General features: G+C 36.3%; 10 protein-coding genes and 2 long non-coding RNA genes across 15 annotated transcripts; 4 read left to right on the top strand and 8 right to left on the bottom strand.

Annotated features, from left to right (window-relative positions):
- The first annotated feature begins 4,734 nt into the window (after positions 1 to 4,734).
- Positions 4,735 to 7,238, top strand: LOC130990129 (salviol synthase-like). Its single transcript, XM_057914332.1, has 2 exons — positions 4,735 to 5,762; positions 6,504 to 7,238. The coding sequence occupies exons 1-2, from the start codon at positions 4,887 to 4,889 to the stop codon at positions 7,122 to 7,124; spliced, it is 1,497 nt and encodes a 498-aa protein (XP_057770315.1). The 5' UTR covers positions 4,735 to 4,886; the 3' UTR covers positions 7,125 to 7,238.
- An 867-nt stretch (positions 7,239 to 8,105) lies between these two features.
- On the bottom strand, positions 8,106 to 9,479 carry LOC131009444 (putative late blight resistance protein homolog R1A-3). The gene has a single exon (XM_057936768.1). The coding sequence runs from the start codon at positions 9,477 to 9,479 to the stop codon at positions 8,106 to 8,108; it is 1,374 nt and encodes a 457-aa protein (XP_057792751.1).
- A 5,167-nt stretch (positions 9,480 to 14,646) lies between these two features.
- On the top strand, positions 14,647 to 16,056 carry LOC131009433 (putative late blight resistance protein homolog R1B-16). The gene has a single exon (XM_057936756.1). The coding sequence runs from the start codon at positions 14,647 to 14,649 to the stop codon at positions 16,054 to 16,056; it is 1,410 nt and encodes a 469-aa protein (XP_057792739.1).
- Positions 16,057 to 17,189: 1,133 nt separating this feature from the next.
- Positions 17,190 to 54,933, bottom strand: LOC130990095 (late blight resistance protein R1-A-like). Its single transcript, XM_057914304.1, has 2 exons — positions 54,108 to 54,933; positions 17,190 to 19,923 (listed from the first exon to the last, which is right to left on the bottom strand). The coding sequence occupies exons 1-2, from the start codon at positions 54,192 to 54,194 to the stop codon at positions 17,434 to 17,436; spliced, it is 2,577 nt and encodes an 858-aa protein (XP_057770287.1). The 5' UTR covers positions 54,195 to 54,933; the 3' UTR covers positions 17,190 to 17,433.
- LOC130990116 (uncharacterized) lies at positions 26,352 to 29,510 on the bottom strand. Its single transcript, XR_009090835.1, has 3 exons — positions 29,275 to 29,510; positions 27,086 to 27,148; positions 26,352 to 26,568 (listed from the first exon to the last, which is right to left on the bottom strand). It is a non-coding gene; the product is annotated as an uncharacterized LOC130990116 (long non-coding RNA).
- LOC130990122 (uncharacterized) lies at positions 37,100 to 40,327 on the bottom strand. Its single transcript, XR_009090837.1, has 3 exons — positions 40,023 to 40,327; positions 37,834 to 37,896; positions 37,100 to 37,316 (listed from the first exon to the last, which is right to left on the bottom strand). It is a non-coding gene; the product is annotated as an uncharacterized LOC130990122 (long non-coding RNA).
- On the bottom strand, positions 45,119 to 46,654 carry LOC130990104 (uncharacterized). The gene is made up of 2 exons (XM_057914313.1): positions 45,253 to 46,654; positions 45,119 to 45,211 (listed from the first exon to the last, which is right to left on the bottom strand). The coding sequence occupies exon 1, from the start codon at positions 46,288 to 46,290 to the stop codon at positions 45,328 to 45,330; it is 963 nt and encodes a 320-aa protein (XP_057770296.1). The 5' UTR covers positions 46,291 to 46,654; the 3' UTR covers positions 45,119 to 45,211; positions 45,253 to 45,327.
- Positions 54,934 to 55,919: 986 nt separating the features above from the next.
- On the bottom strand, positions 55,920 to 61,279 carry LOC130990085 (protein STRUBBELIG-RECEPTOR FAMILY 6-like). The gene is made up of 17 exons (XM_057914294.1): positions 61,142 to 61,279; positions 60,811 to 60,952; positions 59,738 to 59,870; positions 59,570 to 59,641; positions 59,416 to 59,481; positions 59,259 to 59,330; positions 59,100 to 59,171; positions 58,915 to 58,986; positions 58,775 to 58,840; positions 58,596 to 58,658; positions 58,115 to 58,422; positions 57,743 to 58,029; positions 57,383 to 57,648; positions 57,147 to 57,279; positions 56,718 to 56,836; positions 56,481 to 56,637; positions 55,920 to 56,257 (listed from the first exon to the last, which is right to left on the bottom strand). Exons 2-17 carry the CDS (start codon positions 60,899 to 60,901, stop codon positions 56,111 to 56,113), a joined length of 2,124 nt encoding a protein of 707 aa, XP_057770277.1. The 5' UTR covers positions 60,902 to 60,952; positions 61,142 to 61,279; the 3' UTR covers positions 55,920 to 56,110.
- A 15,050-nt stretch (positions 61,280 to 76,329) lies between these two features.
- Positions 76,330 to 77,577, top strand: LOC131009424 (uncharacterized). Its single transcript, XM_057936744.1, has 2 exons — positions 76,330 to 76,455; positions 76,601 to 77,577. Exon 2 carries the CDS (start codon positions 76,606 to 76,608, stop codon positions 77,575 to 77,577), a length of 972 nt encoding a protein of 323 aa, XP_057792727.1. The 5' UTR covers positions 76,330 to 76,455; positions 76,601 to 76,605.
- Positions 77,578 to 84,413: 6,836 nt separating this feature from the next.
- LOC130990081 (15-cis-phytoene desaturase, chloroplastic/chromoplastic-like) lies at positions 84,414 to 85,077 on the top strand. The gene is made up of 3 exons (XM_057914287.1): positions 84,414 to 84,524; positions 84,606 to 84,750; positions 84,870 to 85,077. The coding sequence occupies exons 1-3, from the start codon at positions 84,433 to 84,435 to the stop codon at positions 84,927 to 84,929; spliced, it is 297 nt and encodes a 98-aa protein (XP_057770270.1). The 5' UTR covers positions 84,414 to 84,432; the 3' UTR covers positions 84,930 to 85,077.
- A 7,329-nt stretch (positions 85,078 to 92,406) lies between these two features.
- LOC130990077 (tyrosine-sulfated glycopeptide receptor 1-like) lies at positions 92,407 to 96,394 on the bottom strand. Its single transcript, XM_057914276.1, has one exon. It carries the CDS (start codon positions 95,884 to 95,886, stop codon positions 92,662 to 92,664), a length of 3,225 nt encoding a protein of 1,074 aa, XP_057770259.1. The 5' UTR covers positions 95,887 to 96,394; the 3' UTR covers positions 92,407 to 92,661.
- An 8,513-nt stretch (positions 96,395 to 104,907) lies between these two features.
- On the bottom strand, positions 104,908 to 110,194 carry LOC130990055 (vacuolar cation/proton exchanger 3-like). 4 transcript variants are annotated; one of them, XM_057914272.1, is made up of 12 exons: positions 109,851 to 110,194; positions 109,026 to 109,331; positions 108,863 to 108,930; positions 108,733 to 108,761; positions 107,841 to 108,037; positions 107,526 to 107,738; positions 107,258 to 107,386; positions 107,070 to 107,186; positions 106,940 to 106,993; positions 106,662 to 106,778; positions 106,303 to 106,396; positions 104,908 to 105,317 (listed from the first exon to the last, which is right to left on the bottom strand). In XM_057914272.1, exons 2-12 carry the CDS (start codon positions 109,296 to 109,298, stop codon positions 105,307 to 105,309), a joined length of 1,302 nt encoding a protein of 433 aa, XP_057770255.1. In that variant the 5' UTR covers positions 109,299 to 109,331; positions 109,851 to 110,194; the 3' UTR covers positions 104,908 to 105,306. The 4 variants fall into 4 exon arrangements, with proteins under 4 accessions (XP_057770255.1, XP_057770245.1, XP_057770250.1 ...); XM_057914262.1 differs by having other exon boundaries at positions 109,744 to 110,157; XM_057914267.1 differs by having other exon boundaries at positions 109,026 to 109,322; positions 109,744 to 110,157.
- Positions 110,195 to 110,742: the final 548 nt, after the last annotated feature.

Here is a 110,742-nt window from a genome sequence, read left to right as displayed (position 1 = left end):
ACTTCAGGGACTTCGTAGAGCGCCCTTGTTTATAAAATGAAAATTTGAATTTATTTTAGGGTCTTAATAATTTATTTTAGTCAAGAATTTGAAAGAAAAAGTGAAGTTTGTTTTGGGCCAAATTACGAAATAAATTGTTGGGTTGTTTATTGTGTAATTATCCAATTATTGGGCTTTTGGAAATGGAAGTGGGCTGAGAGATTTATTTGTCGAGTCCAAGTTTTGGTTCTGACATATAACGAAAGGGTGATTCTATTCGTAGCCCCCGTTTTACTCAGTATAGCCCCCCACTTAAAATAATAATAATAAATAATAATGAATTTACTATTTTACCCATAAGTTATAGCCCCAAAATTAAATACTCTAAATAATTAGATAACCCCCAAACAATATAAATTTTATTTTTTCATACGCAATCCTTCTTCCAGGAGCCCTAGAGTGAGCAACTCGAAGTTGCACTATTATCTGCACTTTGATGTATATTGGAGGTGCCTGTAATCTGGAGAGGGCGCTTGGGAGGCATTGCTGGTCAGAGAAGATATCTGAGCTTTGCATTTTTTAATGGTATACTTAGTCATTTATGTTGTTTTTATGAAAATTTTGCGAGCGAAGAATGTCAGTTTCTAACCTTTTGGTAAGAATTTTATTTTACTTTTTAATTTTTGGTGTCAAGTAGTCAAGGTATCATCTTTGAGAATGGAGGGTAAGTCCATCATGCTGGGGGTGAAGATCTAAGAACTATTTTTCACTGTGGGAAGCTATGCAAATCAAATTTGAGTTTGTTTTCTGGTCTGATGCTTTGAGAATTTCAAACTTGTACAATTTTTCCAAGATATGGTTATAGTGAAGTGATTGAGAAACACCCACTAATAGATTTCTTGTCAATATTTTTTATAATTATTGGTGCAGTATCATTTGAAGATATGGAATTGAATACAATAAAATACACATAGAATGGGAAGAACAAAAAGAGGAAGAATTACGTACTGAAGAAAATAAAAATTATTAGTATTTAATTTGGGGCTATGAGCTATAGTGTATTTAATTAGGGGCTACAGGCTATAAGATGAAACAGTAAATTTATTATTTTATTATTAATATTATTTTAAGCGGGGGCTATACAGAGTAAAACGAGGGCTACAAATAGAATTACCCATAACGAAGAAGGGTGAGTAATTTCTCTACTGAGTAAAATGGGCCGTGAATAGAATTACCCACCTTCTGCTCAACCCCTCCATTCGCAGTTGCATCAGCCTCTTTATCGAAACAAAAAACCTGTTGCATTACTCTACCGCCGCCGCCACCGCCACTACTACTAATAATTAATAAATATTCAGAAAGTGAAAATTTACATGAATTGCTTCTGCTATATCATCACTTAAAATAATAATAATAATAATAATAATAATAATAATAATAATAATAATAATAATAATAATAATAATAATAATAATAAGGGTTAATAGTGTTTTATGTCCCGAACTTTCAGTGTTTTCCACAAAATGTCCCGAACTTTCAGTTTTTTCCATAAATGTCTTGTTATACAAAATTCGGTGATAAAAAATGAATTATCTCGTCGAAAGAAATATTTTGGAGACTGTCATTGTTAAAAAACTATATTAGGAACCACCATTATTGGAAAACGCTGAAAATTCAGAATTTTTTTATCATATTTTTATAATCGAATTTTGTATAGTGTGATATTTTATAGAAAAAAGAAAAAATTTGGGATTTCTAGGAAAAAATGAAAGCTCGGGACATTTTATGGAAAACGTTGAAAGTTTGGGACATAAAACACTATTAACCCTAATAATAATAATAATAATAATAATAATAATAATAATAATAATAATATGTGCTATTACCTTTAAATTAATTAATTAAATATATAATAGAGATAGATAGTATCGATTGACTAATCCAAAATGAGATCTCAAGTACTAAGACGATATCTCAGGTAAAAGTCAACTAATTAAAATTAAAAAAACTTAAATCTAGAAATAATATGGACATAGCATTAAATAAATTGCAGTTGGTACATTATTATAATATTATACCTATTCCCAATGATTCCTTAATTAAAAATCAATCAACTAGTGCGTCACTACCATCCAAATGAGAAACGCTATTTCCTCTTTTAACAAAATACTAAACGACTTCAATTCCTATAAAATGAAAAGAAGTCAAAATAAGGGTGCTGAATTCCAACCAATTGACCAACATATAATATGTTGAGAAAATCCAATCACTACCCTTGATGCAAGTGAAGTTTATTTTGAGTACTGATAGAGATTACATTAATAACACTCCCTCCGTGCTATTTATATATGCTAGTTTTTTTTTTTTTTCAAAAATTTAAACATATAGACTTGATTCTATAAAAAACTACTAATATTTTTTTTACTCATATTAGTATTATATTTCTATTTAATTCTTTCATTTACTCTAAACATAATTCATCATTAAATAATAAATATAGATATATTAAGAAATTTACTTGTATATTTTCATTTTCAATAATTTTTTTTAATCCTTGTGTAAATTTCGATCAGCCTATATATATGGGACGAAGAAAGTATATAAAAATGAGAATTTGAAGGATCACACAAAAAAATAAAAATAAAAACAAGTTCAATATTATTTAATATATTAAATATGTTGTAAATTGGCCTATATTATTTTAATTTAAGTTATCACTGTAAGTAAATAATTAATCCACATACACTATGATGGGCTCGGGTAAAAATCATCCCAATTTTAGGATCTCAGATACCAATCTGGTCGGCCCATATCTAAGTCTTAACTAAATGGATAGTGATAATTAATTTTCACACGAAATAATGCTTATATTTATGATAATTGTAGATCATATATAAATCAATGATACAAATTGATTTTCAGTTACTATAGCTAGAATAAGAAATTAAAAGGTTTCTATTCGGACTCTTAATTCTGTATATGTGTATGTAGTTGCATGTTTATTTGATAGAGTTGTGCTTAATTTAAGATGTCTCCATAGGTATAAATAATCCGATTTTTAATTCAAGCTGAACATGTTTAATTATTTTAAATCCATTATTTATATACTTTTGATGTGTGAGAAATGGGATAAAGGAATTGAAGATATGTCACCGGAGGATAGAAAATAGTTGGAGTCCTAACTTTTTTAACTTTAACATGCATTATCTTATTCGACAATTTTAACATAGTATTTAGTTAAAGGATTTTATTTTCACCTCAATCGTTTCACAGGCAATAAAACGAATTAAAACCAAAGTCTTAGTGCGTTATGTGCCCAGCCAGCCAAAAGTCGTAAGAACTTATATAAAAAAAAAAATTCTAAACTAAATTTCATGCATTTTGTATATTTAATTAGGACTAAGATATATATTATCTTTTTTAGTTGGTCAAAACATGCTAGGTAATTTAGCATTTTTTTTTAGAATTTGCTAGGACTTAGCATTAATTAATCATTATTCTAAGTTTTTGTCCAAGTTCAAAAAGTCAACAGTCCAGGATTTTGCTGGCGAAAATGTTCACCAAGTCATACGGAATGAGATCCAGTGTCCCACAATCTTATGTGTCCCATTGTATCTCATACTTATATCTATTATTTTAAAAATATTTTTTATAAAAATAAAATTTATTATAATACTACGAATTATATTGAAATTTTATTTCAAAAAATTAATTTTAAAAAAATATATATACCATGACTTTGAATTTATCAACCTATTATTAGCTAATAAAAGTGAAATTAAATGATAAAAAATAATTATATACCCTAGATTGATGGAATAAACCCTAGTTAATAATCACAAAATTAAACTAAAGCATATAAAGTTGAAATTGAAGAAAATATACATAAGAAATTAAACAAAATTGAAAGTGGTACACAAAGTGGAACATAAAGTGTGGTATACTGAATCTCATTCAAAGTCATGCTATGTTATGATATGTATATAGAAAGAGAAAGGATTTAGCGAGAATAATCAAATATGGGGAGAAATGAGAATAAATTTGGAAAGTTAGATATTTAAATTTGAGGTTATTGTCGAAAAATACACAAAGTTTGTCAATTTTCTTGTTTATATCATGACCTTTATTTTTTGTAAAAAAAAATACATGAATTAATTAAGATTAATTTTGAATCATCCCATGGCAAACAATTTCGCCCAAATTCAATTTGAATAATCCACTGATTAGGGGGTTTAAGCAAAACTATAGACCAATAATAGAGTGGAATAGGGCAATTTTGCCCAAATCCAATCTGAATAGTCCCACGACTTGCTATCTCTTACTACAATATCAGATTGGATTTGAGAGAAATTGTCCGCCTTGAGACGATTCAGAATCAATTTTAAACTCATGTATTTTGTGACAAAAAATAAAAGTCATGATATAAATTAGAAAATTGATAAGCTTTAGGTATTTTTCGGCTATAACCCCTTTAAATTTTATGGTTGATATTTATTCAAATTTATCGTTTGAAATAAAAATAACGAATAGAAACTTAATTTTGAGATGGTCTTTAATTAAGTTTTCATTTGGCAACTTATATTATATAGTAGGGGCATGTGCAAATAAGAATTATTTAAATGATAAATTATATATATATTTCTTTTCAAAATGATTAAATATAATATCTTCAATGGAAAATTAATTGTAGTGGTTGAGTTCTACTATTTTAATTCCTACAAATTTGAAACTTAAATTGACCGGCATTTGCAAGTAACATGGACATGGTTTGTATTTTAAATTCACTCTACAAGAGAAAAACGCTGACAAAGGAAACGACAAATGGAGCTCATCGTCTTACTATAACTATTTATAGATTAATAAGAAGCAAACAAACTCCAACACAAGCCTAAGAGAAATCTCACATCATGGAGCTAAACACTTCATCAACACTCATAGCTCTACTTTCCTTCCTCTTTCTCTTCATCTTTCTCAAATATGTAACAATCACAAAATCCGCAAACCGCTACTCACACATCCCAACTCCCAAAACCCTCCCTCTCATCGGAAACCTTCACCTCATGCTCGGCACCGACGCCCCCCACCGCCTCTTCCGGGAGCTCGCCGCCAAGCACGGCCCCCTCATGCACCTCCAGCTCGGCGAGATCCACTTCATCATCGTCTCGTCCGTGGATCTCGCCAAGCAGGTGCTCAAAATCCACGACATCAACTTCGCCAACCGGCCCCCGGGGGTGGCGCAGGACGTCCTCGCCTACAACATGACCGACGTCGTGGCCGCCCCCTACGGCGACTACTGGCGCTTGCTGCGGAAGATCTGCACGCTCGAGCTTCTGAGCACGCGGCGCGTGCAGTCCTTCCGCTCCATAAGAGAAGAGGAGAATCTGAATCTTTGCAGATACCTCGCTTCCTGCGGGGGATCGCCGGCGAATCTGTCGGAGAAGATCCATCTGTCGTCGTACGACGTGATCACGAGGGCGGCGGTGGGGACGAGAACGACGGGGCGCGTGATGGAGAGTTCGGTGATTTCAGAGATTTCGGAGGTGGGGTCGGGATTCATGACCGCCGATTTCTATCCTTCCGTCAGATCACTGCGGTGGATCACCATAGCGCCGTACAAGATCCAACACATTCGCCGCAAATTGGACAAGCTGTTCGACAGCATCATCGAGGAGCATAAATCAAACAGAGATAAGGATGCCAAGTATGAAGATTTTGTGGATGTTCTCCTTCAGATTCAAAAAGACGGGAGTATAACTACTGACAACATCAAAGCAGTGCTCGTGGTAGGTGCTTCTTTCGTAAACTATGATTTTCGCATCACGTCATTATTTTATAATTTCAGAGTAAAATAGTCTATTCACACAAAATATCTACAATTTTTATATTTTTTAACTTTGACTACTATTTATACCTTGACTAAGCGGAATGACTATTTTTCACCATACTCATCCACCCACTCGGAATCCTCTATCCCACCGTTCACTGCTCTATATACATAGTTTTTTTAGTTTTCAATTTCTAAAAATAGTCATTTTCAGGAATAGTTAATAAGTATATAAAAAAATATTCATTTTCATAACTTAATTATAAAAATAGTCATAAAGATATATAAAAAAAAAAAGATAGCCATTTTTTGGCTTAAAATACTGTTTGGCCTTAATTGATGAATTCAAGACAAAATTTACGATCAAATTTATTTTTTATCGTGAATTAAGGGATAAAATAATACAAAATTATTATTTTTTATTTTTTGATATTACTCGCAAGTTTTTATCTTAACTATCTCTAAAAATATATTTTATTAGTCCATTTATTTTTCGTTTTAATTTTTTGTACTTGTGGGAAGCTAGGGGAGCAGTAAGGATTGAGCATGTGACCTAAAGTCTACATCAATTGTATGTTTAGACCATTTTATTAGGAATATTATAATTAGGGTTGACCATATTATATTTTATTTTTATTTTTATAATAAAAATATGGGGCATCTAGAGAATCTTATGGTACTATTAATTTTTGTATTTCAGGATGTGTTCAGTGCTGGAACTGGCACGTCAGCCACAGCCACAGAGTGGGCAATGACAGAGTTGATGAAAAACCCTAGCACACTCACCAAGGCTCAAGAGGAAGTAAGAAGGGTTTTCGACGACAAGGGATACGTGGACGAAGACAAGTTCGAGGAGCTCAAATACCTCAAACTGATCATCAAAGAGACACTGAGATTCCACCCGCCAACGCCGCTTTTAATCCCCAGAATCAACACAGAGAGATGCGAAATCAATGGATACGAGATCCCAGCAGGGACCAGTTTGATCGTGAATGCGTGGGCACTGGGAAGAGACCCCGAGTATTGGAACGATCCGGAGAAGTTTATACCGGAAAGATTTGAGGAAAGCGCCGTTGATTTCAAAGGGAACGATCTGCAATACTTGCCCTTTGGTTCGGGAAGGAGAATGTGCCCCGGCATAATCTACGGCCTCGCGAACGTCGAGTTCATTCTTGCGACGCTTCTCTATCATTTCGATTGGAAGTTGCCGAAAGGGATGAAAATTGATGAATTGGATGTGGTGGAGGCATTTGGCTCGAGTCTAAAAAGGAAAAATCCTTTGCTTTTGATTCCCGTTTTGAAGCGGCCTTTGCGTGCGTGATGTGTCAATGGCTGGCTTCTCTATTCTCGTATGTGTGATTAGTGTAACTGTAATAAGTCATCGGTTATGGCGAGTCGGATCCTCTATTCAAGCAATAAATTCATTCCCGTGTCATTAGTTACCCCATCCACAAATTATGGAATTTTAAGACATTATAATGCGTGATAAAAGCAACTAAAATCATTGGCAGGGTCGGAAACTTTTGTCGAACATTTGGCGTGCGTCCAAGAACACATGCTGAGATTGGAGCGGTTCTTCACTTATTCCCCACTGTTTCTCCAATAATTGAGATTGTATCGCACCTATTTTCAAGCATCTCTTGCTTCACTTCCTAATGGGGGTTCTTCACTTTTTGATTCCATACTATGGGAAGTTACTCTTGTTCCACATAATTTATGCCTGTAGTGGAAACTCCATGTGCTTGCAACATTAGTTGAATCAATAATATATTCACTTTTAAATTAAAGTCATAAATGGACAATTAACACTGAGATGGGAGATCTACGTGCCAATTCACACAACTTTGTCCTTTACAACTTCATATAGTATTGAAGGAAGCATGACTAATTTGCATTTAATAAATAAATTCTATCTAGTCTTTTGTTAGACGACATCAGCACGTCCATAAAGTCATAACAAATTAACGTCCACCAACTGCTCGACGAAAAAGTAGTGTATGACTATTAAAGAACTGAGCTAGAAATTATTGCAGAGATACTGTTTGAGGAAACGCCTAGAAGAGAAAAAAGACTGAGAACATGAGAGAAGCTGCGCGGTAGAGAAAATATATAAATTTTCCAATGTATGATAAGAGAGAAAAGAGAGAGTGAGAAAATATGAAGAAAATATAAGAATATAAAAATTTACTTTCTTCAATTTACATTTCAATCATTAACAGATTGAGAACATGAGAGAAACTGCGGCATGGAGAAAACCCTCTCCATAAGGGAGTGTGAAATTATCAAATATAGAAAGAAGTCACTAAAGATCCGCAAATTCAACTAGAAAGTTGCGACTTGCGAGGTTCGGCAATGCTTGGTTGTGGTTGTTTTTGAGGAGCACAACACGAACTTGTAATTCCTCTTGTTCCTCTGCTATCGCCTTTGCGGACTCCACCACTGATTCACTACAATATTCCAAGTCAAATGATTGCAGCGTTGGTATCTCACAAATTTCCGGAGGGATCTCCTCCAACTCTTTTGATCCATAAAGATGAAGCCGCTCAAGGTGCGGAAAGTGGGAGCTCTCTGTTATCCAAGATTCCAGAATACACCATTTCAGTTCCAAGAATTTGAACTGATCTTCACTTGTTTTCCACTGCTTCAATTTGAATTGAGCTCGTTCCAATTTAAGCTTCTCAAGAAGAGGTAATGCACCTATCTTTGCTAGCAGCCTTTCCTTCACTTCCCAATAATAGGTGTTTGATCCCAAACTCAACTTCTTGAGAGAGTGTTGGAAGATGTTATCATTCACATCTTGCGCGCCCCAATAACAACACGACTCGAGTTTATTCAGACAGTCGAGATCGGGGAGTCCTCCACGTGTCACTCCCAATTTCTTTATATTGGGGATTTTTAGAGACAAAGTTGTCTTATCAATCATCGAGAAACACACTCCTTTGAGCGTTTGTAGATTCTTCATAGCAACAATCTTTCTTTTTTGAGGAATCGGGAGATACAAATCTTCTTTGTGAAACTCAACATGCTTAAGTTGAGGCATCTGATCCCAAACTTGATATGGTGCACACACACATGTGGAACACAAGATAATAATCGTTTGAACATTCCAAAGAAGATTGAATGAAGAAGTGAATTGGAACTCCTTATCAACTCCAACAGCAAGATACCGCGGGTTAACAAACCGGATCAAATCATCCAACAAATAATCATGGCTTCCATAGGCATCTCTATCATATGATTTCAATGTCCTCAGCAGTCTCGACTTAGGCAGCGGTTGGATTTCCTTATTATGACATACAACAGAACGAGCAAGTGGCAAACGTTGCAAGGCATCATCAGCCTCCTTCTTTGAAGTGCTTCTTGTTATAACAACACGGCGTTTCCCTTTCAAGCCTTGGAACTTAAATTGCCCCATCACATTGTAAAAGCCCTCTTTCTCGGCTTCTCTCCACAAAACATCTCTTAGAAGATTATGAATTTTGCACAACTTTATGTTTCCGGTAGACCCTAATTCGTGAACTAGAATGAGGTTTCTTTCAACTAGGTCGTGTAAGTAGTACTCTTTTGCAGTTGTTTCCAAGCTTTTGCCACTTACTGGTCTTAGAAATCCTTCAGAAACCCATAATTTGATGAGTGCTGAGACGCGAACTACGCAGTCTTCCTCAAAAACTCCCATGTATAGAAAACATGGCTTTAGATATGCTGGCAAATGATTGTAGCTCATTTTCAGTATTTTCAAGCAAAAATCTTCATTCGCCGAATTCACTGCTGAACTTGAGTTCTTCCTTACAGATTCCCAACATTCTGTAGTGTGTTCCATTTTTTTCAAAAGATCTCCCACCACAACAATTGATAAAGGAAGTCCTTTGCAATTTTCTACAATTTTCTTTCCACATTCCTCCAATTCAAGTGGACAAATTTCCTCCCCAAACACAAATTTGGAGAACATATACTAACCTCGTCTAGAAAATTCATCCGAAGGCAATAAATCATGTTCAGTTGAGTACTCAACTTTGATAGCCTAGTCGTCACCACTATCCGACTACCATTGTTATTGTCAGGAAAGAAGCATTGTATCTTCTCTCATGCCTCAATACTCCACATTTTTAGTTAATTGTTAATTTTCAATGTTGAATTTGAGTTACTCTTCCAGTTAAAGTAAAATTATGAAATATTAATAATGAAAATTAGTTTAATTTTTTAGAAGATGAAACAATTTAAAAAAAAAAAAAACACATAGAGGTAGGTTGAATTAATGCAACCAATAAGTATTTATTATAGTAAATGATTAAGTTTTAATCTTAAGCCCATTAAGATTCTACTTAGACATAAAAATAAATTGTACGGAATGTTTAAAAAATTTGGCTCAGATCTGTACAAATACTTTTCAGACGCCATACATCAACAAATTCAGCCTCCCTAAAGATGATTCCTGGATCTGCCCCTGGGCGGAGTGAGTATTAATTTGTGAGAAATTACCTGTCTGGTATTTATTTTAAAATAGATTTCCCGGCTAAGAATTTCATCTAAACAACCATGCATTTTATTTGTGGCTTTTGAAATTTTAATGTGATAATTTGTATTCCATAATTGTACGTAGGGTAAAAAAAAATGTTATAATGATTGTAAGTTGTTGAGTAAAATTTAATTATCTTTATTTCATATATAGTTATGACATAAGTTATTATTAAGGATTAAATGACCTATATATGAAAGAAATTAATTTTTTGTGTATTTAGCTTTTTTTCTTTTTTTTTTGGTAAAAGTGTTGATACAGTCGCACAGCGTACTAATCGATATGTTTACTTTTATAATAACTAGCGTCTGACCCGTCGAAATTCGACGGAAATTATTTTATGTCATCATTTATAATTATTTTTATTATTATAACATATAAAATAGTTTATATATAAATTATTTCTTTAATTAATTTGATATGATCAAATTAAATTAGTAATACAATATTTGAAAAAATATTAATCTTAATCACTTTCGCCAATTAAATGTAGGTTGTGATAATAGAAATACATTTTTATATAAATATTCATTTGATGAAGTTTATAAAAAGTTGATGTGGGATTGAATATTTTAGAAGAAAAAAAATATGTAAATTTGAAGTATGATATGATGTACGATTGATGTGTCGCATTTACTGTTAATTGTATATCTATAATATTTACTCTCTCCGTCCCTCGAACATTTTCCTTTTCTTCTATTTTGGTTCGTCCCCAAAACATCTTTCTAACCTATTTTTTAAAACAATTTCACTAATTATTATTCTTACAATTTCACTTTTTGTGGGACTTGTTCTCCACTTTCACTAACTATCACTCTTACAATTTCACTTTTTGAGGGACTCATTCTTCACTTATCAAATGCATAACTAACTTTTATTAAAACCCGTGTCATCCTCTCTTAGGAAGATGTTTGGGGGGACGGAGGGAGTATTAAGTTTGTTCAAATTCTTTAAATTTGACGGATAAGAAATAATTTAATTAAACATATGTCATCTGAATATCATTTTATATGGACCTAATAAGACCAGATAATAATATGAAGCTCTAAAGACCACATACGACATTTGAACGTCAAAATTTTGAAAATCATATTCTTTGGAGTTTGAAATACCACATCTGAATTTTGAGCATCTTCTTGTATGGAGCTTGAAGATTATAACTTACTTGTAAGTATCATTTTGTCTAGAATTTGTGAAACTATAATTAAGTTATGAGAATAATATATCTCGTCTCAAACTTTAAACAACATCAGCAAATTTGAAATCATATTCAATCATATATATATATATATATATATATATATATATATATATATAGGCCAAGGTTCAATGAAGAAGACCTAAATGTAAGAAAGAAGAGAGAAGTAATCTCATCCGTTGATCTTATCTAATCTAACGGACATGATTTATTTAATAGTATAGAATTTATCTATAAATTTATATGATTATTTAATAGTTTTTAAATGTAAAAATTGATTAGAAATGCATAAATAAATAAGAATGAATGAAAATTGGGGGAAATTAGAATGAAGTGATTATACGATGCCACGTAGGATATGATTTATTTTGCTATAATGTAAAAATTGATTAGAAATATATAAATAAATAAGAATGAATTAGAATTGAGAATAATTAGAATGAAGTGATTATACGATGCCACGTAGGATAAGATTTATTTTGCTATAATATATATAAATAAATTTATAGATAAATAAGAATGAATGAGAATTGAGGAAAATTAGAATGAAGTGATTATACGATGCTACGTAAGATATGATTTATTTTGCTATAATGTAAAAATTGATTAGAAATATATAAACAAATAAGAATGAATGAGAATTGAAGAAAATTAGAATGGAGTGATAATAATTAAAATCAAGAGAAAGAGATAAAGATGATAGGTTGAAGTAAATAAAATAAGAGCTCAAACGTGGTTGCATGAGGCCGAAATTAGATATATATGATTGGGATATAATTAATACATAAGAAATTAGATATAGAAATTTGGTGATGATAGGTTCGAAATTAGATATATAGAAATTTGTTGATTAAAAATATAAAAAAGATAAGAATGAATGAGAATTAAGGAAAATTAGAATAGAGTGATTCTATTACGCCACGTAGGATAGAGCTTATTTTAATTTTATATATATAGATTGTATCACTGGAAATACAGAAAAAGATAACGTTAATTAGTTGTTTAAATCGTCACTTCAGCGATAACGTAGATAATATGGTAGGTCAAACATCTTTATCCATTATAAAAATATAACTTCCACATCATCAATTAATTTAAGCCTTATCTTGATCTGCTAAGTGACAAGAGTCAACATTGGCTACTCCTCCATAGTCAATATCTGCTGCAATAATTTGTTCAAGTTATCTATAAAAAAAAATTATTGTTAGATGACTTTAATTAGTAAAGAAATCAAATATAGCAGAAGAAATTATATTTTATCTTTTTCAGTGCTGCATTTGTCAGTCGTACGTAGTAGAAGTTGAAGCCACGGCCATATTACTCAAACACAAAAATTAGAAGAAGAATTTTTATTATTCTATTCAACATTAGCTTTATTTTAGTTAGTCAAGGTTACTTTGTCACGTTCTGCCGCAACACAATAAATCAAAGACCAAAACTGAGCTTACGTTTACTTACAAGTTACAATTAACTCAGTGAATAACTTGTAACACAATTTATGCCTAAGGGTGGAGTAGGGATGGCAACGGGCCGGATCTAGACCGGGTCTGGCCAATACCAGATTCAGATCCGTTTTCATATACCAGATCCAGATCCGTGGATCTGAAAATTTTGGATCCAGATCCAGATCCGCGGGTCCACGGGTCCAGATCCATGGATCTACTATTTTTAAATTAAATTAAAAAAATTTCACAAAATCAACAATATCTAATTTCCATCATGAAAAATATAACACAAAATACTTTTATCTAATTACTTTTAGTTTTTATTCTTATGAATATAATTTATTTATTATTTTTAATTTAATTAATATTATTAGTAAACTAAATATAAAATATAAAATATATATATATATAAAATAAAACGGATCCACAGGTCGGATCTGGGCCGGATCCGGATCTAAAATTTCAAGATCCAAATCCAGATCCGTTTTCAAAATTGAGATCCAGATCCAGATTCAGATCCGTCGGGTCCAAAAAATTGAGATCCAGATCCATAAAAACGGATCTGGATCCACGGATCTGGACCGGGTCCAAGATCCACTGCCATCCCTAGGGTGGAGTGTATTCGGTTCACGGTGCTCCCATCCTAATACTACTAAAATAGAGGGTGTTTGATTGAGTTTATAAATTTTTAAAATAATTTATAAATTATTTATAAATTTATAAGTTCATTCAAAGTGTTTGATAAAATAAACTTCTAAATAGTTTATAAAATTTCAAAATAAGCTTCAAGAACTGTACAAGCTCCTTAAAAAATAAGTTCATACATTTCAATTTATTTTCCAAAGTCTTATATGTAATAATTATTATATAAATATTATTCAAGTATAATTTTTTATTTTCATCATATACAATCTCAAATTCATCTCTCTTTGATTTTCTCTCCGTAATTTTTTTCTCTCTAACTAAAATGCTCTCTCTGATGAGAGCCCTATTATTATTGTTATTAATATTAGTATTATTGTTATTTTGAATATTCTGTGCAACATTGACTGTCATAATGACAGGGCTAATAGTGCACATGGAAGTCAATCATTCGTGAGTTGATCTGACAGGGCTGACTTCACCAATAAAGACATAGAAGAGGTAGACCGTTCGTGAAATAAGTTTCACGTGACATTGGGAATTCAAGTCTCCTTTCACGAGAAGATGATACAACCCTGAAGTTCCAGAGCTAATGACATTTCATAGAAAACATATACTCCCTCCGTCCGCCAAGATTATGTCAAATTGCTTAATTGGGCACGTGATTTAATAAAATTGGTGATGATTTTGATGTAGTGGAGAAAGGGTCCCACCACTTTATAAGATGTATGGTTGAGATTGAATTTTGGGTGGTTTTTTTTGTAAATAAAGAGTGTTAGTAAGGATAAAATATTAAAGAGGATGATGGGACCATTGCCTTAAAAGGAAAGTGACATAGTCCGAACTTACACTGGACTTCCTCTGTCGATTGCTGTGATTGGGGGGTCTTTTCGCAAAGTCCGAACTTACACTGGAATATTGGGAGCACATAGAGAATAACTTGAGCCCAATAGTGAATTCGGAGAATGATGAGTATTGCTTGAGAGTATTGAAAATGAGCTATAACCATTTGTCTGCCTATCTAAAGCCTTGTTTTCTATATATGGGAGTGTTTGAGGAAGATCGCTCAATTAGAGTCTCGAAACTGAACAAGCTATGGGTTTCTGAGGGTTTTCTTAAACCAAAAGATAACAAAAGCTTGGAAACAGTAGGTGAAGAGTACTTGAAGGAGCTAGTTGACAGAAATCTCATTCTTGTTCATAAATTGGGCTCACTTGGGAATATAAAACAATGCAAAATTCATGACTTATTGAGAGATTTGTCATTGAAAGAAGCTCAAAAGCAGAGGTTTTATTATGTCCCGAGGCAAAATAGTCTTGAAGGCATCGATGCACAACGTCGTGTTGTTATTCCCAAAAGTACTTCGAAGGAGAAGGTCCTCGATGCCTTGAAATCTATGTCGCATGCTCGTTCCTACATAAGTGAATATCGAATAGTTTGCGAATTGCCAGATTCTAGATTGTTGAGGATGCTGAATACATTTGATAAAAATGTAAACTCACGCACATTTTCTCATAACACACAAGATGTGTTTCAATTGGTGAACTCGCGATTCCTTGCTCTAGAATCTTTTGGAGACAAGCATGTTTCTTCGTCACTCTCTCTGCTTTGGAATCTGCATACACTAATCGTTTCATCAGGTGATGTTATTGCGCCGATTGAGATTTGGAAGATGCATCAACTTAGGCACGTCGACTTTGGTTATACGGATTCGTTGTATCTGCCTGATCCTCCGAGTAGCGAGAGCGATGTTATCATCATGGAGAATCTACTCACGCTTAAAGGAGTGAAGAATTTGTATTTGAATGAAGAAGTGGTGAAGAGAATTCCCAATATCAAGAAATTGGATATAAGCTACGTGGGAGATCTGATTGAGAGAGCAGATTGTCTCAGCTATCTTCATTGTTTGAGTAAACTGGAAATCTTCAGCTGCTCCACACAGTGTGATGAGTATTTGCGAAAGATTCGCTTCCCGGATTCACTCAAGAAGTTGACTCTCGATGCCTCGTATGATTTTGATCTTGAGTTGGAAGACATGTTGGTAAAGATTGGCTCGTTGCCCCTTCTTGAGAAGCTTGTATTAAAATGGGGTATCTTCAAAACATGCAGGTGGGAAACAATTGAAGGCCATTTTCCCAAGCTCAAGTCAGTAGCTTTGTGGTGGTGTAAAGATCTGGAAAACTGGAGCTTAGAGAGCTCCCACTTTCCACATCTTGAGAAGCTTGTTATGTTTAGATTAAACGAACTCAAGGAGATTCGTTCAGAAATCGGAGAAATACCAACGCTCAAATCAATTGTGTTGACAGAATGCAGTGAATCAGCAGCGGTGTCAGTTAAGAAGATAGTAGAGGAACAAGAGGATTTGTACGGAGACGAAGTAGACCTTCGTGTTCGAGTTATATGCCGAGGAGGCACAGAAAAAAGCACGAGCACTGCAACATTTAGCAAGTAGCAACTTTCATGTTGATACTACTACTCTCGGCCTCTCCCCGGATTCTAATATCATATTCGTCTCATTCCGTTTACTGTACTAGATATTAACCCAACGTTTTGTTGGTTTTTCTTATTTTGTTTTTCGTCCGTTGTAATAGACGAATACGCTTTTTACTGCTTTAATATTTTTTTAAAGGAGTTTTTGTCATAGGAAGTTTTAACGAGGTTTGGCCTTCCAGAATTTGACTTGTTATCCACTGGGATTGGTTTAGGTTTCCTGTCTTTCTTTAGCCTTTAATAAAAATTCTAAATTTTTAGCACCAAAAATATCATTATTAACATGAACTCATATTTGTGCAAAAATGAAGCAATTATGAACATTGTGACAATATAAAATTGGTCAAACATATATTGTGACAATATATGATATTTACCTGTAATATTTTACTAAAGTTGAGCCAGATTCGTGCTAATTGATTATGGAGTAATATTTTATCAAAGAGACACCAGCCTATCATGGCCAGTTTTTTATGCATTTCATATATAAACAATCATAACAGCAATATTTATCAAAGTTAAGAAAAAAAGCCAATCAATGAGGTTTGACTAGTCATTTATTTCGATTTTAATTGATCTTGCGAAGATCAAATTGTACTATAAATATTCCAGATTTTAAGTCTAAGTTTCTCTCCAGCTTGTAATGCTAATTGTTCACACTCTTCTAACCACAAATTAATTGCAACAATTAATATTACTCCATATCAAAATAGCTAGTTAGGCCAAAGGATCATGCACTTCTAAAGTTGTCTCATTTTCATTCAAATTAACTCCTTCATATTCACTATTTTCTGCACCTTAATTCTGTCCTCTTTTTCTCTCTAAAAAAGCTTCAAGTCACGATTATAGAGCTTCTTTCATCTTTGATACATTTATCTCATTTCAATTCACTCAGTGTTTTTTCATTATCAAAGAAGTAATTAAGATGGCGGCTTATGCAGCTCTAGTTTCTCTTATGCATATCATAAATCAGATCGAGCGTCATCCTTCCCCTCCGATTTCTCTCAACAAACTACAAGTTGAATTTCTCACTGTAAATATTACCTTCTAGCAACCATTTTCATCGCGTGAACTCATGAGAAAGAGAAGAGGCTCTTTCATAACAGTTGCAGATATACTGCTGTATTTATTATGACGTTCCATAATGATTATTCACAGGTATGTGCAAGTGCAACTTATAACTAATGAGTAGCGAGATAGTGACTGACTTTACACACATAACTAATGGCAACCATTCTTATCAAGAGACCTTATAACTACCAATTACATCGAAATTTAGAAATAAAAAAGTACGTACCATAAATAGCAATGTAACACCTCATTACCTCAAGGTTTCATACTAGAAATCGTCGATCTCAACTAGAAAGTTGGGGCTTGCAAGGCTCCGTAGTGGTAGGTTCTGGTTGGTTTTGAGGAGCACAACTCGAAATTGTAATTCCTCCTGCTCCTCTGCTATTGCCTTTGCGGACTCCACCACTGATTCGCTACAGTACTCCAAGTGAATTGATTGCAGCGTTGATATTTCACCAATTTCACAAGGGATCTCTTCCAACTGTCTTAATCCATAAAGATGAAGTTTCTCAAGGAGTGGAAAGTGGGAGCTCTCTGTCATCCAGGATTTCAAAAGGCACCATTTCAGCTCCAAGAATTTGAGGCTGGGGAACTCTTCTTCTCTTGTTTGCCACATTCCTTCTTGGAATTCAGCTCTTTCCAATTTAAGCTTCTGAAGAAGAGGTAATGCACCTATCTTTTCTAGCATCTCTTCATTCACTTCCCAATGGGAGGTGTCTGATCCCAAACTCAACTTCTTGAGAGAGTAAGGGAAGGTAAATACTAACATAGCATAATAACCCCAATAACGGTAGGACTCTAGTTTTTTCATAGAGGAAAGATTTGGAAGGTATCCACCTGTTACTTCCAATTTCTTTATATTGGGGATTAACGAAGTCAAGGTATCCCTACTACACACTGAAAGATTTACACGTTTGAGTGTTTGTAGTTTGATCATGATGACAGTGTTTCCATTAGTGGGATCATGTAGATACAAATCTCCTTTATGGAACTCAAGATGCCTAAGTTGAGGCATTCCCCAAACATATGGTGCATCAACCCATGTAGAATGGAAAATAATAAGTGTATGTAGATTCCAGAGAAAGTTTACTGAATAAGGGATTTTAGACACTCCATGAACTCCAACAGCAAGATACCGCGAGTTCACAAACTCAAACAAGTCATCTAACAAATAATGGTGGCTTCCAGATCTATCTCTATCATATGCTTTCAATGTCCTCAGCAGTTCGGAATCGGGCAACGGAACAACTTCCTCACTATGAAATACAAAAGAACGAGCAAGCGGCATAGATCGCAAGGCATCATGAACCTCCTCTTTTGAAATGCCTCCAGGAATAACAACACAACGTTGCCTATTTAGGCCCTGAAACTTATGTTGCCCTATCACATTATAAAACCCCTGTTTCCCAGCTTCTCTGCAACAAAGGTCTCTCAATAGATCATGAAGTTTGCAGAACTTTATGTTTCCAGTAGACCCTAACTCATGAACTAGAATGAGATTTCTGTCAACTAACTCGTTTAAGTACTCTTTTGCAGTTGTTTCCAAGCTTTTGTCAGTTATTGGTTTTAGAAATCCTTCAGAAACCAATAACTTGACGAGTGTTGAGACACGAACTGCACGGCCTTCCTCGAACACTCCCATGTATAGAAAACACGGCTTCAGATATACTGGCAAATGATTGTAGCTTATTTTCAGAATTTTCAAGCAGAATTCTTCATCCGCCGAATTCACTACTGAACTTGAATTTTTTCTTATTGATTCCCAACACCCTTTAGTCTGTTCCATTTTTTTCAAAAGGCCTCCCACCACAACAATTGCTAAAGGGAGCCCTCTGCAATTCTCTACAATTTTCTTTCCAGTTTCCTCCAATTCAAGTGGACAAGTTTCCTCCCCAAACACAGATTTGGAGAACAAATCCCAACAACTAACCTCATCTAGAAATTTCATTGGAAGGCAATAATTGTTGTTCAATTGAGAACTCAATTTTGATTGCCTAGTCGTCACCACTACACGACTTCCATTTCCATTATTAGGAAAGAAACGTTGTATCTCATCCCATGCATCAACACTCCACATATCATCCATCACAATTAGGAACCTTCTCCTGAATAGATATTTGTGGAGTGCTAATCCTAGTTCAGCTTCACTCATATTACTCAATTCTTCCTTGCTTCTTTTGTTGGCTTGAGAAAGCAATTCACAAAGAATTTCTCTTGTGTCAAAATTTTGAGAAATTGTAGCGTGTGCACAAATATCAAAATGCTGCTGAATAAGTGGTTGTGCATAAACATGTTTAGCAAGAGTGGTCTTACCAATCCCGCCCATCCCTACAATAGGGATGACTTGGAGATTGCGTTGTCCGTTGGTGAGCTTGTCCATGATTTCAAGCGAGACATCATCAAAGCCCACCACGATGGAAGATCTTGATGAGAAACCAGCAGACGCTGAGACGCTTCTCTGCAGCTGAGCTTCCACTACAACTCCAGTGATCTTCATAGCCTCTTTCTTGACCAAAGCCATGTTTTTTATCACTTTTTGCAGACCTTGATGAGGTTTGTTGGAGCCAACAGAAGTACTGGCTTTTCCTCCTGAGTAGATTTTTGTCATACGATAAATAGAAGTGGATTGATGCAGCTTAATCATGTCCACAATATGGGACTCAATAACATCTTCAGCAGCATAAGTTGCATCTGCTATGCGCATCTCCAGTGGATCTGCTTCATCGGCAACAGGGGAACGGTAGGTTTCAAGAAATTCCTGCAACGAGGTAACAATTTTAGTGAGAGATTCAACTTGTTGTTTGTCGATGGAAATGGGAGGGGAAGGATGGTGCTGGATCTGATCTATGGTATGCATAAGTGAAGTCAGAGCTGCATAAGCCGCCATCAATCTCTAACAGGTATTATTTCTTTGAAGTTTGAGAAAGAAAAAATTGCAGCAAACATAGAATAGGGAGGAGTTAGAATGCAAATGATCCGTGTTTGTGAAATATGTTCTACAGTTTGACCTTTCCTATATATTATATCAATTCAACCATTAGCTGATTAGCATGGCATTTTGATATAATATTGTAACTTGATGCTAGAAACGCGTAAACAGCTAACATGAGAGGCTGCTTGATTCAGCTTAGATAAACTATAGCCACTTTGGTTTAATCGTTGAACAATTTGTTTTCAATTAAATATGCTACAATTGTCGGATATTGAAAAGCGTTACAATTTAAATTAGGGTTGACTGTATATAAATTTTTGAAATTTCAAATAATTCTTATTTTGCACAACAACTTAAAAATCTATACTAATATAAAAAGACCATTGGCGCAATTTATGAATTACCTATTTTACCCCTACTAGTATTCCACCCGTGCGTATGCACGGAATAAAATTGTTTTAGTTTTTTTTTTACAATATTAATGTTATATAAAAAAATGTATAATTTTTAATTAATCAAATAATTTTATTTATTTTATTGTACTATTACAAATAGTGGTGGTCTGATGAAATAATAATAATAATAATAATAATAATAATAATAATAATAATAATAATAATAATAATAATAATAATAATAATAATAAGTAGACCTTCATGTTCGAGTTATATGCCGAGGAGGCACAGAAAAAGCACGAGCACTGCAACATTTAGCAAGTAGCAACTTTCACGTTGACACTACTACTCTCGGTCTCTCTCTCCCCGGATTCTGATATCATGTTCGTCTCATTCCATTCCCTGCATTGATGTTGTTGTTACTCGGGATTTTATGAGTTTAATTTCTTAGTATACTAGATATTAACCGAATGTTTTGTTAGTTTTTATTTTATTTTATTTTATTTTTGTCTGTTGTAGTAGACGAGTACTCTCTTTACTCATTTGATAATTTTCTCAATGAATTTTTGTCATAAGATATTTTAGTGAGGCTTGGCACTTGAGAATTTGACTTGTTATCTGCTGGGGTTTGTTTAGGTTTCTAGTCTTTCTTTAGCCTTTAATAAAATTTCTAAGTTTTTAGCACCAAAAATATCAAGGGGCAAAATGAAATATACTCTTTTTGAAAGACAACATAAAAAATATCCATTATTTATAAAACAACAAATTAATTATACCCGTTTATGACATTTTTACTCTTGTGAAATCTCGTGTAATTAATTGAATATTAAATTAATTTTAAAATTATAAATTATAATTAGATGCACATGCACAAACTTTTTCAAATTCTCATCAATTAATTCTTCAAACTGTATATTGAAAAATGTATGTAAATGTACTTTCTCGGTAAAATATTTACTAATATACTCCCTCCGTCCGCCAAGATTATGTAAAATTGTTTGGACACAAGATTTAATAAAATTGGTGATGATTTTGATGTAGTGGAAAAAGGATCCCACCACTTTATGAGATGTGTGGTTGAGATTGAATTTGAGGTGAGTTTTTTTGTAAATAAAAAGTGTTAGTAAGGATAAAATATTAAAGAGGATGGTGGGATCATTTCCTTAAAAGGAAAGTGACATAATCTTGGCGCACGCCCGATATAGTAATTTTTACATAATCTTGACAGACGGAGGGAGTATGCTCTTTCAAAAATATAGATGTTATTTTAATTTGGGCTAATTGCCGCTAAATCCTATAACTATTTGTGTTTTCGCGTTTTGCATCGATTTCAGAAATTCTGCCTCAGTATACCACAACTAATCCTCTAGTCGCGATTTGCATCATGCGAAGTTTTCCGACAAAATTGAAGCTGACTTGGCAGTCGGACTAATCTACGTGGCATAGAATTCCGATAGGCAACGCGACGTCGTTTTGCCTCACGTTTCTTTGAAATTATTAGTCACAAAACGACGTCGTTTTGTTGAATTAGGGTTCTAGGGTTGGAATGGGGAACAAAGAGAGATAGATGAGATCTGCTGAATTAGAGTTCTAGCTGGCGAGCAACGACTTCGCCAGCGGAGCTTGGGAGAGAGGTGGGCGAAGTTTGAGAGAGAGGTGGCGGCGGCACACGGTGAAGTGGGGTTAGATTGGGGAATGGTGAGACAGATATGTCCGCGGATGGGGGTTTTGAGAGCAGAGGGAGGAAGCGGCATCTCCGTCGTCGCCGGGGAAGGAGACGGTGTTGCGTGGGGCGGCGTCAACCCAGATCGGAGGGAGGAGAACAGATAGATAGATTAGATCTGCTGAATTAGGGTTCCAGCCGATGAGTAGCGACTTCACCAGCGGAGCTTGAGAGAGAGGTGGCGGCGGCGCACGGTGAAGTGGGGTTAGATTGGGGAATAGTGAGACGGATATGTCCGCGGATGGGGGTTTTGAGAGCAGAGGGAGGAAGCGGCGTCTCTGCGGATGAAGGTCTATGAGAGGGAAACGAGGGCGGCGGCCTTCCGAACGGCGGGCAGCAACTTCGCCGGCGGAGCTTGAGAGAGAGGTGGGCGGAGCTTGAAAACGACGTCGTTTCACTACACGTCATTTAAAAAAAATTAACATGTAATTGCCATGTAGATGATAATCACCCTTGTCAGCAAATAAAATGCCACGTAGATTAAGTTATGTTGCCGGAAAACTTCGCCGGATGCAAATCGTGACTGGAGGATTAGTTGTAATATACTAAGGCAGAATTTCTGAAATCGATGCAAAACTCAAAAACGCAAATAGTTATAGGATTTAGCGGCAATTAGCCCTTTTAATTTTAGTTGTTATATCTTTCTTTTTATATCAAGTGCAGATGTTATTTTTAATATGGTTAAGTATCAAATACGCCCCTAACATAGAGGCCATTATCACGTCTATAACCCTATAGTCGAGGTCGGTTCAACTAAACCCCCGAAGTCCTTACTTTCGTGCAATTAGCCCCTCCGACTTAACGGACATTTAACACCGTTAACTATTTTAAATTTTTTTTCGTTGGTGGTGGGACCCACGTCTTCTTCTTCACAAAGCTCGCCGAAAACACGCCGGAAAAATAGCAACAACGGCATCTTGGCATACCCTTCTCTGCCTAAACTTAGTTGACGGAGGAGGAAGCCCCCCCTCCCTGTATTCGAAAGGGAGGGAACGACCCCGGTGACCAAGCGACACGACGACTCTAGCCGAATTACAATACAACAGCGACGATGGTTTATGATAGAGTAGAATAAACGAGAGGCGACGCCGATTCACAACGGCACGAAGGGCAGGACTAGTGCGCGGTGGCGATTTCGTAGAGAAATGTTAGGGTTTTTGTTTGGGAGAGAACAGAGAGATGGGAGGACGCTGACTTCGTACTCCAGACTTCGTGTGTAGAGAGATGACATGACGTTGATTCGCCGATCTTCCACATGCGGCGATGGCGACTGAAGTGATAAATAACCCGTTCCCTATGACACGAATTGATGGACAGAGGGAGTATCTATATAGTACTCCCTCTCCGTCCATGAAACAAAGTCCCATTTCATGCTCGGCATGAAAATTATGAAAGTTGATAAAGATGAGAGTGAAATAAAAGGGTAGTTGACAAAAGTGATAAATGTATTGTGGGGTGGGTTCATTAGTGGCAAAGGATAGTAAATATAGAATATAAAAGTAATAAATATGTTGTGAAGTGTGTCCATTATTGGCAAATGATAGTAAATATAGGAAAACAAGAAGAGTAAAAAATGCAAAAAATACAATAGTGTTATAAACTAGAGAGAATAGAGAAGAGAATACGTATTGAGCGTCGCCAATATGAGGGCCAAAAGCCTCTATTTATACAAGTAAGAAGCTAGGGTTTTAGGGAGATTTCTTGGTCAACACACATAAGATATATCTAGAAGATATATTTACAACACTTCCCCTTGATTGACCAATCCCTAAAACAAAAATGTTGCCTCATTAAAACCTTGCTAGGAAAACCCAATGGGACAAAACCTAGTCGAAGGAAAAAGAGTACAACTGCTTCCCCTAAATTTGTGGTCATTGAATATCTTTGAGTCGACGCATGCCGATCTCGTGTACCAACTTTCTGAATATCGATGTTGGCAATGCCTTGGTGAATAAGTCCGTCAGATTATCACTTGAGCAAATTTGTTGAACGTCGATATCATCATCCATTTGAAGGTCGTGTGTGTAGAAGAACTTGGGAGAAATATGCTTCGTCCTATCGCCTTTGATGTATCCTTCTTGAGTTGCGCGATGCAAGCAGCATTGTCTTCATATAAAACAGTTGGTTTGGCATTCGATGATGCTAACCCGCATGACTCTTGGATATGACTCGTCACATTTCTCAACCATACACATTCTCGACTTGTTTCGTGGATTGCAATGATTTCAGAATGATTTGAGGATGTTGCAGTCAAGGTTTGCTTCACAGAGTTCCATGATATAGCAGTTCCACCACATGTGAAATTGTATCCAGTTTGTGACTTAGCTTTATGTGGATCGGATAAAAATCTTGCATCCCCACTAGAGTATTATCAGAATTTTCTTGATAATATAATCCAAGGTCAATGGTAACCTTTAGATAGCATAGAATGTGCTTAACACCATTCCAATGTCTCAAAGTGGGTGCAACGCTAAATCTTGCTAGAAGATTGACAGAAAAAACTATATCTGGTCTAGTATCATTAGTCAGATAAGTCAACGCTCCAATTGCACTTAGATATGGTACTTCAGGACCAAGTATCGTTTCACCCTCTTCAATTGGTTGAAATGGCTCTTTCTTAGTATCATGAGATCTAACGACCATTGGTGATACTAATGGATGTGCATTATCTATGTAAAAGCGTTTTAACATTTTTTCTGTGTATGTGGATTGATGGATAAATGTTCCTCCACATATACGTTCCATTTGCAAACCAAGACAAAACTTTGTCTTTCCAAATCTTTTATCTCAAATTCTTTTTTCAAATATTCAGTAGTTTTATTGAGCTCTTCAGGAGTCCCAATTAAATTTAAATCATCAACATAAACTGCTATGATCGCAAATCCACTTTCGTTTTTCTTAATGAAAACACAATGACAAATATCTTTATTCTTGTATCCTTTTGTTAAAAGATACTCGCTCAGTCTATTGTACCACATGCGACTAGACTGTTTCAACCCATACAACGATTTTTGCAGTTTAATTGAATACATACTTTTGGGTTTTGACTGCAATCCTTCAGGCATTTTAAATCCTTCGGGAATTTTCATATATATGTCATTATCTAATGACTCATATAGATAAGCAGTTACTACATCCATAAGGCGCATATCAAGCCTTTGTGACACAGCCAGACTAATCAAAAATCTGAAAGTAATAGCGTCTATTACTGAAGAGTATGTTTCCTCATAATCAATTCCTGGTTTTTGTGAGAAAACCAGGAATTCTTTGTTTGAAGTTTGAGAAAGATAAAACTGTAGCAAACATAGAATAGGAAGGAGTTAGAATGCAAATGATTAGTGTTTGTAAAATAGTATGTACTACAGTTTGACCTTTCCTATAGACTATATCAATTCAACCATTAGGTGATTAGCATGACACTTTGATATAATATGGGAAAATTGCATGTAAATATATAGACTTTGCTAAAAATTCATATTTGACGCGAATTAGGATTTTACAATTAAATACACTAACTTTGTAAGTTGTTCAATTTTAACACAGATTTCATTTTTCCCAAATTTTAAAATGACATGGCTCCTACGTGGCTTGCAGGCACACGCCTTTCAGTTCGCTGGACAAATAACAAAACGATGTCGTTTTGACAATCATTTTAATAAATTAGATGAACCCTAATTTTACATTCCATCTCATTCCCTCCTTCACCGCCAACCGCTCCACCGTCGCTCTCTAGCTCCACCCGCACGTCCTCCCCTACCACCCCCGCACTCACAACTCCCTGGCGGTTGGAGGTGAAGGGGGGATGAGATGGAATGTAAAATTAGGGTTCATCCGATTTATTAAAATGATTGTCAAAACGACACCGTTTAATTTAAAAGAAAACGATATCGTTTTGTTATTTGTTCGGTGAACTAAAAGGCGTGTGCCGGTAGCCACATAGGAGCCACGTCATTTTAAAATTTGGGGAAAATAAAATCAGTGTTAAAATTGAACAACTTATAAAATGTCACGACCGGTCCTAATTAAGGATAATTAAGCCGGGAAATCGTGGCTAATGGAGGGAGATTAGAAGCGGGGTAGAAAGGGGAATAATCAAACAAGAAAGGATCGTATTTCATCATTGTTAACAACATAGATATCTATAATATAACAGAGTTTTTTTGTCGTATAGACTCAAATAACTAACAGGTTCGGATAACTCCGACTTATCCAAAATAACATAAAACTTCTGAGTACGCAGCGGAATAAGGTTCTGATTACATGTATGAAGACATGTAACCCTAGAGTTCATTAATACATAATAAGACAAAAGAGTCCCGCTCGTCACTTCATCACCATCGGCAGCTGCTCAACCTGCACATTTAGAAATATATGCAGGGCTGAGTACAAAAGTACTCAGTGGGCACATATGCCTACTATGAAATATAACATGCTTCGTAAAGTTGTAAATTGTCATGCCATCATAAACAGTACATCAAGGGAGTTTTTCTCTAAAAAGGCCCAAGCTTACTAAATTCATTTGTGATTCTTAAAGTTCGTCTGCAGACTAAGTTCTCTTGTAATCTATCATATCTGGAACTGTGTGCCGGAGAGGTGGCCACCTCTCACGGACACTTGACCGGCCAACCCGCTAGATGACTCACGGTCACTGGTGTACACTAGCCCTGGCAGGATAGCTATCAACTGCTCAGGACCCGAATTCGATTGCATAATAACTGGCAAAGCCACATCAGATAGATATCATACCAAACATTGAAACATTTATGGCAAGACATCATTTGAAATAATTTTCAGTTCAAAGATTTTGCAATGAAATAACTGTTCAAACATAACATTAAACTCATTTGATATATATGAAAGTAATGCCCACCTGATAGCAAAGCTTTGCTACAGATTAGTGACTCCTTGACGAGCTCTTATTCTTGCGCTCGACCTTTAATCCGAGAAAATAACGTAAGACTTTAAATCGAGGGAAAATTCTCAATTAAATGAGAATGCGTAATTAAACTATGCATGAATCTCGTATGCATGAACTATTATTCTGAGATAATAATCAGGGAATTTCTATTGTTAATCCAGGCTATCGGATTTAAACAAAAGCTAAGTCTCGTCTCATGAAGCCGGATAATTAACAAAAATTAATCCGTTCTCTTCGGGGTGTTCTAATCCGTCAATTAAATAAACCCCGCTCCTCGTAGTCAATAGAAAATAAATACTTCAACTTATTCGCTTTATAATCTCATAATTAATCGGGCTTAATAAATAAGAACAAGTAATGTTATAAAATTAAAAAAAAATAAAATAAAATAAAAAGGCTCAACATAAGGCACATAAGAATCACAATCAAACATCATCAAAACATGCTCTGCTTTTACACTGACTCAACTTCAAAATTTAATCTGTTCTGACTCCGACATCTCCTGGACTCGAGACTCATACCGAAAGAAAGATCTTCGAGTCTAGTTTCATATAAAAAAAATAGAGTCGAAAACTCCAAGTGGTTTGAGAGATATGACGTTTTTACCACGATCTACCATGTTCGGCAGTTTTGAACAATCGAAAACTTGTATTTTTGAAAAATAGTAAACGTTGTCAAACTGGGTTCAACTTTGGTGGATATCTAAATAACACAATAAGGTTAATACCATAAAAATTTGGAAAGCTAGATCACCCAGGAAGCTACTGAAATAAATGACTCTTTTCTCTGTTCTCTGAAATTCTCAGTAGTAATGTGCAGTTTAGGTTTTACATTTTAAAGAAGTATCATACGAAGTTGAAATGGCTTGACATTTTACCAGGGTACTCAAGACTCATGTAGGGACTTGCTATAAAATTTTCAAAGCTGTTAGACATCTACAAACCGTCGATCACAGTAGGTCAGTAGGCCTACGAAATTCATATTTATAAGTCCTTAAAAATAATTTATATAAATCAAGAAATAATAGTTTAATCCCAAACATATTCATTAAAAGTCCATCCTAATTTAAATAAAGAACGGACCTCATTAAAATAAATAGTCCCAAACTTGTTACGCACATATACTAAATCTTTCACGAAACATCCTTTAAAATAAACTTTGATACATAGAAAATAATTCAACAACTTGAGCTCTTAAGGGGTTGTTTTACAACAGACACCAAATCTACCTCGGATCTCCAAATGAGGCTCCAAAAGACATTCTGGAAACTAGACATTTCAAGGATCATTCTCCAATTTGAATCGAATGAAAAACAATTCAAACGAGCAAGATATGCCCTCTCAAAGATGGGTATTTAACAAGCAAAAATCTGTAAATTTCATATTTCCAGATTACAACCAAGTCAGTGGGCTTTCTTTAAAAATTCATATCTCCCTTTACAAAACTCCACTGGGAACCCCAAAGGTCAATCTGGAAACTAGGGAGAGATCATAACACTCTCCAGTTGGATTTACTCTAAGAACCTTCATGGTTTAGAAGATATGACTATCTAAAGTTCAGTGCACAAAAAGAGTTCAAGTTTGGCAGATTCAGAACATAAATCGGAAAAACCACTTTAAGCTTCACCAAAAATTCTAAAACTGAACAAGTAAGTTCCCAACATGTCAGTGAATATTCAGTAGAAAGATAGGCTTGAGAATCAAATATTTAAGTCGGCCTTTTCCACCTCAAAGTCGTAGGTTTGTAAAATCTACTGGATGGTACATGGAATAAGAACTAGATTTCAAGAATTTATACCGGTTGTTTCCCTTACTCAAAAATGGTGAGGCCGATGTCAAAAGAAAGATACGGGAGTCTAGAGTGACATATTCAAGTTTCAAAGGTTTTCACCAAGTGAAACTTTACTTATGATCTCCCAAAGATTGTTTACCAAAAATGTATTCCAGATGGGCAGTGATGTTTACAAATTCATAAATAAATCATGCGAGCTCTAAATATTCTGAAATTTTACCAACATATAGAAACTGTATGAGAGATGATACACAATTAATTTGGGAATTTTTGGGAACCGTTTGGATGGCTGGAATCGCCTTGCAAAACACTGCCGGAGCAGTGTGCTTATGGCAGATTCGCTGCCTTACCTCATGCACGGTTTTTCACCCAATAAACTCTAGCTTCGAGTGTTGGGGTACTACTGGACTGGAGCAGCTTGAAATCTTGGCAAAGTAGTTAAGCCAAGTCTTCCTTCTCTTTGTGATTGCTGGTGCGAAATGGAAGGAATGGGTGAAGTGTTGGAGTTGATGGGGAGCAAAGGTAGTGGTGATGGTGGGGAGCATAGGGTAGTGGAGTTGATGGAGTGGGGAACAAAATTAATGGAAAGAAAAAGAGAAGAAAAAGAAAGGAAAAAAAAATGTAGAGGAGAATTATTGATGTATTTTCTCTGTCTCGGTGATTCTGTAACTGTAAGATAGATCGTGTGCTCGTATATGCTTGATACTGTTTATTTAAATAAATCTCGTATTTCGACATGCGATTTCTCACTAAAACCGATAAATTATAAAATGAATCTAAATTAAATCCGTAGATTTAATTCGTTCGTTGTTCTGATATCTAAATTAAATCCGCAGATTTAATTAACTTCTTGAGTCGGAAATAATTCACGACCTGAGTAAAAATAAAATCAAATTTCATCTCGCTTAAATAAATAACGTGACTTTGCTAAGTCAGTTATAACTCTGAAATAATATCATTGACTGCTTTAACAATATAAATTCAGGATCATAAGCTGAATTCATATCAGGATAATAACCGTTTTCATTCACTGATGAACAAAAATAAACACTCATTACTGGATTTAAAATATATAAAAGAGCGGGTCACTACATACTACCCCTCTTAACAAAAATTTCGTCCCGAAATTTGCATATTTCTTCTAAAACAGTTCGGGGTATTTCTCCTTCATTTTGTCTTCAAGCTCCCACGTGGCTTCCTCTTGTCCGTGGTGTCTCCATAAGACTTTCACTGATGTGATTGCCTTATTCCTGAGTTGTTGTACTTTTCGATCTAGAATGGCCTCTGGTCTTTCTTCATAGCTCAAATCTGGGCTAAGAATCATCTATTCTTGGTGGATTACGTGCTTTGGATCGAAAATGTATTTTCTGAGTTGTGACACATGGAAGACATTGTGAACGTTTCCAAGGCTTGGCGGTAACGCCAACCTGTAGGCTACTGGATCTATCCTCTCGAGGATTTCATATGGTCCTAAAAATCGGGGCCTAAGCTTTCCCTTGACACCAAACCTAGTTATCCCCTTAGAGGGGATACTTTTAGGAAGACCTTGTCTCATATTTCAAATTGTAACTCGGTTCGGCGTAAGATTTCTGTCTATCTTGCGCTTTCTTTATTCAGCCTCTAATCTGGCGGACTATCTCAATCATCTCACTGACCGCGTCTGGTCCTAAAATTTTCCTTTCACCCACTTCATCCCAATAAAGCGGTGATCTACATTTTTTTTTTCATACAATGCCTCATAGGATGCCATATTGATGGTTGTCTGGTAACTGTTGTTATATGCAACTTCGATCAATGGCAACACTGCTTCCCAACTTCCACCCCTGTCTAACACCACTGTTCTTAACATATCTTCGAAGGTCAGAATTGTCCTTTCAGACTGCCCGTCTGTCTGTGGGTAGAAGGCGGTGCTGAAAATTTAACCTCGTGCCTAACTCTTTCTGTAAGCTTGTCCAAAATCTAGATGTGAATTTTGAGTCTCGGTCTGAAGTGATTGACACGGGTACACCGTGTAAGCGTACAATCTCTCGAACATACAACTTAGCTAACTTGTCTGACCCATGTGTGATCGGTATTGGTATAAAATGAGCACATTTTGTAAGTCGATCCACTATTACCCAAATGGCAGTGTTTTCTTTCTTTGTTTTGGGCAAACTGGTCACAAAATCCATTGCTATGTGCTCCCACTTCCATTCTGGGATTTCCAACGGTTGTAGTTTTCCATATGGCCTTTGGTGTAAGGCCTTCACCTGTTGGCATGCCAGGCATTTCTCCACAAATGACGCTATGTCTCTCTTTATGCCTTCCCACCAAAAGTGTTTCTTTAGGTCCTGATACATCTTAGTACTCCCTGGGTGGGCAGTATAAGGGGTATCGTGAGCCTCACTCATGATTTGATCCTTAAGCTCATCATCGTGGGGAATGCATATTCTTCCCTCAAAGAGGATAGCATTATCTGCTGCTTCTTGATAATTCTTGACTCCTCCTTTCCTTACTGCTTCCCGTAGTTTCTCCATTTTCTCATCTTTTCTTTGTGCTTCTACAATCATCTTTCTCAAGCTAGGTATTGTTGCAACAACGCCTGCTATCGTCCTTGGTGGTTTAACCACTTCTATGCTCATTTTTCCAAATTCTTTGATGAGCTCATTCTTTTGGGTGACGAGACATCCCAACCTAGATTGAGTTTTACGGCTCAATGCATCAGCTACTACATTGGCCTTACCCGGGTGGTAGTTAATACCGCAGTCATAATCCTTCACTAGTTCGAGCCATCTCCTTTGTCTCATATTAAGGTCCTTTTGCTCGAAAAAAAATATTTCAGGCTTTTATGATCTGTGAATATTTCACACCTAACTCCATATAGGTGGTGCCTCCAAATCTTCAGCACATGCACCACTGCAGCTAACTCCAGATCATGAGTCGGGTAATTCAGTTCATGTGGCCTAAGCTGTCGTGACGCATATGCTATCACTCTTCCTTCTTGCATCAGCACGCAACCAAGTCCATTTTTGGACGCGTCTGTGTAGATCATGTATTCCTTATCAGCTGTTGGGACGGCTAACACTGGTGCCGTAGTCAACTTTTCCTTGAGTTCTTGGAAGCTCTTCTCGCACTCCTCTGTCCAAGAAAATTTTATTCCCTTCCTGAGTAGTTGCGTCATTGGCCTTGCAATTTTGGAAAATCCTTCCATAAACCTCCGATAGTAACCTGCCAATCCTAAGAAACTTCTTATCTCATTAGGGTTAGTAGGCGATTTCCATTCACGCACCGCTTGCACTTTTTCAGGGTCCACTTTAATCCCTTCTGATGACACAATATGTCCTAAAAACGTGACTTCGCTGAGCCAAAACTCGCACTTGCTGAATTTGGCATAAAGGCGCTCCGTCCTCAACGTTTCTAGAACAATTCTCAGATGTTCCTCATGGTCTTTCTCGTTCTTCGAGTAGATCAGGATGTCATCTATAAACACCAAGACAAATTTATCTAAGTACGGATGAAACACTCGATTCATGAGGTCCATGAATACGGCTGGCGCATTAGTTAGCCCGAATGGCACAACTACAAATTCATAGTGGCCATACCTAGTTCGAAATGTCGTCTTAGGTACGTCTTCTGGTCGAATCTTCAGCTGGTGATAACCAGACCGCAAATCAATCTTCGAGAACACGCTTGCTCCCTTGAGCTGGTCGAAGAGGTCATCTATCCTTGGTAAAGGATATTTGTTCTTCAGTGTCACTTTGTTCAGTTTCCTATAGTCTATGCACATTCGCAATGTGCCATCCTTTTTCTTCACGAAAAGTACGGGTGCACCCCAAGGTGATACACTTGGTCTAATAAATCCAAGTTCCAAAAGTTCTTGCAGTTGTTTCTTGAGTTCTTCCAACTCTTTAGGAGCCATCCGGTATGGTGCCTTCGAAATGGGTCCTGCCCCGGGCTCCAAATCAATGGTAAACTCAATTGGTCTGTCCGGTGGTGGCCCTGGCAGAATCTCTGGAAATACATCTGAAAAATCCCGTACAATTGCTACATCTTCTATGCTCCTTTCAGTTCCCGGTTCTCCGTGCAAGTATACGAGGTAAGCTGGGTATCCCTTATTCATCATTTTCGTTGCTTGGAGGGCGGAGATGATCATCTTTCTTCTTCCCATACTAATTCCGTGGAAATATGACGGCTCCCTTCCTGGGGATCGGAATGATATCCATCTTTCGTTACAAAGGATGGTGGCATAGTTCTCGGCTAGCCAGTCCATTCCTAGGATTATGTCCACATCTCCCATCGGTATAACATACGAGCTGTTCACTACAATCTTGAGTGACCCTATGTTCAGTTCTAGGTTCAGGCACACATGGTCTACTGTCGTCATCCCTCCTATAGGTGATGATATACTCAACTCCTGATCAGCTCTTTCCATTTTAAGTTTTAAGGTGTCGACACATGTACTTGAAATGAAAGTATGCAATGCGCCCGTATCAAATAGAAGTACAACAGGAGTATTGAGTAGCATGCCCATACCTACCAGGTTTCCCTGGTTGTTCTCGGGTTGTTTCTGCCTCATAGCATAGGCTCTAGCATGACGAGGTTTTTCATGTTGTTTCTGTTGTCGCTGCTGTTGTTGGCGGACCTGTTGCTGATACGGTTGTTGAGGTTGTGGTTGGTACTGTAGTTGTTGGTGCTGCTGTGGCTGCTGATACTGTGGTTGCTGCCTTGGGTATGGTTGGGGCAAAGCTTGGATTGCTCGCAGATGCGGAGCCTGGATAGGTGGGTTCGGCCTTGAACTCGTTCCATTTTGCTTATTCGGGCACCGGTTTGCATAGTGCCCCTTCTGGTTGCAGATATAGCAACTATCACTACCGGCCTTACAGATTCCCACATGACTTTTGTTACATTTGGGGCAAGATGGGGCCCTCTGTTGGTTAGTTTCCATCTGTTTCGGTGCGCCCTGGCTTCCATAGCCCTGTGACTGGAAGACCCGTCCTTGCCATGGCCTCTTCTCGCCTTGGTTCGGTTTACTGTTGTCCCATCTCCTTTTTCCTTTAAAATTCTGATTATGATTTTGATCCTGTGGAGGTGCTGGCGCAGGTACAATTGCAAGTCTTTCTCCAGGCATGGCTGCCTCAATGTCTAACGCTCGGCTGAGCGACTCAGTGTAAGACAATCCTCCGTGGCTTGCCAAAGCCATCCTAATCTCGTGTCTCAGACCGGCACAAAACTCTTCAGCCATCTTCTCATCTGTGTCAACTTGTTCCGGCGCATATCTAGACATATCGCAGAACATCCTGTCGTATTGAGTTACCGACATCTTTCCTTGTTTCAGATTGTAAAATTCAGCCTCATTTTTCTTGCGGTAGCTCTTGGGTATATACTTGTCATATATACCGGCTTTGAATTGTTCTCAAGTTAGGTTTTCTAACTGCTCTGCTGACATCGTTTTCATCCTTGCTTCCCACCAGAAATCAGCTGACCCAGTCAGCTAAAAAGGGCACGCAAGTTAGGCGCTCTTGGTCATTGCAGCGAAAAAGCTGAAAATGCGCTCCATCTTTCGTACACATGTCTCAGCTTGTCCGGATCTCTTGTCCCACTGAAGACAAGTGGACTTTGTCATAGGAATAGTTCTTCTATTCTATGTTCTAGTTGTATGGGTGGTGAGGCTATGTTTTGTTTTAGCCCTGGTACTGGGCCTTTTCCACCATCTCAGGGAATTTATTTCCCCTTCTCTCGGACGCATTTGCTTTGTTGGCATTCCGATGAGTCGACATATAGTCACCAATGTAATACACAGATGCATATCATCAATTCTGTAAATTGCTTTCTTAATTCCCGAATTTCGCTCGTACTTTTTCTCATAAAGGTATATAAATAACATAGCGGAAGTGACTTGCCACAAAAGGCTGATAAGGTCACTACATAGACATGGGAAATTAGTATCAATGAGGACTATTTCATCAACATTTGAATATAGATATGGTGATCTATCCAAGCATTATACATGATGAACTGACTATCTTGCAAATTCATCATGAAAGAGCTCAGTTCCAAAATGCCTTATTAACCAGCGTTTCCGTACTAATACTAGTCAAAATAACTAAGCCAACATAGGGGCATACAAAAGCATCGAAATGATAATCGTTTTCGAAATACACAAATAAGGTCCTACTAATTGCACAAAAGATTGTCTGTATGCATTACATGCTTGACCCTTGGGTTGAAGCATACGTGTTTGATTGATTTAATCTGATGAGTATCTGTTTGTCCTTGGGTCACAGAAAATCTACCAACAGCTAGTAGATCGCAATGATTCAAATCACAAATGGCAATTAGGCAAAGTGTTTCAATAATTTGCCAAATAATTGAAAATGAATAACCATAGGGTAGAAATGAATTGACTGAAAGGTCGAAACGAAATGACCTAATAGTCTGAACCCGTTTGGCTTTTCAGATGAAGGTTTAAAATATATAGGTTTAAAGACCCATATATGACGACTACTGAGATTTTGGTCATGTGGACTGGCCAGGTCCGACACAACTACTTCTCAGTCATTCAGAAATACTTTTCCGAACTTGGAAATTCTTGTTCCTTGGCTGCAAAAGGTATATTTGGTCTAAAATCACCACTTTCTTCTTAATATCTTGAACATGTCCTTGAGAATATTCTAGAGCTTCTCAAACTTGGAGTCTGCCTCCTAGTTTAATGCAATCCTTAAACATTTTCTATAGGCGAAATAAGGTAGGCTCGACCTTACTCAATAATGTTCCTCTATATGATCTTAATGTAGTACTTCTAGTACTTAGTGTTCCTTCACATAGCGCTTGAAATGCAACCATATAATTTGAAGCACTCTTCCGTGTTATTGCAAAAGACCTTCTGAATCATCACGCATTCAATAAGGAAATAGCTTTTGCTCATCTGAGCACCTTTATAGGGTATGTGTCCCCATGTGTAATTCTAAGTCATGGAATGACCTTAGTCAATGCTTGCATTGCGGCTACCAGACTAAATGCATAATCCAAGACGTTCTAACTGAGGCGATGTCCTCGATAGGTTAAGGTATATATATACTTATCTTGAGTATATCCTTAGGGTCTCATTAGAATCTTAATTCATTTGTTTCAGCATTGATCCACTGTCGGCGCTTCTAGCTATTATTAAACTATAAACCATCTTCGAGAACTTCTCTCGTCTTACACACTTGCGTAAACTTTTATGATCAGTCATAATGGTTGGTAACTGCTAGTACCCATATCACATCTCGTCTTTCCGATTCATAGTAGGTGATCGTAATCAATAGAGATTCTCAGTCATGTCCTTATCCATTGCGATAGGTACTGTAAGTAGAATGGTTCCGAATATCTGAAACTATAAGCTGATAGTTTTAATCGCAATGCTATAACATCATACACAAAGTGTTATAACTGCATGTGAGTCTGACTCTGAAGTTCGAACATAAATCATGAAGGTTCTCTTCATGCCATAACTGGTGATAATCGAGAGTTAGTAATGAGTCTTAGCTCATTATGTGATAGCTAACTGATTACATAAGTCACACTCGTCGCTACGAGCAATGACTCACGTGATCTATCATCAAATAAGGCAATAGTCGATTCGGTGTTCTGTCACGCGTGAACAACCTGAATGAAGAACTATGCCTGCTTCAGTGATTCGTGCGTGGCACTCTGCTTGCACTGCTTTCATTGGATTCTCTTCCTCTTTCTTAGCTCTTCACCATGGCTATAGTGAAATATAACTGAGTTTCTAGCTTCTATTATTCTTCTCGTAACAGTGATCATGCATTCTTAACGCATCTAAGTTCATTGAGATATCTAATCAATCAATAAAGCATAAAACTTGAATGTAAACATCAGTACATTCATATAAAACGTGAACTTCTCAATGTTTTAAAATCATTACCACCTTCTTTCTTGCTGAGCATGACGATGTGATGAAGTGATGAGCTTTGGCTGACTGACTCATATATACTAGTGATCATACTAGAAAAATGGGCTAACTCTAGGGTTCAGAGCAAATGAACTGCTCTGATACCACTCTGTCACGACCGGTCCTAATTAAGGATAATTAAGCCGGGAAATCGTGGCTAATGGAGGGAGATTAGAAGCGGGGTAGAAAGGGGAATAATCAAACAAGAAAGGATCGTATTTCATCATTGTTAACAACATAGATATCTATAATATAACAGAGTTTTTTTGTCGTATAGACTCAAATAACTAACAGGTTCGGATAACTCCGACTTATCCAAAATAACATAAAACTTCTGAGTACGCAGCGGAATAAGGTTCTGATTACATGTATGAAGACATGTAACCCTAGAGTTCATTAATACATAATAAGACAAAAGAGTCCCGCTCGTCACTTCATCACCATCGGCAGCTGCTCAACCTGCACATTTAGAAATATATGCAGGGCTGAGTACAAAAGTACTCAGTGGGCACATATGCCTACTATGAAATATAACATGCTTCGTAAAGTTGTAAATTGTCATGCCATCATAAACAGTACATCAAGGGAGTTTTTCTCTAAAAAGGCCCAAGCTTACTAAATTCATTTGTGATTCTTAAAGTTCGTCTGCAGACTAAGTTCTCTTGTAATCTATCATATCTGGAACTGTGTGCCGGAGAGGTGGCCACCTCTCACGGACACTTGACCGGCCAACCCGCTAGATGACTCACGGTCACTGGTGTACACTAGCCCTGGCAGGATAGCTATCAACTGCTCAGGACCCGAATTCGATTGCATAATAACTGGCAAAGCCACATCAGATAGATATCATACCAAACATTGAAACATTTATGGCAAGACATCATTTGAAATAATTTTCAGTTCAAAGATTTTGCAATGAAATAACTGTTCAAACATAACATTAAACTCATTTGATATATATGAAAGTAATGCCCACCTGATAGCAAAGCTTTGCTACAGATTAGTGACTCCTTGACGAGCTCTTATTCTTGCGCTCGACCTTTAATCCGAGAAAATAACGTAAGACTTTAAATCGAGGGAAAATTCTCAATTAAATGAGAATGCGTAATTAAACTATGCATGAATCTCGTATGCATGAACTATTATTCTGAGATAATAATCAGGGAATTTCTATTGTTAATCCAGGCTATCGGATTTAAACAAAAGCTAAGTCTCGTCTCATGAAGCCGGATAATTAACAAAAATTAATCCGTTCTCTTCGGGGTGTTCTAATCCGTCAATTAAATAAACCCCGCTCCTCGTAGTCAATAGAAAATAAATACTTCAACTTATTCGCTTTATAATCTCATAATTAATCGGGCTTAATAAATAAGAACAAGTAATGTTATAAAATTAAAAAAAAATAAAATAAAATAAAAAGGCTCAACATAAGGCACATAAGAATCACAATCAAACATCATCAAAACATGCTCTGCTTTTACACTGACTCAACTTCAAAATTTAATCTGTTCTGACTCCGACATCTCCTGGACTCGAGACTCATACCGAAAGAAAGATCTTCGAGTCTAGTTTCATATAAAAAAAATAGAGTCGAAAACTCCAAGTGGTTTGAGAGATATGACGTTTTTACCACGATCTACCATGTTCGGCAGTTTTGAACAATCGAAAACTTGTATTTTTGAAAAATAGTAAACGTTGTCAAACTGGGTTCAACTTTGGTGGATATCTAAATAACACAATAAGGTTAATACCATAAAAATTTGGAAAGCTAGATCACCCAGGAAGCTACTGAAATAAATGACTCTTTTCTCTGTTCTCTGAAATTCTCAGTAGTAATGTGCAGTTTAGGTTTTACATTTTAAAGAAGTATCATACGAAGTTGAAATGGCTTGACATTTTACCAGGGTACTCAAGACTCATGTAGGGACTTGCTATAAAATTTTCAAAGCTGTTAGACATCTACAAACCGTCGATCACAGTAGGTCAGTAGGCCTACGAAATTCATATTTATAAGTCCTTAAAAATAATTTATATAAATCAAGAAATAATAGTTTAATCCCAAACATATTCATTAAAAGTCCATCCTAATTTAAATAAAGAACGGACCTCATTAAAATAAATAGTCCCAAACTTGTTACGCACATATACTAAATCTTTCACGAAACATCCTTTAAAATAAACTTTGATACATAGAAAATAATTCAACAACTTGAGCTCTTAAGGGGTTGTTTTACAACAGACACCAAATCTACCTCGGATCTCCAAATGAGGCTCCAAAAGACATTCTGGAAACTAGACATTTCAAGGATCATTCTCCAATTTGAATCGAATGAAAAACAATTCAAACGAGCAAGATATGCCCTCTCAAAGATGGGTATTTAACAAGCAAAAATCTGTAAATTTCATATTTCCAGATTACAACCAAGTCAGTGGGCTTTCTTTAAAAATTCATATCTCCCTTTACAAAACTCCACTGGGAACCCCAAAGGTCAATCTGGAAACTAGGGAGAGATCATAACACTCTCCAGTTGGATTTACTCTAAGAACCTTCATGGTTTAGAAGATATGACTATCTAAAGTTCAGTGCACAAAAAGAGTTCAAGTTTGGCAGATTCAGAACATAAATCGGAAAAACCACTTTAAGCTTCACCAAAAATTCTAAAACTGAACAAGTAAGTTCCCAACATGTCAGTGAATATTCAGTAGAAAGATAGGCTTGAGAATCAAATATTTAAGTCGGCCTTTTCCACCTCAAAGTCGTAGGTTTGTAAAATCTACTGGATGGTACATGGAATAAGAACTAGATTTCAAGAATTTATACCGGTTGTTTCCCTTACTCAAAAATGGTGAGGCCGATGTCAAAAGAAAGATACGGGAGTCTAGAGTGACATATTCAAGTTTCAAAGGTTTTCACCAAGTGAAACTTTACTTATGATCTCCCAAAGATTGTTTACCAAAAATGTATTCCAGATGGGCAGTGATGTTTACAAATTCATAAATAAATCATGCGAGCTCTAAATATTCTGAAATTTTACCAACATATAGAAACTGTATGAGAGATGATACACAATTAATTTGGGAATTTTTGGGAACCGTTTGGATGGCTGGAATCGCCTTGCAAAACACTGCCGGAGCAGTGTGCTTATGGCAGATTCGCTGCCTTACCTCATGCACGGTTTTTCACCCAATAAACTCTAGCTTCGAGTGTTGGGGTACTACTGGACTGGAGCAGCTTGAAATCTTGGCAAAGTAGTTAAGCCAAGTCTTCCTTCTCTTTGTGATTGCTGGTGCGAAATGGAAGGAATGGGTGAAGTGTTGGAGTTGATGGGGAGCAAAGGTAGTGGTGATGGTGGGGAGCATAGGGTAGTGGAGTTGATGGAGTGGGGAACAAAATTAATGGAAAGAAAAAGAGAAGAAAAAGAAAGGAAAAAAAATGTAGAGGAGAATTATTGATGTATTTTCTCTGTCTCGGTGATTCTGTAACTGTAAGATAGATCGTGTGCTCGTATATGCTTGATACTGTTTATTTAAATAAATCTCGTATTTCGACATGCGATTTCTCACTAAAACCGATAAATTATAAAATGAATCTAAATTAAATCCGTAGATTTAATTCGTTCGTTGTTCTGATATCTAAATTAAATCCGCAGATTTAATTAACTTCTTGAGTCGGAAATAATTCACGACCTGAGTAAAAATAAAATCAAATTTCATCTCGCTTAAATAAATAACGTGACTTTGCTAAGTCAGTTATAACTCTGAAATAATATCATTGACTGCTTTAACAATATAAATTCAGGATCATAAGCTGAATTCATATCAGGATAATAACCGTTTTCATTCACTGATGAACAAAAATAAACACTCATTACTGGATTTAAAATATATAAAAGAGCGGGTCACTACATAAAATTTGTGCATTTAATTGTAAAATCCTAACTTCGCGTTAAAAATGAATTTTTAACAAAGTTTGTGTATTTACATGCAATTTTCTCATATAATATTATAACTTGATGCTAGCTAGAAACGTGTAAACAGCTAACATTACACGCTGATTAATTCAACTTTGATAAAATATAACCACTTTGGTTTTATGGTTTAACAATTCGTAGTTGAAAACTGAAATCAATTAAATATTCTACAATTGTCGGATACTGAAAATCCTTAACATTTAAATTAGAGTTAATGGAATTTCAAAAAAAAAAAAAAGGTTAATGGCATATAAATAACTGAAATTTCAAATAATTTTTATTTTGCACAATAACTTTCAAATTTGTATTAAAATTATTCAGCTGTTAATTTTTTTCATTTTGATATCTTATCCATTATCCGGCCAAACTTAGTGTTGGAGTGGCCGTCTAAAATGATATTATCTCATTAATTCATTTTGTTATATTTGTGAACCGACGTCGTTTTAGTAATCAACGGATTATGACACATAGCATTTCAGACGGACACTTTAGCATTAAGTTTGATCAAAAAATGTATGAGATAACCAAATGAAAAAAAAAACAAAAAAATTGATTAAAGTTGTTGTACAAAATAAAAAGTGTTTTGAAAGATCGATTATGCAATTAATCCTTTAAATTATATCAGTATGATTTAAATTATTTTGGTTGGTACAAGACTTGGACTTGGTGATGGAAAATATAAGTAGCCAATGTGTGTTGATAGGGCTTAAATTATTTCATTCATCATCTCGAAATTAAATTTTATAAATGGACTAAGATGTTTACCTAATTAACATATTCTTTGTATTATCCGTCAAGTGAATTTAATATGTATAGCAGGCCGGCCAGTGCCACAATAATTAGACTTAGTTTGACTTTGTAATTGTTAATTGGAGTTTAGTATATGCTGTTAGGGTATATAATTCTTTTAGAATTTAATTATTATTATTTAGGTCAATAATTGAGTATTAGGATTAATTCATTCATAATTAGAGCATATTACTTTTCCAAGTTTCAAATTTTAGTAATAAATTTTCATTGTTGCCATAAAGTGAATTATTTTTTTAAAATGTATATGATGTAAAGTACACCGAATAATAAGGGATAATTATGAACTTTCAACAAATTTTATAGCATCGATATTGATTTATTCTTTTGTATAGCCTAAACTTTGGAAATTTGTTTAATTATAGCTATAATCTATATCTATACTAATACTATACTAAGAGCATCTCCAATGGGAGCTTAAGGGGGTTCTTATAAGATGGTCCCCACCTTAGCACATCTCATCTCCAATGCAAAGATGTTTAAGGGTACTTCATTTCTTTTTTAGATCTACTTTTATCATCAATTTTTTAATGTGTGTGTTGGTTAAGCGGTAAGGAGTTAATGTCTAAGGCCAAAGGTCTAGGGTTCGAGTCCCTGTGACGCGATCTTTAAATTTCTTTATTTAATTTTGTTAATTTATCAAAAAAAAGGGTTCTTAAATCCTCATTTCCATTTAATCTAATTTCTACACTTTTATTTTAAAATTAGAAATTTCATTAAAAATAAAATTCAACATTACAATAATTAAAATAAAATATAAAATTTTAAATTTAAAAATATTACAATAATTAAAAATTAGGTAAAAAAAACTAAAAGAATTAAAAAAAATTAGAATTTTAAAAAAATAAAAAATAAAAATAAAAAAATCAAACCAAAGCCCAAACCCGGCCCAACCCCCCACTTTCCCTTCTTTTTTTGAGGCAAAATGAGATATACCCTTTTTAAAAGATGAAACATAAAATATACCCACTTTTTTTAAAACAATAAAATCTACCCACTTAGGACATTTTTACCCCTATGTGTAATTCGCGCATTGCTCGACACTGAAGCGTCGAGCATTGAACTGTCGAGCATCGAGCATGTCGAGCAATAGTTCAAATTGAACTATTGCTCGACACCTCGAGCATCGAGCGTCAAGCAATTAAGAACTGTCGAGCATGTCGAGCAATAGTTAAATGTCGAGCAAGACGAGCAATAGTTCAAATCGACATTCAGTGTCGAGCAATGTGAACCGTCGAGCACTGAACATTTTTGGCACAAATTCAAAAATCAAACTTCAGATCTTAGCACAATTTCAAAAATCAAACTTCAAATCTTGGCACAATTTCAAAAATCAAACTTCAGATCGGAAATCGTGCGACTTCAGATCGGAAATCGTGCAGGTGGGGGAATCGGTAGAGAGAAGAAGAAGAAGAAGAAGAAGAAGAAGAAGGTTGCGCCTGCGATTTGGGGAAGAATCGCTATGAGGCAGAGGCGGAGGAGAGGCGGGAGGCTGCGGCGGAGGCATGCGTGGAGGCGCCGGAGGCGCGCCGGAAGCGCGCTGGAGAGAAAAACAATGGCGCGCGACGGAGGCAGATCCGGGCGGCCACGGCGACGGGATCTGTGGCTGCGGCGACGGCGCCAGGGCGACGGAGGCGGAGGCGCGCTGGAGGGCGGCGGAGGCGCGCTGAGAGAGAGAGAGAGATGGGGAGAGGCTGCAATTTTTTAGGGAGGAAGAGGCTGCGATTTTTTATTTTTTTTGGGGAGGGAATTTGTTTGGTATTTACTTTTTGTTTTAAGGGTATCTTAGTCCTTTCAACCTCAAAATGGGTACATTTTATATGTTTAATTTTGGGTGGGTACATTTTATGTTTCCTTTTTCAAATTGGGTAAAAAAACACCATTAACCCTTTTTTTTTCCTTCCCCACGATCCCTCCGCCTCCCTTTTCGCCACATGGGATCCTCTGTCCCACTATCTTGTGTGTACTACTGTATATCACTCTTAATTTATTATAATTTTTAATTATATTTTTTTCAATTTTAATTTATTATGCTTTAATATTATAAAAAGATAATTAACAAAGGTTCATTCATCCAATTAGGGTTTATAATTATTTTTTTATATTTATTTAAATTAATAATTGATTATTTGGGTTCATTAATTCAAAGTTAGGGTATATAATTTTTTAAATTTTCAATTTTTAGTTATAAATATTAATTAGTGTTCATAATATAATAATATTTTTTATTTTTATAAAAAACAATTATAAAATAGATAAATTAAGAGTGGTACACAGTGGTACACACAAAATAGTGGGATAGATGATCTTATCTGCCTTTTCCCCCCACCCCCTCCCTTCTGCAACTTTTTCATTATTTTTTTAATAGCGCGTGAAAGTCACGCCATTCGCCAAACCTCCGTGGTGGACGTCGTATCCCACCAAATAATTCCTGCAATAGCTAAGAATTAATATAGTTAGTAGTAAGCAGGGTCGAATCACAGGGAACGGGTAATTGCAATCAATTTCCTAAAGATCTAAAAATTGGTGTAGCCACCACGCCTTAAATTGAGAGAAATATTAATTAACTAAGAAAGCGAATTAAATCAAATAAAATAACACTAGAAAATAATCAAAGAAAAGTAACTCGGCTCGAATAAATCCATATTAATTTAATGACTCTGATCATCGACGCAATGATTAATTAATCCCTATCAACCAACCAGTTATAGGATACCGTGAAACGCAACGGACGTACCCCAATTCCTACTTACTTTATCAATAAACAGCTGGAGACGCCAGACCTGCTTATTTCTCTTATTAAAATATAACCTAGCTAGAGACGCCAGACCTAGATTTAATATTCTAATAGCATTAAGATGAAGGAACCCAATTTAGATAAATTATCCTAGATACGCTAGTAATAATTCATCCACCAATTTATTCCTACTACGAACATGGTAGCTTTATCACTAATCAGCCATATTCCAACAATTACGGATTGGGAGAACCAATTGACTGTAATCCAATTTAACCTAAGTTGATCAGGATTAAATTAAATCAGAACTATCTTTAAACACAAGGAACAAATCAAAATCAACAGGAATCAATTATATGAACAATTAGGTCTCACAGGTTATTAAATCAATACTTCATTATTCTCGCCGAATTAAAAAATTAGCTACTCATAATTAAACTAAGAACAATCAAATAAATTAAAGCAAACATAAAATAAATAAATTTGAAAATAATGGAAATAAACAAATTGATCACCAATTGTGGAACTATTAAAATTCGAATTCTGCAACTTGAAATCAGAAGTCAACTCCAATTCTTCAAAACCCAATTCTCGAAATCTGCACTTCCAACTCTAACTAAAGACTAAAAACTAAGAGCATCCGCATTGGGACCTCCTTGATAGCCTCCTTGATAGCCTACTTGATAGTGTTTGTGTTATTGAGTAGGTAGTGCTGCATTGGGGTTCCTTAATAGCCTCCTTGATAATATTAGTTTTGATTTTATGTTTTTCATTTAAATTTTATTGCATAATTTAAATTGCATATTTAAATACTGGATTAAACATAAAATTTAAAAAACCTATTTAAAACATAAAAAAAATACATAAAAATTTAAAAAACCTATTTAAAACATAAAAAAAAATACATAAAAATTTAAAAAACCTAAAACATCATTAAAATCACATAATTAAAAGCCTAGGATAGACCACGACGCCTGAGCACGTCGGCGACCATGGACGCGTGCAATGCACGTTGTGCGTCCGTCATGTTCGTCGTATCCGTGTTCAGGAGCTGCATATCGAGCTCCCTCTCCCGGAGATCGTTCCTCCGCTGGTACTGGGCGGTGAATGCCCTCATCTGCGCGTCGTTCCTATCCAACCTCTCCACAATTTCTGGTGGAGGATCCGAGCTCGTATGCGACGCTGCTGCCTTCCCTTTCCCTTTCTCCGCCGCCTTCGCCGCCTTGTTGCCAATGGGCCGAGCAGAAGAGATCTCCTCGCCCGACGCCGAGGTGGTGAAGCCGCCCTCTTCCGTAGTCTTTGTCCTCTTGGAGGCATGCACGTCTCCAAGGAGGTACATCGACTTGAACTTGGGATTGTTCCGGAGAACTCTCCACGCGTTCCAGAAATTGAAGGAGGCATTGGTTGGGCTTCTAGCCTTGAAGATGGTTTGGGCCTTTTCACGAATCATATCATCCGAATGACCGGACGGCCAATTGTTGCGCGTCTCCACCCAAACAGCTTCCCAGAGACGCACATCCGCGCTCACCCGGGACCAGTGGCCTTGAAGTTGCTTGATGCCGAGGTCGACGCCGAGGATGGGGTTCACACGTTCGCGGATCCGGCCCCAATATGCCTCTCCCTTCTGATCCGTCCCACGGATCGAGTCGTTGGTCTCATCCGCCCAAATTTGGACGATGAGATCCGTATGCTGTGGAAGGTAAGTATGACGGTAAACTCTTGGTTTGTCGTGCTTCATTTTGGTGGCCTTTTCCTTCCTCCGGCCGCCTTTTTTTGGTGGGGAGACACTCTGCTGAGCACTCACCGGTTCCTCCTCGGGCGGGCTCTCCTCCAAGTTGATTCCTCCCATATCGGGATGATAATCGGAGGAGAGATCAGGGCACCAATTTGGATCGTAGAAAGGGTTGTGTGGATCCATGACGGAGAAAATTGTAGGAGAAGAACAGGTTTGAAGAGAAGAAGGAAGAAGGATGAATGAAGAAGGAGAAGAGGTGTGGAGAAGAGAAGAAGAAGATGTGTTGTTTTAAAGAAGAGAAGAAGGAAAAAAAAAAAAAAATCAAACGGTCGGTCAAAGTGCGGAGACCGAGGAGAAGAAGTCAAAAAATGTATATAAATTCGAATTTTCGAATTTTTCATAATATTTTTTTTTTTAAAATTGGGCGCGTGCATTGCACGCGCCATCACCATTTCCTATCGAGGATACTCGATAACTCGAGGAGGCCTCGAGGAGCTCCTCGCCGCATCGCCCTCCTCGAGTGGGATGGTCTCCTCGAGGACCTCCTCGAGTACCCGCGATGCGGGTGCTCTAATAACTTAAAATATCAAACTAAATCTAATGTGTGTAAAAAAGTGCGGCTCCCATCTCTTAAGCAATATATATATGGGATTAAAATCCCTAAATTGCCGTCTCCTAGCCCACGAAATGGGCTTAATCGGCCAACACCACAAAGGCCCAAAATAAATAAATAAAATTAAGAGTTTAAGGCTTAACTAAATATAAAATAAATAACTCCAAGCCCTAGCTCTAATTTCTCTTCCAAAATCATACGATCTTCATCAAATAACTCGACTTTCACCGGCTTCTTCCATCCACGAGCATCCATCTTCAATTCATCTAATTCCTACGCCAAATGCCAATAACTTGGGTAATATCAAAGAATAATCACACGATAAAAATCATAATCTAGACAACTAAATCACACACATCACTCCGCCAAGACCCGGTGTTAAGCGAAGCACTGGGGATGTGCCGCCGCGACTCTTCAGCGCGCCCGGCACGTCCAGAAGCTAGGTCGATCCGGTGCTAAGAGGAAGCGCTGGAGTATAGGAAAGGAGCATTAAGCACAACTTGTGGATTCACCCCTATAACATATTTTATATTATTATATATTTATAAATATATATATATATATATATATATATATATATATATATAGGAATTGGTTCAATTGAGATTTATATATATTTTGAGATTTTGAGATAAATGAACATATAAGTATATTTTGATGAACTTGTCAATTAATTTTTATGAACGCGCGTTGGTCTAGGGTTCAATCCCTACAAGTGGCGTGTTTTTTAAATAAATTAAATAGATTCATATGTTCATCAGTTATATTGGTTATGTTCAAAGAATTTATTGATATGTTCATTTATCTCAAAATCTCAAAATATTTAAAATCTCAATATAAGCTAACCCTATATATATATATATATATATATATATATATATATATATAGATCTAGGGTGGTGCTATTCAATGAACTTCCCTTAGTCTATAATATAAGACTAATTTATAACCATAGATTGTACATGATCTACGGCTGGATTTTAATTTAAATGTGTTGTATAGTGCATTTACTTAATTAAATTGTGCATACGGATATGTGACTAAGGGTGCAATTGCCCATATCAATTTGACTCCCTAAATATTCTATATGGTAGTTCCGATTCTGAAGCAACAATTAAAAAAGAAAATTAAAATTTCCAATCATTACTTCTTGGTATTATCAATAGAGTGAAGATTCATTGGTCCGTATAAATTTATACATGAATTTTTCTACTTTATACATTAATCCGTTTGCTTTATACAAATTTAATAAAAATGAAAATATTCATGCGTAGTTGGGAAAACATTCACGAGTATACATTTAAATATGATAAAAATTGTGCAAACATAAATTGCATCGAAAATTAATATTCATGCATAAGTAGGGAAAAATTCATGAGTATACAGTATAAAAATTCGTGCAGTAAAAATTTATTGGAGCCGTAAAACGTCTGAAACATACGTTCCTTTGCAGCTGCAATTCGTGTCAGCCCATCTCTTAATGTATTTGGGTATGAACACTTCACCATTTTACATGAATTATTTCGTATACACTCGTGCACTTAAAAACAACCAATTAAAATAACAAAACATAAAAGAAAATTGATATAAATAATTGTGCAGTAAATGTTACTAATTCAAAAAGAATACAATCAAGATTTATACGAAGTTAAAAAATAACAAATAATCAAGAACTGATTATCGGTGAAGCATGAGTTCAAACTATACAACATTAACAAACAAAAACAATAAAAAAAATCCGAATGATGAAAATATAAAATTGGTATTAACAACCCTATATTTGGGTATGAACACTTCACCATTTTGCATGCATTATTTCGTATACACTCGTGCACTTATAATCAACCAATAAAAATAATAAAAAATAGCATAAAATTGAACTAAAGAATTGTGCAGAATATGTTACTAATTCAAAAAAAAAAAAAAAAGAATGAAATCTTGATTACCGGTAAAGCATAAAGATATGGGAAACGTGATCCCATGATTCGTGGGATCCATATTAATTAAAGGAACGCAATTACATTATTAGCCTCCTAACAATTCGGCTAACCCATTTAAAAAAAATCTGGCCGTTAATTCAATTAAGATCAAGAGTTGAGATTGAGTCTTATTTTATAGTATAATATTCAGTCTTATTTTAGCGCAACCCTAGAGATCTATTTGATATATGTTGTATTCAGTTGCGAGATATTTAATTAATTTTATTATCTTTTGTTAACTAAGAATGTATGTTTGAATTGAATTAGGAATCCATGAGAAAGCAACCAGGTTGTTAAAGAGGAATAGACGGCAATTTTGGCCAGGTTATATATAGTAGTGATTGAATTAATTGTTTTGTTTTGTTTTGTTCTTTTTTTAGAGCATCCACAGTGGTGCACCCACATCGGTGCACAATTGTGGTCCCTACTTCTATTGCACTCACTCTTCACAATGGTGCACTAAGGTGGGTGCACAATTATAGTCTTTGTTTTTAATTATATTTAACATTAAATTGAAAAATTAAAATTTCATTAACTTTAAAAATTAATTCTACATTGATTGAAAATTAAAATTGCAATACAATTAAATAAAATCCTAAACAAGAACCACCTAAAATATATGGGAGATTGTTGCGTTGCTTGATTTCCGCCACCTTGACCAATTTGAGAGATGTCCTTACTCATCAACATGCTATCGGCAAGATCGCGTTGAGTTTGAGAGAATACTCACATTACCTTCACCATCTCCGCCATGTACCCGAGAGCTCGGGCATTTTCCTCTGACGTCTCCTCCGCCTTCTTCTTGCCTTTTTCTTTGTCTCTCTTGGTCGCCTTTTGCCCTTGGGGCCGTGTGGAGATACTTTGGTCGCTAGAAGTCGTTGTGCCCTGACCGTCGGAGCCCTTCGAGCGTTTATTCAAGTGGACATCCTCGCCGATGCTTGCGAATTTCTTGGATTCATGCAATACCTTCCACGCATACGGATACCTGAACTTAGCTTGAAACTCGGCGATTCATATTTTTTCTGTTTGCTCGATGATTTGATCATCGTTCATGCCGGGTGCCCAATTATCACGGCACTTTTTGTACAAGGCCTCCCACCTCTTGCAGTCTTTTGTCACGCGTTGAAAGTGTGACTTGATTTGTTGGATGTCGTGTGGAATAGCACCTTGGGGCCTTTGAGCATTGTAGGCTGCGCAGATGGCGCCCCAATACTCCTTTGATTTTTGATCGATCCCCACCACAGAGTCGTGGGTGTGCTCGAGATACAAAAGACATATGAGTATCGTTTCCGGCGGACGGTAGTTACCACGTTTGGTGGTCACCGGCATAGAAGCAATCTCTTCCACGTTGGGCTCGTGGTCGGCCGCCGCGGAAAATCGAGCGTTCAAATTGGTGGCCGATTGAAAGGCATTTAATTCTTGCGTGAACGGCGAGAATCCTTGGCCGGATGCATTTGATTCGCCGGGAGATGGATTTTGGGGGTGTTCACGCCAATAATTTTTCCAATTTCCTTCTATGATTTTTTGTGAGAGAAAATAGAGTATAGAAGATGAATTATAGTAGTAGTAGGAGATGAAGTAGGGAATGAACATATTTATAGAAGGAAAATAAGAAGAAAAAAAAAACATAAAAAAAGGAGGGGGGGCAACGGCCGAAAAAAAACGGCCACAATCCAACGTCTGTCTGTCTTTGATTTTTGAATTTTTTATTTTTTTTTTAATGTAAAAGCTGGAAAAAAAAAAGGGAAGTGGGCACACGCGCCAAGCATTGCACCGGGGGCGCTGGGGCGCTCCACCTCATTGCACCAACGGTGCGGCATTGGTAGCGGAGGCAATAGGAGGGGGTGCGCACCGGTTATTGCACCCCCATTGTGGGTGCTCTTAGGGTGCTTTTACTTTGATGGATAAATTTATTCATGAAAAATGATGAATAATAAAAATTTATGCCTTTAAATGTCTCATTTCTTTTCTCACATGTTACCCAAAACAAAAGTTCACGATAATATTATCCATCATTTAAGTGAAAAGAAAAAAGAAAAAATGATGCGCAAGCATCTACATCTACGTTGCACGTCACCTTCCTCACCGACCCCCCTCGCCGTGTTCTGAAATCCGTATGCTCTCGTTAAGATTTGGAAAATGCATCAACATGGAAAATCTGTTCACGCTCCAAGGAGTGGGGAATTTCAATTTGAATGAAGAGGTGGTGAAAAGAATCCCGGCCAATATCAAGAAATTGTGCATAACCTACCAAGGAGAAGTAATTGAGAGAGTGGAGTGTCTCAGCTATCTTCATTGTTTGAGTAAACTGGAAATCTTGAGCTGCTCCACACAAGGTGGAAGTGATGAGTATCTGAAAAGGATTACCTTCCCACATTCTCACAAGAAGTTGACTCTCAATGCCTCGTTTGAATTTGATCTTGAGTTAGAAGACATATTGCAAAAGACTGGTTCGTTACCCCTTCTTGAGAAGCTCGTATTGCAATGTGGTTTCTTCAGAACACGCACGTGGGAAACAATCGAAGGTCATTTCCCTAGGCTCAAGTCACTCGATGTGGTGGTGTCGCGATCTAGAATACTGGAGCATGTTAGAGAGCTCCCACTTTCCACATCTTGAGAAGCTTTTTCTTGTTAGATTATCAGTACTCAAGGAGATTCCTTCAGAAATAGGAGAGTTAGCAACACTCAAATCAATTGAGTTGAGAGAATGCCCTGAATCAGTATTGGTGTCAGCTAAAAAGATAGCAGAGGAACAAGAGGATTTATATGGAGACCAAGTAGAACTTCGTGTTCGAGCTGTCGTTGGGAAGAAAGATGAAGCACTGCCGAGGTTGGCGAGTGCCAACTTTGAAGTTGAAGTGAGAGATTATTAGAAATTCTTCCACAAGTCTTTGTATTGTTCATTTTGTTTTACTAAAATAACTGCTTTAATTTCTCTTCCTTTTGGAACATTTATTTATGTGCTTAAACTTTCTTACGTTAGATCATCAGTTGCTGTTCATTTCTGCCATCTGAATTCATAACTGGAATTAATAACCCTTATCGAAACACACACACCAACACACTATTAGCAACCATTTTCATCGCGTGAACTCATGAGAAAGAGAAGAGGCTCTTTCATAACAGTTGCAGATATACTGCTGTATTTATTATGACGTTCCATAATGATTATTCACAGGTATGTGCAAGTGCAACTTATAACTAATGAGTAGCGAGATAGTGACTGACTTTACACACATAACTAATGGCAACCATTCTTATCAAGAGACCTTATAACTACCAATCACATCGAAATTTAGAAATAAAAAAGTATGTACCATAAATAGCAATGTATACACCTCATTACCTCAAGGTTTCACACTAGAAATCGTCGATCTCAACTAGAAAGTTGGGGCTTGCAAGGCTCCGTAGTGGTAGGTTCTGGTTGGTTTTGAGGAGCACAACTCGAAATTGTAATTCCTCCTGCTCCTCTGCTATTGCCTTTGCGGACTCCACCACTGATTCGCTACAGTACTCCAAGTGAATTGATTGCAGCGTTGATATTTCACCAATTTCACGAGGGATCTCCTCCAACTCTCTTAATCCATAAAGATGAAGTTTCTCAAGGAGTGGAAAGTGGGAGCTCTCTGTCATCCAGGATTTCAAAAAACACCATTTCAGCTCCAAGAATTTGAGGCTAGGGAACAGTTCTTCTCTTGTTTGCCACATGCCTTCTTGCTCTAGGAATTCAGCTCTTTCCAATTTAAGCTTCTGAAGAAGAGGTAATGCACCTATCTTTTCAAGCGCCTCTCCATACACTTCCCAATGGGAGTGTGCTCCCAAGCTCAACTTCTTAAGAGAGTACGGGAAGGTATATACTAACATAGACTTACCCCAATAACGGTAGGACTCTAGTTTTTTCATAGAGGAAAGACCTGAAAGGTATCCACCTGTTACTTCCAATTTCTTTATATTGGGGATTAACGAAGTCAACCTCCCCGGTCTGCACTCTGAAAGATTTACTCTTTTGAGTGTTTGTAGTTTGTTCATGACGATGTCATTGTTTCCATCAGTAGGAGCATGTAGATACAAATCTCCTTTATGGAACTCAAGATGCCTAAGTTGAGTCATCTCCCGAAGATATATTGCATCAACCCTTGTAGAATGGAAAATGATAAGTGTATGTAGATTCCAGAGAAATTCTACTGAATAAGGGATTTTAGACACTCCATGAACTCCAACAGCAAGATACCGCGAGTTCACAAACTCAAACAAGTCATCTAACAAATAATGGTGGCTTCCAGATCTATCTCTATCATATGCTTTCAATGTCCTCAGCAGTCTGGAATCGGGCAACGGAACAACTTCCTCACTATGACAGACAAAAGAACGAGCAAGCGGCATAGATCGCAAGGCATCATGAACCTCCTCTTTTGAAATGCCTCCAGGAATAACAACACAACGTTGCCTATTTAGGCCCTGAAACTTATGTTGCCCTATCACATTATAAAACCCTTGTTTCCCAGCTTCTCTGCAACAAAGGTCTCTCAATAGATCATGAATTTTGCACAACTTTATGTTTCCAGTAGACCCTAACTCATGAACTAGAATGAGATTTCTGTCAACTAACTCGTTTAAGTACTCTTTTGCAGTTGTTTCCAAGCTTTTGTCAGTTATTGGTTTTAGAAATCCTTCAGAAACCAATAACTTGACGAGTGTTGAGACACGAACTGCACAGTCTTCCTCAAACACTCCCATGTATAGAAAACATGGCTTTAGATATACTGGCAAATGATTGTAGCTCATTTTCAGTATTTTCAAGCAAACATCTTCATTTGCTGAATTCACTACTGAACTTGAATTTTGCCTTATAGATTCCCAACATTCTATAGTGTGTTCCATATTTTTTAAAAGGCCTCCCACCACTACAATTGCTAAAGGGAGACCTCTGCAATTCTCTACAATTTTCTTTCCAATTTCCTCCAATTCAAGTGGACAAGTTTCCTCCCCAAACACAGATTTGGAGAACAAATCCCAACTACAAACCTCATCTAGAAATTTCATTGGAAGGCAATAATTGTTGTTCAATTGAGAACTCAATTGTGATTGCCTAGTCGTCACCACAACGCGACTTCCATTTCCATTATTAGGAACGAAATGCTGTATCTTATCCCATGCATCAACACTCCACATATCATCCATCACAATTAGGAACCTTCTACTGAATAAATATTTGTGGAGTGCTAATCCTAGTTCAGCTTCACTCATATTACTCAATTCGTCCTTGCTTCTTTTGCTGGCTTGAGAAAGCAATTCACAAAGAATTTCTCTTGAGTCAAAATTTTGAGAAATTGTAGTCCATGCGCAAATATCAAAATGCTGCTTAATAAGTGGTTGTGCATAAACATGTTTAGCAAGAGTGGTCTTACCAATCCCGCCCATCCCCACAATAGGGATGACTTGGAGATTGCGTTGTCCGTTGGTGAGCTTGTCCATGATTTCAAGCGAGACATCATCAAAGCCCACCATGATGGAAGATCTTGAGACGTTTCTCTGCAGCTGAGCTTTGACTCCAGTCTTCTCTGCAGTGATCTCCATCGTATCTTTCTTGATCAAATCCATTTCTTTAATCACTTTCTGCAGACCTCGATGCAGATTATCAACGATGTTGACTTTTCTACCATGATTGATCGGTTTCATTAGACATCCAAAGTAATTGGACCACATCATCGGCTGCCTTTGATTGTTGGAGCCAGAAGAAGTGCTGGTTTCTCCTTCAGAGTAGATTTGTATTTGTTGATGATAAGCTTTGCTGGATCTCCGCAGCTTAATCATGTCCACAATATGGGACTCGATAGCATCTTCGGCCGCATAAGCTGCATCTGCTATGCGCATCTCCAACGGATCCGCTTCGTTGCTGTAGGCAAAAGGGGAATTATAGCGCTCAAGAAATTCTTGGAAGAAGTTAAGATTTTGAGTGAGAGATTGAACTTGATGTTTGTGGATAGAAATTGGAGGGGAAGGATGATTCTCGATGCGATCTATGATATGCATAAGAGAAAGCAGAGCTCCATAAGCTGCCATGATCGATCTGTAACTCAAGTATAGTTGAGGTTACTAAGAAGAATGTCACTAAAACAAGTTTGTTTGTGTGGAGCTCTTCTCCTTGTGTGGCTGGTTTTCTCCCTTATCGATTAGAGGTGAGCAAAACTGAATAATCGAATCGAAGCGATTAATTTTGGTCAGTTTGGTTCGTTTTTACTTGATTCAGTTCGATTTTAATTTTTCAGACGTTGGTTCAATTTGATTTATGAATAAAAGAGATTTGATGCTGAACTTTTCATTTTAATATATAATAAATATTCTTCTTTTATTTTCTTAATTGTAAACCTTGCAAAAATCTTAAAGTTTGATATATTTAATATAATTATTTATTTTATTGATGTGGAATTTATTTTGATTTTATTCTGATTTTTTGGCTATTTTGGGTGATAATTTTGATTATAAAAATAAAAAATTGGATTAATCGAAAATCGAACCGAAATTAAAATTTACATTTCAGTTTGATTCGATTTGATTTGAGGAAAAATATAGGACTTCAATTAGGTTTTCAATTTACTAGTCGTTAAGTGCAAGTGCAAAAAATTTTAGCCAAAAAGAAATTCATAAACAATTGTACGATGGTCAATTTCAAATATAGATGTTTTGCCCTTGTGAGACTGTTCGAGTGCTGATAAAGATTTCGATGAAATATTCTTAATTTAGTGAAATACTAATATTGTATTATATTAATACTCTTAAATCAAGTATACAAGAAAATAGAGTAGCTCAAATGAATCCAATTATATGTTAATTCATGCGCTGAATGAATGATCCAAAATCCAAATCCCATAACTGGAACAAATTCCATTTGTTTGAATTTATTGTTTTTCACAATAAATTCATAACATTCACAGCAAATTTATTATGTACTTATTTTATACTCCTATATACGATAAACCGATTTATTATAATAATCACACTACCTACAAAAATAAATATTAGACAAAATCAATTATGCAACAAAGAAATTCTCTAGTAGTAGATTTACTCAGGATTAGCGGGCAACATAACGATCCAGCAGCTGCTAGCTCACATTTATACGAAATAACTCAAATCGAGGTTGAAGAACCCTATTCAATTACACTTCTATACATCAATAGTTTATCATATGGAAGCAGAGAAAGGAAAAACAGCAACGATAACAAAAGAAAAACAGTCAGTCAATCCATAAACTCCAAGAATGAACAAATTTTGGTCACCTATTCTTCTTCACTATGATACAGATTTAACTAGAAATATCACAGAACATTGGCAAGCAGTTTTCTGGGAAGCATAAATAGTCATCACAGATTGATCCATAATCTTCAATTTCTAGTGTTTGGGGGTAAACTTATGGTGTATAGTCATCAGCATCTCCAGATCCAGTCCTTGCCGCGCCGTCATTTCCGAAAGTTCGCTTGCTCATGTTCGCTCGTTGCACCAACCGTACCAACGCTTGAACCACTTCCGACATCGGTGGCCTGAACTCCGGCTCCGACTGATCATCAACAAAAAAATACGCACATTCAGAAAGAGCGAGAGAGGTTTTGTTATCTTCAAAAAAGCGGGATCAAAAATGGTTCCCTATTTCCCTTCTGTGGCGACTCAAACCCCAACCTAATGGCTGGAGGGGAAACGTCTTACCAATTGAGTTGCGCTTTGTTGTCGAGAGAGAGAGAGAGAGAGAGAGAGAGAGAGAGAGAGAGAGGTTTTAAGTGTACCTGGACGCAGAGAGCAATGACATCTGCGAATCGTGAGAGAGATTTGACGGGATAGAGGCTTTTAAGAGCTGGATCGACCATCTTTGATAAGGCGTCGATGTCGTGGAGCTGGGGCGTCGCCCATCGGACTAGAGATTGCTCGGACCTAGGCCTTGAGCTGCGTTAGGAAACAACTCATTAGAGAAAAGGTGTGGTGGGGTGGCATTCCGTTCATTTCTTGGAAGGATTCGGAGTTACCTATCAAATGGCGTGCGTCCGGTGAGAAGTTCCAACATCACGACACCAAAGCTGTAGACGTCACTCTTGATGGTATATTGACCTGACATAGCAACCTCAGGCGCGCTGTATCCGGATGCCTACAAATGTTCCGTATAAACATTACGAAATCAACAAGGGAGCCACCATAGCTACTAAGGCGAAATGCAATTTATTTCCCAACTCGAAATGCGGATGCACGGTGCATCTGCCCTAATTTAATAAACCCTAGATGAGGATTGATGAACCCTAATTGGGGTGGATACACAAGATGTATACAAGTTTTTGTCTAAATCTTTGATGGATTTAACAATTTCGACCTTGTTTGATCGTCAAATTCTTCAAACACTCGTCATATTAACTGTCGATTTAATCTATCACCCCAAAACAAAGAAACACGTAAGATTGTACCTGATCTGGTTCACGGACAAGGCTCGCTAACGCACAATCTGAAAGATGAGGGTTGAGCTCGCCGTCGAGCAAAATGTTTGCTGATTTGAAGTTTTTATGAATCACCGAGGGCGAACATACTTCATGAAGGTACCTGCAGCGCATAAGCAGATGAGTAACGAGCTAGCAGCTTTGATGACAGACATCCGAGGATATTTGAAACTATGAACTCATAAGAAACGGCCCTCGAGACGTACTCTAGTGCTCTTGCAGTTCCCAGTGCAATCTTGACACGGCTGTTCCACGTCAGAGGCTTGGTGAATTCATCGGAGAGATACAGGAATTCGTGCAGAGATCCATTTTTAAGGAACTCATAAACGAGCAGGTGTTGTCCATGCTCACAACAATACCCTATAAGCTCAACTATGTTTGGATGGTGCAACCGCGAAATTTCTGACACGATCCCAAGAAAATCGTCTGAGTTGGATAGAACGGATGCGTTTATTTTCTTTACAGCAACAACCTGTCAGCGAAAGTGTAAAGCAATTCGTTTAGCAGTTGAAATCGGTTGAGCAGTGAGTTGATTTTTCGCAGATGCAAACATCAGTAGAGCATACCTTTCCGTCATCCAATTGAGCTCGGAAAACCCGCCCGATGGACCCTTCACCAATGAGATTCTCAACGTTGAAACTATCAGTTGCTATTTGCAAGTCTGCAACCGAGAATGATTTAGCGTCTATCGGAGCTATGTTCACTTTCTTGGGAGGAACAATGGGCATCGCGGTGACATCATCTTCATCGAACGACTTGAGACGATCGATCGGAGGCGGTCTCAGATTTATCACGGCGGGAGCTTCGAAAGCTTTCGTGTTGGCTGCCGCGGAAATTTGAGCAGGCTTCGTCTCTGCAGTCAAATAATAATGCGTTGTGTCGCGTTATTTCCTATACTCAGCAAATACGCGTACAAAGGTGAGGTCTCGAAAAATCACCTTCCACTTCGTGTGGAGCTTGAGGAGCAAAAGGCTGATTGCTGAGCTTCTCGAGATCTGCCGACGGCTTTCGGCGGGATCGTCTTTTTATGATAAAGAATGCTGCTATTGCTCCAACTACCAGAACTGCAATAACAATTCCAGCTATAGCACCGGCACCTATACCCGAACTTCCTCCACTTCCGCTTCCTCCATTACTAGATGAACCGCCGCCGCCAGATCCGCGATTCCGGTTGGGGCTCGTGGCCGGAGGAGTGCCAGGCGGAGGTGGAGGTGCGGGCCCCGAGCTGAGCTGATTACCGCTCGTTCTATAAAACAACGGGAAAATTACTAAAACTGGACAATCTCCGTGATAGACTAGATTGACAATGAGTACTCGAAGGATTACGTGATCAAATAAGCTCAAAATTATTCAAAAGCCACAATAAACAGGCCTAAAAGGCGAGATGGTGCATAGATATATACGGATCAAGATACTTACTTCGGGTTTATGTTTTTCAACTGCTCGGGTACCCATCCAGTAAAACGGTTGTTCTCAACATTCCTACAAAATACGACATACATCAGTCCGTTTTTTCTCACTTCTCAAGGAAACATACAACTAGCACATGTCATAGTATGTGTTTATGTGTAAAGACGGAAATTTTAACGGGGACTCACAGATTCTGAAGTGGAAGTGTTGCAAGGACATCAAGGGTTCCCGTAAACTGATTGTTTTGCAAGTACCTGAATAAGTAAGAAGGTTACGAAGCATCCAACGAGAACATAAGACGCTAAGGGAAAAAATATAGACCGCTTACATGTCCTTTATACTTGTCAACGACTGGAAACTCTGTGGAAGATTATCAGACATGGTATTATACGAAAAATCCCTGAAGCATAATCACGTAGTGTGGAAAAAAAATTACTCGTATCATTTTGCAACCTCATAAACTCGCTAGAATCAAAACGAATAGGAACTGCAAGACGAGGTGATTGGCCTTACAATGTAGTGAGAGACGTAAGGGAGTTGAACTGGAGAGTCACTTGGCCCTGGAACTGATTGTGACTTACGTTGCTGCCAAATGCAAAATGTCATATTTTTGTTCACAATAAAAAGTCTTCGTAAATTGGGGAAAGGAGATTTTCAAGGCATATAACTAACAGGTATTTCAGAGAACTCATCAGCGAGATGGAATACGGAAGTTGACCATTGAAGCCGCAGTTGGCAAGGTTTCTGCATCAATTAGATAAAAAAAATTAGGCAGGTCGGGAATGAGGAAACTCAAATATCCACGAATCACAAGATCGAGGAAGCTTACAGTCTCTGCAAGTTCGGAGGTAGTTGATACGGAAGCTGGTTTCCGAGATTATTGCTACTTATATCACTACAAATACCCATCGGAATATATCATCAAGATTCAACCTTTTTTTCAAAAAAGGGAGTTGTGGGAGTAATAATAGCACGTGGCTTACAATACAGTTAGCGACGTGAATTTATCTAGCTGGTATCCCATGTTCCCGGAGAGCCCTAGTCCCGGTATCTTTCTACACAGAAAAAAAAAGGAGCATCAGAATCTAGCTAACTATTGCATATAGAGAATGAAAAACGGGCAAAATCAAAGAGGGCTGTCGTTGATTCACATTTCTGTAACTTTCGAGCCCGAGCAAGTGATTCCCTTCCAGTTCTCTCCACAGGGATCGCCACCACTCGACTTCCAATTGGTAAGTTGCTGCGCTGAATTCAAGCTGGTGAACAAGAGATTGAGATTGGATGCTGCATATCCACGTACGTAGAGTTAAAGTATAGATTAAGTTAATCAGAATAATAGAGAAAAGTAATCAAGAATGAAGAATGTCAATGCTATACATGTCGAAAACAACACAAATATTCTCATAGATTCAAAATGCCATCGTCTTAGAGAGCATGTATGGTATAATTCTGCTAGCCAATTATGAATAACGAGTCATTGTTGCAAGTCATTGTCATGCTCTCGAAATAAACATGGACTCGAATAGGCCACGATTTGGCTGATCAATAAAATGGAAATTTCTCGAAGATTGCAGTTTTCCTTTACAATGCTTTTCTCTTAGAGGATTTCAAAGATAACAAATCGAATTATTAACCTAAATCCTAAAATATTTTACTGAACCAGTTAAAAGTCATGTTTTAACAATGAAATCTTGAAATGTAAATTTAAACATAGAACAACAAATCATCAGAAACTACAGTGAAATACCAGTTCAAAATCAAAATCTCTCTCTCCAACTTCTGAGATCACAACTCTCTCCAACTCTCTCTGTAATGTGCAGAAGAAAACCTCTAATTTTCAAGACCCAACTTTTCAGAAATCAAATAGTAACATCCCCACAAAAGCAGAGAAATATCTTTAATTTGAAAATCAATGGCATCAATCAAATAAGTGAGAACACAAAAGCACAACAGCAAGCAGAAAAATAGCCTTACAAAACTAAACTACGTATTCTAATCCAGTTTTCAATTTCTGGATTTTCATCTTATCATCACTATTAGAGATATATATGCTCATTTTCTTAATTTTCCAACACAAAATTTAGGAAATATAAATCCACCCCAACTGGTATACATCATTACATCAATCAAAGAAACTATCAAGCCCTCAACCTTCAACCATCATTACCTTCTCTCTCTCTCTCTCAAAATGAAGATTAAGAGCAAGAGTAGTGAAGAAACTGACCATCATTTGGATCTGTGGCTGCATTGGTGGAGCTCAGAATGCCAATGAGCAGCGCCGCCACCACCACCGCCATCTCCTCCGCCTTCCTCATCTCTCTCTCTCTCTCTGTCTATCTCAACCAGCCTCTACACTCAATCCAGCTCTTCAAAAATAGAAGAAAAAAAAGGCTCAGAACATAAAAACTCTTTCTTTATTGAAGCTCGCGAACAGACAGCACTTTTCTCAAACTCTTTATATTAATTCTTTTTCTTTTTTATACTACAGAAATTCTCAGTCAAATAATGGGAAACAAGAATTTCAAGAATTATATATTTTGCACAGCCATTCTCACATAAAGCTGGCAGGCACGATCTGCTAGAAGAATCCAAAGCCACAGAATTCTACACCCTCTCTCTCTCTCTCTCTAACTCCTACATGTCTTATATGCACACAAAACTAGCATTCCCATTTATTTAATATTTTTTGCACACACAGTAACAGTGATAAACTGCATACTGTAAATATATTTTCTTGGAAGAAAAAAAAAACCCCTGAATTTAAAACCTAAATTATCAAGAACGCGTTTTTATGTCAATTTTATTTATTGCAAATTATTGAAATTACTGAAATTGTGCTCAAGGTAGTATTATGCCCATAGATTCGAGTAAATGTGGTGTAGCTTTCAACATTGTATAATTGCCACATGCTAAAATTGCTATTTTTTGTTGGTATTTTTCAAAAGATAATTTGATTTTTGTTTCTTTTCCAAAATAAATTTTCCCGTTATAGAGGAGCGAGTCACGGGATTCATATAAAGGGCAAGCCTTTTTGACTTGGAGAAAGTTTCACTTTTTATGCCCTCTTTAAATTTTTTTAGTTACATAAGAATTTTTTAATTCCCATTTTTTTAATATATCGAATAATGATGTCATCGGTATGGTACATGATGTTAATCGAATTCATAAAATTATTGATAAAAAATCTCTGTGTACGATTTTTAAAAAAATGCAATTATATAGCGTATGTTTAAAAATGCATTAATTATGAATAAAAGAATAAATAGCAACTTCATAAAAAAAAAGATCATTAATTTAGATATTACCGATATTCTTCTATATCAAATTATGCAGAGCATATATGTATTTATATATACTCTATATAATGAGAGAATAAGATAGTTCATATAATTTGGAATTATAAGCAAGAGGCATCTAAATATTTAAATGAAAATTGTTTCTGTTATTTATATACAAAAAAAAAGCTATTAAAGTGGGGTAACATCCAAAACCAGTTGTATTTCCTTTTCTATCCTTTTAATGCACTTCATTTTCCTAATTAATTTCTTTGTGACTACTCATCATGCCTTATGTTTTTATTTTCCTCTGATAAAATATATAGTGTATATAAAGCGAATTAATGGTTTTCCACCTTGTGAAAAACATTTTTTCTAGAAATTGTAGGAATTCTTTATGTAAACATAAAAGGAGAAATATTAATTATTCTCATTTTCATGATTTTAGTTTTCTTTATACATGATCTACCGAGCATATTTTATTGGCAATGATTATTTTCTGGGTAGTCTGCATTCGTAGAGTCAAAGTTGCAGCTGTCTATTAGTAAACAATTATATTAATTCATAAACCAATCTCATCAGTTTAATCATTGATATTTCTTCTCCGTGCTTAATGTATATTCATAAAAAAAAATGGTCCATAAGAAACATATTATAAGAAAATAAATGGTGCAAAATATGGTATACATATATTAGTTACATATATGGAGAGAAACATAAAAATAAATATGAGCCATAATAATCTACCAATCTCTTCTTAAGTTTAAATTGGTCACAAATTTTGTCGTGTGTGCTTTTGCTTCTCCTGCGTATTTTACAGGCTATTGACATAGTATATCAGAATTATGATTACAATTAAAAGTATATAAAGTAAGTAATTTAACATTATAATAATTTGGAAGTATTAATCAGCATTAAAAGATAGGTACTAATGAGTAATTATGCACCTTTAGGTATTGCCACAGTGTCACTGGGACCATATCATATTGTCTTTATGCAAAAAGAGATGAGCTCCAAATTACTGAGTTTAATTAATGTAAAATCAAATCATAACGTTCTACTTATTTAAATTTATTGACTACTTTCTCAGGGTCCTATCAAAATCATCGAACCAAAATGACTACTGCCTCGGTCTCACCTCCATAGTCCACTTCACTTTTTCACACATATTAAAAAAATGCAATAAATAGTACTTGGAAAATTTAAATAATACTTAAAAAATACAAAATATATATAATTATTTAATTTTACCCTTATTTATTCTATGTTTGGCTATATTTAAATAAGGTTACTTTGATAAAAAAAATTAATACTAATTTAATTTTAAAAATGAACTATATTATGGAACATCTAAAAAGGGAATAAGGAATTATGAAGGTGGGGCGGAGGGAGTATATTAATTTATCGTAATTACAGTCGCCTACGTATTTATATAATTTTAACATTGAAAATACCGTACCAAACAATTTTCAGCCATAGTTACGTCTAACTATAATTTTCTTTCAATAACTATTTATGATCTTCGTATTTTTATTCTCTTTGTTTGTAAGGAAGGGGAGGTTCACATTTTAAAAAGGATAACACTAGTGCACGTATATTGACTAAAGTGTTTAATATATAATGTGTACCTATAGTATCATAATATGATATACTTGAGATATTAATATTCGTTCAATTTGTTTATTATTATTCATATGTCATACATTTTTTTATATAAATAAAATTTAGGGGTATTGGCCTATAAATACCCGAACTTTGTGCATTTTCTGATTTTGCACCTTGTTAGAGTATTTCTATACTCTATGTTTAGTTGTCATTGTGTAGACTAAAGTGGGTCTCTTCAGGAATTTCTCGGACTGTGTCTACCAGAGTTGCTTCTGCAGTCTCAAGTTTCTGGAGACATACAATAAGCAAACCTTGCGGGTTTTTTGAGATCTTTTGGAGATTTACCTGAGCTTAATTTCGGATATATATATATATATATATATATATATATATATATATATATATGTTAGTTCTCCAGATTGTTTTGGAGTCCTTCTACCTAGGGTTTCCGTGAACCCTAATTTGTGCTGCAAGTTTTTACCCAAGAGTTCTATTTCAACTAATATTCCTTGTGGGTTTACATATATATAGTAGACTACGTAGACTTCGGTGGCTGCTGCTTTCTTTGTTATTCTTATTATTTTGAGAGAGTATTTTCGTGCAGTAGGAGAGCATACAGTTCATGTGTGAGTGTGCTATTGATTCACGCTAGTTCTCTTTGTAAACGTGAGTTAGTTTATGTTCTTGTTTACTCCAGCCTGTTGGAGTGTTTCATGGTGTTGGTTTGAACGTGGATTGAGGTGCAGTTACGTTCTATGAGTAAGTTCTATTTTGCTCTTACTTTGTTCACGTAGGTAAAGGTTTGGGAAGAAATAGAGGCTAGGAAGATCGAGTCTTCGCGTGTAAGTCCTTTGTATTTCTTATCATCACTAGTGAACTGTTTGAACTGGGCGTAGCACCCCAGACATAGGTGTGTTATCACCGAACTGGGTAACCATTGTTGGCGTTCTTTACTTTCTGCACTATTTATTACAAGTATCTCTACTCAATTTATACTTTTGTGTGGCCAAGACGTATGTTTACTGGATAGGTACAATTTCACACCTCAACTTTAAAATCTGTCTATAAATACTCGAACTTTGTATTCTTTCTGATTTTGCACCCAGCGAATTTTTACCCCTAAATCGTTGCTAACATGGCAGCCGGATTGACATCCAAAATCTACAATTATATGTTTTAAATCTCACATTGACAACAAACTTATATTCTCTGTTATGAACTTCAAACTACCCTCTTAATTTGGCTGACATCTCATTAACGATTTGGGGGGTAAAAATTCGTCGGGTGCAAAATAAGAAAGAATACAAAGTTCGAGTATTTATAGGCATATTTTAAAGTTGAGGTGTAAAACCAGAAAATACTCAAAGTTCGGGTATTTACAGGCCAATACCCCTAAAATTTAATATCGATCCATCCCAACTACAGCAGACATAAGAGAAATTATAACTTATAAATTGTTTAGGAGCCTATAATCTCTTTCAAAGTGTTTTTGGAAAAATAAACTTTTAAAGAGCTTATAAACTCCCAAAAAAATAAGTTTCTCTCCCCTCAACTTATTTTTCTATTACTCCATTCGTCCCATTAGATTTGTCTCATTTTTTTGGCACGATTATTAAGGAAATTATAATTAGTGTAGTAAAAGTGTGTAAAAGTGTGGAGCCATATTGTTTGTAGTGTAAAATCATTATCAAATATAGAAACATAACAAGATCAATGGGACAACCAAAAAAAAAAAGGACAAGATCAATGGGACGAGGAGAGTATCTAGCAACACTCATTTTTTTAAAAATAGTTTAATTATGATTTTTTATTTTCATCATATATAATTCTAATTTGATCTTTTTTCGATTTTCTCTCTCCAATTAAAAATTCTTTATCTAGCTTGTAAGCTCAATTATCCAAACAAGTTACAACTTATAAAATTTTAAGAAACTACATCTTATGCCAATGAGGCATTGTTCTAATGGCAAAGTTGAGGCACTCAAATACTCTCCTTTGTGAGATGTCTTGGGTTAAATCTCACATGTGTGCGGTGATGTTTTCCTACTTTTAGGTGGTGTTGTATTCCCGCCTGCGTGCGGTGTAGCTTTCCCACATTTGTGTGGTGTTGAGGTCCCGTCTGCATGTGGTGTAGCTTTCCCACATTTGGGTGGTGTTGAAATCCTGCTTGCGTGCGAATTGCATAATTGATTATATTCATATACCTCTTGTAATTCTAAAAAAAAAAATACATCTTATAAGTTCTTGAAACATTTATAAACTCTTTAAAATAAGCTTTATTCAAACATCCTCCCAACCATGATAAAATAGATCCAAAATCACTAGTAGGTATAGCTTATTAATCCCGCGATTTACTACTATACTTAGAGAACGTTTACTTTGAAGGATTAGCCTTGATAGATAAAAATAATAAAATTAATCTCTTGTTTATTTTGATAGATTGAAACTTTGAGATATCACAAGGTCCTTAATTAATTTTATCGTTTAAGCTATTTTTATTTGATTCGTATCCCATTAAAAAAATATGATAGGAGAAATCTCACCTTTTTAAAGATAAAAGTACTCAATCATACAAATTAAACCTCTCCTTATTAGATTGGGATCGAGTTGAGTCTAATTTATTATGGTTGAGTTGGATCGGATGATTCGCATTATATTCAGTTTTAGACAGAAGAAAAAGAAAAGTAATACCACCGCGCAAATAATGAACGAAAAAAAAATGAGTTGGGAACTCAAATAAATGAATTTTACTAATAAATGGTTAGAGCTTTAATTTGTGGTCAAGCACAATTATATGTAGACCGAGTTTGGTATCAACATTAGATGTCTATCTAGACCCCATGCCCACACATTAAATGATGACAACATAATGAAAATTAGTCAAAATTAGATAAACCACTTGTTAAAGGGGAAAACAGGTTGCAATTTCATCCTAAAATCCATGAATATATTCCAAAATGTTCTTCATAATTCAGCATATTTGGTTGTTGCAAATGGCATGGAACCAAACAAGTTTCGCCACTAAAAAAATAGTCATCCAATAAGATTTTATTATATTCAAGTTGATAATTCTGAAAAAAGAAAATGAAAATGAGCCCACCTATCACCTATTCATCATCATAAATAAATTAGTTAAGAGATGGGGCATAGATAGTAGGTATATGTGGTTTCTTAAAGATATAGTTTCTTCATTTTCTTTAAAAACAAGACAAAATAAGTAATAAAAATATGAAAACATTTGGTTCGCTGAATCTTGGTTATCACAATATTCTTTTTCCTTGAAAACAGTATACCTTCGCTTAGATAAATGAAAACATTACTCCCTCCATCTTTAAATAAATTTCATATGCCACAAAATTACATATACCAAGGAGAAGTATAATTTTACATGCAAACCTTTAATTATATTTTCTAACTTTAAAATTTCATTTAATTATAATACTATTAAAACATAGATACAAATTGAATGTTTAGCTGAATTTTACTCTGAAATTCCACAATATGACACTTAAAAGAGGACGAAAAAAAAAAACTCACTATTATGACACTTATTTGAAGATAGAGTGAGTATATCTTTGTAGCTTTTGAGGGCTATGATGATTTTTTTTTTACTAATTAACATGATTACATGCATTTAACATGATCTCATTGTAATGAATTCAATTAATTAATGATGTTAATTGCATAATGTGAACTATATAAGCGTAGATAAGTCAAACTATTAAATTAAGAGTTTGAGTCACTATATATAGATCTACAAGAAGGATATATAGGAATTATTATTATTATTACTATATACTCCCTTCGTCTCATTACAAATGTTCCATTTTTATAATAGGATGTTCTATTACAAATGTCTCATTTCATTTTTGACAATATATTCTCTCTTTATATCTAATATTTAAATAATTTTCATCAACCTACTTTATCTACTTTCTACACACTTCTTAATTTACGTGCCCAAAAGTAATGAGACATTTGTAATGGGACAGAGGGAGTATATTTTTTAAAAAACTATGTAGATAAAGTGAAACATATGATATAATTCGAAAATATGACTACTAAAGAATTTTGTTTGTTATAATTTTTACACAAAAACTTAGGAACAACCGATTGTATCGTACAACCAGGTTGCATTCTGACCCGCGCCCTGATCAAATTCGTGTAAATGGCACTATTTGATTATACAAATGACATTATAATATTTTAAATGTCATAGTGTCATTTGTATAATCAAATAGTGTCAATTATAGACAGTATCATTTGTATAATCAAATAGTGTCATTTACACGGTTACTGTCATTTGTATAACCGAATATTGTCAATTATACATGAAAGACCTACATGTCCAGATACACATAAAATTCTTGCAAATACCAGTGTTAGTATTGAGTGTGATACTGTAACAAAACAAGTAACAAGACCAGTAATTGAAGACGAACACCAGAAGTGGTAACCCAGTTCGGTGATAGAACACCTACGTCTGGGGGCCTCGCCCAGGGAAAACGTTCCACTATGAGAAGATAAGTTACAATATGACTTACAAAAATACTCGACCTTTCTACGCCTCTATAACTTCTCAAACCTTCAACAACAGTGAAATATTGAAAGCTAGATAACATTAACCTTCTAGATGTGAACCCCGATGAACACACCTAATCCCTTATAACACAATACTTCAAAGAACCAATAAAAACACCAACCAACGTACCTTGCTCAAGCCAACATGAAAAAGCAAAGTACCAAACGCACGTTCAGTAACAATGCAGTAAGAAGACGTCACGAAACCAAATCAACAAATCACATGCATAACGAAAATATGATCTCAACGAAGTACAAAACCAATGTAGTAGCAAAAGAGGATAAAAACTGCCAGCTTCAACTTTTGGAAACACTTGACATATATAAAGGATAAATCAAGGACTCCTTCTTCGATTAGAACTCGTCCTTGTTAAACTTTAAGTCGATCCATTAGGTATGAGAAGTCCATCACGAATATATCTCTGAGAAGGGAACGAAATCTTCAAAAAACTTTGTGCATATCCGCAAAGGTATCTTCTGAGAATATTCTGGTGCAGTAGGTATCACATTAGGTATCTCTGATGGTATCAACTAATAACCAGCAAGTGTCTATAGAAATGACAATATCTAAATAGAATTAACACAACTCTAACAATGCATAGTATCACTTACAATGTTATAGTGTCATTTATACGCAGTGTTATTTATAAACCGATCGAATAATGTCAATTGCAGAAAGTGTCATTTGTATAACCAAATAGTGTTATTTATACGATTTGAAATCGAGTTATGGATTCAAGTCAAGGTACGAATCAGGATGCAAGTCAGGGTTCAATCCAATTGTACGGTATAATCGATTGTACCCGAGACCCGCTCTAATTTTTTAATTCAAAATTTACTTAGACTCTAATTGGTTGGCATGGCTTTAAATGCTAGCTTACTTCGTAATGAGGGAAAGTACGTTTCTAACATTGCTATTAGATTCGGTGCTTATTTTTTTTCCATCATTTATGATTTAATAGGTCGAAAAATGAAAGTATATATGATATCGATATGCCCTTCATCAGCACATTTCATGAGTAAGCCTCATCATTTTTTTCGATATTATTTTGTTATATTCTATCGAATAATCAAATTTGATTATTAAAAATTATATAAATTGAATTTTAATGTTTATATAAATCGTAATTTTAATTATCTCGATAATAATTTATGAATTACTCCCTCCGTCTCATATGCTTAGGCTTGTTTTCATTTTTTGAATGTCCCATTTATATAGGCTTGTTTCCATAAAAAGTAGTAATGTTTTTTACTCATTTACTATTATATCCCTATTTAATTCTTTAATTTACTCTCACTTTAATACATCATTAAATAATAAATATGGGCATACTAAGAAATTTATTTATATATTTTTATTTCCAATATTTTTTTTAATTTTTGTGAAAATCTCAATCAGTCTATCCATATGGAACGGAGGGAGTATTAAAAATTGAATGAATACTACTTAAAAGGCCAAGACATATAATTTACCAATAATTAATGAAAATGATAATGCAATATATAATCGCCATATATCATCAGCAAAACGTTGAAAGACGTTTTCTAAGTTGAGAAGCATTGCATTTGTCGTTTTCTTCCATATTAAGATTTTGATTGAAAAACATAAATGAATTGGAACGACTGATTGGCATAAATAAAATGGCAAAATGAATGAATTTGATTGGGATGGTTATTGGTGAGTTCGAAAGCGACAATAAAGCTATAAAATAAAATAAAGAATAGATTATTAGTATTATGCAATTGTGATGTCAATCACAACCAAATACAAAGACAGCTTATTATTTTTAATAGTAGACGATGTATAATATATTTAAAATCAATTTAACTTGAAGTGACAATATGAAGACTAAAGTGGGAGGTGGATCTTGTTGATTGGGAACCACTATTGCTTGTGGTTATTCTTTTATGTTTTTTAAAGAATATTTATTTATCTTTGCTACCCTAAATTGGTCATTAAGAAAGTATTGTGCTTTTTGGTACTCCAACATATTATATGTTCATGTCATGCCCACTACATATGTTTGAACTATATATTATTGTCGCCTTTTTGGATATTATTCTAGAAATTTGATAATTCATTTCAAAATTTAAAAACTAATTAATTCTTTCAAGCTATTTAGTTGTGGACTGGATTCACTTGCAGTGAAAGGTCGAAAATTTGAAATCAATCAGTGTTTGTAATCGGCGAAGGAAGTCCAACAATACATTCTACATTGATCTGTATAAAATAGGTATATAATATGTATTCCATTCGTCCACGAAAAAACGACCTAATTTATCATTTTGATTCGTTCATAAAAAATATCATAATTTATTTTAATAATAATTGATGGGTCATTTTCACAACTCACTAACTTACGGATCCATTTCTTCACTCACTAATTTAATTATTTTTTTCGACTTTTTTCCACTCACTAAATAAGTAACACAACTTTTCTTAAAACTCATGTCACCCTCCCTTAGATCATCTTTTCGTGGACGGATATATGATATGATTAATTAATTCAGTTATTCATTTACTCAATTACCGTCATAAATAGATTTATTTCCTTTTTGTCTTCAATTTAACTTGATAAATAAACCATTTTATAAATTAAATATACCAGGCAAGACAATGGTTAAGAACAAGTCAGCTTTAGCTTTATAAATTTAGATTTTTGAACATTTCACTTCAATTATAATTAATTGACATGCATTTTCCAAATTTGTGGAGGCTACCTAAGCACATTCTATGTTTACGTATCTATGGCTAGGCACACTTATGAATGTGTGGAGATATATACATATATAAGTATATAACTATTTTTTAATAACACAAAGTCCATGTACAGCTGGATAGAAAGTGAATATTATTTATTTACCCTTCAATTAGATAAAATATTTAATGGAGACCACTCCCTTAGATAAAGAATAAAGGTCAAATCTTGTGCGTCGATCTTGTTTAATCTAAGAGTGATAATTTAACATTTAATTATAATTTTATTTCATTTATTTTATATAATAAAGGTTAGTTTTGTCATTTTGTATTTTCTTCTCCAAACTCATTCTCTCTCTCTCTCCCAACTGACGCTCTCTCTCTCTCTCTCTCTCTCTCCCACCCAACTGACGCTATCTCTCTCTCTCCCACACTGTTCTTCTCGGGTGAAGCCACCGGTAGCAACCGACGCCTCTCATCTCTCGGACTCTTCTACTAGAAATCACTTTCCTCTTGATCTGCCTCTCTTCGACAGCAGTCCAACAGCCACCGTCGCCGCCGCTCTTTCTTTTTTTAGATCTGCCACCTCCTCCTCCTCCTCCTCCTGCTGTTCCTCGCCTCCATCTCCTCCTCCGTCTCATCCGCCGTCCCCTCCGAGACCGCCGTCGTCCCCTCGCCTCCCTCCCCAATCTGTCGACGTCGGCGTCGCCAAGGAGCGGTCGACGAAGATGGCAATGGTGAAGAAGGAATTCACGTTCACCAGGCCGTCCAGGGCGGTCACGTGGACGCTCGTGGTGGCGACCGTCGCGCTGCCACCGGATCTGCAGATCTGTATATCGACAATGTAGTGTTCGTAGAAAATACTAATGAACATACTAATGTTCGTCGATATATTCGTTGAGGAAAACAAATGAACATTCTAATGATCACCTATTATGTTCATTGACGGACCAGGTCCCAGAATGGGAAGAGAGAAATTTTCGGGATTTGTTCAACTGCTGAAATAGAAATTTTATTAAAAAGAAAAGAAAAAAGAGAGACCAGAGACAGAAGGAAACAAGCAAAAGCACCCGCAAGAAACTCCGGGTAACCAAAAAAGAAACCAAGACTAAGAGAACATTTTAAGAGGGTCGTCCTCGTTTAAAACATCGTTATCTTCATCGTCCAACATATCGCCCCATTTTTTCTTCTTTTTTGAAGAGGCCACAACCGACATAGCATGGGCTGCATCGGTAGAGTTAGAGGAGTTGATCACAAAGTTTTGCAGAGTCTGTCCTCCAGACTGAGCATACTTCACTTTATTCAGGAACTCCACAGGCGAAGAAGTGTCAAGACCAGGGCCCTGCATATCATCACGGCCTGCTGAGTTTTGGAAATCCGAAGACATGCCATTGATTATGATACGACGGAGCCGGTGCTTGATAGAAGAATCAGAAACTCTCCCCTTCTTGGTGATAGCCCCTTTCGGACGCCCTCGGCTACGAGAAATGGGTCCTGTCGTCCCAGTCAAAGTTAGCACAGCGTTGTTGTCAGTCTTAACAGCAAGCGGCTGAACAACCAGAGGTGCAGAAGTCCTCTCGTGTTCCTGCTCAACTACCACAATTTGGCTCTTTTCGTCATCTGACCCAGGCTGTTCCATATCCTCTCTACCCTGACTGTCCTGAGATATGCAAGCATCTGAAGCTCGGCCTCCATCAGAAGGCGGCTTGTCCATGTTATCATCACCAACAAGTCTTTGTTCATCTTGCAACTCTAGAGAAACCAACACAGCAAAGGGATTGGATGAGGTAGGAGAGTCTGAAGAAGAGTTCAGTTTCTGTCCAACCTCAGCTGAAGTTGCTTCCTGTCCAGCCCTTGCTGGAGATTCCTGATTTCCGGTGTAGGGACGAGGATCAACCCTGTGGTCATCTACCTTGGACTGACCACGTTCCCCGCCCTGATGTTCCGTAAAGCCCTCCTCCGTCGTGGTCGTTTTACTCCTTCCGCATTCGTTAGAAATATGTCCCACAACATTGCAAACGGAGCAGTAATAAGGCAAATTCTCATATCCAAACTTGACAGTAAAATCAATGCCGCCACACTTAATATCTAAAGCCTCAGGAATATCAGCCGAAACATCTAACTCAACAAGAATTCTAGCAAAGTGACCCACATGAGCCTGTGCAGACTGACCATCAATCAAGATAGGCGTACCCACTTCTCGTGCGACCCCGGAAAGAACCTCTGGGTGCCAATATTCATGCGGCAAGTTAAAGATTCTAATCCATACCTGAACAAGGGTAGAATGCGCTTTGTAGGGATCAAAATTCGACACCCAAGCCTGGAGATGGAGTATACCTGAGCGTAGACGCCAAGTCGTTTTGGCGAAATCCGCTGCCCTATCCTCGTCGGTGGTGAAATTAAAAGTGAAGTAACCTTTTCCGAGAGGATGAATCGACCAACCAGCAGACGGTTTCCAAAGCTACTGAAGTTCCTCCCAAAGATCCGCTGCAAACCGAGGTGACTCACCTTTGCAGAGGATCAGCCGGCCGTGAACCGCATGGGCGAAACGCCGGACTTGTCGTTGGTGGAAAGAAGGCTCTAAAACAAGGCAACGCTTGAGATCCATCAACTCCGGCCGGAGGATTGTATAGTCATGAGCAGGGACGTCCCTAGGCTTGGAAACTTGCTCGGTCGGACTGCCCTCCCTAGCTTTCAGTTTATCTGCAAAAGAGGCATTCGGCTGAGGAGACACCTTCGGAGCAGACGGCTGACTGACCACTTTCGGATTGAACACGCCAACCCTAGAAATAGGGTTAGCATATGAAGGCGGCGGTTGGGCAGTCCCGATCGAGCGAGGCGGGGTCAGGCCCTTAGGACCATCGGCCTGAGTAGAGACGCCGACAGTATGGGTAGTCATCACCGCAGCGATTTCCGGGAACGAAACATCAGCAGTAACCCTAGCAGCCTCCGCCGAACTATCTGTGACAGTGATGCTCGGAGGCATCGTGATCCCAGACTCGGGGAAGAGAAGCGCCGTCATTACTGTGGCAGAGTTCATTGTCATCTGATCAGCAGTGGTGAAAACCCTAGTAGAACTGTGGAGTGGCGATGAAGATCGACTGACAGGAGCAAAGTTATTAGACACTATGGGGTAATTTGGGAGGGGAGGCTGGAGCGATGCCATTGAGAAGCGCCGGCCAGCCGAGAGGCCCTCAGCCTAAACCCTAGTAAGGGCGGCCGAGAGGCATAGCGAGAGAGAAAAACATGTGCCTAAAAGCAATGAAATATTTGTAATGGGATCTCGGGATTTGTTCAACATGATCCCAAATTTCAGTGGATTTGAGTGGACATTGATTGGGCGTATTTATACGCATTTATTTGGGGGATTTTTCTATGTTTTCCGTGTTTAATTTGTATTAAATATCATCTTTAGGATATGATTATGATCTTATATGTATTTTGATGGTATTTGATAGGTTTTGGAGAAAAAGATTTGATTTTGAGAAGAATTTTGAAGCTTGAGGCTGTGGAGAATAGAACCTGAATTGCTGTTTGAATTGCAACTATTGAAGACAAATTTTGTCTAGAAGAGGGGCAGATGAATTTTGAATTATGGGCTGCCATGTTTGACTAAAATGAATCAATGAAGGCTGCCATATTTTGATGACTTTAATTAGAGAAATTCTCGCCAGTCCTTTGGGAGACGATTTTGCTTACTGCTGTCTGCGCAGTGTGGGCATACCGGCTGACTGCCGGATATTTTTGGTGTAAAACGACGCACCAGACATATTTGCCCTTTTCGGATTAAATAAATGTAATTAACCAATATTTAATTACATAATCAAATTAGGAAATTATATGAACCGTTGATTGGAGTGAGATGAGTGACATTGATTTGATCTTTATTATTTATTTAAGGGAGTGACCTCCATTGAATACGACCATATATATATATATATATATATATATATATATATATATGTATATATATTTAAAATATGGGTAATTGCCCCTAAATACATTATCTTTCCTCATTTTCTGAAATTGCACATCACCTTTAAAATCAGTCTCATATTACATGACATTTCTTTTTCTTCTGAAATTGCACATGGTCAGCCAACCACCAACCGAAAAAATGACGTGGATGCCGAAAATGCCACATATACACGCCGAAAAGAATAATTGATGTGGCAGTCATGTAGGTTTTTTTTTTGTTATTAAATTCGAATTTCCAGAATATATAATTAAGACATTAATTTCTCAAATCTCCAATTTTCCCTTAAATTCCCTAGTTTTACAATTTCCCACTTTTTACAATTGCCTGCCCTAGGGTCCAGACTTGAATTTCGATCTGCTCCACAATTGTCCTAGCGTCCAGCGATCTGCTCCACATTGCCCTAGCTCCAGCGATTACACCAACACCAAGAAAGGCTCCAGCTCCGGCGCTTACACTTGCTCTAGCGATTACACCAACACGAACCAGCGGCGAAGGCTCTGGCGCACGCGACGAACCGGCGACCAAGGCTCTGGCGCACGGGACGGACTAGGCAGGGAGACGAACGTGTCGTCGTTGATTTAACTTAGATTGCGATCTTTCCCCTAACATCAACTGCTAATTTGCATAGATTCCACAAACTCAATTAAAGCGAACAAGCTGGCCATTTGAATTGTTCATTATGCATTTGGCGTGGGTTGCTTTCTTTATCCAGGGCCTATTGTGCTGAAAACTTAGTTGATATAATCATTTTTTGGCTGGTTTAAATGCATTTATTGTTATCGTGTTTTTGATTATGGTAGAAATGCAGGGGTGATGAGAAATTGTTGTTTTCGTGAGATCTAGTAAGGGAGGGTTGCGATCAGCGATGTCAGGAGGCCAACCATCGGGTTCGGCGCAAGCCGATAAAGATCCATCTGTTCGACAATTTGTTGCGAATGGGAAAATTGTAAAACTAGGGGATTTAGGGAAAAATTGGGGATTTGGGAAATTAATGCCTTAATTCTATATTCTGGAAATTCGAATAAAAAAAATAAATCCTACATGGCTGTCACATCAATTTTTTTTTCGACGTGTATATGTGGGGTTTCCGGCATCCACTTCATTTTTCCGGTTGGTGGTTGGCTGACCATGTGCAATTCCAGAAGAAAAAGAAAGGTTATGTATTATGAGGCGGATTTTAAAGGTGATGTGTAATTCCAAAAAATGAGAAAAGATAATGTATTTAGGGACAATTACCCCCTTTAAAATACATACAAAGACAAAAAGGTTCAAATCGAATTAAATTCGTCTGCACATAAGTCCACCTCTCTATATATAATATTCTACTTCTTCCGTCTTATTGAAATGATATAATTTTTTGGGCATATAATTTTTTTTTTGGGTTAAGGTACAGATCCACCCCTAAACTAGACACCCCTAGAGCATATCCCCCCCCATTCTCGAACTTGGTCCAAATAAACCCCCAGAGTCCAAAAAAAGTGTACATTTAAACCCAGCCACTAAACGTCTGTTCCACGCCGTTTATTTAATTTTTTATTATTATTTTCGGGAGGGGCCCACCTCACCTACAATTTACGCGGGTTAGTAACAAACCAATAGAATATGAAGAGTTTTCTTCCATTTTGAAAACTACAATCGACAGACGAAATCAAAGGAGAAGAAGGTTGTCCGGCGATTTCTTCAGGTGTTTCGAGTGCTCCGACGACGATATAAACCAAGTTCCCAAAATAGGTAAGTGTTGCATAAACTTGGCACTTGGAGGTCGTTTTTTCAGAGCATGCAAACCAATATGGAAACCCTTCGGTTTTTGTTTTTTTTTAGATGAAGGGGAAACTTAAATTGTTTTCTTGTCGGTTGTTTTTTTGTTGTTGTGCAGAATTAATGTCAGATGCAAAGTTCACTTTTATTTTCAATTTTTGGGGTTTTTGGAAGAAAGATGAAGAAACTGGTAGATTGAAATATGATGGTTGGAACTCTATGGAAATAGAAGACACATTAGGAAATATGAGTCTTGATATAATGATGTCTGAATTCGAGTCTTTGATAATGAATAAACCTAGGGCAGTTTATGCGCTTGATGAGGATCACATTTTAGAAGAATGCCTAATACTCCTTAGGGATCAAAGGCATTGTGCAAAAGTGTTAGATTACCTTGAATTACTAGGACAAAATGAGTTTATGTTATTTGCTGACCATGAAAGTGACCCTATGCCTAGTTTTACACCTCTTCCATTATTTCCAGAAGAAGATACTGATACTGAAATTGGGAATGATGGTAATGATGGGGTAGGGGCAGATCGCGTTGAGGTTGAGAAAGAGATAGTAGAAGCTGGGAATGGGGATGGAGATGATGATGATGTGGGGGCAGAGGGTATTGAGGTTGAGAATAAGATACTAGAAGCTGGGAATGGGGATGGAGATAATGATGATATAGGAGCAGAGGGTTTTGAGGGTCTTGATAGTATAGAACAGAAGTTAGAGGCAGAGAGCAGTGAGGGAGAAGGGAATGGTGATGAAGTAAGGGCAGAGGGAGAGGCTGAAAGTGATGATGACTCTAGTGTTTATAGTGATGATTTGGGTGAGAGTGATGATGATGATGAAGTGAAGCAGGGGCAGTTTATGGGTAGTGTTCAGGAGGGAGAAGAAGGCAAATTTGAGTTGGGGATGACCTTTGCAGGGGCAAAGGAGACTAGGGAAGCCATAAATGCATATGGTGTTATGTTTGGATACAAATTAAAGTTTGTAAAAAATGAGCCTAATAGAATTAGAGTTGTTTGTATGAATGAGAAGCAGTGTATAGGAATACCAAATTCACATCCAAAGACATGCAAGGTCATGTCAAAGACCATTTAAAGCTACATGTCAGTTTGAGCAAATGCAAGGTGCAACACTGTAGTCTTTGTGGTAGTATAGCCCACAAGAAAGACAAATGCCCTCAAAGGCCTTCACAAGTATTTTTTTTACAGCTTTTAGCTATTCAATTAAACAAGATTTTTGAATAGCAACTGACTTTGCCTATAAATATGTGTAGTTAAGCAAAGAGTCACATGCTTCTACATCATCCAAGTCTAGAAGAGGCTCACATGCTGGATTAGGGCTGTATGTGAATATTGAGACTGGAAAACAGGTCCTCAATGTAAGTTTCAACATATATGCTTTTATAACACTTAATTTATCATCTTATAGTCTACTAACATAGTGGTTTTTGTATGCTTACACAGCCCGGAGGATCCCAATCCATTGTCATAAATGAAGGCACACAAAGGGAGAGTGATCCAAATACTAGATTCTCAATACCAAATGAAGCTCAATTAATGAAGGAAAAGAGGAAAAGAGAGCCCTCAAAGAAGCAAGCAACAGAGCCATTCAAGGCTCCACGAAAGAAGAAAGAAGATGACAAGCAACAACACATCCTCAGAAGATCACATAGAGGAAAGAATGTCATTTCAACTGTTGGATCTACAACAACTAGTTGAAATGGCATTTGGCATTGTGTTTTGCTAGGATAAGACTAAATTTCAGTGTTTTTTTTATCAAAACTAACCGTGGAAGTTATCCTTTATTTTGTGTTTTCAAACATGTATAAACCATACACAGTTTATGGAATGGATTTCGTGTTTGTCATCTATGAAATTTCAGATTCGAAGGTTCAATTAAAGTATGTCAATCAAGTTTAATTCATTCATTGATTGCAACAAATACAAAATACAAAATGAATGAAAGACTAAGAGACAAAACACAATTTTCTTCATGCTAGAACAACATATACTAGCATCAACCAAGATACAATCAAAACCATAACAACAAAGGTATTTTTCCTTCTAACCCTCCTGCATTCTTCCTTCAACTCTTCCATTACATTCCAAAGACTTACCAATTTCATTTTTCACATCCATGGAGGGGCCCGAACTGTGATGCATCTTTAGAAGCTTCATATTTTCATTTTTCAACTCGTTTATGACTTCTCTAGCTCTCTCACACATTGGCTCGTCATACCATTCGAAGAAACCGCAGTTTTTCGTCTACAAAGCAAATATCAAAGTGTTAATTTCAACACTTTCACCACAACCAAGTGAGTAAAAGAAGAAGTGGCATACCTTCCAATTTCTACAACCATAGAACCTTCTCCCCGGGTTATCTTCTGTCCACGAGGTAATTCTTGGAGCTTTAAGCCGCTTGCCTTCAAATTCGCAAATACAACACACGTAATTACTCTCATGCTCAGTGTGCATCTGCCTTCTAGCACGCGACGAAGTAGACCCAAATCCTGAATTCAAACTCATGTTCTTTGATCGAATTTATAAATCCCAAAGAAATCCTAAGCTAATTCGACAAAATTCCTTCCAATTCTCTCAAAGAATCGCACCTGCAATCGTGAATTAGGGTTTGCAGTATTTGAACCCTAACTTCTAATTAAAAAGCCGTTGGTAGATGTTGGAGGTGGGCCCCTCCCAAAAATAATAATAAAAAATTAAATAAACGGCGTTAAACGGACGTTTAGTGGCTGGGTTTAAATGTACACTTTTTTTGGACTCTGGGGGTTTATTTGGACCAAGTTCGAGAATGGGGGGGGGATATGCTCTAGGGGTGTCTAGTTTAGGGGTGGATCTGTACCTTAACCATTTTTTTAAAAAAAAGGACGTTTAGAGTATAAGATAATACTGAATAGGTGCACATTCTATTTTTAGAATATGTCATTATTAATGAGATTAAAAAAATGTACTATTAATTGGATGAAGAGAGTATTAGCTCTTGGGGAGCAAGTGTGCTATCTATTCCTGGTTACTTTTAGCAATAAAAAGGGGATTCGATTAACTATACACATGATCATTTTAGGATTTATTTTAACAATAGTAAACTTAGAATTATATCTTAAGTTTGGTTGACTCAATCTAGAGTAGCTGGATTATTACTTCAATAAAAAGTAGGTTAGCAATATGAAAAAAATAGTACTCCATCCGTTCCAAATGAAATGTCTTATTTTTCTTTTTGGGTTGTCCCACTTGAAATGTCTTGTTTCTTTTTATGGAAAAAATTATCCTATAATATTTGGGACTCACGTCACATTTTCAACTCTACACCATACCATTTAATAATATAATTAACATTTTTCTAAATAATCGTACCGAAAAGAAATACTCCATCCGTCCCAATAAAAGTGGCCACTTTTATTTGGGCACGGAGATTAAGAAACTTATTGTTATGAGTTAATTAAGTGTGGTCCATCAAATTTAATGAGATAATTACTTTCCTCTATTGACTTCTTCTCCACAAACCACCACAAACCAACTCTCCGTCACCGGCGACCACCGATCGGCGAACCTCCCCCAAATTCTCCCCCTCTCTTTGAATTGAATCAACATTCCTCTTATACTTCCCTAAACCAGAACAAAAAAACGAAAAGAAAAAGGAATCTGTAATAATCAAAAATATGATCCAAATGATCAAATTCACGAGCACCACCACCACCCTTAGATTCAGGAGCACCGGCCACCGTCGCCTTCCCCTACTCTCGTCGCCGCCAATCGAAAAGAGTCACCGGCACAGTGGAGGGGAAAGGGTCGCCGACGCAGTGAAGGGAAATGAGTCGACGCAGTGAAGGGAAATGATTTCCGGCCACCATGGATCTGACATAAAATATGTACAGAGAGGGAGAGAAAGGGAGAGAGAGAATTTGTGGAATTAGGGTCGCCGCCGCTCCTTCACCTTCACAGGCGAGCGTCGGCAAAGAGCGAACCCGCGCCGCCCTCGCGGCCCTCCGATTCGAGCCCTAGATCCTCCATGAATCGGCGCCACCGTGAATCGACGCCGCCGCTGCTGTTTGGATCTCTGAATCGTCGCCTTGCGGCCCTCCGATTCGAGCCCTAGATCCTCCATGAATCGGCGCCACCGTGAATCGACGCCGCCGCTGCTGTTTGGATCTCTGAATCGACGCTTCGCGGCCCTCCGATTCGAGCCCTAGATCTTCCATGAATCGGCGCCACCGTGAATCGGAGAGAGCAGAGACGAGTGAGAGGGAGGTCGGGGACGGGGCGGCGGCCGGCGCTGCTGTCATTCGCCGGAGAAGAAATGAGACAGAGATGAAGAAAGCGGGAGGAAGGAGGTGGAGGGGGAGGGACGAGTGTGCGTGTGTTTGTGTGTGTGTATTTGAGTAGTGTTTAGGTTTAGTTAGAAGCTTTAATTAACTTAATTAATATGACTTAATTAAAGTAAATATTTCCATTTTAGGAAAATGACCAATTTTAATGGGACAAACCAAAATGGAAAGGTGGCCATTTTTATTGGGACGGAGAGAGTAAGACATTTCATTTGGGACTGAGAGAGTAATATATCCAACATTGCATTTATAGCTTCAATATTTTCGAAATCTCATTAAAGTTATATTGTACCTTGAATAAAAGTATGATTATTTTATCATACTCTGAAAAGATTAGTATTTGGAATTAGATGGGTGATATAGTAATTAAGATAAAATAGAGTGGTGGTTTTGTGCAGAAGTTGGTGGATGTCTTTCGTTGTTATTGCTGACTAACGAACGAGTCGGTTGTTCCTGTCGGTGGAACTCTCTCTCTTTAATTTCTCATCAAATCTCTCTCTTTCTCTCTCATGTAGACTCTCTCTCGCTCATGTAGACACGCTAACGACAGTTGAGGCCTTAATTATTCATATTTTGGAAAGGAAAAGAAAAGAAAAGCAAAAAAGATAGGAAAAGCCAACTTTTTATTGGAAACTTTCTAATGAGAATTCATTTTGCTTTTAAAAAAAAACAAATAATTAACATATAACGTGACGATGGATTCGAATACATTATATTTAATTTTAATCATTAGTTATTTTATTATTAGGCCGAACATGTATACCAAATAGGCAAATATATTCCAATTTTAATTTTTAATTAATATTACTTTTTTGTCAATAATATATAAATTTTGAACTTTTCATAATTCAACTCAAATTAAAATTCGACTAGATTTTATTTTTACGTGGACACTGAAAATTTATTACGTGGACATCAAAATATTATCTTATTTTCTTTTTCGTCATAGCCAACTCATATAAAAAAATATCAAGTAATATAATTTCAGTATCTACGTAGGATTAAATATATCTAAAATTTTAATCTATACCGAATTTCAAAAGATTCAAATATATTATTTGACCAAAAAACAATATTAGTGAAAAACTAAAATTTGAGTATAACGGATGTATTCATTGGGAATTAACCCAAAATAAATTCTAAGAGGCGATCGATGGTGTAACTAAGCTAGTAGACATATTACCAGATAAAATTGGGCCTTTCCATAAAGCCCATTAAAAATGCTTGATTTTGGCTCAACAGTATTATTTAGGTAAAATTATATATGCGGGCCGAAAATCCGGGCTCAATCTTGGGCTATGTGAAGAAGACGTATGTGTATAAGCCCGTTTTTGAAGTATAGTTTTGACTTGAATTTTATATCGAGCACGAATTATTTAAATATTGGGAAAATTGCACCTAAATACACAAACATTGCCGAAAATCCATATTTGACGCGAAGTTAGGAATTTACATTTTAATACACCAATTTAAGAAGTTGTTCAATTTTGACACATTTTTCAATTCCGGCGACCGACATTCTGACGTGAACGCCGGAATGCCACATCATCACCACGTCACACACACACACACACACTCCACTCTCTCTCTCTCACACCCCACTCTCTCTCTCTCTCTATACACGTCACCTTCCCCCCCGTCCCCCCGTCGGACCCTCCCCCTCCCCAGAACCGCATCGCACCGCCGCCGCCGCCGAGCCCAGCTTCCCGCCGTCAGCCACTTCCCCCTCCCCAGAACCGCGTCGCACTGCCGCCGTCGAGCCCCACAAGGCCTCAGCCGCAAACCCTCCCTCTCCCCAGAACCGCGTCGCACCCGCCGCCACTTCCCCCACCACCCGCAGCCCAAAATCGACTCCGCTCTCTCTGACCTCCGACATCAACAGTAGATCCTCGCTGCCTCCGTGCCTGTACTCCCTCGATCCTGAGTCACGCCGCCGCCGCCGCTCACGGCCAAGCACAGACCCTAGATCTGCAAATCTGTGCAAACAAAAAAAAACGATGGTGGTGGAGATTTGGTGACGGTGGATATGGCGTTTTTGGTGGTTATGGTGGAGGTGAGGGAAAACGGTGGTGGTGGGAAATCCGGTTGGTTTGGTTGGTGGAGGTGGCGGGTGCGCCGCGGTTCTGGGGAGGGGGAAGTGGCTGACGGCGGGAGGGAGGGCTCGGCGGCGGTGGTGCGACGCGGTTCTGGGGAGGGGGAGGGTCCGACGGGGGGGAGGGGGGAGGTGACGTGTAGAGAGTGAGAGAGAGTGGGTGTGTGACGTGGCTGCGACATTGGGATTCCGGCGTCCACGTCAGAATGCCGGTCGCCGGAATTGAAAAATGTGTCAAAATTGAACAACTTCTTAAATTGGTGTATTAAAATGTAAATTCCTAACTTCACGTCAAATATGGATTTTCGACAAAGTTTGTGTATTTAGGTGCAATTTTCCCTTAAATATTCGATATAGTATTATCACTTTTATAAGTATATATGTAAGAGGTGGTCTCCATTGCACCCGGATGCAAAATGATACTAACACTTATTTTTTTTTACTAAATGACACTAAAATTAACACTATATTAAAATGACACTAACATTATTTTGTTTTACAAATGACACTATCATGTTATATAAATAACACTGTCGCAAAATGATACTAACACTATATTAAAATGACACTAACATTAAATGACACTTTACATCCGAGTGCACCGTGCACCCGGGTGCACAGGAGAATTTGTGTATATGTAATGTAACATATATAAAATTATATGCATGTTTAATTTGTATAGAATAAAATAGCTCACATGCATGTGTTCGTCTTGATTTAGTGATAAATTGATAACGTCCGAAGCCAATATCAAAAGTCTCAAAGCTTCGACTCCACCGTCACGTAATTTTTAAAATTTATTTATATAAGAAAAAGAGTTTATCAACTGCATAACTATATTTATTTTCTTATAAATATATTTTGAACTCTTACTGTTCACTAGTAGGCTCTTAATAGGTAACTAAATTTCTTTTAGTATACTCTTCATGTGGCTCAAAAAACTTGGTTCCACGTATTGAAGAGAATGTGCAAATTAATTAAAAATAATAAATTTCATACTCTCTTTCCGTCTATAATATTATTTTTATTTTGTGGACGATACGAGTTTTAATAAAGTTGTGAACGGTATTATTGTGAATGAAATTTGAGCCCTGTTATTGCTGTGAGTGGAGTTTGGGGACCCTATTACTATAAATGAAAATATAAATGATATTGTGTACGTACTAAAATAGTAAAAGTAAAAATGATATCGTGAATATAAAAAAAAGATTTTAAAAATTATTTTTTTGTGATTTGTGGTCTAAGTCATTTTTACCGAAAAGAAAAATACATTTATTGAGACACAAGAAGTAGGGATGTAAAAAAAATCGACGGATCGACCCGAATAGACCGATAAAAAGGAGGGTCAAAGCTGAAATTTTTTAGTATGAATGGTCCGAACCAAAAATAGCCCGTGTCCGATAAGATTGGCCTGAAAATCGAGTGGGTTGGCCCGATTAATCGAACATTTTTTTAATAATTGATTTTTCAACTTTAATACTTTACTTTTTAATTCGACGAGGAAATCATTAAGGCTACAATGAAGGAGCTCGCAAAGCTTTTCCCCGACGAGATCTCTGCTGATCAGAGCAAAGCAAAGATCTTGAAGTATCGCGTTGTCAAGACTCCACGGTAAGAAAAAAATGAATCTCGACAAATAGTAGTTGTTTGATCGCATATGAAAAAAATCCCAACCCGAGTTCTCTTTCTTAGGTCCGTATATAACACCGTACCTGGCACGGAGCCTTGCCGCCCCCTGCAAAAAATCTCCGATCGAGGGATTCTATTTAGCCGGCGACTACACGAAGCAGAAATACTTGGCTTCGATGGAAGGCTTTGTGCTCAGTCAATTGTGCAGGTGATTTCTCTAGTTGCAGTTCATGTTTTTGATCAAACAATTCTGACATTTTTGAGCTAAGATTTTCAACATGTTGATTTCGTGCATCATTCTTTTTTTTATTTGCTCCCTTTTTTCAGGATTATGAATTGCTGTCTGCGAGAGGGCAGAGAATGGTGACAGAGGCAAGCTTAGTCTAGCTAGTTTCTTGAAAAAAAGAAAAAGAAAAAATTGATTATTTGTAAGAAACATACAAAAAAGTGTATACATAGATAAGGGGATAATATATTGCTCCTTTAAAAACTGGTTTTTGATGATTGATTAAGGTCAGCAACTTATAACTGCCTATTTTAGCTTGACATCTAGAGAAATTTGAAATTTTCATTTAAATGATGTCTTTAAGGAAAATAAAGAAAATATGCCAGTGATGTCTAGAGCTGTCAAACATGGCTCGGCCAAGCATTGATATATGCTGCAAAATTCCGAGCCGTGTTGAACCAGTCCGTATCCATGAGACCAAAACATAGAATCGGGTTTGGTCGAACATTTGTAATTTTAATTTAAATTATATTTTCACTCTTAAAACAGTCAAACGCTGCTCGGCCAGATCCGATTCTATGTCTTGACACGGTGGGCTCAGACCGGCTCAATACTGCTCGGAATTTTATAGCATATGTTTGTGGGTGGCCTAGGAAAGCCCACTTTTCGAGTGGGTCGAATCTCCAAAAGAATAACCCAAACACTTTTGGGCCCGGTTCAGATTTTATTAGTGGTCCGATGGACTCGGGTCATACCGACGCAATCAAAATCGGTCTGTTTCGTCCATTTTACACCTCTAGCTATTTTAGATACATTTTTATTTTTTAATTAAAAAAAATGCAAGTATGCATTGTAAAGTCAATGGGGAAAAAAGAGAAGTATGTTAAATATTTATTTTAAGAAAAAAGATCTAGGTGGTTGCTTTGTTCCAACACAAACTACTCAACTCTCAAGATTAAGGGTGCATTGCATCACAAGCAAATAAATGTAAAAAAAATATCTTCAAAGCATTTTGCAGTACAAGGAATGTTCCTACAAATTAGTGAGTGTACGATTTCAGGCCTCCATGTTCTTGAGGCCAAAACCAATATTATATTTATTGATTGGAGATTGCGCAAATTATTTCACGTATCGATTGATGTAGTAATGTCACATGAATTGTGACGTTTACGATATTTATATGTAAATGGAAAATAGAGTCCAAATCGCTTGATAATTCGTGCGACACTGTTACATAGTGATAATATGAATATTAGAGATTGTGAATGAAGGTGCTGGGGTATCGTCGAAAATTTCCGATTCAAATTATTTTCTTGAGCCCTAGTGTGTAATTTGTTCAACAAATGTAGATTGATTGTGTAACTAATACTTCAATTGCCACCAAATTATAGTAGTATCATTTAAGCAACGGCTAGATACATCTCACCTACTTTCCTCCTCGGATTATGTAGCTTTGAGTTATTTCATGCTCAACTTTTTATAGATTTTAAAATTCAAGAGCTCGAATCATCAAATACTCGAATAAATTTGATCAATTTATAGCATTTCTTGTTCATTTCATACCTTAGAACATACTTGTTAGTTCATCCGTTTTACAATAATTGGTAATTTAGTTGAAAAAAAAAAGTTGTAAAAGTTTATACTTTTGTAATCTAAGAGAAACTCATAGTATAATTTAATCTTCCAATATTGGAGGGTTTTGATTAAGCCACTATTAACACGTAGCTAGTTTGTGGGCCCCTCACAATCTCAAGGAGCACACACACAACAATCTTAAGTTATGGGTTTAAAACTAACAAAACTTGTTAATTAGTATGTAATTAAAAAAATATGATCATGATTAGCATAACTACAGCTGTACTATCTTAAGATTCTGGTCTCAGTCACATACATAAAACATAGACACACAAAGAATTAAATAAACAGCAGATTCTTACAGTTTGAAGGAGATATTGATCAAGAACAAGTGAATCTATAGAGATTTAGGTTGTCTAAAGATAAAAATCAGTTGAGAATAATTGGTCAAAAAATATATCAAGAATAGCAAACACTGTAAAATCTTACAGCCCACACATCCACATGCAAAAATATCAGTTCAAGAGATTGCATAAATCAGAGTTAAAATATTTTCTTAGTTACATTCAGATTTTGCATCTGTATCTGAACACTCAAAATTAAATTTCTTTAATATTTTTTGCTATGATTTGGATTCTTGAAATTGAGTTGAGGTTGTTGAAGATCTTATGGTTATATGCTTACATGTTCTACACATGTTTATGACTCCAACTCCTTTAATTTTTTATTTTTGTTTTTTCGGACGATTTTGTACTGAAATTTAAATCGTGGGCTGCAATTTTCACAAATATATATTTTAAAATGTTAAAAAGAATAAATTAAAATGTGGTGTTGTAATTGTAACTCTTTAAAAGTAATGTAAAAATACATACTATAAACCTTTTTAATTTTCCGATAATAAAGTGTAGCTCAATTGTTAAGACGCTTCTCCTCCAATCAATAGATTGGAGGTTCGAGTCACAAGGCATGAAATTGGAGAATCATTATTGATCCTCTTTAATAAAGTAAAAAAAAAAAAACCTTGTTTTATTTCCCACAATTATATTTTATGAGTATATTCTCCAAATCATTTTTTAATATTATCTCGTCCAAAACAAGAAAAAAAAAGGTTCGTTGAGATTCAAATGACATTTTCAGTGAATAATTATTGCTGTTTAATTATTTTCGGATATAATGATTTAATGAAAAGAGAAACATTTATGTAAACGAACGGCATTTGGAATAAAAAGAGCAGAAAGAGATATAGAAATTCAATGTGATTCTTTTTTTTGTGGAAAATGTCAACTAATTTATAAACCAATTATACACATGTTTATTCATTTCTGTGTACCCAAATAGTGAAAATTAAATGTTTATATGTGTGGAATATATAAGAGAATATCAAATATTATCCAACCAGCTAATTTGTACATATGCCTGTCAGATAACATAAATACAATTGCTCCGTAATTAAGGAGATTTATTCATATTAAATTCCAACAGGTATATAATTATATATTTATTGATTTAATTTAGTAATTGAAGCACATTAATAATAGTACTATATTCTTGTAATTTACTATTGATTATCTACTTGGTCGAGATCTTCGGAGTTTGTCACAAAATATTTAGACCAAATGTTCGTTGAAAACTCTGGCTTTGTAGGAAACAAATTGAAAAAATAATTAGGTGTATACAGCACAAAAACTTGGCATTAAAAATTTAGAATCTCTTCGTCTTTATATATCTTGAAAATATCTCTTCAAATATTTAGCAAATGATTTTATATAATAGGAGTTGGAATACTATAAGGATGTGCATTGTCTTTAATCTCTCTACATAGAGAGATAATATAATGAAGTATAAATTTATCATTTAAAGTGAGGACCATGTTTTTTATATTTTTTTTGTTTATCACTGAACACTGATCATAAGGTGATATAAAATTATACATTTTCCAAGAAAAAAAAGGTATTGTTCAAAAATTTACATCATATACAAACAAGGTATATATATATATAAATGAAATTTATCCCTTCTTCACATTTCAAAATAAACACGTCCTACTAAAATAAAGAATTTCATTTAAATATTTGAGTTTGAAAGGAATAATTTTGGAACGTCAAATATGAGGAGTGAGGACAATTGAATTCTATATTTTATAGCAAACTAGCAATTCTATTTAATTTATTGATGCTTATATAAATTATGATATGAATAAATGCATACAAAAACCATAAAATCAAGTTGAAAATCTTGAAATATTCAAAATAAAACCTATCAAAATCTGTGCCACCATAAGCCATTTTAACTTGTCTGCTGCCCCATACACTATTCCCATAATCACGCCTTCTTGCCTTGTCTTCTTTTAAACAACTCTCCATTTTTAAAGCACACTTTACCACTTTTCTAACCCAACACACCTCATTATTCCAACCATCTCTTCAATCCCAATTCAACCCCAATTATTTACTACATACTACTATTATATTTTCATATGTTTTAAATATATATATTAATGATAAAATGAAAACCTATATATGAAATTAAAAATTCAGACTCCATATATAATACAATTACACAAATGACATGATTACTGAACACCCCTTGACTTCCTCATTCCATATCATCATCAGTGTATTCAAGATTCAAATTTGACAATGACGATCATGAATAAAGAATCTTAATTTAAGAGAGGAATATTATCTTAACATACGCAATATGCATATCACCGTATCATTAATTAAATTGCCTGAAAAATTAAATTTTAAACGAAACTTTAGAAAATATAGCCACAACAAAAATTCAACCAAACCTTAGGAAAAATAAAAATAAAATAAATCAAATTTAATAATTTAAATATATCCCAATTTCCCATGCAGATCCATCAAATTTCGAACTTGTCCACGTACATCCCTACTCTCCAACAACAAGTCAACTCCATGCTCATATAAATATCACAACCTTTTGCCATCTTTCCTCAAGGGTCCAGCTACACAACTTATTGTGAGCTTTTTTTCCCCAAAAATCTTGCAACTTTTTCAGGTTAATTCCTAAATCTAAATCTCTCTCTCTCAAAAAAGAAAAAGAAAAAAACACTCAAAAGATTGAAGAAATGGCTGAATTGCAATTCAAGAGAATTTCTTCTTCAAAGAGATCATCATCATCATCAAAGAGCAACAATGGCTTCACAAGAAAATGTGCTTCTTTAGTGAAGGAACAAAGGGCCAGAATTTACATTCTCCGCCGCTGCGCCACCATGCTTCTATGTTGGTACATTCAAGGAGATGAATAAGCTAAAAAAAACCCTCTCTCTATATATATATCTATATATATATTTCTCTCTCCCTCTCTCCAAAAATATGATCAAATCCCACCTATATCAATATGTGTGCCATCTCCAAAGACACTACAAATTTTTACATCTGATGCAGTATCTCACCACACCAACGGGCTGGGTTCGTGGGACCCGGCCCGATTTTATAGCCTCAAGAAAGAAGCTCATTAGCAAGATTAGAAGCCCAAATTGTTTCATCATCTTTTTAATTTCTTTTGGTTCATTTCTACGATACCCTCTTTTCAAATTTCCTCTCCTTAGGAAAATCCCATACTTTTTTGACCTAAATGGTGGACTTCCATTTTAGGGGTTTTTTTTGGGAAAAATTAAGGAGAGAAAATTGGCAGTTTTTTTACAACAATTTGGGCTTCTTGAAGAGCTAAATGATGTGAAAATTGAAAGGAATCTTCGACGCATGAAGAGAAATTTGAAGTGATTTGGCAGGCCAAAATGGAGAATGCAAGCTTTGGATATTATGATATCCAAATTTGTTTATTAAATAAAGTGGAAGGCATTACAAGTTTATGTAATATATATATTTCAATAAATCTATGGTTTTTAATTTTCGTAAAATATAGTTTGCGAGCTAGCTACTTACGTTGTATTTGATGGCGGTATTCACAAATAATATGTCTGTTGTTTCTAAATGGTTTTAATATATATTTTTGTACTAATTTAAATAATTTAGTGTAATTGTTTCGAATGTATTTTTAGCTTCATTTGTGACATAAGTTTCGAGGCGTAATTCAACAACGAGATTGAACAATAACATAAGAGGTGGTCTCCTATACATTCGGATGTACCGTACACCCGGGTTGTACCCAACTCGGATCCTGACCCAGTGGTTGTACCCGACTCGGATTCTGACCCAGTTGAACTATCATGATTCATTTTTTCTTGAAATGATACTGACACTAATACGAAATGACACTAACACTAACACGATATTGGAATGACACTAACACTATTTTGTTTTACAAATTAAATGACACTATTTCAAAAATAACACTAACACTATTTTGTTTTACAAATGACACTATTTCAAAAATGACACTAACACTACATGTAAATGACACTAACACTTGACATTTTCAGTTGGGTCGGATCCGGGTCAGGATTCGGGTCTGGTACGACCCGGGTGTACGCAAGTTTTTGTGATAACATAAAGACACTAGGATTATTAATGTACAAAATAAATACACTAGGATTATTAATGTCTAAATATAATGAAATTGTTTTGAAAAAATTAAACTAAATTTAATACTACTTGATTTCTTGGGAAATTACTTTTTTTTTTTGAAGAGGAGAAAAATACATTTATAATATAACCAAAGTCATCCAAATTTGAGCTTTGCCATGTAAAAATGTATGAATTTACACTCTCATTTGATTGGGCCTGTTATAAGCCCAAGCCCAGTCAAATCCAGAACAATTCAATCTTGATTTTTACATATAATTTAATAACAAATTTAAATGTTATAAATATAAATAAGTATATATTTTTCATGCTCTTCATTGTCCGAAAAGAACGATTCTTCATAAAAAGAATATAAATTTTCCAAAATGAATTAAAATATTTTTTAAAAACTTGAATGAAAAATGTCAATGTAAACCACCACTATAAGTCTAAAATAGATAGTTATGAAAAATAAATAAAAAAGGTTGTTTTATTTCTCAAATAAAAACGCTAGAATAGCCGCTAACGCTTTTAATATGTTCAGTTGCAATTGACACTCCTGTTCTTGTCTTGTCACTGCCTAAAGCTGAAATTGCTCGGTATCTTCATTTGATATTTTGGAAGCAATGAATGATTCAGTTTTAGCGCGAAGATTTGATTGAGGTTAATACTTCACTTGCCTTCTTATTCCGTGATTTTTGGTGCTATACTTGATTTTGTCAACAACTCCATCTGCTTGTGAAAATGCCTAAACGAGAAACTTCTATCTGGATAATTGGAAAATACCTTTTCCCCTTTTTTATCCATTTTCAGCTTAGCATGAAGTTATGTTAGAAGAAAACATACAATCTCAATAAAAATGATGCTTATTTACATGTTTATAGAAAGAAAGAATGTTTAACAAAATGAATTGTTCAAGGTCCATACTTCTTACCCTCAAAAAGAAAAAGGTCCATACTTTTTATTCTTCATGTTGTCAAAATCATAGATTTATTTCTAATAGGAATTGAAAGTACTGAAATCAGTTAATAGGATTTATCATTTACCAAGGTGGTGATGTAACCTAGAATGATTATTTTGGCCTTATATTGTTCATTAATCATTTAACTGTGACTTCCTTCACTAAACTAGTGAAAAGCTTGCAATGTTAGAGATGAATGTAGATTAGCTTATAACTTTCACACAACCATGATTTTTCTTTTCAGAGGTGATAGTTAGATCTACTTATAGATAGAGGATAGTGAGATTGGTCTGCTGCAAAAGTTTTACACATTTTGAAGGTGATGAATATGTGCAAAGTTTTACACATTTTTTTTCTTTATTGGGATAATCATAGAAGAAGAGAGTAGTATTGATTGTGAAGTCCCTATCAATCCGAAAACGCATTAGACCACTAGCATCTATGTGGCCATTATCCTTAGTGGGATTTGATCCATGGTCGACTTAAAGAAGAAATGTCGATAATTTTGAGATCTAAAAGTAGTTTACTCACTTTTTTTGTAAGGTTCTAAAAAGTCGGCAATATGGAGAGAAAATAAGTGTAGTGATTTTAACTTGATGACCACAAAGCTTAATGTAATTTCATCAAAATCTTATTTCACACGAGAATTTATTACTTTCATTTGTTCTATACCTATCAAACTGTGCAATACATGTGGTATGATTCCATGCTTGACTTTTTATGGATGCAAAATTTATCTATTTACAACACAAAATTACTCATATTACATAAATCTGCTTCTGAATGGAGAAAATTTTTCCTATGAACAAGACTGGTTCCATATATGTTGGCATTAACATGTTGTGTATGTACGAGTTCTTCACCTTACGTTGTCTGTCGTTTGGATCCTACGTCTTTCAGCCAATCAACAACTTCTTTTATACCCGGCCTCTTGAAAGGATTCTGGTTGACACACATGCAGGCGACATCAAGAACTTGCAGCATCTCTTCCTCGAAGCCTTTGCCTCTCAGGAGAGAGTCGAAGATTTCTTCTTGCCTTCCCTCGCTCCTCATTTGATGCACCCATACAACCAGTTCCCTCGACATCTTTGGCTTGAACAGCTCGACAGGTCTCTTTCCAGTTAATAGCTCGAGCATTACGACTCCAAAGCTATACACATCCCCTCTGAATGTGGCTATCCACGACTGGCTGTATTCCGGTGGAATGTAGCCTAGGGTGCCAACCAGCTCCGTGGTGACATGAGTGCGATAAGGAAGGATCAATCTTGCCAACCCGAAGTCTGCTACGTGTGCTACGAAGTTTTGGTCGAGAAGGATGTTGCTGGACTTGAGATCACGGTGCACGATGTGTGGCTCGCATATCTGATGCATGTAAGCCACCCCACAGCTTGTCCCTTGAGCAATCTTGAGGCGAATCGGCCAGCTCAGCTGGGATGCTCCATCGGGCTTCTCGTGCAGCCAGTAGTCGAGGCTCCCGTTCTCCATGTAAGAGTATATCAGCAGCCTGAAGCCGTCGTGCACGCAGTAGCCTTGGAGAGTAACTAAGTTCTTGTGTTGTGCTGTGGATAAAGCCTCCACCTCAGCTTTGAATTCCTTGTCCATCAACCCCATGTCTCCCGAGAGCTTCTTGATGGCGAGCTTCGTGCCGTTGGCCAGAGTTGCTTTATACACCAAGCCGAAACCCCCACAGCCGATGATGTTCGACTGGTTGAAGTTGTCCGTGGCCTTCAGTATGTCGAGTATCGTGAGATCCTCTGCTTTGTTCTTGTTGTTCCTGAACAATATGACAAGGCTCGTGTCCCTCGCTACCTCGGGGAACACCCCTGAGGAGTTGAAGGACATCGTGTCGAGGTCCTTCTCTTCACCATTGCCCTTTGATAAGTGTCTCCTCTTTGAGAAGATGCAATACAGAAGCAGAATCATGGTGAAAATGGATGAGGAGATTACAAGGGTGAGTATGATGGTTTTCTTCCTGTTCCCTCTCCCGGCTCCCTCGGAGCCAGGAACCGTGCTGCCCGACTCATTGCTGGTGCATGGGCGCTGCAGGACGCGACCACACAGCCTTGGATTCCCATCAAAGCTCGTGTTCGGGAACGTATCAAACTGGCCCCCCGTAGGTATTGGCCCTTCGAGATCATTGTGTGCAACGCTGAAAAATGACAGGAAATGGAGATTCTGGAGTGATGGTGGGATCTTGCCCGAGAGGAGATTCCCGGACAGGTCAAGCTTCTCCAAGTTCGTGAGACTAGATATCGTATCCGGAATGATGCCGGAAAAGTTGTTGTAGCTAAGATCAAGCGCGATGATGAACTTCAGCTGGCCAATCTCGAGCGGGATGTTGCCACTGATGTTGTTATAGTCGAGGTACAACGCGGTTGGGAGGTTCGAGAGCTGGCTGTATTGCAGGTTGGAGGCGTTGTCGGGCCTCACGAACACGGGCAGCTCCAAGCTCGTGGTGTCGACTTGATCGGGGTTTTGCTTGAACGCTAGCCGCTGCATTCGAGTGAGCTCCATTGGGAAGTATCCTGTGAGCAGGTTGTGAGACAAATCTAGGTAGAAAAGGTTCGGGAATGCCCCAAACCAGACCGGGACAGGGCCGGTGAAGTTATTGAAAGACAAGTCGAGAACCTCGAGGTTAACCAGCCCCTTGAGCCAGAGGGGGACGGGGCCGGTGAACCTGCAGCCCCCGAGAGCCAGGATTTGGAGCCCTTGAAACTCCCCGGGGGCGATCAGGCCCTCGTCCCCCGGCATTGCTTCGTCGTAGAAGTTCATGGAGAGGGTTAAGGTGCTGAGTTTCTTGCAACCTGTGAGGATCCTCATTGCCGTTGTCATGTTCGTTAAGCTGTTGTTGGACAGCGAGAGGAATGAGAGCGATGGCAGAGAAGCAATCTCCGGCAGTATCTCTCCGCTGAGTTTGTTGGTGGCGAGGCGAATTGCGGTGAGGCTCTTGCAGGAGAAGAGGGTGGCTGGCAAGATGCCGTTGAAGAAGTTGTTGCCGAGATCAACTGTTCTGAGCCGGATGAAATTGGAAAAATCGAATAACGAGAGCTCGCCTTCGAGGAGATTCACCCTCAAGTTCAAGATTGTGAGGGATGTGCAGTTTGCTAGGGATTGAGGAATGGTGCCACTGAGCTTGTTTATGTGGAGCTGCAGCTCTTCTAATCCGGACAGTCTCCCGATGTCACGGGGGATGGCTCCGGTGAAGGCGTTGCCGTATAACGCGAGGATTTTGATGTTGCGAAGATTGACGATCCTCTCATCGAGTGGGCCGGAGAGCTGGTTGCCGGGTAAGTAAACTTCTTGCAATGTGATCATTTCATAGAGATCATCAGGGAGCTCTCCTGATAGATAGTTGAAGCCTGCCCTCAAGCTCTGCAGCCTCGTACACTGGCCGAAGCCGGGCTCGATGGGGCCGGAGAGGTCGTTGTTGGTGAAGTCGAGGCGTGTGATGGATGGGGAGGAGCCGCAGAGGAAGAAGGGGATCTGCCCAGTGAAGCTGTTGTTGCTGACATCGAAGTGATCGAGGTTTGGAGCAGACTGGAGGAATGATTGCAGGAGTGGGCCGTGGAGGTGGTTGCTGGAGAGGTTGAGAGTCTTGAGTTGAAGGGGGAGCTTGTTTGGGGGGTCGAGGGCCCCCGTGAGGCGATTCCAGCTCAGATCAATGATGGTGAGGCGGGGCAAGGAGGAGAAGAGGGCGGGCGGGAGGGGGCCGGAGAGCCAGTTGTGGGAGAGGCTAAGGTGAGTGAGGGAGGTGAGGTTGGTGATGGAGGGGGAGATGGTGCCGGAGAGGCGGCGGAAGGGGAGGGAGAGGGCGGAGACGCGGCCGGAGGGGTCGCAGGCGAGGCCCTCCCAGGTGCAGCAGTCATAGGAGAGGGACCAATTGAGAGGCGGAGAGGCTGTGATGGTGAGGTTGAAGGAGGAGAGGGAGGCGAGATCGGCGGGGCTGCAGGCGGCGTGGGAGGTGGCGAGGAGGCAGGAGAGGGCGGCGAGGAGGAGGAGGGGCGGAGGTGGATGCAAGAAGTGGTTTGCAAAGAGCATGGCTGCTCTAACAAGTGGTGGAGGATTGGATTTGGTGAATTTGATGATCATTGTGTGAATGAGGGGAGGAGCAACATAAGAAGAGGGTGCAATTGCAAGCAATCATATGTCCACCACTTTTTTCGATCCGAGTTCGTGCAAGGGAGACTCAAGTCGACAACCAGAGAGAGAGAGAGAGAGAGAGTGGGGTGATGTTGACATGGACCAATATTAAAAAGTTGAGGTCTAAATTATCAAAAAGCGTTTACTTTTGGGACGGCTAGCTGGTGGACTTTCTTTATGGTATTATATAATGTGTGAATAAATACATGTATGTTATAGTAACTTATAGCAAATTGGATTTGGGCATCATCTAAAAATTTGGAGAAAGCGTGTATTCTACGTGGTTGAGGTCAAAAGTCACATTCCGCAGATGCTCTATCCAATTCAATATATTAATTGCACCTTTATGTCTATGCACTCTGTGTGCGTGGAGATATATGTATTTGAGTGTGTGTAGATTTGATTATTGTGTATATATAGTTGTATTAGATGTATTTATTGAGGTGTAACATCTACAAGATTGTTGAACTCCTAATAGTGAGGACATATTTTTTTTTTTTTTTTTTTTTGGGGGGGGGGGGGGGGTGAGAGGGATCCTCTGTTCCTGTTTTTTCGGTTTATAGTTTAATTTTCTAATTTTGAATTGGGATTTGTTATACTCAATTAAGATGCACATAATTATTTAGTATGGTTGATTATTACATAATTAGAGAATATATGTTTTTTAAGCTTCAATTTGTAGCAATAAATGTTAATCATGGTATATTTTATTATACTACTAATTTTTATTAAAGTAATAAGAAACGGTCGAGTCAAAAATATTAGGACAAAGGTTCTGAAACGACAATTTTAGGGACGTACGAGTCTTGTAGATGTTATTTTTTGTTAAATGTAGCAAATATAATATAAATTGCTATTTTTCACCCATTTAATCAAATCAAGAGTCGCCATTCTTGAACAATTTTCTTTTACTCATTTTGGTGGATAAACTATATTGCAGCTGCCACTTGCTATTTTGCAATAAAAGGATTTATTTTAGTGGGTATGACTTTTGCAACTTTTAGTATTTTTTTTTCTTTTGTTACACAGAAAAAGAAATATTATCATGTATCTCATTGGTATTCTCCAGTTTGCTGTCAAACTTATATTTTAGAGAAAAGTCGATGGGTCTTGGAACGCAATATCAAATTTTTATACTAAATTTTTCCAGTATATAATTATTTCGGAATTAGATTCTTTTGTGTTATTATTTTTATTATTGGGTTGAGTGAGCTGACAAATAGTGTAAGAAAATGGGTAGATGCACATGTCATGTTTTGATACAAATATATATCAAATTGGGTGTCGCACGTACAATAAGACATTTATTTGCTTCGTTGACTAACCAAAGAAATTATTTCTACTAAGTCTAAGAAAAAGACATTTTTTTTCTTCTAAGTTGTTTATTCGAAAAAATAAAGATATTTTTCAGTGGAGATAAAACTCATTTCTGATTATAATCTAGTTTTGAATAAAACAGTACTCAGTTATAAAGTCAATTGACTGTAAATACAGAAATTATTAGAAAATTTACATTTTCTCATATTATATAAAAGTTGGTGAATAAATAGATGGATTTTGATTATTTTCAAAATTTCTCCAAAATTAATATTCCAATCAAATCGAAACTAATGCGGTAGCGAAATTTTTAAAGCCAGTTCACCTAATTATGGATTTTTTTTGAAAATAATCAAAGTTTGTGTATTTCACTACCTTCATAGAGTATGGGAAAATTAAAATTCACTAATAGGCTAATAGCCTTTGGATTTAAAGCCAATTAACCCTAAATTAGATACCATACAATTAATATATAGGTAAATCATATATAGTATTATGAAATTGTAAAATTATATTACAACCAAAATTTAATATAAAAACTACTATCTAGCTGTATTACGAAAAAGAAAAGAAAAATAAATACACTAAATCTAATTGATACAGTGAAAGGTCACGAGCACAAATACAATAGTGACCTATCTAGCTATTTGAAGGCAAAATCATCTCTCATTTAATATGATTGGAATTGTTGACCAAAAATCATAGAGAAAGTCTTGATCAAATTTTAAGTGTTATAAGTCATTTTCCTGGTAAAATACCTTTTGTCACTCTCTTGTATGTCAACTGATATTTACTATAAACCATCAATTTGTATCGAATTTCACATGATTTTATCTAGTAGGTCGGAAAATTATTGGTCAGGTCATGTAGGTTGCAGATACCACCTAATAAAATATTTTTAAAAACCAACTTGGCATTAAAAATTAACAGTACAGCCCACAGTCAAAATTCAGAACCATATATGTCCAAATTATAAATGAAATTCAAGTCCAAGGAAGAGTAGGTACTATAACATCTTGGCCTTTTAAAATTGATGATAGTTGCTCTATTTAAGTTTAATTATATGATAGTATTTCTAATCCTCTAGTTGTTGTCATCAATATCCTTTTTAAATATCTAACAAATAAATAAAAACAAAAGTAAATAATGATAGAAAACCATACAATGATACGAGATTATAACGGTGTAATTGTGTATATTTATTTCTACATTCCGTATTACTATGACAATAAGTTCATCCATGAGCCGAAATCATACTAATACTTCATCCGTCCATAAAAAATTTATCATATTGTGAATGAGACGAATTTTAATTAATGCGAGTGGACTTATTAGTGGAGTAAGAGTCTATTTTAAATGTGAGTGGAGTTGTGTGGACCATACTACTATAAATAGAAGTGATAATTTTTTTGTGGACGAACCAAAAAAGAAATTGTGGCAAATTTTTCGTAGACTGAGAGAGTATGATAGACAAAGAGAGGGTGGCGCTAGAGAAAAGGGGAGGGTATGATATGTCGCTCACCATTTATGAGCACTAGTGTGACCACTCGCAGTGGCGGATCCAGGATTTAAAAACTGGGGGTGCAAAAAATAATCTTATAAACACTGGTGGAGCTAGGATTTTTTTGAGGGGGTTGAACTTTTACGGGGGTTCGGGGGCGGTAGCCCCCGGATTTTTTTTTAGGCCTTCAGTACATTTTAGACATTTTTTTTTTACTAAAATACAAATATAATTAGTAATAACTCTGCATTCCAAATACAAAATGTGTAGGTTCAATTTTTTTTATTTAATTAAGAATTGAGGTAAAGGATTGATTAACTGATGGGCTCGATCAAAAGAATGAAAAAGAAAGAGATGATTGGCTCTCTTTTTAGTTGGGCCAATGGAATTTAGGATTTTAAAAACTGAATTTTTCTTTTATTTTCGATTAAAACTTTTATTTGGGGGTGCAAACCTTAAATATAAAATAATTTATATATGAATATTAATACTATTAATTTTTTTTTTTTTTTGGGATGCAATTGCACCCCCATGCACAATGCTAGATCCGCCAGTGACCACTCGTGCGATGCACGACGAAATCGAAATTAAATAATATTTTAAATAAGTAAATATAAATATTAAATATAAGCAAAATATAAATAAATAAATACTACAAAATGTGATTTAAAAATAAAATATCAATTATTCAATAAATCCCGAATTTAAAAATGTAATTTTTAACTATGTATAAAGTGTAATGATAACTATAGTCATTAAATAATTTTAAATTATTTGATGATATTATTTCTTGTAGTGAATGAAAATGAGTATACACATTATTATTATTATTATAGAGTACTCCACACAATAATAAATAAATAAATATTTTCATACACAAACATAAATAAAAAAGTTTGTAAAATTTTAACATACAGAAAGAAAATAAAATATTTTAAAATTTTAATAACCCATTCATTTTAAATTCATTTTTGATAATTTTTGTACCATATTAAAGATCTTGTTACGAACTTAAACTTAATATGCATATTGAATATTTATTCATAAATCAAATTTGACGATATTTAGAAAATAATTAAAATTATATAAAAAAATAGAAAAAAATAGTTAAAAAATTGATGGGAGAAGAGAGAGAAAATAGAGGAAAAATTTGGAGGGAGAAAACTCATCTTTTATATATTATATAGATTGATGGTATTTAATCAACATTATTAATTTTCTTTTCTTTCTTTAATATTATTTTTATTTTAGTGCTTGAAAATTTGGTACCAAAATCGTCAAATTTACAAATTACATAAAAATTAAAATTCGATTTATTCATTTTTTTTCATAGAGATAATTAAAAGAACAAATTAAACCTATAATTTGTAAATTTGATAATCTCGACAGCAATTCTTGATACATTAAAATAAAAAATAATGCTAAAATTAAAACAGATAAATGTGCCGTGAACTAAATGTTAGCCACTCGATGTAAGGATGGAGGTCTCTTGACTTAGTTCAACTTCTTAATGCCAAAATTAACATAGACATCAAAATATGCGTTCAATTTTTTTTAGTCTCATCTCCACTCCATATTTTATCAATCTAGTCTTTGTTATTAGAAGCAAGGTGTCCCAAGTATCATATTCTTCATGAAATGCTATATAAAGTTATAGTCCACATATCTAATATTTTTTTCCCCATCAAGGGCAAATCTTATCAAAAGCAGTATTATCATAAAACATATATAGGTATATATGTGTGTGTGTGACAATTGACAAACCCAACCCACTTTGGATGTTGGTTAGTCCTTAGAGAAAGCATTATCATCTATAAGTGGCATTCCTTTCACTAAGAAAAGATGAATTATTATTTATTATTCACCCTATCACTTCACCAGTCATTACCAAGAAATGGTCGGCCAATATTGAACAAAATCCATTTTAATTTTCTTTTCAAGTCAAACTATGAATTATGATTTATATCTTCCATCTTCAACTATGGAATCACTACTAGGAAGATTACAACAATGGATTCCAATATATCTCTAAAAGTAAATAGAAAATTGACACCATCCACAAATTTTTGAATAATCAATCTTTGTTTCCTGTAGGCAAATGTCATCACTGGTGTTCCAATTGTACCCCTCTTGAGAGAATATTTTAGGAAGAATTGATTATTATTAAGTTATAATTAAATATATTTTGCTCATATATGCAACATACATTTTTTTTTTTTTTGCATAAATATTATTAACTTGATACATATGTTTTCTCGTGACAATGAAAAAGTCACAACCACTAATCATGCATACACGTTGAATAAAATTCACACTCATACAATATCCTGCAAACCACATATATAATACTATCTTTTTTAATGATAATAAAAAAAATTACAAGCACTAATTTCGAACAAAATTCACGCTCATACAATATTTCTAATTAACCACACACATGAGAGACGAACAACACCGTATAAACCTTATGCAAAAAGGTTCGACTTCAAATAAGTGTAATTGTTTTCTTTGACCAACCTCATGATTTAATTTGTTTGGGTGAACAAATGTAGGAAAATCATAAAACAATTTAAAGATGTTGTTGAGTTATGTAGAGATGGTTTCGTATGTATCTTAAAATTGTTTGCTTCAGCCTCATTGGTGCCACTTGCTTTGCAATAAGCTAAGTGCCCAAATCTCATTTGTTTAAATATCATATTTTAGGGTCCATCTTTAAAGAGGGGAGAAACGAAGATTTCACACGAGATCCTCTTTTTCATATATATCGTGTTTCAACCCACATTTCCGTCTCGCCTAGGGTAGCAAATTACGTGAATTGAATCGATATTGTATCAACCTGCTAATGATAAGATTTGTTAACGTCAATCCTAAACACAATTGATTAAAGATATACTCAATCTAAACACAAATCCGACACGAATTGTTCAAATTCAAATGTGATATCTTTTGCATTGACATGACACGATATCTTTCGTGTTAACACGACACAATTAAAAGTTAAACTTATACGCACATTAATGACAAGACAATATGATAATAATAATAATACATAATTTACAATTTTACACAATAAATTTAATTTAAAATCTAAAAAAATACAAATATTCTTAAAAAAGTACTCTCTTCGTCCCATGCCAATAGGCTCAGTTGCTTTCGGCACGGAGATTAAAAAACTCACTTTTTGGTAGGTAAATGGTGTGGTCCACCAATAATTAAGTAATTAAGTGTTTCCTTATTTTTTAAATAATCTCTTTTGATTAGTTTGGTCATTTAAACATGCAATATTAAATGTAAAAGGAAATGGGCGACTGAATTGCAAATTTAAAGGAACTGAATTAAAAAAGGCGGCTGTTCATAATGGATTTAAAGGCACTGGAAATTTAAAGGCACTGAATTGGTGCCAAATGTGTAGCAAGGCGCCAGAATTTTACATTTAACTCCAAAACAAAATTCTGGCGGCGAAATAAAAAATGATTTACAACATTCTATATAAAGCTACATATCCTAACAATACATAAAAATATTTTCTAAAGACAAACACTTCACAAAATGGTGCACTTGAAGGATGTTGAAGATGATAAAAAGATGATGGTAGTCCAATTCCTTCTTCAAAACCCCAAGGATGTCAAACCCAAATACGACAAAATGAAGGAGGCCGACGTCAAATTCAACTTGGGAAGGCGCACGATCACTCGTTTCTGGGCTGAAGCAAAGAAACAAAAGATGCAAGGTCAGCTTAATTTAACATCCACAAAAAAGGTGTGCACCACGTTTCACAAAGCGTGTTCAGATTGACATAGAGCAAATTCAGTCATTGAAGTTGTGTAGAAGAGGTACAATTAGAAAGCTAGCATTTGGAATCAAGTGTAGCAAGAGCACAGTGGGAAGGTGGGTGAATCTGAGCTAATCAGAGCACATACTGGTGCCATTAAGTCTGATCTAACTGCCCCTAATAAACTTCTCAGGTTAAGGTTTTCATTGGAAGCCTTAGAATATGATAGAATTGCTGACATTCCGCGATTTAAGACAATGCACAACATAGTACACATAGATGAGAAATAGTTCTACATGACAAAAGCTTCTCATCGATTTTATCTCACTAATGGATTTAATGGCCAGGATAGCAAGAAAGAATATGGTTTCAAATCAATTAGATCATCACAGATGCGGAAACATCAAATAAAAATCATCATATTAGCCAAATCTCCCACAAATCCACATATGCTCTTGCCACACATCCAAAAAACGCAACACCCATCATCAGCACATACAAATGAACCCAAATCCACAGATGCTATTCAACAGCACACAGGCAACATGAACTAGGGTTTCACAGGGAAGAGAACAGAGCATCACAGATGCTACACCAAGCAAGAAAAATGAAAGTCCTCACCCGTTTGATAATGGGGAAATAGATCTCGGTGAAACGATCTACAGTCTTCTGGAATCGGTAGGGCGGAGGCTCCGCATTTTCCACGAAATCAGGTGCCACCACTTCATCTTCTTCAGCCACCACCGCATCAGGTGGCTCGGACTCCGGGATGAAGGTCTCCGGTAGATCCGTTACAGGAACCGCCTTCCTCTTAGCCTGTCGAACCGCCTTCCTCCTAGCCTGTTGATCCGCCTTCCTTCTACCCTCTCGAGGAAGATTTGGTTAATATGATGATTTTTATTTGATGTTTTCGCATCTGTGATGCTCTAATTGATTTGAAATCATATTCTTTCTTGCCATTCTGGCCATTAAACCCATTAGTGGGATAAAATCGATGAGAAGCTTTTGTCATGTAGAACCATTTCTCATCTATATGTATTGTGTTGTGCATTGTCTTAAATCGCAGAATGTCAGCAATTCTATCATATTCTAAGGCTTTCAATGAAAACCTTAACCTGAGAAGTTTATTAGGGGCAGTTAGATCAGGCTTAATGGCACCAGTATGTGCTCTAATTAGCCCTAGATTCACCCACCTTCCCACTGTGCTCTTGCTGCACTTGATTCTAAACGCTAGCTTTCTAATTGTACCTCTTCAACACAGCTGCAATGATTGAATTTGCTCTATGTCAATCTAAACATGCTTTGTGAAACGTGGTGTACACCTTTTTGTGGATGTTAAATTGATGAGCTGACCTTGCATCTTTTGTTTCTTTGCTTCAGCCCAGAAACGAGTAATCGTACGCCTCCACAAGTTGAATTTAATGCCAGCCTCCTTCATTTTGTCATATTTGGGTTTGACATCCTTGAAGTTTTGAAGAAGCGAATTGGACTACCATCATCTTTTTATCATCTTCAACATCCTTCAAGTGCACCATTTTGTGAAGTGTTTGTTTAAGAAAGTGTTTTTATGTATTGTTAGGATATATAGCTTTATATAGAATGCTGTAAATCATTTTGAATTCTGCCGCCAAAATTTTGTTTTGGAGTTAAATGTAAAATTCTAGCACCTTGCTACACATTTGGGACCAATTCAATGCCTTTAAATCCATTATGAACATCCGCCTTTTTTATTTCAATTCCTTTAAATTTGCAATTCAGACGCCCATTTTCTTTTACATTTAATATTGCATGTTTAAATGAGCAAACTAATCAAAAGAGATTAAGAAAAAAAAAATAAGGGAACACTTAATTACTTAATTGTTGGTAGACCACACCATTTACCTATTAAAAAGTGAATTTCTTAATCTCCGTGCCGAAAGCAACTGAGCCTATTGGCATGGAACGAAGGGAGTAGCTCATTAATTTCTGTGCCCAAAAGAAACACATCAAGTTCGGCGGGATAGAGAGAGTAGTAATATACTCCCTCCGTTTTACACTTCCCCTAGGACAACAATTAGTGGACGGAGGGAGTATTATACTTTCTCCATTTCATTAAAGATGACTTGTTTTTTATTTTGAATCGTTCCACTAAAAATAACTCATTTTCATAAAAGACAATATTTAACTCCTGAAAAGTTGTGGATCATACTACTTTTATTCAATTTACACCTTAATTTCCGTGTAAAAAAAATCATCTTAAATAGAATGGAGAGAATATATATTTATATTAACACGTGACCTATCCAACACGAACCCGACACACTAATTTTGTGGCATTATCGGATCAAACTCAATAGTAACACAACCAATAAAGTTTGACACTAGCCCGAGACTATCAGGGTGATGACAACGCATTTGCTTCAATAAAGATACATTTTGAGACGATCCAATTCAAGAAGATGCCCCAATTCTTTTGCATTCAATCTAAATTCACTAAAAATTACAACCTGTGTCGCTACAACTGGCCAAAAATTTAGTCGATTTTCACACGAGCAACGTGATGAAACTATCAAAGTACAACATATTAATGCAGGGGAATGCAGTGGCTGTAGTAGGTTTTACCTGCTGCAGGACTGCTCCTTCACGAGCAGAAATCACGCGCTGCCCTCCACACGTCATCCCAGCAACGACGCCATCCCCTCGCCAATGAACAAAAAGTTAAAGAATAGTAGCTGCTACATGTGTTCTTACAAAGGGGCTCGAAATCTTCTCAAGCACCACGCGCTTCACCACTCCAAACTCAATCATCCTCTGCAAACAATTGAGTTTTTTTAGAAGTTAGCTCGCTACATTTATGCTCAAACAAGCCGTGGTTTCTACAATGGTGTTCGTGCTGATAAAAATATTGAAAAAGATGCAATGTTACAACGGCACCACATCCTTCGGCAAGAAGTATATTTCCGAAAAGGAATAAAGCATATATAGGTCACAACCGTGCCCTCAAGGTTTTATAAGCTGTCGTTCACTTTTTCCTAGCTTCGATTCTTGTGTTTTCAATATGAGTACTTAAAATTTCGTTTGTAAAAATTTAACTCTAGTACATTAATTTAGTGTATCAAAAGAACCTAATATAACTGTAGATCAAAGTACAGAGGACCTAATTTAATAATAATAATAATAATAATAATAATAATAATAATAATAATAATAATAATAATAAATTATAAGAACTCAGTTTTTTACAAAATGGCCTAATTTCACCATAGGCGCAAGTACATGAACTCGATTTTAACAATAAAAGGATAAGAAATCGATGTCCAAAAAGCAATTAAAAAAAGTCTAAAATTGTGGGAACCTAAATATGCATTTTTCCTTCACAAAATCTATAAGAGCTTTAGTTATCTTCATAGATGACTACTGCGTACCTTTTTTTTCAATTCCTTAACAATATAAATATATAATTCTACATCATAATCAAGTATCATGAGATGCTAGGCGACACAATATGAAAGTGACTATAAGTCTAAGAATGCATATTTTATCTAATCGACGTACATGCTAAATTTAGAGGTTTCATAATTTTAGTATCTTCAAACAACCCCATCCTGAAAAGCATTACTCAGTTTCCTAACAGTTTGATCGCTGTAGCATTTGGTTCGTCTCATAAAGACGGAACTAGCCATACCATAAAGAGATAACTAAAACTACAATAGTGTAAAATGTATTTACAATTTATGTCGAGAACAAAAGAAATAAACACAGGCAACTCTAAAAAAAGTTGATCAGGACTACTAACCCTTTGTTGGATCAATGTGCACAAAGAAACTGGCTGCGACGATGATATAACATAAAATAAGCATCAAACCCTTAAAATAGTTTGATTGACCTTCCTGTATCGACAGAAGCAGCAAACGATAAGGAACTTCACAGTGAAACTGAAATATACAATAGTAAGTCACATATAAAACGGTCAGTTTTCTTTCTTCGAAGGGGGGCGGGGAGGTCAGGCAGTGGTGAATTATCAATTCTAGAATAGCTGAGTTATGAATTTACATAATACATAATCGAGCTGAGAGGGACTCTAACGAGTAACGAAGAAGGGTTTTGTATAGGCACCCATAAGTACACACACTGGAGCATTGTAAAGAGACGAACCTGAAGCATAAACGCCACCACTAATACCGTGATAAATAGTGTGGCAGTCTCAAAGAGTTGAAAATTCAAATCCATAGGCTTTCCCATAATCCAACCAACAATCACACAAAACGGAATCTACAAAAAACCAGAAGTTCAAGAATCATAAGTTTGTTTCACGGAATTAGGCACCTCAATGTAGAATTTCAAAATCTCAAACAAAATTTGGCACGAGCAGAAATTAACTGCAGCAATACGGATAAAGAGGGGTGATGACGAGTAAGTTTGTAAAGGCTTACTACAAACATTGATATCTGAGTAGAAGATCCGATCGCAACTCCAATAGTTATGTCCTGGAAAGGGAACTGTCAAATGATCGAAAATACGAAATGCAACAAAAACAAATTGCTATGATATTCCTACACTCACAAGCTTGTCCTTCATCGCGAACATGATAGCACTAGCGTGTTCAGCAGCGTTCCCAACGATTGGAAGCAAAATGACACTAATAAAAGCAACGGGCATGTTCATTGAATCGGATGCTCCCTGAAGAAAAATCAATGTTGTCGTCACATTTTTACTTTTCTCAAATCAGAAAGTGTAGTCGGTTTTGTTACCTGTATTGCATCGACAAGATATCCAGATAGAAGGGATATCCATAGAGTCAACATAGCAAGCCACCCGATTGCTTCCCATGGGTTGATCTCAGGGACTTCATCATCATCAGGTTCATCATTATCCCTAACCTGCATAAACGCCACGCGTATTACTAATCAAATAGTGCATAAATTGCAAACACGTGCAGAATACTCGAATTTGCATCTTGTAATCACCATAGAGCCATTCTCGTGTCTTATCATGAAAGATACGTGTGTGAATACGAACCTCATCGAGAGAACTATACAGATTATTCTGACTCTTGAGCTGAAAGAAAAGGTAGCTCGCATAAGCAATCAGCATAACACAACTAGTGACTCGCGAAAGAGCCATCTCTGACTTGCCCTTGTGCACTTCTGTATGAGTAAATTGCAGAACGGCCGGGAACAATATGCACATAACCGCCATCAACAACAGCCCTGAATTCACAAGCGCAGTGGCCTGAAAATCTCGACACGCGTTAGTTTCTACTCTGGCTAGAATGCATCTTTTTTGTTGTCAAACTGAAAACCGAAACAAAAGTCCGTCCAATTCGACCACCACCTTATTGAAAAGCTGCACTCTTTGATGATGAACGAGCCCACCGCAGAAGAAGGCGCAACCGAGAACCAAGAGCATATTTGACAAGATGGAACCCAGTAGCGATTGCTGAACAACCCTTATCATTCCGTTTTTCAATGCATAAATTGAAATTATCATCTCAGTAGCATTTCCAAATGTAGCATTTAGAAGACCCCCAACTGTAGAGGAACGTAGAAGTTGGATGATTAACGTGAAGAAGACAGTAGAATCATTCAAACTAAGAGTCCTTCGAGCAAGGTCAAACACAAAAGGGCACAAAAAGATAAAAACTTATTTACAAAACATTACCACAAACCGCTATACTATCAAATAATAGCAAGGTGTTCCAAACTTTGAAGAAAAGTCTGATTTTACCTATCTTAACTCAACAATAATTAGATGATCCTTCCTGAAAGGTGAACATGCCATATAGTCAACTGAGTTCTATCACCGAGCCATGGGATATATTACAAGGTTGTTCGTCCCTATCTGTGAGGAAAAAAATTGGGGCTTTCTTCGTTTTCAAGGAACCAAGTATATCTAGCATTCTCTTACATTCAAACTTTCCTCAAAGAACCGAGGACATGTCCACAAACACAAGTACCACATACCACCTTTAATCAGCAATCATCTGAGCAAATAATCAGTAGAAACGAACTAGCTCAACCAATACATTAAGCCTGTTCATCAATTGCCGGAGATAACTGGCATCCACAAATGGGGAGCCATTCATTTAAAGGTAGCTCATTCAAAATCTATATGGGAAACTACATTTTCCGGAAGCTGAGGCACATTTGAAATTTTATGAGATGAAATTTGCAGCAATCGGTAATTTTAAGGGACAAATAAAACGGGAAGGGGAAACGGATCATACCAGTGGGACCAGTATAACATGCAAGTTGCCTGCGAAAAGAAAGTAAATAGGACATCAGTTTGTCATCCACGAAACATAAAACTACGAGTAGTGGACATATTTGAATCTCATTTTTGGAGCAGTTACTTACTCAGTAGCATAACCGAGGCGCTCTGCCAATGGAATAATGCCAATTAAGCTAAAGAAGAAGACCAATCCCTACAAAACGTAACGTTTATACATCAAAGGAACAAAATAACACTATCATCTAGGGATTTTCAGCACTACCCCTTTTCCATTTTCAGTATACTTACATGCAATTTGGTGAAATAGTGTAAACATATCGCTAAGGGCCCGAATGGAAGCAACACGTTGATCCTCGCCTTGATCAAGACAATGTATATACTTCTGAGGATGCTGACTCGATTCACCTTCCTTATCACCCAAGAAGCTGAAAATTGTGGGTGTGCCAAGATATGACGCGAAGGTTCAAAATTCAACGAATGCATTTTATTCGTAGGCTGCGACACACTAAAGGGGATCTCCTCATCAGAATCAAGGTCTATCTTTTCTTCAACAGATCCCATCTCCTAATCTCCAGAAACACTCAACTGCAGAAACTGATAAAAACTACTTCAATTTGAAACCAAATTCCCAAAAATCCAGGTCAGATGCTAAATTACACGCCCTAGAAAATTAACATTCAAGTAAAGCATCAAACTCATGTATTAAGATATTTCAAACAATTTGCATAAAAAATGAATCAGAAATTAGGGGCAAAACAAGCAATGTAATTTGAAGAATGCTCAATCTATGGATTACTACAATAAACAAGATTTCAGTATAAAAAAACAACATTAAATCAACCTAAATCAACATAATCTGGTATTTAAAAATGTAAAAATCTGCAGATTCTGCATCAAGTCAGACCTAGTCAACAGAAAATAATAAAACTAACAAACAAGCAGTCCAGATCAAAGAGAAACGCAAAGCACCAAAATTAAACTAGAGAGCTCGAAATTAGATAAATACCGAAAAAAAAGTAGCCACATTTACACACAGATCAAGATCCCTTAAAGCAGCCCACTTGAAAACAAAGGCAAAGAAGAGAAACAGGTGATAAAGGTCGACGCTTTCACCTTTATTGTTAATTTCTGCTTTTTCTACTGATGCAAAAGGATTTGAACTCAGAAACTGTCTCAGTTGAGCCAAAATATCCCAATATTTTTCTTCAAAACGGAGGGGGAAAAAAAAGGAACTGTGATTCTACATACAAATATATTTATACTTGTGTACCAAAACCAATCTAATATGAAAAATTCCCGGTAGAAAATTATGCAAATTTGTGAGATATTTCCAGTCTTGAAGGAGAGATAAGAGATAGTGTCTTCGAGGGGCCGGCAGGAAGTTTCCAAGAAATAGCACCTAATGTGCAATTTTCAAAATGATTTGGATTTCGATCTGAATTTATAATATTTTTATAATTTTAATAGTAATTTAATATATGTGCTTATTAGTATATTAATTAATTAATAATAATAATAATAATAATCGTGTAATAATTTATGCTTCAAGGTTGAATCTTCTATTTGATTTTTTCCCCTCTTTTACAAAAGGATCCTTTCCTTTTTATTTTTATTTTCTTATTTTTTCATGAAGATGTGGATAAAAATATGGTAAGAATTGTAGAAATAGTATGTTATGTGAATGAGATGCCATGCCATTATTATTATTATTATTTAATTTATTGAAGCAGCACAATATCATATTAAAACCTTTTCAATATGCAATAAATATAAATGAATTTGCACCATTAAATTTTGCATTCGATCATGAAAATTGAGTAAAAAAAGAAAAAACAACAACTTGTGCAAATAATAGTGCGATAACTAATTTAAAATACAAAAAGAAAAAAAGGAAATGCAATTATTTTATGTACATAATAAATATATATCCTCATGGTGTGATGGTGAAACATTGAAGAGGACCCACTAGAAGGAAAACCACATAAATACCAATAATTAGATTATA

This window comes from Salvia miltiorrhiza, chromosome 1 (assembly GCF_028751815.1).
Source record: "Salvia miltiorrhiza cultivar Shanhuang (shh) chromosome 1, IMPLAD_Smil_shh, whole genome shotgun sequence".
Taxonomy (NCBI): Eukaryota; Viridiplantae; Streptophyta; class Magnoliopsida; order Lamiales; family Lamiaceae; genus Salvia; species Salvia miltiorrhiza.
This window is presented reverse-complemented; position numbering and strand designations above follow the sequence as displayed.

Bases quoted from the DNA above. Each gene is read 5' to 3' on its own strand.
- LOC131009433 (XM_057936756.1), top strand. From the start codon at position 14,647: ATGGGAGTGTTTGAGGAAGATCGCTCAATTAGAGTCTCGAAACTGAAC.
- LOC130990104 (XM_057914313.1), bottom strand. From the start codon at position 46,290: ATGGATCCACACAACCCTTTCTACGATCCAAATTGGTGCCCTGATCTC.
- LOC131009444 (XM_057936768.1), bottom strand. From the start codon at position 9,479: ATGGGAGTTTTTGAGGAAGACTGCGTAGTTCGCGTCTCAGCACTCATC.
- LOC130990081 (XM_057914287.1), top strand. From the start codon at position 84,433: ATGAAGGAGCTCGCAAAGCTTTTCCCCGACGAGATCTCTGCTGATCAG. The intron at 84,525-84,605 runs GTAAGAAAAAAA...TCTCTTTCTTAG, and splicing joins CGCGTTGTCAAGACTCCACG to GTCCGTATATAACACCGTAC. The intron at 84,751-84,869 runs GTGATTTCTCTA...CCCTTTTTTCAG, and splicing joins GTGCTCAGTCAATTGTGCAG to GATTATGAATTGCTGTCTGC.
- LOC130990085 (XM_057914294.1), bottom strand. From the start codon at position 60,901: ATGAGGAAGGCGGAGGAGATGGCGGTGGTGGTGGCGGCGCTGCTCATT. The intron at 59,172-59,258 runs GTTAGTTATATG...TGCATTTGGCAG, and splicing joins ATGAGTTCTCTGAAATACCT to CAACGTAAGTCACAATCAGT. The intron at 56,638-56,717 runs GTAACTCCGAAT...TTCCTAACGCAG, and splicing joins GGACGCACGCCATTTGATAG to CTCAAGGCCTAGGTCCGAGC.
- LOC130990055 (XM_057914272.1), bottom strand. From the start codon at position 109,298: ATGGGATCTGTTGAAGAAAAGATAGACCTTGATTCTGATGAGGAGATC. The intron at 107,187-107,257 runs GTAACAAAACCG...ATTTTTCTTCAG, and splicing joins ATCTTGTCGATGCAATACAG to GGAGCATCCGATTCAATGAA. The intron at 106,397-106,661 runs GTTCGTCTCTTT...CTGTCGATACAG, and splicing joins TGGTGGCGTTTATGCTTCAG to GAAGGTCAATCAAACTATTT.
- LOC130990129 (XM_057914332.1), top strand. From the start codon at position 4,887: ATGGAGCTAAACACTTCATCAACACTCATAGCTCTACTTTCCTTCCTC. The intron at 5,763-6,503 runs GTAGGTGCTTCT...TTTGTATTTCAG, and splicing joins ACATCAAAGCAGTGCTCGTG to GATGTGTTCAGTGCTGGAAC.
- LOC130990077 (XM_057914276.1), bottom strand. From the start codon at position 95,886: ATGATCATCAAATTCACCAAATCCAATCCTCCACCACTTGTTAGAGCA.
- LOC131009424 (XM_057936744.1), top strand. From the start codon at position 76,606: ATGTCAGATGCAAAGTTCACTTTTATTTTCAATTTTTGGGGTTTTTGG.
- LOC130990095 (XM_057914304.1), bottom strand. From the start codon at position 54,194: ATGATGTCTCGCTTGAAATCATGGACAAGCTCACCAACGGACAACGCA. The intron at 19,924-54,107 runs GTAAGACCACTC...ACCTCGTTGCAG, and splicing joins TGTGGGGATGGGCGGGATTG to GAATTTCTTGAAACCTACCG.